This window comes from Aquarana catesbeiana, linkage group LG04 (assembly GCF_042186555.1).
Source record: "Aquarana catesbeiana isolate 2022-GZ linkage group LG04, ASM4218655v1, whole genome shotgun sequence".
Classification (NCBI taxonomy): domain Eukaryota; kingdom Metazoa; phylum Chordata; class Amphibia; order Anura; family Ranidae; genus Aquarana; species Aquarana catesbeiana.
Window position 1 is genome coordinate 134,802,972 of NC_133327.1, and position 144,179 is coordinate 134,947,150.

General features: G+C 44.7%; 1 protein-coding gene across 1 annotated transcript; it reads left to right on the forward strand.

Annotated features, from left to right (window-relative positions):
• Positions 1–40,182: 40,182 nt before the first annotated feature.
• LOC141139503 (retinol-binding protein 1) lies at positions 40,183–116,002 on the forward strand. Its single transcript, XM_073625691.1, has 4 exons — positions 40,183–40,394; positions 48,268–48,446; positions 101,089–101,190; positions 115,772–116,002. Exons 1-4 carry the CDS (start codon positions 40,322–40,324, stop codon positions 115,826–115,828), a joined length of 411 nt encoding a protein of 136 aa, XP_073481792.1. The 5' UTR covers positions 40,183–40,321; the 3' UTR covers positions 115,829–116,002.
• Positions 116,003–144,179: the final 28,177 nt, after the last annotated feature.

Below are 144,179 nucleotides of genomic sequence, written 5' to 3' on the forward strand. Positions count from 1 at the left end.
TATAATTGATACCAGCATTATATGTATGTATATAATAATCAATAAATCTCCTATATGTTCACCAATTTACTCTATTGCAACCACGTGCTTCATGCTTCATGTAAAGTCCCACTCTCTTGCTCTCCTCCTTTTTTTTTTACTTCAACAGGGATGGAAATACATGCCCTTACCAGGCCATGGTTTCATTTAAAGTCCCAAAAAAAAACCCTCCACTTTATCACCCTGGAGACCGGGATGAGCCATAGACGACCCTGCGACAGGTTTACCATTTTCCTCCACCACCAGAGTGATCTTTTTACCTGAGGTGGAATATGTACTAAGGTGTTTAACGACTCCTGGCTGTGGTCCCATATTTTTAGGACAAAGATTTGAAGGGGGTGAAAATGTAGCCCTGCCCACTGAACTGCTGGGATGGTTGAAGTTAGCAGACCCAGAGTTGACATTGCTGACCTTATAGAGACCTGCTGGTTGTTCTGGACAGAAGCCACTGCCTTGTCCAATTTCTGTCATTTTTTCTGCCGGGAGAAAAACCCTCAACTGAGTGGAGTATAGCAGGTACCCCAGGTAACCAAGATGGAATCAAGCTGGACATTTTCTTTGTCAGTTCCAGATTTCTGGTTAACTGTTCTGGAGATGCTGCAAAGAGGAGCAGGTTGTCGAGATATGCAATTGAGACTTCTTTAAGCCGCAGAAAGGCCATGACTTCTGTCATGACCTTTGTGAAGATTCGGGGTGATGAAGACGGGCCGAATGTTAGTGCCTGAAACTGTAGATGGATTGTTTCTCCTTCTATGCTTACCGCTAGACAGAGAAACTTCTGGAAAGCTTCTGTGATAGGGACATGGAAGTAGGCGTACTTGAGGTCTAGCGACGCCATGTAACAGATCTGGGGTAGCAAGGCTCTGACCGTAAAGATCGATTCCATATGGAACTTCTTGTAGGATACGGACTGGTTCAGGGGTTTTAGGTTCAGGATCAGTCTGTATTTTCCTGAGCGTTTTTGCACTACAAAAAGTAGTAAAGTAAAAACCCCTATCTTCCTCCTCCTTTGGAACCCTGCGTACTACATTTTGTTCCTCCAATTCTTTTAATGCTCCCAATAGGGCCTCGGTCTTCTCCACACACCTGGGAAGGTGTGTGACGAGGAGTCTTCTTGGGGGTGGTCTTGTGAATTCCAGGTGGTACCCCCTCCTTACAATCCCCAAAATAAATTGACTGGAGGAGACTGCCTCCCACTGTGGGAGGAAGGCCCCCAGTCTTCCTCCCACCGTGTTTGGAACGTCATTGGCTTTTTCGGGGCTGTTCAGGAGGACGAAAATTGCACCTCCTCTGCCCTTGCCCCTTTGGCCTCAAACTTTCTTTCCCCCTTCAGGCTTAGGGACCCCCGCTTCATTTCTGTGGACAAAACCCTTTCTTTGAACTGAGGGTTTACGTTTAACCGGGATGGATTTCTTTTAGACCGCTACACAGTCTAGCACAACTTCTAGACCTGAGCCAAAAAGTAAATCTCCCGTCAATGGGATCCCGCACAGTTTAACTTTAGAGGCACTAGCCACGTTTTTTTAGCCAGAGGGCTCTTCTGGCTGAGTTGGCTAGGGCCGCGGTTCTGGCAGACATGCGGTCGGACTCTGTGGACGCATCCACTATATATGCTACTCCTCGCAGAATAGTAGGAAAAGATGACAATATGGTTTCCTTGGTGGTTCCCACTTCAATATGAGCCTGAATTTGGGAAAGCCAATGCTCCAGGTTACGGCTACTACTGTGAAAGCCATTTCCAGTTTCAGATGTCCTATGGTTGATTCAAAGGTTTTCTTTAGGAGGCAATCCATTTTTTTATCCATAGTATCTGCTAGAGCTCCCATATCCTCAAATGCCAGATCTGTATGTCTGGAGACCTTGGAGAAGGCATCGTCCAGTTTGGGGTTTTGACGATGGATCTTCTGAAAACAGAAACCTTCTTTTCAAAGATCTAGAGAAAAAAGGCTTCCATTCAGGATCCTGACACTCTTTCTTTACTGTTTCCACCAGGACATCATGGACTAGGAAAACTTTCTTTTTCTGTTCCCCTATGCCCCTGTACATCTGGACATGGAGTGTCAGGAGTTTCTTATCCGTCTGAATTCCAAGGGTGGTGTAAATTGCCCCCAAGAGGTCCTCTACCTCTTCCAGGGAAAGCTTATATCTTGAAGGTTTCCTGGACTCCCCATCCCGGTCCTCTTCCTCTGATTACTCCTGGGAACCTGAGGTTGCACTATCCGGCTCTTCCCTAGTCTCCATTCTGGAGGCCCCAGCAGCTCCTTCTGCCGTGGCAGTGGCGGCCGGTTGGGAAGGTGCAGAGCCCTGTGCTTGTCGAGGGGTTGTAATTTTAGGTGCAGGTGAGGGATTTGTAGGAAGCTGAAACCCTTCAAACAAGGATTTAAATGACTGAAAGGTGGAGGAAATTTCCTTCACTGAAGCCGCTAATCCCGATTCCTGCTCTGATGCCCTTTCTCTGACTAATGCATCTATACAGTTTTTGCATAATACTTTTCTCCAAGATTACCCTAGGGTATGCCTACAAGAGACACACTTTCACCTAGAGCTATGTGACGATCTTGATTTCTCAGCAGCTTTCTGAAATACATGCAAAAACCAATAAATAACATCACCTTTCACCCCTAGTCATACAGGTTACAACCCTGGGAGTGCTGCGGGCCTTTTAAAAGGTAAGGGCCTGAGCCCCCCCCCCAACCACCCAGAGGGACCCCCCCCACTACAAGGAACAATCCATGGAGGGGGGAAATCCTAGATAAAGAGGACCCTTCCCCAGGGTACCCTTACCTTTGGATGGCTGGAGCTAGCATCGCTGTGCGCTGTCTGGGCATCCACTTCAGACATAGCCGCACTGGTGGTTGCTGCTGTGAAGTCTCACGCTGCCTGTGCCGCATTCCCGACTCCTCTCCAGACTGCGTCCAGCCCACTATCAGCACCATGACCTGGAACCGGAAGTCCTGGGTCAAAGGGAAACATCCGCCCTCCGCCGGAAATGACGTCCCCTGTCACTTGGCCCGCCTGGTTCTAATGCACCCATGTACAGGAAGAGTGGAGCTGTATCCCTGTGAATGCGATGGTGGGATCTTCTACCCACACTAGGTAAAGATGGGGTGGCGAACTGTGCGGTCAGGTATGTACCTCACCGCATCCCTGGGAGCGCCCCAGCTTCCCCTACAGAGCTTCAAAGCCACAGTCTCCCTGACTGTCTGGCCAGGTTCCTAACAGTGTATCCCCACCAGAGGAAACAAAAACAATTGAAGTCTGGCAGGGGGAAGTAGAATTTTATGGGCTGGCGCAGTGTTTCCTAGGAAGGGGAGGAGGTAAGGTCTCTCACTGTGGCTGTCCTAAAAAGACAGTGAGGGAAAAAAAAGGTTCATGCACATTTTCAAAACGTGGCCGCAGGGAAATCACATGGTCTTTTTGACCATGCGATTTCTCTGCGGTTCCCCCAAATGAACTGTGGTCTGAAATGCGTGGGGCTGGCATTCAGAATGAATGGCCGCCCCACATGTCTCTTAAGAGCAGCTTGCTTTCATTGCGGGCACCCACAGCCACTCACATAGATGTTAACCTAGCCTAAAGATTTTAAAACTTAATGCATTCTCTGCATGAAGGTAAAAACGCCTAACTGCATGCAGCCCCCCTCCCCCAATACTTACCTGTACCTGATCTCGATCCAGCAACGTGCAAGAGAACAGAGGTTCTCCCGCCTCTCTCACTCCTCATTGGCTCAGAGACATTGGCTCTAGCTGCTGTCAATCATAGCCAGCAAGGAGAGAGTGAGGGCGGGGCCAAGGCACGCTCTGTGTATCAATGGACACACAGAGCCATCTTGAGAGTGAGCCTGCACAAGTGCCCCCATAGCAAGTGGCTTGCTATGGGAGCACTCAGTGTGGAGGAGGAGCCAGGAGCACTGGCGGGGGACCTCAGAAAAGGAAAATTTGAGTCTTCCTATACAATTAATAAAGAAATAGTACATGGTTGAAAATGTATATAGAGTAAACATGTAAACGCATAGTGTGGCAAAAATGCATCAAATGGCTCAATGTGTTTTGTGGAGAACACTCCACTTTCTCAGGAGCAAGTACATTGTGTATAGATGCGTATCTGTAAAACATGCATTATTATTATTATTTAAGGTACTTATATAGCGCCATCAATTTACACAGCGCTTTACATATACATTGTACATTCACATCGGTCCCTACCCTCAAGGAGCTTACAATCTACGGTCCCTAACTCACATTCATATACTAGGGCCAATTTAGACAGAAGCCAATTAACCTACCAACATGTCTTTGGAGTGTGGGAGGAAACCGGAGTAACCAGAGGAAACCCACGCAGGCACAGGAAGAACATGCAAACTCCAGGCAGGTAGTGTTGTGGTTGGGATTCAAACCAGCATATAAACATCAAAAATATGATGGTTAACCAAAAACTGGAGGGGGGGAAGGGGGGAGGGGAAGTCCCTTCCCATTTTACTCACAGGTCGGCTCTAGATTCAACATGTGATACTATGAACCACGGAAATTTGGGGACATCTGTACTGGGAGCTGTGGCAGTATTATCAGTGACCAGGTGAAGCACAGATGGATGAACTTCAGAAGAAAGATAGTAAATCTCCATTCCATAATGGATATTGCTACAACTAGCAATTCCAGAGATTGTCTATAAAAAATATATATGTTCAAAATGTTTGTAATAAGTATTGAATTTTTGAAACAAAAATTATAAACAGTGACTGCTAGTCGGGTCCAAATACAGAATCAGTTGTGAAATTAAAGTTAAACTGATAAACCTTATCCCCAGGGAGGAGAGAAATAAAATAGAATAAAATGAAACATGAAGTGACTTGAATAAAGACAAAAAGGGGTCAAAGGAGGGTGCAACAGTGAATCTGCCACCCAAGTGAGAAAGGGAACATGAACTAGAATAGAAACAGCCACATAGTGAGCGTCCCCCAGAAAAGGGATCTACAATAGTAGATAAAGAGCAATAAGCAAGAAAATCCAAAAAAATAGATAAAGGAAAAAGTTGTAATGCATCAGCGAAGTGGATACCTTATCCCATAAGTGTAAGCCATAATACAGAGTACAGTGCATAGTGTCCCTGCAGGAGAAGCAACAAAGAGGATGACCCATTCCGAAAGAAGTGCTATTTATTCTAGACGCATAGCCAAGGACACCCCCCAGAGCCACGACAGCGTTGTCAATGAGGGAGGGCGTCAACCCCCGATCGGCGGATGCTGCCCAGGTGATTGGCACCAAAAACCCTCCTGGAACAAACGCCCGATAGAATAGAGTACAGTCAAAAAGTTAGGTAAATACCTAAGACCCATAGTCTGGGTCCTCAGGAAGCCTGTTTCTTTGGCGAAATGTCGACCGTACAGACAATACCAGACCAATTTGTTTCAAATTAGTGTACCGTGCCAACTGTATACAGTGTTTTATCGTTTGTATTGTATTCTCTCCCCCCCATTCTTGGGAAGGGGACTCTTTTTTTTCTTATAAAATATGATTGTAATAGTTGAATAATAAAGACTTTACAATATTTTAACATTTCACTGCGTTGTGGCCGTTATAGTTCCCCATATTATTATTGGTAAATATACTATCTTTTTAAAATAACAAATGCAAAAATGTAAAGGTTGGGTGAAAGGTTTAGTGTATTAGGAAACTTTTGTAGTTAATATGGAAAGGACAGAGAGGTTGGAAAGAGGAAAGAGGCCCTCTAAATCAGGGCCAGCTGAGAGCTAGGGTGTTGTTTAAATAAAAGTCCCACCACAACCCACATGTGAAAGAGCCATTAGAAAAATCTACAGTGACTTGTCAAATGTGTTTACCCCATCCTGTATTTCCACCATTCAGCAAACAGGCACACATTTTCTGCTTAAAATCATAGAGCAGTGTGGTGTAGTAATACTTTAGTGCGTATACTGTCTTCAATCCTCTTATTTCAAGGCGTTTGGCCAGATTAGGAATTTCATATGAATAAGGTTGTTTAATAAGTTATTAAAGCTACATTCCAGGTGAATATTGAACCTTGAACTGTTCATTACCTGTAGTCATGGTTTTCATTGGTGTAGTCATGGCCAAACTGAGGGGTAGGCAGAAACAGTGGGCAACCTTGGGTGCTAACCAGGAATGGGGTACAAAAAGAGCAGGACCTACAACATATGCTGCTGAGGAAGTTCACAACTTTTTGGAGTGGTGGAAATTTGGCTTTTCCACTTTGGGTGCTTAGCCCTCATTCACACGACTCACATGATTTCAAAGCCGCATGTCAGTGCAACTTCGGGTGTGACTTGAAAGACATTTGTGTGGCTTTCTTTGCACAGATGTCTATGAAAGTCACACCCGAAATCACCAAAAGTAGTGCAGGAACTACTTTTCAAATCAATGCGGTACCGATTTGAACAATGCGATTGCCGGCAATAGGGTGCGACTTGTCATGCGATTCAAATCACATGACAAGTTGCTCCAATGTGAATGAGGGCTAAAGGACCTTGTCTTAGGACTGGCTGTAGTGTAACTCCTTGCATGGTAACTCAAGAACCCCTACCTGTGATGCAAATTAATCAGTCCCAAACAGGCTCTGTAGGCTTCTTGCTTTCTCTCATATACAGAACCTGGTGTACAAAAAAGTTTCTCAAAGCCACCAATTGGATTCAAGTTGGTCTTGAACATTTAAAATGTGATTGGTAATACATGGAGCAGACACAGCATGCAGCCCTTGGCTAACAAGTCGTCTGCAAATGAAAATGTTGTGTTGTAGCGGCGTGCCCCTTTACCCATCTTCCTTGGTGGCAGGTATGGGCTTCTTTAACTCCATTCCCCAATCCTCTGGGCTAAGATCATCCCTTGGACCTTGGACATACCCATGGGATATAAATTTCAGCTTTTTCCACTCTCCTGGGCTCAGAAGGTCCATGTTTGATGGGACAGTGGTGATTGGGCATGTGAGTTGTAATGAGACACTGGGCCTTCCAACATTTTGTCCAGAGCGAAGGCAGCTGATGAGCAGAATAGTATACAGCTACGTTGCAAGTCCCAGTCATTGGATTGAATAGTAGAAGACTCCTAGAACCTGTTGACCTATATTGTGCTGACACCTAGCACCAGTGGCGGCAAAGAGTATGCCATCACCCCCGACCCCTCCCCCCCCAGTTGGTTGCACTTAGCCCATCATTGGGCCCTGCTCGGCAGCGGCGACGGTGGCCTCCCGTGTTTTGTGGAAAACGCTCCCCTTTCTTAGGAGCAAGTGCATTATGTATAGATGCGTATCTGTAAAACATGCTAATAAACATCAAAAATATGATGGTTAACCAAAAACTGGAGGGGAGGGGGGAGGGGAAGTCCCCATGAAAAGGTCCCTCCCCATTTTATTCACAGGTCAGCTCTAAATTCAACATGTGATACTATGGACCAAGGAAAGTTGGGGGCATCTGTACTGGGAGCTGTGGCAATATTATTCGTGACCAGGCGAAGCACAGATGGATGAACTTCAGAAGAAAGATAGTAAATCTCCATTCCATAATGGATATTGATACAACTAGCAATTCCAGAGAGTGTCTATAAAAAATATATATGTTCAAAATGTTTGTGATAAGTGTAACAAATGTCCCACACTCCGCTTGAATGCTTTCGTCATATACCGCTTACTCCCAGTCTGAATATAGATATCAGATATTCCAACAGCTCACAAGCACAAAACAAGACAATACTTGTTTAGTTGCTGAACATGGACTCTTTTTTTAAAACCAAAATACAAGTCTTATATGCAGTAAAAGCAGGGCCGTCTTTAGCGCAGGGCAAACAGGGCACTTGCCCTGGGCCCAATGTTTGTTGGGGGGCCCGCGCTAGCCGTGAATTAGGGCCCCGATGACAGCTTTGCAGACCTCACAGAGGACATGGGAGGATGTATTCCGCGCTAGCCAGCTGAGAGGGGCGGGGCCGGGAGCTCCACTGACGCTCTGACCCCGCCCACGTGCAGCCTGTGTACTTGGAAAAGAGCTTCTGTAGTGAGAGCCAGTGATCGGAGTGCGAGTGTCAATGGAGCTTCCGGCCCCGCCCCCTCTATACTGGCTGGTGAATACAGAGGTCCGGGGGCGGGGCCGGGAGCTCCAATGACACTCCCACTCCGATCACTGGCTCTCACTACAGGCGCTCTATTCCCAGTACACAGGCTGCACGTGGGCGGGGTCAGAGCGTCAGTGGAGCTCCCAGCCCCGCCCCTCTCAGCTGGCTAGCGCGGAATACATCCTCCCATGTCCTCTGTGCGCTCTGCAAAGCTGTCATGGGGCGACAATTCACGGGTGATGTGGGCCCCCCAACAAAGCATCAGTGGAGCTCTCAGCTGCTTTAGTGACAGCAGAGAGTGGAAGCCCCGCCCACAGTCCTGAATGTATGTAGTGAGTTTGGCTGGTCAGGTGTCCTTACAACCATAAAATGCCTGACTGTTTAAACCCTGAGCTGTGTTATTCAACTGTAAAGCTGTGCGTTACTGAAAGTTCTCTGACCATCCCCTGTATAATGTCTGCAGTCTCTGATTGTCTCCTGCAGTATGTCCGCAGTCTCTGATTGTCTCCTGCAGTATGTCCGCAGTCTCTGATTGTCTCCTGCAGTATGTCCGCAGTCTCTGAGTGTCTCCTGCAGTATTTCCGCAGTCTCTGATTGTCTCCTGCAGTATGTCCGCAGTCTCTGATTGTCTCCTGCAGTATGTCCGTAGTCTCTGATTGTCTCCTGCAGTATGTCCGCAGTCTCTGATTGTCTCCTGCAGTATGTCCACAGTCTCTGGTGATCTCCTGTAGTATGTCCGCAATCTCTGGTAATCTCCTGCAGTATGTCCGCAGTCTCTGGTAATCTCCTGTAGTATGTCCGCAGTCTCTGGTAATCTCCTGCAGTATGTCCGCAGTCTCTGGTAATCTCCTGCATTATGTCCGCAGTCTCTGGTAATCTCCTGCAGTATTTCCGCAGTCTCTGATTGTCTCCTGCAGTATGTCCGCAGTCTCTGGTACTCTCCTGCAGTATGTCCGCAGTCTCTGATTGTCTCCTGCAGTATGTCCGCAGTCTCTGATTGTCTCCTGCAGTATGTCCGCAGTCTCTGATTGTCTCCTGCTGTATGTCCGCAGTCTCTGGTAATCTCCTGCAGTATGTCCGCAGTCTCTGATTGTCTCCTGCAGTATGTCCGCAGTCTCTGAGTGTCTCCTGCAGTATTTCCGCAGTCTCTGATTGTCTCCTGCAGTATGTCCGCAGTCTCTGATTGTCTCCTGCAGTATGTCCGTAGTCTCTGATTGTCTCCTGCAGTATGTCCGCAGTCTCTGATTGTCTCCTGCAGTATGTCCACAGTCTCTGATTGTCTCCTGCAGTATGTCCGCAGTCTCTGATTGTCTCCTGCTGTATGTCCGCAGTCTCTGGTAATCTCCTGCAGTATGTCCGCAGTCTCTGATTGTCTCCTGCAGTATGTCCACAGTCTCTGAACCTCTCCTGTAGTATGTGTATTAATGTGCCCCTTTACTTGCTCAATTATTTGGGATTGCTCCACTGCTCAGTGAGAGGTAATGATGTGCATGAACCTCTAGCAACCAATCAGCAAACAGTAGTGATCTGCTTTAATCTCTAGCAACCAATCAGTAAGTGCTAATGATGTGCTGTAACCCCTAGCAACCAATTAGTGAGCGCTAATAATGTACATTAACCTCTAGCAACCAATCGGCAAGCAGAAATTATGTGTTGTAACCTCTAGAAACCAGCCATTGAGCAGTAATGATAGGCTGTAACCTCTGGCAAACAATTGCAATCGCTGCGTGATCTGCTGCAGTAAACTGATTTTGAGTCTACCTGCTATTTTTTGTATATCTCAGAATGGAGGGGGGGCCCCAAGAAAATGTTTGCCCAGGGCCCAATCAAAATTAAAGACGGCCCTGAGTAAAAGAGGAGGTTCCTCCCTCCTGCTCATATTACTCTACACCTGTAACTGGAAACCTAATTAACATGAGATAGTTTACTAAATCATTTACCCAGACTAGTGACTCAGAGATATGACCCCTCAGGGCAGACTTTACGTCTCCTAGCTCACCGACTATACAATACACATTATCATAAACATCAACACGGAACTCCTTCATACAATAGCAAGGTTAACCACTTCAATACCAGGCACTTAGACACCTTCCCGCCCAGACCAATTTTCAACTTTCAGCGCTGTCGCAATTTGAATGACAATTGCGCGGTCATGCTACACTGTACCCAAACAAATTTTTTTTCATTTTGTTCCCACAAATAGAGCTTTCTTTTGGTGGTTTTTGATCACCTCTGCGGTTTTTATTTTTTGCGCAACAAATAAAAAAAGACCGAAATTTTTTAAAAAAAACAAGTTTTTCTTTGTTTCTGTTAAAATTTTTTGTAAATAAGTACGTTTTCTTCAATGACGGGCACTGATATGGCTGCACTGACGGGCACTGATACGGCGGCACTGATGGGCACCGATGAGGTGGCACTGATGATGGGCACTGATAGGCGGCACTGATGGGCACTGATAGGTGGGACTGATGGGCACTGATAGGTGGCACTGGTATGCAGCACTGATGGGCATTCATAGGTGGCACCGATGGGCACTCATAGGCGGCACTGATGGGCACTCGTAGGTGGCATTGATTGGTACATATGGGTGGCACTGATGGGTACTTATGGGTGGCACTGATAGGGGGCACTGATGGGCACAGATGGGCACTGACAGGTGGCACCGATGGGCAATGACAGGTGGCACTGATGACACTGATTGGTGGCACTCATAAAATTTATTGGTGGCATTGCTGGGCATAACTAAAACATAATGGTGCCAATCGGTGCCCATTTGTGGGCACTGATTGGCACAGATTGGGCACATTGGGCACATGTGGATGGCCATGGGGTACATACCTGGCCATCCACATGTTGCCCATTCCCTGGTGGTCCTAGTGGCGATCCCTGGTGGTCCAGTGTGGTGATTTGAGGGGGGGCTGCGCTGATAAACAATTAGCGCAGACCCCCCCTGTCAGAAGAACCGCCGATCGGCTCTCTTCTACTTGCGTCTGTCAGACGCGAGTGAGGAAAAGCGATCAACGGCTCTTCCTATTGACAGCGTGATCAGCCATGATTTGACACGGCTGATCATGTGGTAAAGAGCCTCCGCCGGAGGCTCTTTACCAAGATTGGTGTAGCGGTGTGTCAGGCTGACACACTGCTCCACCGATCGCCGCGATGCGCGCCCCCGCATGTTATCCTGCTGGACGTCAGTCAGGATAACGGAACCACTTCCCGGACGTCAATCCGCTATAGGGCGGGCAGGAAGTGGTTAATTAGCTCAAACAACAATGGGTGAAATACTCTTAGAAGACACACTAGTAGACAACAGGAGACCCAGGGCTTTCCAGATCTCATTAATCAGCATTCCCTTCACATACATCTGCTATATGAGTCCCAAGCATGCAGAGACCATCATGGCCTCCTTAATAATGTCCTTTTGCATTACATAACAGAATATCTTCCTAAATGCTTGTAGCTCCCTCAAATGCCAGGGCCCGTAGTCGGTAGGCAAGAGGCTAGCACTCAGTCCCCTCCAAAAGCCTCTGTCCCGGGTGAGTCTGTCACATTCCCCCCCCCCATCAAAAGTTGACTAACGAGGTCCCAGACCTCCACCTGGTCCGAACATGCAATAGTCGGGCAGAGTGAACTCAAATAGTCTGTCCGCATGATCTCCATTCTTGGCTGCAACGAATAGTTGACCTCAGTAGGTGTGGGGCAGAGATCATTGACTCTCTGTCCAGCTGCCAGCACTTCAGCTGGGTGGTTTTTAACATTCCGGAGCTCGGTCTGCTGCTGGGCAGAGGGGCTGATCGCCCCAGCTTCCTGAAGCTGTAGAGACATTGTAGGTGCTAGGCAGAGGCCAGCGGCGCTCTGCCCTGTTGCCAGTGATTCAGCTGGGAGTATCAGCTTTACTACATCAGCTTGTTGCTGAAGAGAGGGGCCGACTGCCCTGGCTCCCTGTAACTCCACAGTTGTTGCCGGTGCTGTGCAGAGGTTGGTAGCACTCTGCCTTGTCGCCAGCAGTTCTGGGCACTCCAAATCCTCCGCTCTGGCTAACCGTTGGGGCAGGAGGCTGGCTTCTTCCATTCCCAAACTGTGTAGCTGCCATTGGGGAGGTGAGTCGGCTGCTTCCTTTTCCATTCCCTTATCTGGCTACTGGGAAGACATGTCTGTGGTACTGTCTCCCAGGTGCACGGATCTTTGCTGGGGAGGAAAGACCGCTTCCTCCACCCTGGCCAACTGTTGGGGAGGGACGAACACCTCCTCTCCCTTCTCCCCCTGTATCCTGATCTGCTGCTGGGAAGTGACCACCACCTTCTCACCCTGAGCCTCTGGAACTGCCACAGGTGTGGGGCAGAGGTCTTGGACCCTCTGTCCGGTGACCAGCGCTTCAGCTGGGGAAGTTCCTTGCAAACTCCACAGATACTGCTATTGGTGCTGGGCAGAGCACAGTGAAGTTGGGCCCTGATACCAGCTCTTCTACTGGAGGCTCATCAGGTTGTTCTTCCTCAGCAGAAAAGTCTATCAAATCCCCTGTCTCTGCAACTGGTGTCTGGGGATAGAGGTTCACCATCTCATGTCCGTGGAACCCAGAAGATTGCTGCCGGTGCTGGGCAGAGGTTAGCAGAGCTCTGCCCTGTTGACAGCACTTCAGCTTTGGGGATGGCAATCTCCAGATTTTCCACTGCTGATTCTCTGGCATGCTGCTGGACAGGCACATTCCTCCATCCAAGATCATCCCATGCAGAAACAGAATCATCGAGGTCAGTCAGCACTTGCTGCATCCGCCATAAGACATCTGCGTCCATAGCTGCGGGGGCAGGTTGGCAAAGCACACTGTTACTCTGCCACATTGCCGACTCTTCAGCCAGGATTTCAGAGTTGTCAACTGGTATTTCCTGATAGTCCCAGGCAAAGGGAGCCCAGCCCTGGCGCTGAGCAGAGTCTAGCAGCAGTCTGTAGGCGATATCCAGCTCCCATTCCTGAACGGCCAGAAACTCTATATTTCCAGTGCCCAGTGCAATTCCGAGACGTTCAGTAGCCCTTCACTGAAATCCATGATTTCGTCCGACCGCCACTCCAAATCTCTCCCAAAGTTAGGGTCCCCTGTCAGCTTCACATCCAACAGTCCCAGGCTGCCGTAGCCAAAGCCTTCTGTTGGGCTGTCATCCGCTATCCAAGGGCATGCTTGGGATACATGCCACCAGAGGGCTCTGTAGCTCTCATCCAGCCGCATCTCTGCCCAGACCAGCCTGCTTAATTCAGCTCTTCGTGCGGTTTTTCTCCCAAAAACAGCACCTGCAATCCTTACTGTGACGGTACCTTTCCTGGATGGAGGGGAGAACTTTTCCCTGGTGTCACTGCTCACGGGCTAGTGCTTCCTTCCAGAGTTCACAGCAGATAGAATCAAACCATCCCAGCAGGACCTGCTCTGATACTGGTCCTCTGTGCTGTATCTACATCTCTCGCAACCTCCTTCTTAATTCCTCTTCCATGGTGGCTGGTATCTGTACCTCTCCTGCTATCCGGACCTTGGATCCAGGTGGAAGTTTGGATGTCCCAGACTGCAGGAAGCATCCCACTGCTTGCCACCAATGTAACGAATGTCCCACACTCCGCTTGAGTGCTTTCGTCATATACCGCTTCCTCCCAGTCTGAATATAGATATCAGATATTCCAACCGCTCACAAGCACAAAACAAGACAATACTTGTTTAGTTGCTTAACATGGACTCTTTTGTTAGAATCAAAATACAAGTCTTACATACAGTAAAAGAGGAGGTTCCTCTGAGCTAGTTTACTACATCATTTACCCAGACTAGGTGACTCAGAGATATGACCCCTCAGGGTAGACTTCACGTCTCCTAGCTCACTGACTATACGATACACATTATCATAAATATTAACACAGAACTCCTTCATACAATAGCAAGGTTAATTAGCACAAACAACAATGGGTGAAATACTCTTAGAAGCCACACTAGTAGACAACAGGAGACCCAGGGCTTTCCAGATCTCATTAATCAGCATTCCCTTCACATACATCTGCTATATGAGCCCCAAGCATGCAGAGACCATCATGGCCTCCTTAATAATGTCCTTTTTCATTACATAACAGAATATCTTCCTAAATGCTTGTAGCTCCCTCAAATGCCAGGGCCCATAGTCGGTAGGCAAGAGGCTAGCATTCAGTCCCCTCCAAAATCCTCTGTCCCGGGTGAGTCTGTCACAATCAGTATTGAATTTTTGTAACAAAAATTGTAAACAGTGACTGCTAGTCGGTCGACGGTGGCCTCCACGGGTCATCACGGCGATGGCGGCAGCTTCCGTTTCCTCCCTCCTCCTCAGTGGTCAATCAGGAGTCTTCTCTTTTCGGCCAATCAGAAAACGGGTCTCACGCCCGCTTCTGATTGGCCGGATTGAGGATCAATGTTTCAACAGCGAATATTGCAAAAGTCCCAAATTTCTTTTCGCTATACCCAGGAGATTGACCTCTAGTGGTGAACGCTCTGCAGATCACCTGGGTCTTCAACCTCTCCTATGCATTTCCACCCCTCCACCTCATTCCGAGGGTTTTAGCAAAATTTCTGGTAGAAAAGACATAACTAAGCTTAGTAGCACTGTTCTAGCCCAAGAGACCGTGGTTTACAAAACTTGTAAAGTTAGCAGACCAGCCCCTTCTGAGGCTACCCCTCAGACAGGATCTTTTCTCGAAGGGACCTCTGGTCCATCCACAAACCGCCACGCTAAAACTGTCTGCGTGGCTACTGAAGAAGAAATCCTAAGGAGCAAAGGTCTATCAGAAAGAGTTATCAATTTTGCTTCAAAGTCGAAAACTGATCACCAGTGCTATCTATGGCAAGTCCTAGAAAAAGTTTAATGCATGGTTAGATAGTAGAAGGGATGAGAGCAAGAACACAACAAGCGTCCTAGAGTTTGTTCAAGAGGGGATCGATCGAGGTTTATCACTAAGTACAATCAAGGTACAGGTCGCTACCTTGAGTGTGTACGTAGAAAGACGCTTACAGGAAGATCCCCTTATCTTGAGGTTCTGCAAAGCAATCGCAAAACACAGACCAGTCCAGGTTCACAAGATCCCAACCTGGGACCTATCAGTAGTCCTCAGGGCCTTTCTGGGAGCACCCTTTGAACCAATATCATAAGCTTCTTTAAGATTGCTCATGCTCCTAGTCGCAATGACTTCAGCTCGTAGGGTGAGAGAAATGCAAGCTCTTTCCATCAGAGAGCCCTTCCTCCAGATCCTGAACGATAGAGTCACCCTAAGGACGGACCCTGGGTTCCTGTCAAAAGTGGCGTCCAAATTTCACAAATCCCAGGACATTATTCTACCTACGTTCTGTCAAAATGCCCCAAATAACAAAGAAAGGCAATTCCACTTTGTGGACGTTAGAAGGTGCATTCTAAATTATCTAGAAGCAACCAAGGCATTTAGAATGGTGGATTCACTTTTTGTCCTGTTTACCAGCAATCCTAAGGGTCAAAAGGCCTCCAAAGTCACTTCACAAGGGCACTTTCGGCGTCCTGGGCAGAAAAGGCTGGTGCCACCCCAGAGCAGATCTGCAAAGCAGCTACATGGTCAAGCTTTACCACCTTTACAAGGCACTACCGACTAGACCTGCTGTCTAGTTAGGACAAGGCTTTTGGGAGGAAAGTCCTCCAGGCTGTGCCCCCCCAATCTAGTACTTGGGGATCCTATCAAGGGCTGTCCTGGAAGACGACTGGGGAAAACCGGAGCTAGACTTACCAATTACTCTATTTCCAGTAGTCTTCCAGGACAGCACGATCCCACCCTTAAAATTAAATTGGTGAATTGATGATATTACCTGTTCTGATTATATTTTTCAGTTCCATCCTTCGGTACTTGGTGATGACTGACCATGGGCTTGAGGGACCACCTTTTAAACTGAATGGCAATGTGTTTCCTGTGGCAATGGGAGGAGCTCCATCTCTCAAGCGCTGTCCTGGAAGACTACTGGAAATAGATTTACTGCTAAGTCTAACTCCAGTTTTCATTGCAGGCCGCATAAGCAGTATGGTTGTATCTGTAAGACTATGGGGTTGATTTACTAAAGGCAAATAGACTGTGCACTTTGCAAAGTACATTTGCACTCTGCAAGTGATGGTTCTCCAAAGCTTAGTAAATCAGCAGAAGCTCATTTCCATCCTCCAATTGTGTGCAAGCAAAAATGCTGTTTTTTTATTTACCTTGCACATGATTGGGTCTTCTTTGCAAAGTAAAGCCTTACCTCATTTACTAAGCTCTGGAGCAACTGCACTTTGCAAAGTGCACAGTCCTTTTGCTGTTAGTAAATCAACCCCTATATATCTGCTTTTTTAGGGGTGTGCTACGTACCAAGCGCAGAGTTCAGGAGTGCATTACGTACAGAGCACAGGGTTTAGGGGTACGCTTTATACAGAGTGCAGGGTTTAGGGGTGCATTATGTACAGAGTACATGGTTTAGGGGTGTGCTATGTACAGAGTGCGGGGTTTGTTGTATATCTAGTCACTCCTACCTCTTCCTATGTAGGCGACTCTAGTAACGCACTGTGTAGACAGCTCTCTCTACTACCTGTATATTTGGCTCTGTTATACCTCCCTGTGTAGGGAGATTGTTCCTGCTCTCAGATTCTGGAGAGCTGTCCCTGCCTTGTCCCGCTGTGAGGAGTCTTCTACATCCTGAAGCCACTGAAAACAAAGTTGTCCCTTGTAAACACAGAAGCCTTCTGTGTTTTTTTTTTTTTTTTTTAACAAAACATATTTTTTTGTAAGTAAAGCATACAGGCACAGTACACGTCATGTAGCACAATAAAAGGGACACACAATAATCACAAACAGGTGAATTATCCATAATATGCATTGTATTGTATGATCTGTCTTGGCATCTATCCTACTAATACATTTTCCATATTGTATTCCCTTGCCCTGCCCTAGGGACTCACTTAAATATTTATCGGTTGATAGTGTGGTATAGTTCTGATGTGCGGCTAGGGGCATTACTCTGCCCCCGGTATATAATCAGTCCTACACGCCTACTTGATGCAGGTGTCTGGGATGTCGAGCCACCTGTCCCAGATTTTATTGTATTTGGCAGGACAACCCCTATGTCGGTATATGACTTTTTTAAAAAGTAGTTTTATATTTATTTCCCTAATCCAATCCTGGATAGTAGGGGGGGCATTTCTCATCCAGTATTTGGCCACTAGCTTCCTTGCGCTAAAGAGGGTTTCATATAGGAAAGTGGCTAGGAATTTATCAATGGTGATGTCTAGGAGTAGCCCCAGTACACAGGGTTTGGGATCCAGCTTTAAGGGCGAGCCCATGTGATCATGCAAAAATTGTATAATGTGTGCCCAATAACTCTGGATATCTGGGCATGTCCATATTAGGTGGTAGAATGTACATGGGTGACCTGCACATCTTGAACACTTTGGGTTTTGGTTTGGGTAGAACTTAATGATTCTTGCCGGTGTGAGGTAAGATTTATGTATGATGTATAGTTGGGTCAAACGCTCGGAGAGCCTGGGAGATACTGTCTTAGTATTTTCTAAGATCTCGTCCCAGTCTGATTCTTCCATGGGGCCTATATCCTCCTCCCATCTAATTCTGGCTGTGTCTATAATCTGTGACACCGAATGGGTTCTTAATATATTATATAAAGTAGATATCAGTTTGGATGGTTCTGCACCTATGATTACATCAACCATGGGTAGAGTTTGTGGGTTTGGGAAGCCGTCGGCGAACTGGGTTTGAAGGGCATGTCTCAGCTGTAGATATCTGAATAACATGTGGGGGGGTAGTTTGAACTCGTCCTTAAGTAATTGGAAGCTTCGCACTCCCAGCGGGGTAATTACCTGATGTAGAAACAGTATCCCCTTAGATGCCCATATGTTAACTCCCGGGAGTAATGACAGTTCCCTTAGCTGAAGATTGAGCCACAAGGGCTTAATCTTCAGCTTCTTCTTCATTCTTCATGTGAATGAAAGAAGTCAGCGCCGGTCTGTTTAAGTGCAATCTCCCATATGCGTTTGTGTTGGGATAGTAGAAGGTCTCGGCTGTCATTACCCCCCTGCCTCCCCTACCTCTGAACAATACTTGTAGGGGATATTGAATGTCATTGTTTGAATTTGTACATGTTAGGGTTTGATATCTAACACTATCCAGAGAGTTGGGCAGCTATATAGTATGAGTGGAAATCCGGAAGGGCTGCTCCTGAGGAGGTTGGGTTTTTAAGGGTGTTCCAAGCTAGCTTATGTCTGCTAGGTCCCCATATGAAAGTGTTAAGAATAGAAGATTTTTTAAAGAATTAGTACCGGTGAATGCTAAAACATGTAGAGGAACTTTGGCAGCAGGATCATTTTAGTGAGGTTGATCCTTCCCATCACCCCCAGTGGGAGTTGTGCCCAAGATTGTGTACGAGATTTCAGATGAGTAAATAGCGGTTCAATGTTATTGTTGACATATTCTAGGGGCTCTCTAGTGATCTGTACTCCTAGTTATTGAATAGAGGACACCCTATGTCAGTGATGGCGAACCTTGGCACCCCAGATGTTTTGGAACTACATTTCCCATGATGCTCATGCACTCTACAGTGTAGTTGAGCATCATGGGAAATGTAGTTCCAAAACATCTGGGGTGCCAAGGTTCGCCATCACTGCCCTATGTAATGGGAGGGAAGTAGGTGGAGACAGGTCCAGGGGCAAAATTTGTGACTTAGACCAGTTCATGCGCAGTCCTAAGTGTTTTCCAAATTCCTCTATGGTCTGGAGGGCAGTCCGTAAAGACAGGCCAGTGTCCTCTAGGTAGAAGAGCATACCATCTGCGTAAAGGCTTACCGTCTCCACTAGAGAGCCCAGTCGAAGACCATGGATATTTGAATTCATTCTGAGTGAAATGGCAAGTTGTTCTGCGGCGAGGGCATACAGGAGTGTGGATAGTAGGCAGCCCTGTCGGGTTCCTCGCCCCAGAGGGAAGGGGTCCAATGTCCGCCCGTTCACTGCCACTCGGGCCCCTGGGGAGAAGTATAACAGCTTCACCCATTTGATAAAATTGGGGCCGACCCAAAGCCCTTCAAATACTCCCACAGGTATCCCCACTCCACAGAATCAAACGCCTTAGCGGCGTCTAGCACTATTACTGCTCTGGTTCCTATCGTCTCATGGCTCGCTTGGAGATTCATGTGCAGTTGATGTAAATTCGTGGCTGTATTTTTCCCCAGGCATGAATCCCGTCTGGTCAGGGTGAATAAGGGATAAAATGATTAGATTAAGGCGAGTGGCCAATACTTTTGCCAATATTTTTATGTCCACCTGGAGTAGTGAGATTGGGCGGTAGGAATCCGGGTATTGGGGATTTTTACCTGGTTTGGGGAGCACGATGATCACTGCTTGACGGAGGGATTTGGGTAGGGATTCAGGTTCAAAAATATGGTTGTATAGCTTCAATAGTTCAAGGATTAGCACCTCTGAGTAGGTTGCATAGAAATCTAATGGCAGGCCATCATGGCCTGGGGCCTTAGCGGGTGCCAAGGAAGCTATAGCCACTGCAATTTCCTCTGTGGTAAGGGGGGCCTCTAGGTCTGCTATCTGAGTCTCGGATAGTTGAGGGAAGGGTATGTTTTGCAGAAAGGCCTGGGTCTCCCGTGTGGTGGCGGCCACCTGGGAGGAGTATAGGTCAGCATAGTATGAGCGGAACGCCGCAGCCACCGACGAAGGGTCCGTTATAAGTGTGTTCTGTGGATCCATCAAAGACACCACCACTGGTATCCAATACAACAAAACAACAGAACCGACAGTTCAAAGTTCAGAATGGACGATAGCTTTCGGTTTTGCTGCCCTCAAGGATAGGGACATTCTAACAGTCAATTAAAAAACAAAAGAAAGAGGGCGCACCGGCCTAGTGCATTATCCTTAAAAAGGTTTTTGAAAATGTACACAAAAAAATACTACTAACAAAGATGGATGAAAACACGCTTAGAACGATCTTTTTGATAAGTGGTGATCAATCCACTGATGGCAGTGTCCAGATCCTACGGGGAAGACGTGCAGATCGCTGCCGGCTGATGCATTTTGAAGGTAGGCACCTTCTTCTTCAGAGCCTGGATCTGGAGACTGCCATCAGTGGATTGATCACCACTTATCAAAAAGATCGTTCTAAGCGTGTTTTCATCCATCTTTGTGAGTAGTATTTTTTTGTGTACATTTTAATAAACCTTTTTAAGGATAATGCACTAGGCCGGTGTGCCCTCTTTCTTTTGTTTTACACCACCACTGGTGGCCTAGCATCTTGGTGGGCCAAGTATGCCAAAAGCTTTCCCACCCGCTCTCCCTGTTCAAACACCCGCTGCCTCGAGAAGAAGTGCTTCTGTTTGGCCTTTTCATAATGTAGTTGGTCGACTATGCGTGTTTGAAGCTTAAGTGCCGAAGCATTGGCCGGTGTGGGGTCTAATGCCCCGTACACACGGTCGGATTTCCGATGGAAAATGTCCGATCGGAGCGTGTTGTCGGAAATTCCGACCATGTGTGGGCTCCATCGGACATTTTCCATCGGATTTTCCGACACACAAAGTTGGAGAGCAGAAGATAAAATTTTCCGACAACAAAATCCGATCGCGTCAATTCCGACCGTGTGTGACCTGTTCTGACACACAAAGTGCCACGCATGCTCAGAAGAAATTCCAAGACGGAACAGCTCGTTCTGGTAAACTTAGCGTTCGCAATGGATACAGCACTTTCGTCACGCTGCAATGTTAAAAATGGTTTAATACAGCGCAATCTCTTCTTCTTTATAATGTGACAAGAATTAAGTAGTTTTGCTGCTCATAGTCACACACACTTCTCACAAACTTATTTTGTTACTATTTATCGTGATTCCCTCAATATATTTTGATTTCTCACATCTGACAACATATTTTTGTATATTTTTTATATATTTTTTGGCTTTAATGTAGATTCTTTTTTTGTGTTTGTATTTATTGATTTATATTTTTTTTTAGCCGATTTTGATTTGTACTCCCGAAAATGTTTGTGTGTGTTTTTTGTGACAAGTTCCCACAACACCATTGATATGTTGTTCTATTTAATCTGTAGGAGATTGTTTGGTGTTGTTGTCCCTTGTTAATTTCACATTGTACTTTAGAAATCTACCTGAATCCTCACCAACAAACTGTCCTTTTTGGATGAAAACACACACAGGAGAGTAGAATTTACCTAAAAAATTTTATTAAGGGGTCACAACTAAACAAAGAGGGAGGCAACGCTGGAGAAACTGCAGAAGTGGGTGAAGCCTTGGACCCCCAGGGCAGACATCAATAATTTGCAAGCAAAATTGGTGGCCTGAGGAGTCCTTATCTAAGGGAGGGCAGTGTGGTCCAGAAGTCCCAGAGATCCGGAAAGCAGCAGATGACATCTGTGTCCCCAGGCTATGGTCATACGAGAGACTGCATCTTCTGTCAGACCAGACTGAACCCAGGGTCATCACTCTCAGGTCTTCCTTCCACGCTTCCTTACACGCGGTGGCTGTGGTGGTGGAGTTGTGGCAGCAGGAGGAGGAGGAGGAGGATGGTCCAACTCAATGACATCCGTCTTGGGTGTTAGTTCCCCACTCACCCCCTTACGTAGGACTTTGTACAGAAGGTCCTCACAGAGCCTGCGTTGACCCTCCTGCATGCCCTGCAATTTGGTGGCAGCCATGCAGGCAAAGGCCTCTTCAGGAGTTGGTAAGGCTCTGAGGGACGCAGAAGCCTCCTGGATCAGCCTGAATGCTGAATCCTGCACGGGACTCGGAGTGGCCTTCCTGGCTCGTTTATGTGGCAGGCGGAGGGGAGGGACCTGAGACTCAGTCAGGCTGCGACTGGTCCCAGGCTTTTCCTGGCTAACACTTAGCCCCGCCTCCTCCTGGCTGTCACTAATCCCCGCCTCCTCCTGACTGCCACATTCCACAACCTCCTCCTGGCTGAGGTCTTCCTGTGTATGAAAAAGGGACATTGTTTTAGTTTTTTCTTCATCAATCACACACAATTTTCACCTCCTGACTGCTGCAAATTGAATGTTAACAAATATAACAGACTATCCTTCTGAGCCCAGCAGTTTTCATTCTTGTCCCAATTTTGGGTGCCCACTACTGTCTACTGATATGTAAAACACTTTCAAGCAGCAATTAGTGATCAATAATAACATCTAGTAAACATCATTTATTTATTGACCAGAAATCTGTAGAAGAATGCTATACCTGACTCCAGCTGGGCTCCTCCACTTCTTCCTGGCTGGAAGGCCCAGGTTGGACATCGGAAGCCTCAGCTGGGGTGGAAGGAAGCGTGGAAGGAAGAGTGGAGAGGGATTCCCTGACTTCAGTGTGGTCTGACAGAAATCGCAGTCTCTCATAGTACCACAGCCTGGGGACATAAACGTCATCTGCTGCAGCTCCGGATCTCTGGGAATCTGTGACCTTCTTGCGCTCCCTAAGATAAGTGCTCCTCAGGCCACCAATTTTAGCTTTTAAATAAGGGATGGTTGCTGTGGGGACCACCGGCTTCACCAACTCCAGCAGTTTCTCCAGCGCTGCCTGCCTCTTCTGTTTGTGATTATAGTGGGGGTGTCTGACCTGCCACAGACAGGGCAGCTCCCTGTATTTGTCAATGAACAGGGGCAGGAAATTGTGGTCGTTGAACCCATCCATTTTCTCTGCAAGACACAACACAAGACAAACCCTAATGTCAGGCCAAACTCCCCTAATCTTGTTACAATATAGGCTTCTATTTGGAAGCAGTATAGGCGCAAGTTTAGATCTTACCTTCGTTATCACGATCGGCGTCTCCGATGCTCCTTCCTCCGCTCACAGATCGTACGTAATACGCACGTGTGTTACGCTTTATACACACTGCGCATGAGTATAACTCCGCCCGCCCCTGACGTTCTTTCTAGTCTATTCCCCGCCCCTTTTCGTTCGGCGCAGTGGGGGAAGAGCACATGGCGGATAGACAACAGGTGTAGCAACAAGGAGGAGGGGGAGAAAAGGCCGGAGCCCGAAACGTCCCGATCCAGAAGGAGATTTAAGGACTCAAATATGTCCTTTGGGGAGATGTTGGAAATGGTGGACATCCTGAAGAAGGCCGACTATGATGGAAAGTATGGACCTTACCCCAACCCCAATGTCCGAAAGGCCAAGATCATGGCGAAAGTGGTCAGGAGTCTGCACCAGAATTTCGGGGTACGATGATCGAAAGATCAGCTCAGGAAGCGGTGGTCGGACCTCAAATTCAGAGAACATGAGCAGTACAGAAAGATCCGGAGAGTGCTGCAAAAAAGTAAGTAGTTGTGCTGTGTTCCTATTCTTTTTGTGTTTATTACGTTCGTGCTGCTCCATGTGCTTTTAGGAACTGTTGTACAGTTTAAAATGGCAACTTTCATGTTCATGGGCACATTATTCGTTCGGATCAAACATTTTTCGCTCCAAATATAAAATACCATTGTTTAGGCCATATGCATTTGGCCACCATTTTGACGCCCTATACTTGTCTTCAAAGAATTGGGTTGTGTAGATGGCTTTGTTACTAGAATGAAATGCAAACTAGATTGTGTGTAAGGAGAGGACACTGAGCAGCTGTTTTCCCATCTGGACACTGGAGCACTAGTGTGGGACACAAGAACACCATTTTTATTAGGGGGCCACACAGGTGCTCCAGTGTATACTATAGGGGGGGGCTACATCTGTGAAGCTTGTACCAAACAGGTAAAGTATTGCAGCTTAACAAAGGACACTAAAAAAGCTACATCTTGGAACTCTGCTAAAATAGACAATTGTACCCCACTTCCAAGCAATGTTTCATCTTTATAGTTCTGCCATCAAATATCTGTGTGCTAATTATACCATTTTTGCTTTACATAGGGGAGAAAAGACTCGGAAGACACCCCTCATCCGAGGAGACCAGAGCCCCCCCCCCTCTGGAAGAAGGGGAAATCCCCCCAACACAAGCTGAGCAGGAGGAAGAAGATGTGTTGGAACTAGTCACCACAACAGGTGAGTGTCTGCAACCACAGGCTCAGATAAGAGATGGATGGCGGCATTTTTTTTAGACCTAATTTATTTTGGGGTTCCTCTCTTTTTAGGTGATCGTGAGGGTGTAAATCCAGATCCTTTCACATCCGAAAGTGCCCAGATCCTGATCGGGGAGATCATGGGGTGTAATTTACAATTGGAAATCATCAAGCAAAACATCAATGATGTTATTCCAAAATATAAAAACATCATTGATGTTTTGGGGCGAGTTTAAAGCCCCTCCAAATCACTTTCTTCTTTTGTGTGCTACAATGTGCTAAATGTTTTTGTGATTTTTCCCAAAGCCAAATTTGGAGGATGCACACAGTGTGTCAACATGTGCTATCTGCCATCATGGGAGATCAAAGGACGCGTTTTGGGGGTGCAACCCCTTCCTCAATAATAAAGTAGGTGAGAGGAAGGGCTTGCTCCCCCAAAACACATCCCTTGATCCCCCGTGATGGCAGCTAGCACATGTTGACATTCGTAAATTGTGTGCATCTTCCAAATTTGGCTTTTCCAGGGGTGACTTCACCCCATCTGAACGCAATATCAAACACAGTTCCTAAATACTCATGTCTGATATTGCCTTTAAGTTCTACCAAATATGAACTTTGTAAGTTCAAGATTTGTGTCTTTCTTGTTGGTTTTACACATACCTGTTTTATGTAAAATGGACATTTTGAGTTTTGATAATGCCACCACAAAAATTGGTATATCACAAACATGTTGGTTTGTTTGAAAAACCTTTGGTAAATGCACATGTGATTGTGCAGGTATTAAATAGATTGTTAATCAAGAATGTGTGGATTATTGTCTCAACGCTACAACACTTTTGGGGTGATGTAATTGTTGTTTTCTGAGAAAATGGGGGTTATTTCCTAAGGGCAAATCCACTTTGCACTACAAGTGCAGTTTCAGTACTGTTGCAAGTGCACTTGTAGTGAAATGTGTTTTTGCATTTTGTAAATAACAGCCAACAGTGCTTTGTATAAGGTTACACAATCACAACATTTTCTGCACTCAAAACATTTCTGTCAGGGTCAGCTAAAACAAACACAAGCAGTAAATGTCCACAAAGAATTTCTTTTTTGGTTTTATTATAAAAAGGCTTCACAGATTGTCTGGCATATTGATAGCCCCCTACCCACAAAGAACTCCAGGTAGCGTAACCGGACATCACGGGCACTCAGGGAGGGCAAGCCAGGACGGCCACTTTCAAGCGCCGTCAGTGTGGTTTGATGTATCATTCCGGCCTCAGGCCCAACTGAGCCAGCATAGTTGGCCGAATGTTTCCTTAAAAAGTTATGGAGAACACAGCACGCAAGTATAATATGGTTCAGTTTATACTCCGCCATATGGATGGGTGTCATAAATAGGCGGAACCGGCTGGCCAGGATTCCAAATGTGTTCTCCACCACTCTTCGGGCTCTGGCCAGCCGGTAATTAAAAACCCTCTGTTCCGGGGTGAGGGTCCTTATTGGCAATGGCCGTATCAGGTGGTCCCCCAGCGCAAACGCTTCATCAGCAACGAACACAAATGGGAGTCCTTCAACATTGTCCTCTGGAGCTGGCAAGTCCAAGCTGCCATTCTGGAGATGCCTGTAAAACTCCGTCTGGGCGATGACTCCACCATCGGACATCCGGCCATTCTTCCCCACGTCCACATACAAGAAGTCGTAATTAGCCGACACCACCGCCAACATCACTATACTATTAAACCCCTTGTAATTATAATAGTACGACCCCGAGTTGGGTGGTGGGACGATGTGGACGTGTTTCCCATCAATTGCCCCTCCGCAGTTAGGAAAGTCCCACCGCTCGGCAAAGTGGGAGGCCACAGTCTGCCATTCCTGTGGCGTGGAAGGAAACTGTTGAGGAAAAAACAATAAACAATACTATTTTTACTCTGAAACATGGCAAGCAGATTAGACACAAACATTATGGGGCAACCTCCAGATAGCATTTATTAAGGGGAATTTAACAAGGCCAAAGTATAAGGTACACCTATCATATTCCCCCTCCCCCCCTCTCATGGGCCATTTCTAACATTATAGGGGGTGTGTGGAAATCTTGGACAGGTAACCCTCTTCACTTCATTGAGAGATGAATGCCTAAATAATGGGTATTACTTGGAACAGCCCCTCCTTAGTTACACTATTGGCAGACCACTGGACAGGTAAGAAGTGTCATAATACAAAGATATAAATACACATTGTACACATTTGAGGAAATTTGGACATTCTGCTATTACCTATCAAGATAATAATAGGATACAAAAACTTTAAACAGTACCATTGGAAAGTATACAGGCAGGCCCTTGCACTACATGCTTTGGGGAATTCATCCATAAATCTGACCAGTAAAGAGATGGGTATAGTGTGTATGGGTTTGGCAAAGTCAGGAGGATAGAGAATTGTGATCAGCTGACTTAGCAGTTGGGGGAGGGAGGGTTACTAAAAATTATTTGGGGACACCACAAAAAAAAAACTCTGGCACTCTGCCTGAATTTAAATCAAAAATAACATTGCCAAACATTTTAGGGGTGTTTGGGGTAAAGCACTACTATGGAGCTGATAAAATACATTGTTAAGTGACTACATGAGGGGAATATAGGGCCAGGAGACACCATGGTGGGGAGGTTAGTGAAGGGCAAATATGTATGAAGGACATAAAATAATAATTACACAAAAATCCAGCATGCATGAGGACAAAGGGGACATTCACAGCATATTACAATCATGGTAATTAGGGAATGAGGAAAGAAATACAATATATTAGCAAACATTCAATACAATAAAATGTGATTTTAAAGGATAAAAATCTTACCTTCATATACTCCTTCTGCAGGACCTGGATGATGGCAGAACAGGTCTCTGGGATAATGATACACAGAGCCTGGGGGGAGATGCCTGTTGAGAACTTTAAGTCCTGCAGACTTCTCCCTGTCGGCAAATACCGCAGGGTAGCGACCAGCCTCTGCTCCGGAGTGATGGCTTGCCTCATGCAGGTATCCTGCCTGCTGATATAGGGGGTCAGCGAAGCCAACAAACGGTGAAACACGGGGTCCGTCATCCTGAGAAAGTTCCTGAAATCATCAGGATTAGTCTCACGGATCTCACGGAGCAAAGGCATATGAGAGAACTGGTCACGCTGAAGCAACCAATTCTTGGTCCATGAACTCCTCCCCACCCTGTTCATGGACTGGACTTGTGTCAAGGTCAGGACCCCAACACCAAGCCCCCGCACAGCACGAACTCTACGAGGAGTACGCATACGAAACATGGCTAGAAAACGGTCGGCTGCTCAGAACGAAGTAACAGAACGCACTGAAGAACAGCAAGGCCTGTGAAGAGCGACCTGAAAAACAGTAACGAACGAACAAGAATACAATGCTAAGTCACGCGGAACTTGCTTGCACGCACTGAAGAGCAGATACAAACCCACAAGCACAAACTGAACGGCAGAAAACGATCTGAAAGCCACGAGTCTGAAAAAGCACGAATCGTCTCTCACCAAACTTTTACTAACACGAGATTAGCAAAAGGAGCCCAAAGGGTGCCGCGCTTGGTTCTGAACCGGCCTTTTCTAGTCTCGTCGTACGTGGTGTACGTGACCGCATGGTTGGCGATCGGAAATTCCGACAACTTTGTGCGACCGTGTGTAGACAAAATAAGTTTGAGCCAACAATCCGTCGGAAAAAATCCTAAGATTTTGTTGTCGGAATGTCCGAACAAAGTCCAACCGTGTGTACGCCCTATAACATAAATTTGTCTGTTGCTGACACTAGTTTCTCTGAGGCCTGTTGAAGCAGTACTTTAGATGAAGCTTTTAGCCTATTTATACATCTAGACAAGGTGGAGCGGACATGCAGTTTAAATGCCTCCCAGACTAGGCCTATGGATGCCGTGTCCCGGTTTGTAGCAAATTAGAACGGCCATTCCCTTTGTATATCATCTTGGTCATTTAGTGCAGACAGACAAAAAGGGTGAAGGCGCCAAGTGCGAGGTTCTGCTTGTGGAGCAAGGCCCAAGAAAGCCAGGGAAACAGGGAGCATGGTCAGATAGGGACCTGGTGTGGTAGCCTGAGTCCCCAAGCAAGGGGAGCAAGACATCCGAGACCAAAATAAGATCTATGCAGGACATGGTGGAGTGTGTCACTGAGAAGCATGAAAAGGCCTGAGTATTTGGGTGTTTATATTGCCACGTGTGTGTCAGGGAAAAATCTGTCAGTGTGCGCCCAAAGCGGGTGGTGTTAGGGAGTTGGGCAGTCTGGCTTAGCTGTAATCTGTCCTCGGATGGATTCAAAACCATATTAAAGTCCCCAAGCCAAATGGCTGGGATTTTGGGGTGTTGTGCCATATACAGGAATCCCTCATTAACCAAAGTGGATTTGTACGGCGGAGGAATATAGTAGGCCATAATGAGGTATTGCGTACCATATAGAGTACAATGCAAAAAAATGAACCTACCCTGAGGATCCGTTTGTACCGAAATAATTCCGAATTGAGTGGTTTTGGCAATTAGAATAGACACGGGAGTGTGGAGTGTGGGTGGCGTAGTACGTCCACCCTATCCACAGACGTTCTAGTGCAATTTGGAGTTGGCCGGTGACATGTGTCTCCACCAACACAATTATATCCGCCCGATAGGACTTGAGGCAGCCAAACACTGCAGAGCGCTTGAGCTTGTCCCGAATTCCATGGACATTCCAGGTTGGGAATTTTATACTAGCCATGCAATTTTGGGTTGGGTATTTTTAGAAGGGGTGGCGGATGAGTCCCCAGAGCAGGGTCACCTACATAATACGCTGTTGTGTGTAATCCATAATATCGTAGTTTCAGATTGTACCATATGTGCCTACATCTTATATAACTCATTACATTACAAATAATTAACCATATACATAACTTGCAGTTTCCCCTTTCCCCCACCCAGCCCTCAGCTGCCTGAACTTAGCTGGAGCATATTTCCCATAACCTGTGTGAAGCTGTCTTAACAACAGTCTAACTAATAGGACAGACAGGTTCGCACTCACCATACTGTCACCCACTGAGGTCTATTTGGACAGTGTGGGTGACAGTCTATCTTCCTGAGGGGGCGAACAAACGCTGGTTGTGGACCTAGTAATAGGACTTGTGGCTTTTGTGGCTTACCAATGTTCGTTGGTTAAGTATAAATGTCCATTCGCCCATTCACGGTGTATAGTAGTGGAAGAAGAAAAAATTTGAAAAATAACAATAGCGAACAAAAAAAAGGGGAAAAAACAGAGAACCCGTATTCAGGGGATGTAGGATTATTGATGAAGAAAAGGAGAAAAGTGAACCCATCTTGGTTCAGTACAGCGTCTTCCTTATACTATTTATATTAAGTATAACAGTACTGGTCTGAGTCATCGGTTGATGATGCCATGTATTCGTGATATCTATCCTGCTAAGAATGACGAATGGCTAACTGCACAAGCAATAAACAGAAAAGGAGTAGGAAGAGGGACGTACAGGCCACTGTAAATGTGGGTACAGTATTTATGGTTGTTGCAGTCTGGGTATGGCCGTACCGTACAGTATATATATTATGGGCATATATCCCATTCTATGGCTCTATGTGGGCAAGTTTCCGTGGTGAATCCGGGTATGTAAAGGCTTACCCACAGAGGATGACAGGTAGGGGTCCTCATCAGGCGGGTCGATTTCTCTCCGCGTCCCACTGATCTAGCCAGGCCGAGGCAAGCACCGGGTCTTCAAAAAAGTGTGCTCGATCGTCTCCCACAATGCGGAGGCAGGCCGGGAACAGCATGGCATACTTTAGATGATGTGCTCTCAGGCGCCGTTTTACATCCACAAAGCGATCCCAATGTTTCTGGACCTCTGCCGGGAAGCCTGGGAATACTGATACGTAGCCAGATTGGAAAGGAATATTCCCCTTATCTCTGGTCAGGCGGAGGATGGCATCCCTGTCTCGATAGTTTAGAAGCTTCGATATAGAGGTGCGTGGCTGTGCTCCCTCAGGAGGGTGGCATGTAGGCATGCGATGGGCCCGTTCCACCACAAATGTAGCCGAGAAGGCCTCCCTGCCCTATGTTGTGATCAAGAGCTTCTCCAGGAAAGTGGCCGGGTCTGGGCCCTCAGAGCTCTCTGGTAATCCGATGAAGCGGAGGTTAGAACTATGGGCTTGGTTTTCGAGGTCATCATGCTTTTGGGCCAGTTGTTGTATTTGCCGTTGCATGTCCTCGTGGGAATCTTGAAGAGGGTACAGCGTGTCCTCCGCTCGGCTGATTCTGGTCTCAGTCTCTTTAACCCGGTCCCTGAGTTTGGTCATATCTTGCCTTATTAAGGAAATGTCCACCTTTATTTCATCTATTTTAGTTGTGAGGGTGGACTGACACGTAATTATAGCCTCAAGGACCTTCGCTGTGTCAGCCAATGCGCGCTCTGTAGGTGAAGCTGCAGGGTCGCCATCTTGCTCCTCATGGTCCAGTCTCCGATATCTATCCAGGGATGTTCCTGTTCGGAGGGGACATGATGAGTGAATGTGGTAGTTGCTAGCCGTCCAGAGATTGAGCAAAAAAGTAGCAGTGGGAGCTCAGGATATCGGTTTCAGGATATACCGCCAGCAGAGCTCAGCTCACACGCGTACTATTCCATTGCCATCCAGGCAACGCCCCCCCAAGGCTTCTGTGTTCACAAGTGACAGCGGGGAGTGTAGGGTGAGAACGGGAGGTAGCAAAATAGAGTTCCGCCATGATCCAGCTGCACAACTGGGTGAGGGGGCCACGTGACAAGGCCTGGTGGGCCTTGTGTCTGACTTATGTGCGCTAGCTTGTATACAGTTTTTGGGCATATTTTAGGCATTTTTCCAGGGCACCCCTGAAGAACCCTGAAGGCACCCTGGTTAAAAAAGGCTGCTCTAGTAAACTCCCAGTTTAGCTACCCTCTATGTCACTTTTATGTATAGATCAGATTCAGATGGACCTGATTAGAAGCTCCATGCAGCCCTATATACAGTCAGATGTGAGCGGACTTGTTAACCATTGTAAGGGATGGACTTGCAATCATTCATAGGAGTGGATACACATGATTAGTGGAGAAGAACATCAACACTGTGACATCAACACTGTGACATCAACACTGTGACATCAACACTGTTGTGCGAACAGGGCACATAACTGATATGCATGAAAACTGATGTCAATGTGCATTAAAACTCAATGAAATGTGCATGAAAACTGATGTTTGTGCAAGTAAAATCTGTGCGGTTTTCCCATCAGTTTTCATGTACATATGGTGTGAACGAGCCCTTGCTGTCGCATTGGTTTTGTTCTCAATCAAAATGTCAAACTATCAAATGGCTGGATGCACTATACATGCATGGAACTAATGGGAAAACCATGCAAATTTCAGTTGCAGAGATATAAGTTTACATCAGTTTTCATGTGAGTTTTTATGCACGTTGACATCAGTTTTCATACGTGTCAGTTATGAGCCCTGTTCAGACCAATGTTGATGTCATATCAGTTTTTTTCCTGTGCAAACTGCTTACATGTTGTAGATTCCTGCGCAGAAAAAATGTGCACCTGATAACAGTGTTGTGGTGTGAATAGGGCACCTAGAGAACAATTGGGGGTTTTTTTTGTGCCCTTGCCGAACATGTGCAGAAAAACTGAGGTCTCTGCACCATGGTGTGAACGAGACCTCACATTCCCAGCACATGCCAGGAATGTAACCTTTTCTTCACACTCCGTTGCGGCTGCGGAGCGCACTGCACAGAAACGCTGTACGTCCCTGTTCCCCGTTTCAGGGACGAATCAGGGACGAATCTATGCCTGAATTCGGCCTTGACACGGAGCCAAAGACGCACAGCGTTTCTGGGCAGTGCGCTCCGCAGCCGCAACAGAGATATGTGAACCGGCACCATAGGGAGCCAGTCACATTCTTCTGCTATGCGAATTGGATGCGGCGAAACCCGCATCTAATTTGCATAGGTGTGAACCTGGCCTGAAACTGTTAAATTGATGGATTTAGTTTTAATATTTGTTTTTTTCTAATTTAGAATATCTCTTTAAGGTCTTGTTAACACCATGTGCAGAGATGTCAGTTTTCCTGCACGTGTTCTGTAAGGGCTCAAAGAAAACAATTGTTTTTTATGTGACCCTTCACGCCATAACAGGCAGATTTTTTCGCAGGAATCTGCAATGTGTATGCAGTTTTCTGCAAGGAAAAAAACTGACATGACATTAACAATGGTGTGAACAGAGCATGTAACTGGCACGCATGAAAACTGATGTCAATGCGCATAGAAATCCACTGAAATGTGCATGAAAACTGATGTGACACTGATGTACACTGGTGTCCCTGCAAGTGAAATCTGCATGGTTTTCCAATCAGTTTTCATGCAGGTATGGTGTGAATGAGCCCTAAGGCCTGATTCACACTTGTGCAGGTTACAATCCTTGAAATAGGAATAAAAGTGACATTTTTTTTTTAAACAGTGTAAAAATAAATAAAATCATATAAAATAAATAAGAAAAATTATAATTTTTTTTTTTTTTATACGCCCCGTCCCGACGAGCTCGAGTGCAGAAAGGAACGCATATGAAAGTGCCGGCATATGAAAACGGTGGTCAAACCACACATGTGAGGTATCGCCGCGTTCGTTAGAGCGAGAGCAATAATTCTAGTCCTAGATCTCCTCTGTAATGCAAAACATGCAACCTGTAGAATTTTTTAAACGTTGCCTGTGGAGATTTTTGAGGGTAAAAGTTTGACACCATTCCACGAGTGGGCGCAATTTTGAAGCGTGACATGTTGGGTATCAATTTACTCAGCATAACATTATCTTTCACAATATAAAAAAATGGGATAACTTTACTGTTGTCTTATTTTTTTTATTAAAAAAAGTGAATTTTTATCAAAAAAAGCGCGCTTGTAAGACCGCTGCGCAAATACGGTGTGAAAAAAAGTATTGCAATGACCGCCATTTTATTCTCCAGGCTGTTAGAAAAAAAAACAATATATAATGTTTGGGGGTTCTAAGTAATTTTCTAGCAAAAAAAACAGTTTTAAACATGTAAACACCTAAATTCCAAAACGAGACTGGTCCTTAAGTTGTTAAGGACTGGTCCTGAAAGCAGACATTTTGCATTTAGCAATGGCATTGTTCACTGTATACAAACTGGTGGCAGCTATTCATCCAGCAAAGGCATGAACTAGCCACACCTGAGCACAGCAACCTATCTGCTTTCATTCACCTGTATGACTGAGGCCTTAATCAGCTGAGCTGACCATGCCCAAGCTGGTAATGACTGAGATATCCACTGCTACTGCTTACACACCCAAAAATGGAACTTCCACTTTTTGGATTCCTCCCCCCCTCCGGTGTCACATTTGTCACCTTTCAGGGGGGAGGAGGGAGCAGATACCTGTCTAATACAGGTATTTGCTCCCACTTCCTGGCATAGATCACCGCGGTAACCTACGCCACTTCCGCCGCCTACCCCGTCCTCCCCCCGCTGTATTCTGTGAGACACAGAATACAGCAGGGACTTGTGAGGACGCGCAGCGCGGTTCGCGCATGCGCAGTAGGGAACCAGGAAGTGAAGCCGCACGGCTTCACTTCCTTATTCCCTTACCGAGGATGGCGGTGGCAGCAGCAGAGAGCCGAAGGACGGATCGGCTTCGGCTGCCGACACCGCGGGCTCCCTGGACGGGTAAGTGTCCATATATTAAAAGTCAGCAGCTGCAGTATTTGTAGCTGCTGGCTTTTAATATTTTTTTTTCAGCAAACCTCCGCTTTACACAGACTCTAGAACACATGGCCAGCAGTTTAAAAAAATGAAAACGTAGACAGCACATATATGACTAAAGTATTTATCGGCGTATAACACGCACCCCAAGTTTAGGAGGGAATTTTAAAGAAAAAAAACTTACATTTAAATGCTCATCTTTGCAGCCTTGTCAGTGCAGCCTTGTCAGTGCAGCCTTGCCCTAGTGTCCAGTGCAGCCTTGGATGGATTTAAAATTGCTGCGGAGATGAGCAAGCGCTGCCGAGATCGCAGGGACTGGGCGGAGCCGAGATACACATAGCCGAGTGTACTCGGCTCTTCTCGGCTCCGCTCACAGTCACGCCCAGTCCCGCCCTATGATGGACATAACACAGGTCCAATGGCGGGACTGGGCGTGACTGTGAGCAGAGCCGAGAAGAGCTGAGTACACTCGGCTATGTGTATCGGCGCGATCGCTCCGCTCACAATCAGCGGAGATTGGCGGGATCGGCGTATAACATGCACCCACGATTTTCCCCTGATTTTAAGGGGAAAAAAGTGTGTGTTATACGCCGATAAATATGGTATTCAAAGTAAAACTAAAACTCATTTTATTGTTTGTAAGGCAGGATTTTGACCCCTGTAAGGTTTATTGTTGCCATCTGTATCCAATTAGGCAGATTTCCCTTCACTTCATGTCCCATAGCCAAAACAGGAAGTGAGAGAAAATTCCTTCAAAGTGAGGGAATGCCTAGTTGTCACTGGGGTCACCAGGGCTAGTGTCTAGAGTTGCCACCTCATCCCTTTAAACCCAAACACCTTTGAATTACACAGGTTCTGAGGCTAATTAAATGCAGGAAAGGCTCCAAGTGAGTTTAATTACCACCTTAATCAGCCACAGAACCTGTGAGATTAATATGTGTTCGGGTTTAAAGGGATGAGGTGGCAACCATACTAGTGTCCCCGCTGGAAAATATCCCCACTATTCCTGTTCTGGGGACAACCCAAAATTTGGGATTTTTTATTTCCTTTCAATGATATTGGTAAACAGGACAAATAGAGACTTTGAATACCCCTAATGGAGGCACACACAGCAATAAAAATCTGACTGGTGTTCAGGAGGTTCTGTCCCCTGTGAGGTGTTCTCCAGAATCCAGTTGCAGTGGACAGTACAGAACAAGTTAAAGCAGAACTTAACCCTAAACAGTAAGTTCCGCCTTTAGAAACCCTCCTTCCTCTAAAAATATTGGAGATTCATTTTTATTTTTTTGTTGGACGGGGTGGAGGAGTAGGTACCTAGTTTGGCAGGTACTCACTCCCATTTCCACTTGAAATACTTGGGCTCCCTCCCCTCTCTGCCTCTTTGGACACGACACAGGTCCCACAAGGCTGTGGGGCCATTCACAAAGTGCAGCGCGATTTGCGAATGTACAATGGGAAGCTGGCGTAAAGCCTCAAGGAGTCACACACATGCACTGCACATGCTGGTGTTGGGGAACCGAAGACCTTCGTAGAACCTGCTCAGGCGAGCTGAATCCCTGGACAGGCAAGTGTCCTTATTTTAAAAGGCAGCAGCTACAAATACTGACTTTTATTTTTTCTAGAGACTGAAGAACCTTTTTGGTAACCTGCAGTGAACACAGGGGCGACTTTAGTAAATCACTTTATCATACTGTCATGAATTTCCCGGGACATTCCCGGGATTTAGCCCCCTTTCCTGGATTTAGCCATTCCCGGGAAATGTCCCGGGAAATTCTAATTTTACCACTTTTTTTTTTTCCGCCACCGCCCGCTGCTAGAGGTCTGTGGCCAACGGAGACAATGTCTCCACCGGCCGCCATTTTCCTGGAGGCCAAATTACTATTTAGTAATGGCCGGGTGACTGCCAATAGAATTTGAGCTGTGGCACCGCCCACCTCCCGCCCCGCTGCGACCTGATGTGTGAAGGGGTGGGGGTGGACGGCGTCGCAGCTTAATTGTTATTGGCAGCCACCTGGCTATTTTGTCCCATTCTGCACTACTGGGAATGCCTGACTCCATTGGGGGATGCCTGGTGTAAAGACAGGACTCTGCTGGCAGTGCCTGATGTAAGGGGGGACTCCGCTGCAATGCCTGATGTAAGGGGGGACTCCGCTGCAATGTCTGATGTAAGGGGGGACTCCTCTGCAATGTCTGATGTAAGGGGGGACTCCTCTGCAATGTCTGATGTAAGGGGGACTCCGCTGCAATGTCTGATGTAAGGTGGACTCCGCTGCAATGCCTGACGTAAGGGGGGATTCCGCTGCAATGCCTAATGTAAGGGGGACTCCGCTGCAATGCCTGATGTAAGGGGGACTCCGCTGCAATGCCTGATGTAAGGGGGACTCCGCTGCAATGTCTGATGTAAGGGGGGACTCCGCTGCAATGTCTGATGTAAGGGGGGACTCTGCTGCAATGCCTGATGTAAGGGGGACTCTGCTGCAATGCCTGATGTAAGGGGGACTTCGCTGCAATGTCTGATGTAAGGGGGGACTCCGCTGCAATGTCTGATGTAAGGGGGGATTCCGCTGAAATGTCTGATGTAAGGGGGACTCCGCTGCAATGTCTGATGTAAGGGGGGACTCCGCTGGCAATGTCTGATGTAAGGGGGGACTCCGCTGCAATGCCTGATGTAAGGGAGGACTCTGCTGGCAATGCCTGATGTAAGGGAGGAGTCAGCTGGAAATGCCTGATGTAAGGGAGGACTCCGCTGGGGACACCTGATGGCATCTGGTGGCAGGCGACATGGCAGGTGACACGCTCAGGGTTCCCACTGATTCTGCATTATGGTGAGTTAAATAATTTCATTCTATATTACAATGTAATTATAGAAATAATGCACTTCAATCATCCTGACACCATAACAACCATGGTGCCGGGATGATTGAAGCGTCAACACCAGGTGTTTGGAGTATCTTTATCTGCTGATTTGTTAAACTTTCTGGAATACACATATTTCTATTGTTGTGTAGGATCTGGGCCTGCTGTCACTCCATCCCTCTTTCTTTCTCTCTTTTTGTTTCTCTCTTTCTTTTTGTTTCTCTCTTTCTTTCTTTCTTTCTTTCTTTCTTTCTTTCTTTCTTTCTTTCTTTCTTTCTTCTCCCTCCATCCCTCATTCATCTCATACCACACCCCCTTCTGAGCCACGGCCATTTAAGACACGCCCACTATTCCGTGCAAGCCACGCCCATTTCTCGCCACGTACAGTATGCCCCGCCTACAACCGAATGCCACGCACCCTAATTATAGCAGGCTCCGCCTACATGCAAAGAAGTGTCCCGAATTTTTTTTTTGCAATGTTGGCAACTATGCTTGATTGGTTTTCTTGTTTCCCAGAAATGTTGTTTATTTTGTGTCTGGAACAACTTTTACAATTTTTTTTGCATACATGTTAAAATCTGCATTTTATTTTATTTTATTTTTTATACAGAACTACTTGAAACCTCCAAACAATTATGCATTATCTGAAAGCAGAGGTCCTGTAAAATAAAATGATAAGCAACTTTTTTATCAAATCTATATTTTTTTCAAAAAAATACATTAAATTTATTTTAGTGCACACAAACACAATTTAATACCCATTTATCTTTGTAAAATATAAGAAATGAGTTGACAGATAACAAATATGCCAAGTCTGAAAATTGAGCATGCCTACTACTGTACCCAAAATGGTCCATTGACAATGCTTTAAAACTTTTACAGGATATTATTTCAAAGCTAACAGCAAATGATGGCTGTTCAATTATTACTCTCAGTCTGGTGTTTTCAGTGATAACCAACGTGTAGTGAAATCACCCTAGGTGCATTTGCATTTGCATGTGTGTGCAGAGCTACAGTTTGCTTTAAAATTTATTTTTATTTATTTTATGCTAAATTAGATTAACATTTTTTTCCATTTAACTTCATTGTTATCACAAATTGCTAACAAGCATTGTTATGCATTGGGCAAGTGACAGGTTCCCTTTATGGAGACAGCAGGGGTCTATTAGACTCTTAATGTCTCCCTCTGCTCTCCACTCCAATTGGTCAAACACAGGACTGCAGCACCTTCACGGTCCTATAAAAATGGTCAAGCAGCTCTGCCGCCACCCAGATCACTCCTGGATAGCTGGGACTCTTGGGAGTTGGCTGAACAAAATGGTAACAAGCTCATGGTTGCTTTCAGTCTGTTTTAATACCGTGAGTTCCAGCATGTTTATAAGTGGCCTTGGGATATCAAGTGGTTAAACAGAATCTATGATAAAATTATGTGAATTACCATTCCTAACTTGCTTTTCAGGGATAAGTTCACCTTTAGTAACATGTTACTATGGACCAGTCCTCGCCAGGAATCTGAATGAATGAACTACAAGTCCAATCTGCCACTGCAGCAGAGGGCTTGTAGTTCTCAATGAACTACCAGTGTGCTAATCTGCGGGCATTTTGTTACCGACACTTTCTGCAGCAGAGTAACTGTGTGTCCATCTGCAGAAGCCTAACATTGCACCCATGATCCACTGATTGCGGGTGTAATGCTCTTCAGGCTTAATTGTAAAAAATATTTTTTAAGGTGCTTATCCATGAAAGGTGCAGAGCAAACCAAAAGGGTTCACTGTAATGTAGACGTATGCAGATGCTTATGCTCTTTATAACCATTAAGAGTGAATGCAAAGACCTTTAATAGCTCACAGGAATATGGATCCTTCATCTGTGTCGGGCTGGATTGGTCCAGTGCTGTTATGTGAACAAGTCACATGCTTCTCCATACATGGAAGTACTGGGTATTTCCTTTGGCTAAATAGAGTGGCAGGTATGAAGGAAAGGTAAGTATATGCTGCTGGGAATGGGGGCAGGTAGGGGTAAAGCTAATGTGCTGGGTTTACAATTATACAGCTTTTGATATTAAAATCAGGGTTAATATTTGCATACTGTAAATGTAAAAAAAAAACTACTATATATTCACTTGCCGACCAGCAACATACCTGTAAGTAGTTATACCGGGATGATGCCTGCAAGTATCACCCTGGTACAGTTTTATAGAGCTGGCAGTCAGCTCTCTAGTTAAAGCAATCTTAGCGGCTAACTAGCTGCTGGATTGCTTTTACAAGCAGAAGAAGGGCACCCCCCTCCTTTGGCAGCTTGCCCGGGCTTTCCCATCCCACCGCTGGCTGATCAGACAGCTGAACAAAGCTGGGATCGGCTTTGATCTGTTCTTCGCTATGGTAACCTGGAAGCGATGACCTGACATCACTTCCGGTTTACCCAGATGTCAACGGCGCCATTTTTTAAAAATGTAAACAGTCAAAAACACTGATCTTGGTGTTTTCAATGTTTTTAAGGGTAAAGGAGGGATTTGGGGTCTTATAGACCCCAGATCTCTACATAAGTACCTGTCACATGCTTATTGCTGTCACAAGGATGTTTACAGCAATAAAACTGATAACAATGAAAAATTAAAGCGACAGTGTAAAAAAAAATTAATAGTTAAAAATAAAGTACCCCAGTCCCCTGTGCTTGCGTGCAAAGCTGAACATACGTGTCAGTCCTGCACGCACACAAACAGCGATCGTCCTACACATGTGAGGTATTACCACAAACATCAGACCATGGTCAGTAATTTTAGCACCAGAACTCCTCTGTAAATCTAAAGGGGTAACCTGTAAAGGCTTTTAAAGCATCGCCTATGTATAATAAAATTGATGTTGTTTGTCGCCGTTGCAAGGGCGTGCACAATTTTAAAGCATCACATGTTTGGTATTTATTTACTCAGCATGACATCATCTTTTATATTTTATTTAAAAAACTGGGGTATGTATTTTTGCATAAAAAATGTAAAGTGTATCTTTTTCCAAAAAATTGTGTTTGAAAAACCGCTGCGCACATACCGTGTAACATAAAAAAACTTGCAAAAACCCACTTTTTTTTCTGTAGGGGCTCTGCTTTAAAAATATATATGATGTTTGGGGGTTCTAAGTAATTTTCTAGCAAAAAATACTGATTGTTACATGTAAACAAAAAGTGCCAGAAAAGACCTTGAGCTCAAGTGGCTATATATCATTTTTTATAAGATAATGATCTCTAATGTCGCGCATTTTTCAGTTAGCCCGTTAACAGTAGTAATGTGATCCTGAAATTGAGATACTGGTTTTCACTCTCGGTTTCAATTTTATTTGACATGCCAGCTTGAGTGTAACAATGTGAGCAAAGAACAGACTGCTGTGCATAGTCAGAGATGGCCAGTGGGAGGGAGGTAACTTTTTGCATTGTGATAGAATTAGGAGGGGCTCTCTTTAACAGCAGGGTCTGGGTAAAGATCTTGCATAGCACAGCTCTCAGTCACAGCCAGAGCACACACTACTTCACCAGCCTCAGCAACAAGGAGTTCACTTGTGGTCGCCAAGCCTGCAATAATGCCAACTGACTTCAATGGGTACTGGAAAATGATGAGCAATGAGAATTTTGAGGAGTATCTGAAGGCACTGGGTAAGTCTGGATTGACGTCAGGTGTCTTGGCAGATTTTCCACTCCCTGGAATGCACTTTGGGGTTTTTGCTAGAGTTTCTGTGGATCAGCACACCGCCTCATTAAGCATTTCACAATATAGACTATTAAATATTCTCATATTTAACGTACAGAATATGTACATATGTCTAAGTTTTCTTTTCTTAATCAAAAACTGGAACTTCTATTCCTCCCACCAGTTTCATTTGCTTCCTCACTCTTGCAGGATAATCATACAGGTTTTGGCAGCACTTTGTGTGCCTTTTTTTTTGGCCTGCCTTTACCGCAGAAAAATCAACAGCTGTATCAGCCTCCATTGTCAGGAAAGCTAGGGGATATTTTTATTGTATGAATTTATAAAGATGGTCACAGCTGCTGCATATGATAATACAAGCTAAGCATCTAACGGTCATAAATATACATTTATTTCTTATGGGTTTTTCTAGGTATGCATACTTGCATTGTATATGTTTATATGTGTGTTTTGAGCATGCATTGGTTATACATACCTAATATGTGTGCATTGGTTAGAACAGCATCAGTATTTATAAACCTGTTTTCTTCTGTTATTAAAATATAGCTCATCAGTCTTTTGTGCAATGGACAAAGGCAATACATTGTGTACACTAAAGCTTTTGTTGTCATTTTCCTGTCCCACACTGTCCAATGAACATGCTGGGATTACAGGTAAGGGCAGGCATTTTATGGGTACATTTAGGCTCCTGCAGATATGCCACCCAATCCACTTGGTTGTGGTCAAATCTCAGAATGTTTATTTATGGGCAAAAGCCATTGCTGGAAGAACCAATGGATTTCCCTGGCAGATCGCTATTGTTTTCTCTAGGATAAGCTATTTTTGGGCTTGTGCTGCCCCCCTTTTCTTCCATTGGCAGAACATTGCACTTTTAGTAATCTGAGTGTGTGTATTAATGTAAAGATTTGTCAACAGTCAAGTTGTACATGTATGATTGATTGCCATTGGATGTCCATGGCAGTTTTTTCAACCAGGGTGCCTTAAGGTTTCTTCAGGGGTGCCTTGGCAAAATGCCTAAAAATTGACCCCAAATTGTATACAAAGCCACTTGCCTGCATATCATCCTTGTTTAACCCTCCCTTGCCTCTCCGCATCAGCTTTGGGGTCTTATTAGCTAAGTGATAGAGAAAAATCTGAGGAACAAGAGAAACATTAAAATACTAGTCAGTACCAGTTTGCAAAAGTGTGCAAAAGTGTATTTGCTTTGAAGAATAGATCACCTTTAACATTGGGTGTCCTATGAGTATTGATGTTGCTGCTTTATGTAAAACTATCAGAATAGTTTTTACATTTTAAAATGGGGTGTCTCAAGACTGTCCATAGTTTTGGATGGTGCCTCGAGATTGTCCATAAATTTAAAGAGTGCCTTGACTGAAAAAAGGTTGGGAGACACTGGTCTAGGGGCACCTGGACATAAACTAAAATCTAATCATAAATGTAATTAGGTGATGAGTCTACCATACAAGAAAGTCTGTTGGATATCATATTTTAAATGCGTGCTTGATACCTATGGGCACCTGTAGATATGACTAAAATAACTTATAGATGAAAATATGTGATATGTTTGCCCTACAAGAATGGAATCTAATTATTTGAAAAAGTGTAATTGGACTGGATGTCCTTCTCTTCATTCATCCCTTAATAGTGCATTATGAGCAATCCAACCCATACCTGTCTATGACATTTTTCCGAACTTAACTCTCATTGTCACCTACAAAGTGTAGTGATATATGGGGGGTTTCTGGGGAAAAGATGAAGAACTTTAATATTTGAATGGTAATAAACTATCCCTTACTTTACAGGACAATCCAAGCATGCCATTCATGCTGCTGGAGATGTGCCATTTTTCTCCTAATGAACAATACCCACCCTTATATTTTTGTGTCTGTTAGATGCCACTTTTACAACATTTTATTTCTTCAGAGTTCAAATGGTCCTAGTTTGTTCAATTCCAGTCTGTTAAAAGATAATACTGGTATCCTGTCCAATAAATGTGTGACCCTGAGAAATTTGGAGGAATATTGCATCAAAGGCGTCTTATCAAACAAAGGCACTTAGCAGCTGTGTAATGACATCACTGCTTCACAACCTCTTGTACGCTCCATTCAATATATCAGTATAATGTCTCTTTATGCCCTGAGAGTAGTGACAGTCTCAGTATTCCAGAACGCCACATATTTTAAGCGATCAATATAACACAGACAGGTTTATGAAACTTGTGATCTGCATTGGTGTGTGGTATGCATGCACAGTAGAGTTGTCTTTGTTCGTACCAACCCAAAACCTATGACCTTACAACCCAGGCCCATAAACATTTCTATGCAGTAAAAAAAAAAAAAAATGATATAGCTGAAAAAGATCATAGATGCAAATTTTTTTTTTTTTTTTAATGAAAAAATGCTTGATAAAGTTACATGTGGCTTGAACATAATATAACTGTATAGGACCATCCAATTGTATGGCTATACCTCAGAATACAATAAAATACAAATGTGCTCATACAATTACAAAATAAAACCACACCTACTGTAAATGTTCATACATCTACCTCTATACAAACTGAAATAAACAGGTAATTATTAAAATGCATCACTGTCCAGTATGAATACCAAGAGGGAGCTGAAACATGTTCAAGTGAAATTACCGTAGTATCGATAAATCAAGATGTCAATTAATTCTAAACAAAATACGACCACTTGGAGTACTTTTTGAACCTTTTTGGATGGTTAAATTGAAAAACAAGGTGTGGGGCATTATCATACACATTAAGGCCACACATTCATTTTTAAAGGGCTGTAAATACAATAAAACACACAGAAAATTGGGAAGGAACCTTTTTTTATTTAATTTTTTTTATTTATTTATTTTTTGTATGCCCCACATAACAGTGCATATGCATTGATGTACATTTACAAGATTTTAGTTTCAGTGGCACTGCTGCATGGTTCATGTATTCCTAAACATGTGATTTGCCTCTTAAGATTTCAGTCTGTTCATCATTTCCAGTCAAATTAGATTAAAATGCAATTGAACACCACCATTTTTTTTCCCTTGGATTTTTTTTTAAATAAAAGATTTAAGATAAAAAAAAAACAGATGCATGAACAATTTAGGGAAATGAATCTGAGATCTGATAAAACACAATTCAGAATGAGGATAAATATTGATTAGAATTTGGGGATTATTTATAAAGAAATATTGAGCAAAGATAATGTTTTTTAAAAGTAAGAGAAGTGTGGTGGTGTGGTCAGGTTTAATTTTTGGAAAAAATAACAATTTGTTTGCCATGGACACAGATTTTTATGTCTTTGAAAATAGCTCAGTAAGTCCTTGGGAAGGGGGATGATTGTTGTTTGGACTGATTTTAAAATGTAAGCATATTTTCAATGTGCACAGTGGAAAGTCAAAAATTTTTCCATTGCCACAAGATAACTGATGTTATTTTGCAGTGAAAAGTTAACCTCCCCCACACATGGATGGACATGGAGTAGTGGATATATTATGCTATCAGTTCATCTGTTTTGTCCTTTGTGCACTATGGATTCTGAACATGTTAAAGTTTAATCCTGTCTGCTCAGTGTCAGTGAAGTTTTTTTCCTTTTTCACATTGTATAAGCCATTGCTTCATGTCTCTCCAGGGAACTCGCCTACAGATCTAGTTGGAGCACATCTTGCCATCAAAGTAGTAGCTACTTCATTATTTACACACTTATTGTACGTGCAGGAACGCTTCTCTCATCCAGCATTCATACATGATGTCCTAATAAAAGAATAAAAAGGCTGTTGTCATTGCAGACCTTCTTCCTTCTAAGAATACTAGTTACCTGGCTGTCTATGGCTTCAGTACTTTTCTGACCAGAACAAGCAAGAAAAGTCAGGACAAAAAATACAGAAGCCATTATCAAAGCCAGACAACTAGTGTTTCTCAAGGAGAGCTCCGCAATTACAAAACACATTTTCCTCAATAAGGGGACCCTGAAAGCAGATAATTACTGCCAAACAGAGGATATCATGGTGCATGCAGCACTGCATGCCCATCCATTAATGTCATAAAAGTCACTAAATGCAAACAATGCTTGGTAAACGTACATTTATTTTTCAACTTCTCGATTTCCCTGAGGTAGAGGTGATGTAGCCCTGGCCTCACAAATACACCCTGGGTAGGCGACATCATTCACCAGTACCATCTTGGGAAATCTCACCTGTTCTTGTGCGTGTTCCATATGAGATCTGGCATATGCTTCATGCATGATCTGGGGCAGCTTGCTATTAGCAACAAGTCATTCCATTCTATGCAAGGCACATTTGCCAGATCTTGTGCAGCGCATGCAGTGTACAAGATCTGATGCAACTTGTTATTGTTCCATAACAAAACAAAAAAACGCCACAAATGATAAAGCTAATACCTAGGCTACTGCATACCTTTTATTAAAAATGAAACCTATACTCATACATAAAACATGCCGGTGATAATATCCCCAAACCCCATAGGTCACCTCCCTCTCCTTCTTTGTCCCCCCCCCCAGAACCCACACCCACCTTACTCTCCTCCAGTTACCCAACTACTAGCCCTGTAATCCTGGTAATGGCTGGAGTCCCTCTGGGTAAAAGCTGTGGAAAATCCCTGCCTATGAATGTCCCTAGCTGTGCTGCACAAGTCCATCTTTATCAGTGTGTAACTTCTGCCGCTTGAACAAGGTGCAGCCTGCTTTAGTAGAAATAACTAGATAATGCAATGGCTGTTCAACCTCAAGTATACAGCTGGGTATCACTGAAGGATGAAAATATTAGGCACAGACAAGTATGCATGTGTCAGATAACCATAAACTGGATCCAGATGTTTGTTATTTCAAGCTGAAGGAAAAACCTTCTCCTAACTAGTGAACTGGGTCCAACCTGCTTAGATTGGATCACCAGACCTCTATTATTCAAGCAATTCATATAACCTTCAGTGACACTAGGGGAGATTCCCCACAAAGCCTGTCAAACCATGCCATGCATGTGTATATATAGCAACCACCGGTATATATATATATGTGTGTGTGTCTGTGTGTATAAAATATTATATATATATATATATATATATATATATATATATATATATATATATATATATATATATTATTCCATTAAATTAAGTCTTTCAGACCTTGTTCCATAACATGCCATCTTAGATTAGACTTCGTACCATGCATGCACAGGATTAGTACTAACTATATTGGTAGGCTGGCACAGAACAAGGAAGATCTGCCCACAGATGATGATGAAAATGGAGGCCCAGAATATGAGGAGGAAGACTGGTGCATTAGCGCAGGGCCACACAGTCAAGGTGGTGACAAGCAGTTATTTCTAAATGTGTTTACTTACATATTTACAATATAGTAATGGTGCTATTATCAAAGGGGAGAAGCCATCCTGTCAGGTGATAAAAAAATAAAGACTAATGCCCTTGCAGTGTAAGAGCCTTTATACTTACCTCTCTGAGTATGTTCAGCATTTGACACTTCCAGAGTGTTGGATGCCTGTGTCCTAGGGTTGCCACCTGTCCGGGATTCACCCGGACGGTTCGGGTTTGGCATCATGCGTCCAGGTTTCAGACTGCCTGAAACCCGGACACATTAGTCAGACTGAACTATAGTTTCCCAGCAGCGTTGCTGGCTCCAGTTGTCTAAGCTGAGAGTGTCTTTTACACTCTCTATCATGCTGCCCAAAGCCAGCACTAACAATCCCCCCACATACAGACGGGAGAGGAGAGAGGGCTCGATCTGCACCCCTTCCTCCCACCCCTATCCCTCTGTGTCTGCCCACACTCCAATCCCCGGCACTGTGCCTCAGAAAAGGAAAGTGTGGGCTGGAAATTTTAAGTCCAGCAGCCTCAGATACATCTGGATGAGAGGTGCTGACTGCCAAGGGGTGAGTGAGCTCACCATCTATCCCTGTCTGTGACTGAAGTATCCCCCATCTCTCTCCTGCCTCTGAGGGAGTACACTAAGGTAAATCAGAGTTCTCAGAGCACCCCTTACATCAGAGCTCCCCTTTACACCAGAGGCCACAGTGTTTCCCCTTACATCAGAATCCTCTCCGTACATCAGAGTTCTCAGTGTTCCCCCTTAAATCAGGGTTCCCAGAGCATCCCTTATGTTAGAGTCCCCAGAGTTCTCCCTTACATCAGAGTCTGCAGAGTCCCCCCTTACAGGTAAAGGGAACTCTGCAAGTTCATATGTAAAAGGGGAACTCTGTGGACTCTGATGTAAAGGGGGACTCTTGTTATTAACTTCATATGATTAGAAATTTTATTTAATAGCAAAATATATGTATAGTTTATACTACAAAAAAAAAAATTCTGAGCGCCGCTAAAGTGTTCGGGTTTGATTTGAAGAAAAGGTGGCAACCCTACTGTGTTCCCAAACACACGGTGGTTCCAATCTCCAACCATTATATCACTACTGAGTTCTGTACTGATGTAGAGGTCACAGGATGAAATCATGACATGGGGTGAGGGACACAGCCATTCGACACTCCCAGAAATGTCAAGTGCTGATCAATCTGACAGAGACTGGAGTGGAAGGGGAGGTAAGACATATGGGCCGCTGGAGAGGCAAGTATAACTGTGTGTAGACGCAGGGAGTTTCCATCACTCAACAGGGATGCTTTCATGAGCTAAATCCAGTTTTCAAGATCAAGCACAATCAGTATTGATTTGTATTATTTTAAAGTCATTTGTTGATCGTTTTCAATAGTTGGCACAGTAGCTATTTTTTTCCTACTAGACAGTAATTCTTTATACTAAATTATTACTTGTGCTGTTATAAATTCTCAAGGACTGTCTACAGAAAATCATTGGTCATTTCGTAACTCAAATAGGGCAATATTATTTTTGCTCACTGAATACCCAAAGAATATTGGTTAAGTCTTCATAAAACCAGCCTAAAATACTAGATATCCTTAACCATAACAGCAGGAAATTCAGGCTCACCTGAGGCTTGCCACAAACAATAGATGTTGGTTGAATTTTTCAGATGAGTATTGTTGTTCATAGCACTGGGAACATGCAAACCTAACTCAGCCTGACTTCCTTGGCCCTAATTTTATTATAGGGGAAATGATTTTGGAAATTGACCCAGAACCCCAGTACGGCAAGACACCACTTAGCCCCCCACCATGGTGACTTGATAAAAAGGGCACAAGTATGTAGAAGAAGGAGGCATTGCTGTGCAGACCATTAAAAAAAAAAATTATAATATATATATATATATATAATAATAATAATAATAATAATAATATTCAAGATTGTAAGTTTATATGCATATAACTATATGGTCATCCTTTGGTTCAAGGTGCTAACAGACAGTGCTTGTCTGTAAAGACTCTCATCTGCATGTTTTGAAACACCTATAATGCCCCTAGTAGATGCATTTTTTTTTATTAAAGAAAGTAGTATTTTCTTCTAAAGTATTGAAGTGATTTGGCAATGTGTGCCATAATGATTGGTGTGAGTTTGAATGTTCAGTTTATTTAAGCTCCCAATTATATATTAGTGACATAATACATATTACCGTAAGTAAAATCTGTATAATTCTATAAAGCTTGCTGAGCCAAAGCCTCTTTCTTTTCACCCCTAAGTCCCCACACATTGAATAAAGCGCAGTGATTCCATTGGAATGTTGATCCTGAATGTATACACACATGGCTTCTATTTGTCCTCTAATCAGGATAAAGGCCCTTAATTGAGGAGCCAGGCTACTACTGATCAGAGGCTGCTCAGGTATGAGGGTTTCCCTTGACAGACAATAAAATTCTTCTTCTCTCCTCCCTACACAGACGTCAATGTTGCTCTGAGGAAGATCGCCACTCTATTGAAGCCGGACAAAGATATCATTCAGAATGGGGAGCACATGGTGATTAAGACACTGAGCACTTTTAGGAACTACATCATGGAGTTTGATGTGGGAAAGGAGTTTGAAGAGGATTTGTCTGGAGTAGATGATCGCAAATGCATGGTAAGAATTAAGGCCAGATTAGCCCATTTTTTTAACAAAGAGTTCCTTAGTGAGCAGATTAGTTTCGCATTCTCTTGGTGTGTTAGCCTCTGCTACTTCTGCTGGGAGGAGATGTTTTGTATTCAGCATTCTTTCAGCGGAGCAGTCATTGCTCTTGTTTCTTCATCCTACATACTGTCAACCAGTTTTCCTGGACAGTTGTTGTACATGAAAGTGTAATCTGAATACTAATCTTGCTGTACAAACTGCTTCCAAGGTAAAGGTTCATTTTGTTACATGAAATGACTCTTGTTTTTGAAGAAGTTTTGATCATTCTGACATTTCCTTTTGTCACTGGGGAAATTAATAACATTCGGGGAACTACTTCTTACTGGTGTAGGCACCATTTACATGGGCGTTTTGCCATGCAGCGCATCCCAACGGCAGGAATCTGTTGATTCCTGAAGCTGGGATTGACAGCTGTGTGTGAATAGCTGTGGGCGCCAAATTTGTACACTGAAATGACAGGCTGTTGACAGCCGACAGTATATTCATGCCTGTTCACCATGCCTGTTCACACAGCCAGCAACCACATGACGTGATTGCGGCTGGACATATTTTGTGTGCGTCCAGCTGTAATCGCTGGCTTTGCAAGCAGGCATGAACAGCTGTGACCGCCTACATCCTGTCGTTACAGTGTACAGGCTTGGTGGCTGCTGCTATCCACACACAGCTATCAATTCCAGCAGCAGGAATGGGCAGATTCCTTCTGCTGAACTTTGCAAAATGCCCATGTGGATAGTGATTCAAATCCTATTAAAATTATGGCTCTGTACTGGTCTTCAGGCAGTGAAAACCAACATTTTGTCCTGCCCCTGTTTATATACAGAATGCATTGAAACTACTGTAGCGATACCCCTGAAGGAGCTGCTTTTGTATGTTCAGTCCGTTACTCTGCCTCTCAACCCTAATAACAGTCTCAGCCCCCTCTGGCACACCTGGCAATAGTGTAAGTGCAATGACCAATGAGACACACACACGTTATGCTAAAACAGAAATTGTCTTTACTGCAATATTTCTGTGGAAGAATAACGGACAGTACCAGTATATAGTTTTATCAACTAGAGAGCAATAACTGAGATTTAAGAGCAATATATAGTATCTCACAAAAGTGAGTACACCCCTCACATTTTTGTAAATATTTTATTATATCTATTCATGTGGCAACACTGAAGAAATTACACTTTGCTACAATGTAAAGTAGTGAGTGTACAGCTTGTATAACAGTGTAAATTTGCTGTCCCCTCAAAATAACTCAACACACAGCTATTAATGTCTAAACTGCTGGCAACAAAAGTGAGTACACCCCTAAGTGAAAATGTCCAAATTGGGCCCAATTATCCATTTTCCCTCCCCGGTGTCATGTGACTAGTTAGTTTTACAAGGTCTCAGGTGTGAATGGTGAGCAGGTGTGTTAAATTTGGTGTTATCACTCTCTCTCATACTGGTCACTGGAAGTTCAACATGGCACCTCATGGCAAAGAACTCTCCGAGGATCTTAAAAAAAGAATTGTTGCTCTTCATAAAGATGGCCTAGGTTATAAGAAGATTGCCAAGACCCTGAAACTGAGCTGCAACACGGTGGCCAAGACCTTACAGCAGATTAACAGGACAAGTTCCACTCAGAACAGGCCTCACCATGGTCGACCAAAGAAGTTGAGTGCACGTGCTCAGCGTCATATCCAGTGGTTGCCTTTGCAGAATAGACGTATCAGTGCTGCCAGCATTGCTGCAGAGATTGAAGGGTTGGGGGGGGTCAGCTTGTCAGTGCTCAGACCATACGCCGCACACTGCATCAAATTGGTCTGCATGGCTGTCGTCCCAGAAGAAAGCCTTTTCTAAAGATGAAGCACAAGAAAGCCCGCAAACAGTTTGCTGAAGACAAGCAGACTAAGGACATGAATTACTGGAACCATGTCCTGTGGTCTGATGAGACCAAGATGAACTTATTTGGTTCAGATGGTGTCAAGTGTGTGTGGCGGCAACTAGGTCAGGAGTACAAAGACAAGTTTGTCTTGCCTACATTCAAGCATGGTGGTGGGAGTGTCATGGTCTTGGGCTCAGGGCCGGTACAGGGGGGGGGGGGTGGGAGGGGCGGCTGCCCTGGGCAGAGTGTGGGAGGGGCGCCGGGTTGCCAGTAATAAGAATCACAGAATAGTCAGGCTTCACACCGCTCTTTGCTGCATCCTCTGTTGCTGCTACAGTCTGCCCAGAAGCGGGGCTAACGATGCGCCCACACTTATTGGCTGCCTCCTCTGTACAGTGACTGTCACTGAGTGACATCCATGTCCTATCTCAGAAGCTAGAGAGTACACTCTGTCCCAGGCCGGGCTTGAGTTCCTCTTACTCTTGCCGGCTCCATCAGGGTTGTCACAGGAAGAGCTTCTCTACAGGGGGCGGAGCAAGAAGATAAAACTACACTGTAGCACCAATCACTGCTTCCTGCTCAGCACTGCAGACATCAGAGCTCAGCACAGGGCAGAGTGAAGATGTGAGCAGATGGATGGATGGATAGTTTCTGTCTTCTGCAACTGTGAGTCCTGATCTGTACTGAAATCTAAACTCAATCTGGCTGTGCTGTAAACCTGCTGTACTCTGCACTAAATGAAAAAAAGTAAACCTGTTTAATAAGGTGAGATATGCAGGGAGTTTTCAGTGTTCTACAAAGTGTGGAGTGTGCAGAAACTCCATGCCATGTCTTTGCTGCATCTGTGAGTGACACTTGTAGCTGCAGCAAAGATCGATACAGTGGTTGTGGAGCACAGTGTTAGATGGCCCCTATCCCTTGCTGCCATGTAAGGAACCCAGCCAAAATGTAAGTTTCTTTCCTCTGTGCTCTGTATGTGTAAACATGGCAGTCAGCTCCCCTGATCTCTCTGTCAGTGTGTCCTGCTTCATTCATCCCCTGCCTCTAAATTACAGCTCAGTGCAAGCACAGGAAAAGGTACAGGGACAGAGCTGCTCTGACAGCCCCCCCACATTGTCAGCAGAGATGGAGGAGAAGTCCTGAGGTCTAAGTACAGAGCTCTGTGTATGTGCACACTGGGGCAGTGCTGAGAGAAAGGCTGGGAGATTCCAGCTGTACAAACACATTATTTGCCATAAACCTCATTGGGAATCAGAGTCCCCCATGTCAGAGTGTGATCTCCTCGTTCTCTTTCCCAGGTTCACTTGGAATCGGCGAGCAGAAAGTAGAGGTGTGCTGAAGTGTGGTATGGTGGATCCTGTTTTCCATAGGCTTGTGATAAACAGTATGTTCTAAATTGGCACAGGAACTACCAGGGATATAGTAACTGATAAAACTGTCAGGATTACCCAACTCCTAGCAAACCAGACTTGAAGTACAGTATGTCACAATTATGATCCAGTTGTTGGTGTCAACTAGCCAGCAGCAGGACTAGCCTGTCAGCATGGTAGCAATGTCAGGTGATGACTTCCTCTGCTCTCAATAGCAAACCTGTCACCAGCAACATGGTCACAAGTGTGGAATAGACATTAAAGCGGCATTAAACCCACAAACAAACATTTATTATATTGCAGGTTACCAATTCCTAGATGTGATGGCTGCATTTGTTTTCTCTTTTAGGCTTTCTTTCTTTTGTTTTTATCTGGTGATCCAGCCAGCAAGTCTGTTGTTTTTCAAAAGAACAAACTCACTTGCAGATACAGAGATGAGACAAACCATTTACCACTGACAGGGGGGTGCTTACAATGGTCACCATATATTTAAGTAAAATCTTTTTACTAAAAAAAGGGGAAAAAATATGTTACAGTAAATTATAAAGTGTAAACTGGAGTTTTACTTCAATTTCTAGTGTATCTAAATCTGTTAGATAAATGAATACTCCCCCAGACTGATAGTGCTGCTGTCTGCTGTGCCCCCTGTGCTTTTTAATCCAGAGTGGGAGCCTAAAGCCTAAAAAAACAAAAAAACAAATGCAGCCACCACATCTAATGATTGGTAAGCTGCAATATATTACATTTTGTTTTTCAGGTTAATATTTCTGAACCACTCCCCAGTTCATGCATACTAAAGTATTGTAGATATACTGAACATAAACAGTAAAAGAACTTTAAAGTAGACCCTCCCAAGCCTAAAAACATTTGGATCTTATGAATGCCCCCCCTCCACAGTCATAAAGGTCTGAACTCTGCATCACTACTGACCCCTGAAATCTGCATCTGAACCCTTGCACTGCGCATCCCTGTGACATACTGAAGCAGAGCATGATCCCCTCCCTTCAGAGACTGGGCCACAGGGCATTATTCCAACATAATGACCCCAAACACACCTCCAAGACGACCACTACCTTGCTAAAGAAGCTGAGATTAAAGGTGATGGACTGGCCAAGCATGTCTCCAAACCTAAACCCTATTGAGCATTTGTGGGGCATCCTCAAATGGAAGGTGGAGGAGCGCAAGGTCTCTAACATCCACCAGCTCTGTGATGTCATCATGGATAGGTGGAAGAGGACTCCAGTGGCAACCTGTGAAGCTCTGGTGAACTCCATGCTCAAGAGGGTTAAAGCAGCGCTGGAAAATAATGGTGGCCACACAAAATATGGACACTTTGGGCTCAATTTGGACATTTTCACTCCCTTTTGCTGCCAGCGATTTAGACATTAATGGCTGTGTGTTGAGTTATTTTGATGGGACAGCAAATTTACACTGTTATACAAGTTGTACACTCACTACTTTACATTGTAGCAAAGTGTCATTTTTTCAGTGTTGTCACATGAAAAGGTATAATAAAATATTTACAAAAATGTGAGGGGTGTACTCACTTTTGTGAGATACTGTAGCTCTCAATCCTACATTCAAGTTTCTTTCAGGGGATACCAAACGCTAGAATGTCCCCAAGAGCAGAGGCACACTTAAATGGCAAATAAAGTACAATATGACACTATAAATTGGATTGGTGACCTTTACTCAGATTGGCTCTATGAGTCCAGGGAGGAGGAGAGCAGAGGAATGACCCTCTTTGTGTCAGGTCTCTCTCTCCTGTCCCCTGACACCACAGGTCCAACTTTTAATACTTTATTCAAATCAACATGTAATGGCTTAGATAAACTGTTCCACACACCCGATGCATATACAGAGTATGGCACTAGTAGCTTCAGTCCTTTTGAAGAAAAATTAAAATGTTGTGTCTTTAGCTAGCCACTTTCGTTGGTGCACTTAAACCCCTGGATAGCAGGGCCAAACAACACAACTGGCCTGGATTATCAAGTAAAGCAGGAAGGATCTTTCTCAGCAAGTTGAGAGGACAATGATGTCTGTATACAGTGTCCACAGAAATGGATGGCCTTTTCCTTTTATCCCTGTGGCACTACAAGTGTCAGCAAGATGACTACCAGCAATGATGTCTGTATAAAGTGTTCAACTCCTTCTGTGGTGCAGTGTCGTTGTTTCCTGCCAATGAACAAAAGCCCTCTCACCAATACTGCGGTCAAGGCCCAAACAAAGCTTCCTGGAACAGCAGGCTCTCCTGGCGCCCCCACTGGTTACCTCACACTGGAACGCTTCACCATCGGTGCAGATGTGCCTGGATGTGCACCTGGGATCCCCCTCTCTCAGGCTGGAAGTCCCAACTGGCGACAGTGGCCTGAATTGCCCAGGGAAATCACCTGAGACAACATCTCTCCCTCAGGTCTGATCTCTTCCTCTGCTTTGTGCTGACTGAATTCTCCTCTAGGAATCAAAATGGAGTCTCTCCTTTCCTGCCAGAAGAGCATGCTGGGATTTGTAGTCCTGCCTCTTTAAAAGTCAGTGAAGCCGCTCTGTGCTGAGACTTCATATTCCAACGTCATTTGCAGTTGCTGCTTGTTAAAGCCCTATCAATTGGTTCCTGTAACTGCTCCTTTAATTGGCTTTCTTCCTCCTGCCAATAGGAACACAGGGGAGGAACAGAATAGCCTGTGTGTGTGTGTGAGAGGAGAGGGAGGGGGGTGAAAAGCCCATGCAGACACTGACAGGCAGCTCTCTCCCTCTTTCGGCCTGGAAAGCCTGCGCACATTGTGGCGGCCAGCTTGGCGGGGTCGCGGAAGAAACAAGACACCCGCTACACCACTATATGCATACTGGCTGTAATAACTGCAGTTTTGCAAGGAGTTCCCCGAAAACCTGGCGCAAAAGTCACGGTTAAACAATTTATACCTTATACCCACATATCCAATACATTGGCAACAAATGGGATTTAAAAGGTGTCACCTCTACATAACACTTAAAGGGTAACTTAAGGGTAACTCCACGTTCGTGGGGAAAAAAAATAGCGAATAAAAAAAATAATATAGCATTTACAATTGCCACTCAAGTCATATTTTAATTGAATGTTATTAAAAATTACCTTTCCTTTTCAATCTGCAACTGTAAATTTTCTGTGAAATGCAATATGGCTACCTGGAGGTGTTCTGTACACAGAATGTGTACAGAACACCCCCCAGATATGTAATTTCCTGCTTGTGTGATTGGCTCACTGATTTTCCCCAGAAGTCTACACTAAGATACAAGTCAGATATCAGGTATCCCCTGCAACAAAAAAATGTGATTTTTTTTTTTTTTGTAAGATGCTCCCAATAGAAAATCACATCCAAAGGGATGCAGACCCTGCAATTTTCCTCATTAGAGCTTTGCAGGTGCGGCAGCTGGTTGATAATAAGAAACCACTCCAATTAGACTCACTTCTGCACATGGGCACAGACAAACGCATAGATTTCTTCAGAATAACAAAAGGTAGAAATCTGCAACAAAGTTTGTCAAAATCCTTGCAATGTACAAAGATCACCCAGAGGGGAATGTTTTTGTTTTTTTTCAACAAAAGTGGAGTTACACTTTAAAGCAGAACTATTTTCATTGGCCCGGCAGAGATGACCTCAAGGGAATTCATTTATCTTGGCATTGCCTAAATTTGTACACTGAGCTGCGCGTGAGCAGCTCAGTGTAAAGAGCATGCAGGCAGCAGACAATGATCACTTTTCACTTTAACTATATAAAAATATATTTTTTATTATTTACAACTTAATATTTCCATAAACACATCATAGAACATACATAACAATTAATACTTGGGTCATCCAGGCCATGCCCCAACAGGGTGGTTACACGTTTGGTAGATCACCTCTTCTTCCTGCTGTTTGCTCTGCAAGGGATTCCCTGAAAAGCTCGTCAAAGTCACGGTCAAATGATCTGCACCTGATACCTGCTGCAAAGTCCACAACATGTGCTGGTCACAAAGAGTCAGACCGTTCCCATATTTACAAGAGCCACACAAAAAAGAGATATTGGTAGCCTTAAATGCAGCAACAAAGTGGTGTGGATATACAGTACATAAGACTTTCCATGTAGATATGGGGCTAAGTGATTTTCCATGGGGTGGCTTTGACATTTAGACAAAGTGGGTTGATTTCGTAAAACTGGAGAGTGCAAAATCTGGTGCAGCTGTACATGGTAGCCAATCAGCTTCTAACTTCAGCTTGTTCAATTAAGCTAATACCTGGAAGCTGCTTTCTATGCAGCACTGCACTAGATTTTACAGATTGGTAAATCAACCCCAGTGTGTCACGTTGCAAATTCTGAGTGACCATGTGGACATATTCATACAGATGTCTTTGTAATGCACCCCAGGGCAGACTCTGCAGTTTGAATGAAGCAATTAGAAGTATAAGCTTTTTATTTTATTGCAGTTCAGGAGCTTCAAATCTACTGCTGAAATGCGTTAGAGTGATAATGAGCAGATCTGCTACACTCCGATTGATATTGCCCCCAAGCTCCCAGGCCCTGTGCAAAGCAAGACATTACAAGAAGACTCATTCTATCTTAACTTCTATAGTGAAAGAATCAGAAGCCTCTTCTGCCATAGTAGGGTGGCTGCTATGACAAAAGTTTGGGATGGAGTATTGAATGCTGGATTGGGTGAGTTAAGTATATACCATGATATTTCCAGGTAATGCTTTACTCATCCTATAGCATATATAGTATAGTAATGTTAATGGAGGTCTGTGAAAATCTGCAAAGAACTGTACATTTCTCTGATTTCTGCACTGGTTCCTCCAGTTTTCATATTTATGTTGTGGGCTACAAGAAACACATTTTCCACAGATACAGAATGGGCATACGTATTCCAATAACTAACACTAGAATGTTTGAAGTAACAGTTTTACTTGTAAAGAAGTACGGTAATTGTTATAAGCTGTGTTTCTTTTTATAGAATAATGTTTTATACACTACAAAATTCCAATTAGGTGCAGCATAATAAAAAGTAGAAGTTAGATCATTTACAACAATAATCCCTCAGCATCAGACTGGTTCATATAGTCTGGATAGATAAATAAAGAATAAGAGAATGTAACTTTGCAAAGTTTTATAAGGAGATGAAAGTGAGTCCTGGTAAACAGAATATGTGAAGGTAACATTTTTTTTAACTTCTGTTAGTGATGGAGATCCTCTAATTGGTCTTAGAGTGTGTAAAGCTTTAGTATGAGATTTCAGTCAACGTCCGAAGGGTCATGGTCCTTATAATGTTCCACAGTGTAGGGTCCAGCATGGATCAATGGGGTTAGGTAATGATCGAAGATGAAAAGAAGAGAGAGAGCGAGACCATGGCAGAAAAGGAAAGAAGGGGAGCAAGAGTTTGGGTGTCAGGGGGATTGGCGTAACCTGAAATCTGTATGTCAACTGTCTATGATTATAACAAAATAGATTCAAATTAGGGGGAATCCAAAAAAAACTATCCAAACAGACCATGCATCTAGATGAGTATTTGTTGTGATATCATTACATCAGTTCTTCCAAAAGCCGTATGCGTGAGAGTTCAGTAAACCATTCTGCAATCGTAGGGGTGGTCATGGATTTCCAATGTCTGTCTGCAAACCACAATTCTGCCAGTATCTAAAAAGAAGCATAGTAGACCCCACCTGGCCAAGGAGACTGGGGCAGTGCACTGGTAGGGTGGTGAAAAAATACCCCTCTCCATTGAAATTAACAGAAAGCGCTTCAAAAGCGCCTGAAAAGCTCTTCAAAAGTGCTAGTTGTTTTACTGGCAGTTTGCAAGCGCCTCAGTGTGAAAGGGGCCTAAAACAATGGTAAATGGCCACTAAAACTAGCTTTACCGTCGACGCCCCCCCGCCCCAGTGTGAAAGTGCCCTTAGGGTCTGATAAGTAAAATTTCATTAGACCCCTGGCCCTGGTGTCCAAACTGTGACCTTTTTGCACTTATTGTGTGGCCCTCAGAGCCCTTGCAGACAGCAATCTGTTTTGGTGCCTACTCAAGCCAGTGAAGGAACCCTTTTCTTTAGGTCGGGTTCACACATATGCAAATTGGATGTGGGTTTCCCCTTCATCCAATTCACATGACAGGCGAGTGTGACCGGCTCTCAATGGAGTCGGTTTACACATGTCAGTGGTGGGTGCGGTCCGGATTGAAAAAGGGTCCGGTGCGTGTTTGGTTCCGGTTCAGGTGCAAATTCTGGCAAAAATTTGGACCTGAGTCGCACCTGAACCGGTGAACAAACATTAACCCACAGCCGTACATGTGTGCCTCAGAGTGACTTCATGTGGTTATTATAGTTAGTTTTTTTTATTTTTACACTCTTACTTTTTTCTGGGCTGTCCACCCCTTTTCACTTTTTTGTGTTTTTTCCTCTGATCTTTCATATTGAATTTTGCTAAAGAAATATCAAATGTGGCACAAGTCATTTTAAAGGGGCTGTAGGTTGCACAAAGGGGAAAGCTTTGACTTTTTTAGAAGGCCTGTAATGGCAGTGATCTCTAGAAGTCTCATGTAATGAGTCTTCAGTCTATGACTCTCTTGAAGCGTGTCCTCAGTCTCTAACAACTTCTTCTATGGCAGTGGTTCTCAACTCCTGTCCTCAGGACCCACTAACAGGTCAGGTTTGCAAGATAACTAAAATACATCACAGGTGATATTATTATTATTATTATTATTATTATACAGGATTTATATAGCGCCAACAGTTTACGTAGCGCTTTACAAATCATTTGCTGCTCAATGATTGCAGTATTCTAGTCTTCATCTCCCCAAGGTAATACTTAAAATCTGGCCTGTTTCCGTGTTTCACCGAAAATAAGACCTACTGCGATTTTCGAGAAGGGCTGCAATATAAGCCCTACCCCGAAAATAACCCCTAGTGTAGAGTGCTTGTGTGTATAGTGTATACACTACTCTGTTGCAGTAGTGTATAGCGTAGACTGTGTGTGTCAATTGTGCCAATTACCTTCGGAATAGAGCAGCTCCCTGTGCAGAGCTCCGGCGGGCTAAAGTGGCAGGCTGCACTCAGCTAATCTTCCCCTCTCCAATTTGTCAGCGGGGGATCTCGGGCCCCCTCCTCTGCAGACCTCCAGCGTGTCAATATAAGAAGGTATGTAGCACAACATCTCAGCATGCAGCAGTTTTGCATTGTGTGATTCCAAAATTCTACAAGCACTTTTACACGGGGGATTCGTGACAGGAAGGCAGAGAGACGGCACATGGCATGATAAGACCTACCCCCGAAAATAAGCCCTACTGTGTCTTTTGTTGTCAAAATTAATATAAGACCCGGGCTTATTTTTGGGGAAACACGGTAGTGGGTCCCGAGTACAGGAGTTGAGGACCACTGTTCTGTATCATGCTTGCAGTCTCTCAACACCTCACGCTGCTCGTCTTCTGTTTCTAAAATCTTTCTCTAACTTTATGTCCATTGAATATTAAATGTGGCCCTTTAGGCCCCTTTCACACTGGGGCGGTTTGCAGGCGTTATTGCGCTAAAAATAGCGCCTGCAAACCGCCCCTAAACAGCCTCCGCTGTTTGTTCAGTGTGAAAGCCCGAGGGCTTTCACACTGAAGCGGTGCGCTGGTAGGAGAAGAAAAAATCTCCTGTCAGCCGCATCTTTGGAGCGGTGAAGGAGCGGTGTATTCACCGCTCCTGCCCATTGAAATCAATGGGACAGCGCGGCTATACCACGGTAATACCGCGGCTATAGCCGCGCTATACGAGGGGTTTTAACCCTTTTTCGCCCGCCAGCGGGGGGTTAAAACCGCACCGCTAGTGGCCGAATACCGCGGTAAAACAGCGCTAAAAATAGCGCTGTTTTACCGCCAACGCCCCCTACCGCCCCAGTGTGAAAGGGGCCTTAATGTCAGGGGCCACACTTGAGTTCACCTATATCACATAAGTTGACTAGCACTGCATTTCATGGTAGTCTTTGCATCTTTTGGAGGAAGATTACTTGCGTTTAAAGTGGAGTTCCACCCAAAAAAAAAAAAAAATACATTAAAAATCCTAAAAAAAAATACAAAAAAAATTTGGATATTTTTTTTTTTTTTTTACTTACCTCTAAATGCCTGTTGCTAGGGGGTCCCTCGTAGTCTGCCTCTTCCAGTGCCTGGGCTGGTGACATCACTTCCCCCTCGGCACAGGAAGGGCTCAGCTCTGCTCCCTCCCTCCTGTCAATCATCTGGGACCCATTACAGGTCCCAGGTGACTGAGCGGCCAATCACGGCGCGCGGCACCGCTCGCGCATGCGCAGTGGGTGCCAGGCTGTGAAGCCACAGCCCGGCGCCCACAGTTGCAATGCCGGCGGCGCTGAACGGAGGGGGAGACGAGCGGTGCTTCGATCCCCCGCATCGCTGGACCCTGGGACAGGTAAGTGTCCAATTAAAAGTCAGCAGCTGCAGTATTTGTAGCTGCTGACTTTTAATTTTTTTTTTTTTTTGACTGGACCTCCTCTTTAATGTTTTGTGTTCTAAATTCCCCATCCAATCCCATATTTCCTTACTATGTTTATATATAGATGTTCTGGTATAATGGAAACATTTTAGATTTTTAAAGCTAAGCTAATTTACTTTGAGAGGAAAATAATCAGGGTCATTATCTGGAGAGGACTTATCTGTTCTTCCAGAACATAGTGATGTGATTTATGTGCTAGTTGAAGGCCTAGTGGTCATTTCAGATGAGAGTACACAGCTTTGAATTACACTTACATATACATGAACATCTGGATGAAATCAGCTAAGCGCCACCCGATGACCAGTGTAAACATTCGTTTCCTCTTCAGTTTATTCACCTTCGTTCATGTTATCCCTTTACATAGAAATCACGTTGTCCTCGTAACCCCATTGTTTAATGTTCAGGGGGGAGCAGAGGGTCAAAGCATAAGGGTTATATGCCACAGGATGAACTGTTTAATATCCTCTATATTATTATTATTATTATTATACGGGATGTATATAGCGCCAAGAGTTTGCGTAGCACATTACAACATTTAAAGCAGAACCCCACACAATCTGCTTCCTTTTTTTTATTTTTTTTTATTTTTTAATCTGCAATAGCAGTAAAGTTAAGTGTCAGGAGGTGTATGTCACTTTACATATTGTTGTATTTTACACTTTCATAGAAGCCAGATAGTATAGCTAGCATTGTACTTCCAATGCTACTGCGCTCATACACAGAAACTGTAATTTCTCTATTTCTCTGCATTTGGAGATTTATTTGTATAATTTTAGCATTTAAAGGGCATGCGCACCCAGGGCTGGTGCAAGGATTTTTGACACCCCAGGCGAAACCTCATTTTGCTGCCCCCCTGGCTCTGTCCTTGAATCCACCCCCTTTGCATCAGTGTGACAGAAGCTGGCGCTAGCATGCGGCTGTAGTAGAGAGCACTGATGATAGAGTTAGGGGATGTTTGCTTCCACTCCATCAGGACATGACCTCCAGTGCTACATCTCTATAATGCAACTACAGAGCGACTGCCTGAGTAACATGCAGCAGAGCGGCACCCCTTACCTCTCCCTAGATATGCACGCTTTATCCCAGCAGCGCCCTCTAGAGGTTATAACATTTATTACAGTGGTATTTACAGTATAATACAGCACCGAAAACTTACATAGCAGCCGGGCGTCCTAGGCAGCAGTGCACCCTAGGCGGCCGCCTAGTTTGCCTAGTGGTAGCACCGGCACTGTGCGCACCTTTTTTTTGTACATATTTATTTATTTATTTTTTGGTCTAGCCTTTGTTTGGTGCAGCGGCTTTTTGGTGTGGTTAACCACTTCAGCCCCGGAGGATTTTACCCACTTCCCGACCAGAGCACTTTTTGCGATTCAGCACCGCGTCATTTTAACCGACAATTGCGCGGTCGTGCGACATTGTACCCAAACAAAATTGACTTCTTTTTTTTCCCACAAATCAAGCTTTCTTTCGGTGGTATTTGATCGCCTCTGCAGTTTTCATTTTTTGTGCTATAAACAAAAAAGAGCAACAATTTTGAAAAAAAACGCAATATTTTTTCCTTTTGCTATAATAAATATCCCCCCAAAATATATAAAAGACAATTTTTTTCCCTCAGTTTAGGCCGATATGTATTCTTCTACATGTTTTTGGTAAAAAAAAAAAAAAAAAAAAAAAAATCGCAATAAGCTTATATTGATTGGTTTGCAGAAAATTTATAGCGTCTAGAAAATAGGGGATAGTTTTATGGCATTTTTAGTTTTAATTTTGCTTTTATTAGTAATGGCGGCAATCTGCGATTTCTTTCGGGACTGCGACATTATGGCAAACACATCGGACATTTTTTACACTATTTTGGGACCATTGTCATTTTATACAGCGAACGATGCTATAAAAATGCATTGATTATTGTGTAAATAACACTGGCAGTGAAGGGGTTAACCACTAAGGGGCGATGAATGGGTTAAGTGTGTCCTAGGGAGTGATTCTAACTGTGGGCTGTGGGCTTCAACACACAGGACAGTGATCACAGCTCTCAATGACAGAAAGCAGTGATATCTGTCCTGTCACTAGGCAGAACAGGGAAATGTTTTTTTTACAAAAGCATCTCCCCGTTCTTTCTCTCCGTGACACGATCGTGGGCACCCAGGTGACATCGAGTCCGCCGGATCCACGGTTACAGCCACGGAGACCGGCGGGTGCGGGCCCACAACACCGCTTCTTAAAGGGGACGTACCTGTATGCCCTTTTGCCTACCAGCACCATTCTGCCGATGTACATCGGCATGCGCTGGTCAGCAAGCGGTTAAACTAAGTGCAGGAATTATTTTTATTATTAGTCAATTTTAAAGGGTTTACAGAAAGCACAGATATAGGAGAATTCATACGTAAAGAACCTGTGATGACAGAAGTCTCTAGCAGTCTCATGTAACATGTCCCCAGTCTCTGACAGTCTTCTGCAGCACACATAAAGTAACTTTTGTCTGTAACAATATTTTTGTATATTTTTTGACATTGTATTTAAGTTATTTTAAACAAACAAACAAAAAAACGGCCAAATAGCAACGTTTGATATTTAGAGACATTAACACAAGCATGCACCAGCATTAAAACTGCAAAATAAAATTTCCACCCATTTTTTTTTTTTTTCTAACATATTTACTACTAAATACTTGTTACAGTGTAACTAAAAGCAATATTATTATTATTATTTATTATTATTTTTAGTTTTGGATAGAGTGGAAAGGGATTAGAACAACTTTCAGTTTAATTGCTATCTGTGTTTCCATTAGAGCAGGGATCATCAACCCCCGGGCCGCGGCCCACTGCCGGGCCGTGGCCTGTTTGCAGATAGGCCGCGAAGGCTGCACTGTCTGACGAGCGGCGGTGGAGCGAGCAGAGAGATGACATCATCTCTCACTGCCCGCCCACATCACCGCTGTTCCGTGCTCACAGTGGGGCCACTATACTGAGGTGAGCGAGCAGAGAGATGAGATCATCTCTCACCACCCGCCTGCATCGCCGCTCTTCCACGCTCACAGCGGGGCTGCTATAATGCTGGAGGTGAGGCGGGGGAGCAGAGAGCTGACATCATCTCTCACTGCATTATGGTGAGTTGAACTATTTCATTATATATTACAATGTAGTAATAGAAATAATGTGCTTCAATCATCCTGACATCATATCAATGATGGTGCTGGGATGATTGAAGCGCCAACACCAGCCATTGCCCTGATAAATTGCCCGCCTAAAGCCGCATACAAAACACCCCCCGGGCCTTGGCACAATTTTCTTCAACAGCGCCGGTCCCCGGTGCCAAAAAGGTTGGGGACCACTGCATTAGAGAGATTTACCCTCTCTATTTGTCCTGTTTACTGTAATCTCCAAAAGTAAAAGAAAATTCCACATTTTTGGTTGGCAACAACGTTTTTGAATTTTTATCAGCAGTGGAGTTCATGGGCTGTTTTCTGAACGCCATGAAATCGCGTTCAGTAGTCGTTTTTCAGACCACAAAAAACGTCAAATGCTCACAAACGCTGATAAATGCTCAAAAACGTGGCTCACCAGTGTTTTTTTTTAACGTTTTTGATCCATTGAAAAAAAACATTTAAAGAAAAATAAAAACACTAAAAACCGCTAACATGGAAAAACGCTAATAAATTGCAAAAACATAAAAAAAACATTGAAAGACTCACTACAAAGCTACTGGCGTTTTTATAACGTTATTTTAACCTCCAGTGTGCATGGAGCCTTATAGAGGGCAAATCTTCCAATGGGGACACTAGTTTAGGTGACCCTGATGACACCCTGGACTTTCCTCACTTTGGAGGGATTTCCACTCACTTCCTGTTTCTACTATGGCACAGGAAGTGAAGGGAAATCTACCCAATTGGACACAAAAAAAGACAGAGGTTATAACCCTCCTTTTACTCTATCCAAAATGAAAAAAAAAACATATAGCTAGGTGATTTGACATAAACAACCCATTCCCCCTAATTTGTGCTACTACATACTACTACTGGCATGCATGCTCTGCCTTTTTTTATTTTATTTGGGCTATTGCTGCTTCAGCGCTATTCATAATCAGTGTAAGGGGACCAGCAGAAGCAGAGAACATAAAGCATAATGGTTCTACAACGTCACTGTGCACTTCTGGTTCCATGTGAAACCTGATTGGGAGATCTGGAGTTGTGCACAGCATTGCCTAAATCCTCCTATTCATTGTTTGCATAAAATACTTTATCCCCTACTGTGTAATGAGGACTCATATATATTGAGTAGGAAAAGAGTAAGTGACAGCAGCCCCAAAGCAATTTTAAAAGGTGTCCTTCCTTTTTTTTTTTTTCCTTTGATCACTACTGAGCATCTGATAAATACGGTAAAAAACAAAAGGTCATACAGTGTATCCGGAAAGTATTCACATCGCTTCACTTTTTCCACATTTTGTTTATGTTATAGCCTTATTCCAAAATGGATTAAATTCATTATTTTCCTCAAAATTATACCTCATAATGACAACGTGAAAGAAGTTTGTTTGAAATCTTTGCAAATTTATTAAAAATAAAAAAACAACAAAAAATATCATGTAAATAAGTAATCACAGCCTCTGCTCAATACTTTGCACTTTTGGCACCAATAACAGCCTCAAGTCTTTTTGAGTATGATGTTACAAGCTTGGAACACCTCTTTAGGGCGACACGGGTCCCGCGATTGGGGTGATATTGAGTAATAATGGCATCGCAAATGTGTTGCACGTTTTGCCGCGATTCTGATTTGCGGGCAGAATCGTGGCGGTTCTGCCAGTGATACAGAACGCCCAGGTGTGAATGGAGCCTTACAGTCCCACTAGGTGTCTTCAGAGCGCACAACACTAGGGTGACTTTGAGTTTCGCCTTGTATACAATGTACTCCCATTCTGTCTGAGTGAAGTTTGATAAAGGCCACCACACTGGCTAGGATTTCTGCTCTAAGTTTAAGATACACCTTGGCATCCCGAAGTTGCAAGTAAGCGTTTTCGGTTGCTTAATTTTTTTAAAAAGGACACTAGTACGTCAGCCCACTGTTTCTTGGGTACCTTTTTCACATCCTACTTATCTCTTAAAAATGCATAGTGGGAAGATTTATCAGTTTTGTTGCACAGTAAGGTCATGCTAAGCAGGAGCAGTAGACAGAAAAAAAAAAACGGATTTAAGCTGGATGCACTTGGATGTTTTTTACCAGTTTGATCACCCTGCACTTACAGTAAAATAATGACTAGCCTATTGTGAATCCAGCACAATGTCTAATAAACCTGAATATAATGCCAAACCACACTGAAGTCTACGGAAGCTGAATCTTGTTTTTTTTTTTCTGACCTTTTTCAAGGCCAATTTGTATGCTTTTGCCAAAAAAAAAGGGCATGGGTAGCTGGGCACTTCCATGAGGGACATGTACCAAAGCAAAAATAAAATTAGAAAAAGCAGGGAGAGGGTTTTTTGCAGCTTGAAACTCAACACTGAAAATACACATATCCTTTGAATAACATGCTTTGGGCATGCCATAAACCTGTGGGAAATTGCGGATGCAGTGGGATTTACTTCTTTAAAAGTGACATTAGGTGATAGCAGTGACCTCTCCAAATGATAGATCCCACCAATGTTTGTAAACAAGCCAGCAGGGGTCCTGGGTAACATGATTGACCAGAGAGGGTCATAACCATGTTTGGACCATGTTTGAACATAGATGACATACTGAGTTCGGGGGAACTCCTCTTTAACCGATTCCGGACTGCCCACCATACATATACTGCGTCAGGACGGCCTGGCTGCGCGAGACAACTTGCCTGTACGTTGTTTCCTCTTCCTGGGTCTAGGGCGCGCACCCCAATTAGCAGGTCCGGTGGCCGCGGTGGCTGCTGGCCACCCGCGATCATTCGTAGGACAGGCAGAAGGACGGTCTTCTTATGTAAACAAGGCAGACCACTGCCTTGTTTTCCTTCTAATCAGCAACACATATGTCTCTCTTCCTCCAGTCAGTCCATCCCCCACACAGTTATAAATCACTCCCTAGGAGCACACATAACCCTTTGATCGCCCCTGATGTTAACCCCTTCCCTGCCAGTGTCATTTATACAGTAACAGTGCATTTTTTTAGCACTAATCACTGTATTGGTGTCACTGATCCCCAAAAAGTGTTACTTCGTGTCAGATATGTTCACCACATTGTTGCAGTCCTGCTAAAAATCTCTGATTGCCGCCGTTGCTAGTAAAAATAAATAAAAATGCCATAAAAATATCCCATAGTTTGTAGATGCGATAACTTTTGCGCAAACCAATCAATATACGATAAGTGGGATATTTTTTACCAAAAATATGTAGCAGAATACATATTGGCCTAAATGAGATTTTTTTACATATTTTGATTGGATGTGTTTAACCGCTTGCCGACTGCCTCACGCAGATATACTGCGGCAGAAGGGCTTGTACAGGCAAAACCACGTACCTGTACGTTCCCCTTGAGGAGACAGCCAGCGGGTGCGCCGACGGCAAGCTCTATGAGTTGGGTCGCGGGTCCCGCGGACTTGATTCGCCGCAGGGAGGAAGAACGGGGAGATGCTAATGTAAACAGCATCTCCCCGTTCTGCCTAGTGACAGTGTCACTGGATCTCCGCTCCCTGTCATCGGAGCAGAGATCAGTCACATGTCACACACAGCCATGCCCCTCCCAGCTAGAAACACGCCCCTAGGACACACTTAACCCCTACACTGCCACCTAGTGGTTAACCCCTTCACTGCCAGTGTCATTTACACAGGAATCAGTGCATTTGTATAGCACTGATTGCTGTATAAATGACAATGGTCCCAAAAATGTGTCAAAAATGTCCGATGTGTCCGCCATAATGTCGCAGTCACAATAAAAATCGCTGATCGCCGCCATTTAAAAAAAAAAAAAATTTAATAAAAATGCCATAAAACTATCCCCTATTTTGTAAACGCTATAACTTTTGCGCAAACCGATCAATAATCACTTATTGCGATTTTTTTTTTACCAGAAAATATGTAGAAGAATACATATCGGCCTAAACTGAGGAAAAAAATTGTTTTTTTATATATTTTTGGGGGATATTTATTATAGTAAAAAGTAAAAAGTAATGCGTTTTTTTCAAAATTGTCGCTCTTTTTTTTGTTTATAGCGCAAAAAATAAAAAGCGCAGGGGTGATCAAATACCACCAAAAGAAAGTTCTATTTGTGGGAAAAAAAGGACGTCAATTTTGTTTGGGAGTCACGTCGCACGACAGCGCAATTGTCAGTTAAAGCGACGCAGTGCTGAATCGCAAAAAGTGCTCTGGTCAGGAAGGGGGTAAATTCTTTTGGGGCTGAAGTGGTTAATAGCAGAAAGTAAAAAAATATTGTTTTTTTTTTTTTTCAAAATTGTTGGTCTTTTTTTTTGTTTAAAGTGCAAAAAATAACCACAGAGGTGATCAAGTACCATCAAAAGAAAGCTTTATTTGTGGGGAAAAAAAGGACATCAATTTTGTTTGGGTACAGTGTCGCACGACCATGCAATTGTCAGTTAAAATAATGCAGTGCCGTGTCACAAAAAATGGCCTGGTCATTAAGGGGGTAAAACCTTTCGGGGCTGAAGTGGTTAACCTGAAGCTCATGCCCACTAGTAAGTGTGTAATTCTTGCTGAACAGAATAAACATACTTCTCTTTAGGCAACAAACATGCAATGACCCATAGATCAGAAAAAAAACGTTTCTAAAATTTTACCTCCCCTATGTATCGATATACCATTAATGTACTTCTTTTGCAGAAATAAAAAAAGCTTTCTCTTTTATCTTACACACCCCTTTATATCCGTGTCCAGCTGGCTGTAAAACAAAAACTCCATTATTTCTCCATTACTTCCTGGACAGACCTTGGGATGTGACACAGAAAGTAGTTTACCAGCTGATCTCATTAGGACAGACTCTGCATCTGCCCTCCCTCCTTCCAGAAGATCACTACCACCCACCGCCTCGGGTGCATGTTTTTCTAAAGCAATCAGAGAATACCTTTGTCACTAAGGCTGGATTCACCCCTATGCATTTTTAGTGCTTTTTGCATTTTGCAGATTTGCACTACAGAACTTGTTCCATAGGGAACCATGTTGAATGGACTGTAGTGCAAATCTGCAAAATGCAAAAAGCACAAAAAATGCATAGGTGTGAATCCAGCCTCAATACACAGCCATAGATAGTTAATTTGACAGAGTGTGCAGGAGCTGAGCGATCAGATAACAGCCTATGTGGATAGTGCTGTAGTATTGAAAACAGGAGAAGCATGTCCTGGGTTCAGTAAAGCTCACCATACACTGTACAATCTCCTTTAGATCTACCATCAACTATGTAGTGCAAGGGCCTGCCTGATTGGATACAGAGTGGTTGGATAGATGGTGTGTCCTATTATATCATTTTGGTAAATCTAAAGGAGATTGTACAGAGATTGTATAGTGTATGGCCACCTTTTATACACCTAACTAGTTGCGCTTTCAGTGCCATTAATTGTTAACGGCACACCACAGAGTTACACAAAAACAATGCGGCTCCATTCACATCTGTGTGCTTCCAAATGCATGGAAAACTACACAGAAAATGCGCACTTTGCCTTGTGTTTCAGAAACACACTGCAAACACACCAAACAGAATGAGCTTCTTTGGAGGGGTTGTTGCACAAAGGGCAGCCCATTCAGGTGAATGGGCATCCCTATGCGTGACAAGCAAAAATGCCCCCCCCCCCCCCCCCCCCAAAAAAAAAAAAAACGCTTGCAGGAATGTGAGTTCCGGCTTCGCAGAGATGTAAATGGGGCTTGACAGCTGAGTGTCTCCCTCCACTCCCTCCTATGTACTTGTATAAAGCTAGCCATGACAACATATGCTTTGGAATGTAGAGCCAAACGTACACTGTGTTGTCATGCCAAAGAGGAAGGTAGGGGCACACTATATTTCTGTCACATCAACAGTGTTTTTATTCTGTACTTGCAGCATGTTTAAAAGAGCTGTGTATGTATTCCAGAAATGTACTAAATATGTTTTTTTGTTTGTCTGTTTTCTGTAACATTTTGCCTTGATGCTTAAAAATAAAAACAAAAGAAGAAGGGAAAGAAAAAGGCTGCTGACCACTGGATGGCACTCCTCTGTTTTAAACAATATAAACATTTTCAGGTGTACATTTACTAAAAAAAAAAAAAGAAAAAAAAAAAAAAACTTTGAAAATAAATTACATTCCCTTGCAAGAAACCTAGACCAGCCATATCTCTGTATGAGCAAGTATGTAAATCTTTAGAAAATCAATCTTAGAAATCTAAATCAATCTTTAGAAAATAAATCAATCTTTAGAAATCTGCTAGCTTATCATAAACATTTAGTATTTAATTGACTTTCATTAACTCTTCCTTGGGAATGTGTTTTCCAGTGATATCTCTATATTCACTGTCAGTGCAATGCACGTTAAAGTTAAACAATGTCATCAAAAATTGTTATGTAAATAATCAAAATACCACTTTTCTGTTTTGAACCATTTGTCGGCTTACAGTATAATAACAAAAAGTTCAAGATATGTTTTAAAACCGTGTACCAAAGAAAGACTTCCGTCCTTAATTTTGAAGTCCCGGGTGCCAGCCATGGTGATCTGAGGGCTGCATGGGGATAAGTGATTGATAGTGGTGAGGCAAAAGAGAGGTTGGTCAGCAGGTCAGTGAAGGATCAGTGTGGAAGGGCTTTTAGGCTGGATTCACACCTATGCAGTTTTAGTGCTTTTTGCATTTTGCATATTTGCACTACAGTCCATTTGACATGGTTTCCCATGGAACACGTTCTGTAGTGCAAATCTGCAAAATGCAAAAAGCACTAAAACTGCATAGGTGTGAATCCAGCCTTAAGGCTTTAGTATGCCTCATTGCGTTGCGTTTTAACATATGCTTTTCTCCTCACTTCCTAGGATGTACAAACGCAGGGATCCTCAAACTACGGCCCTCCAGCTGTTGCAGAACTGCACATCCCATGAGGCATTGTAAAACTCTGACATTCACAGACATGACTAGGCATGATGGGAATTGTAGTTCCTGAACACCTGGAGGGCCGCAGTTTGAGGATCCCTGGTACAAAGGGTCTACAAAGGGTCTAGAGCACAGCAAAGAATCCAAACTTGTGCTGGTCTGCTGGTTTTCCTGTGCGTTGAGGTGTGTTTTATTGCACTGATATGCTTTACCATGCGTTGTGGTACAGTAGGGCTTACTTACTTTTTTCTGCTGCAAACCAGCAAATATCAAAGCAATGTACCCATCTGTACTGCTCCAAATCATATGGCAGCAGCTCATCTGGTGTGAATGGACCCTTAAAGTACAGGGTCCTGACAAAGAAGCTTTGAAGGTCTGAGTGTTGAGCCAGATGTGGTGGTGGTGGGGGCAATGCACTTAGAGGCAGCAGTAGGAGAATGATGTGCAGGGAGGTGAGTGCTGGGGTTTGCAGATTGCAGTGGTGGTGAGGGACAACGGCTAGCCAGTAGGCATTGTGAACCAGGGTGCAGTGAATGGATCCATTTTTCAGGGCGTTGCAGTGTATGGTGTACAAATGTTCACGCTAATTGGGCACTCGAATTAAAGCTGAAGCTTAGTTAAAAAGGTTGTGGATACAACACCAGAGACATAACTTACCTCTGAAGAAGTGCGTTCCTTGTCCTGCTGGCCTCAGCTTACTGTGGAGATCTTCCCTCCACTGATGCTGGATACTCCCCACAATGGTGATCTTCTGATGCTGAGAGGGTTAAGATCAGTGGCTGTGATTATGAAACCTCTACACTGTATCCTTTCTGTCCTCCTCTTTGATTCACAGAACTTGTAGTATTCTTTCACAAAATGCAAAGTGCTCTGTGATTGGAGGAAGCCAATCCTGTCATCCATTTACCTATCCTCTTTTAAAATTACCCTTTGCATCCTGGGAAACAATACTACAAATTCTATGAATGGGTGAGAAAGATAGAAGGGGAGGAATAATCACACCGATGCTTCAAAGTCACTGATCTTAAAGCCCTTTAAAATTTAGCCAAAATAAAAATTTTAAAAAATCAGCACAAGGAACATTACTTACAATCGATTTGATTTGTCCTTTGTGCTGATGGCTCCTGCTTTAGTTGAAATCATCTATCCTCCGATTTCGCCCCCCCCCCCCGCAGCCATAAGGCTCCATGCACACTGGAGCTCATAAATGGCCGTTCTGAACGTCGGACTGCTGGCAGGAAACCGCTGCTTTAAAAACGTGATTTTATCAGCGTTTTGCATTGTCGTCAATGCACCTTTAGCGGCGCTAGCTTTTAACCGCGTTTCTCTGCCTCTATTCAAAATCAATGGTTCCCTATGGGAGCCCATTGATTTGAATAGAAGTCGCACCAGAAGTTGGATCATTATGATCTGACTTGCGGTGCGACTTGTGTGCTGAGGATGAAAGGGAACCCCGCCACAATGGAAAAAAAAATGATGCGGGGTTCCCCCCTCAGACAATACCAAGCCCTTCGGTCTGGTATGGATTTTAAGGAGAACCCCCTACACCGAAAAAACGGCATGGAGTCCCCCCCAAATCCATATCAGACCCTTATCCGAGCACGCAGCCCGGCCGGTCAGGAATGGGGGTGGGGTTGAGCGAGCCCCCCCCCTCCTGAACCATACCAGGCCACATGCCCTCAACATGGGGGGTTGGTGCATTGGGGCGCCCTGCGGCCCCCCCACCCAAAAGCACCTTGTCCCCATGTTGATGAGGACAAGGGCCTCTTCCCGACAACCCTGGCCGTTGGTTGTCGGGGTCTGCGGGCGGGGGGCTTATCGGAATCTGGGAGCCCCCTTTAATAAGGGGGCCCCCAGATCCCGGCCCCCCACCCTATATGAATCGTACCCCTACCCATTCACCTGGGAAAAGTGTCAAAAATAAAACACACTACACAGGTTTTTAAAGTAGTTTATTAGTCAGCTCCGGGGGTCTCTTCCTTCTTCTCCGTGCTCTCCGGCCTCTTCTCCCGGTCTCCGGTGCCTTCTCCCACTCTCCGGTTCTTCTGCCGTGTCCTCCGCTATCTTCTGCTCTTTTGCCGCTCTTTTGCTAGCGGTGGCCCGGTCTTCTCCGCTGTCTTCTTCCCTTTTCTCTTCTTCCGATGTTGACACGACGCTCTCTCCCACTGTAATGCCGTGTGCGCGGTCCGCAACGACTTATATAGGGATGGGGCGTGGTCACTGGGTGATGTCACCCGGTGACCCCACCCCTTATTACGTCAAAGTCCCATCATGCCCCGGGACTGTGACGGAGAAGAAGGAAGACACCCCGAAGTCGGAAGAAGACCCCCAGAGCTGACTAATAAACTTTAAAAACCTGTTTAGTGTGTTTAATTTTTGACACTTTTCCCAGGTGAATGGGTAGGGGTACGATGTACACCATACTCATTCACATAGGGTGGGGGGGCGGGATCTGGGGGCCCCCTTATTAAAGGGGGCTCCCGGATTCCGATAAGCCCCCCGCCCACAGCCCCCAACAACCAACGGCCAGGGTTGTCGGATAGAGGCCCTTGTCCTCATCAACATGGGGACAAGGTGCTTTGAGGTGGGGGGAGCAGCGCCCCCCCTGACCTGAAGCACCTACCCCCATGTTGAGGGCATGCGGCCTGGTACGGTTAAGGAGGGGGGGCGCTCGCTCGTCCCCACCCCCTTTCCTGACCAGCCGAGCTGCATGCTCGGATAAGGGTCTGGTATGGATTTTGGGGGGAACCCCATGCCGTTTTGTCAGCGAAGGGGGTTCCCCTTAAAATCCATACCAGACCGAAGGGCTTGGTATTGTCTGAGGGGGGAACCCCACGTCATATTTTTTTTTGACGTGGGGTTAGAGGTAAGTTCTGTCCCTGGTGCTGTATCCACAACAACATTTTCAACTAGTGCACTTTGTTACATGGGACAATAAATTACAGCCCTCCAGAACACATGAATATATCCAAGGTTAAAAAAAATATAGCATTAAATAATACAAATGTGGAGCTAACCCTTGAAGGGGCCGATGGAAATATATTGAGTCCCAATTACCTTACCAGAGGCTGACTATCCTGTTTCCAGTCTTATTAGCATACCGACAGGCTCCAGTCTAAGGGTCTTTTTTAAGATTAGCAGCCTCATAAATAGTGAGCCAGTACATCTATGACCTTATAAGAGCAGTCATAGTCCTTGAGTAACTTCTGGCATCTCACCGTCTAAAAGTTTCCACACCTGGAACTTACTTAGTTACATAGTAGGTGAGGTTGAAAAAAGACACAAGTCCATTAAGTCCAGCCTATGTGTGTGATTATATGTCAGTATTAGATTGTATATCGCTGTTATGTTGTGGTCGTCCAGGTGCTTATCTAATAGTTTTTTTAAACTATCGATGCTCCCCGCTGAGGCCACCGCCTGTGGAAGGGAATTCCACATCCTTGCCGCTCTTACAGTAAAGAACCTTCTACGTATTTAAGGTTAAACCTCTTTTCTTCTACTTTTAATGAGTGGCCACGTGTCTTGTTAAACTCCCTTCCGCAAAAAAGTTTTATCCCTATTGTGTGGTATGGAATTTATAAATTGAAATCATATCTACTCTCAAGCGTCTCTTCAACAGAGAGAATAAGTTCAGTGTTCGCAACCTTTCCTCATAACTAATATCCTTAATAACTATAACTAATATCCTTCAGACCCTTTATTAGCTTAGTTGCCCTTTTTTGTACTCGCTCCATTTCCAGTACATCCTTCATGAGCACTGGTGCCCAGAACTGGACAGCATACTCTAGGTGCGGCCGGACCAGAGTCTTGTAGAGCGGGAGAATTATCGTTTCATCTCTGGAGTTGATACCCTTTTTAATGCATGCCAATATTCTATTTGCTTTGTTAGCAGCAGCTTGGCATCGCAAGCCATTGCTGAACCTGTTAGAACCCCCAGATCCTTTTCTATCCTAGATTCCCCCAAAGGTTCTCCCCCCAGTGTATAGATTGCATTCATATTTTTGCCACCCAAATGTATTATTTTACATTTTTCTACATTAAACCTCATTTGCCATGTAGTTGCCCACCCCATTAATTTGTTCAGATCTTTTTGCAAGGTTTCCACATCCTGTGGAGAAGTTATTGCCCTGCTTAGCTTAGTATCGTCCGCAAATGCAGAGATTGATCTGTTTACCCCATCCTCCAGGTTGTTTATGAACAAAATAAATAGGATTGGTCCCAGCACAGAACCCTGGGGGACCCCACTACCTACCTCTGACCATTCCGAGTACTCCCCATTTATCACCACCCTCTGAACTCGCCCTTGTAGCCAGTTTTCAATCCATGTACTCACCCTATGGTCAATGCCAACGGACCTTATTTTGTACAGTAAACGTTTATGGGGAACTGTGTCAAATGCTTTTGCAAAATCCAGATACACCACGTCTACGGGCCTTCCTTTATCTAGATGGCAACTCACCTCCTCATAGAAGGTTAATAGATTGGTTTGGCAAGAACAATTCTTTATGAATCCATGCTGATTACTGCTAATCATACTGTTCTCATTACTAAAATCTTATATATAGTCCCTTATCATCCCCTCCAAGAGCTTGCATACTATTGATGTTAGGCTAACTGGTCTGTAATTCCCAGGGATGTATTTTGGCCCTTTTTAAATATTGGTGCTACATTGGCTTTTCTCCAATCAGCTGGTACCATTCCAGTCATTAGACTGTCAGTAAAAATTAGGAACAATGGTTTGGCAATTACTTGACTGAGTTCCCCAAGTACCCTTGGATGCAAGTCATCTGGTCCCGGTGATTTATTAATGTTAAGTTTCCAAAGTCTAATTTTAATTCTGTCCTCTGATAACCATGGAGGTGCTTCCTGTGATGTGTCATAAGGATAAATACTGTTGTGAAGACTGAGAAGAATATATTCAATACCTTTGCCATCTCCCCATCCTTTGTGACCAGATGTCCTTCCTCATTCTTTATGGGGTCAATATGGTCTGTCCTCCCTTTTCTACTGTTTACATACTTTAAAGAATTTCTTGGGATTTTTTTTGCTCTCCTCCGCTACATGTCTTTTGTGTTCTATCTTAGCCGCCCTAATTTTACCCTTACATTTCTTGTTGCATTCTTTATAAAGTCTGAATGCTGATGATGATCCCTCAACCTTGTATTTTTTGAAGGCCTTCTCCTTTGCTTTTATATGCATTTTTACATTGGAATTAAGCCATCCAGGACTTTTGTTCGCTTTTTTAAATTTATTACCCAATGGGATGCATTGGCTAATGTCCTTATTTAATATGCTCTTAAAGCAAACCCATCTCTTCTCCGTGTTCTTTGTTCCTAAGATTTTATCCCAATTCATGCCTTCTAACAAGGTTCGTAGTTTAGGGAAGTTGGCTCTTTTGAAATTCAGTGTCTTTGTATTCCCTTTTGTTTCCTATTTGTGTGATTTATACTGAAGCCAATTGACCTGTGATTGCCGTTTCGTAAATTGCCCCGTATTTCCACATCCGTGATCAGGTCTGTATTGTTGGTAATCAGTAGATCCAGTAAAGCTTTATTTCTAGTTTGTGCGTCTACCATCTGAACCATGAAATTGTCCTGCAAGACATTTAGGAACTGGCGAGGCCTTAGACGAATGCATGGTTCCCTCAGCCCAGGCAAAAGGCACTCAACTTTCCAGCTGAGCTTCCACATGCCATTTTTACTCAGGCAAGTCTCCTTTCAGGCCCTCAGCCCACAGCACATACAAAGGCCTAGTTGCAGTAGCTCTCTGGAAGACACACACAGGCTACTTCCCAGAGGGGAAGCCCCAGGAGAAGAAAGCTCTGATCAGATCCTTCCAAATATTTGTCTTCTACCCAGCCTACTTCTGGGTCAGCCTCCCAGTTATTGGCTAAAGTGATATAAATATTCATAATACAGTGACTGATCCTCCTACACTATTTCTGGAACATTCTTCGAGAAGCAGACGATAATGAGGGAACATGAGGTGGGGCCAAACCCTGATGTCTGTGTCTATGGTAGTGTTTGTCAACTCCAGTCCTCAAGGTGCCCCTAACAGGTCATGTTTTCAGGCTTTCCATTACCTTATTTTGCATTGGTGATTTGATCAGTTTCACTGCCTTAGTAATTACCACAGACAATTCATCTGAGGAAAATCCTGAAAACATGACCTGTTGGGGCACCTTGTGGACTGGAGTTGAGAAACACTGCTCCATGGACTCAGCAGCTTCCTACGGGGGCACTCACCAAAGAAGTGGAGCCAGGAGTGCCAACAGGGTACCCCAGAATAGGAGGAAAAAACATTGCACAGAGCAGGTGAATATAACCTGTTTTTATTTTTAAAAAAAGTTTAGAATCGCTTTAGGCCCCAGGCAATAAAAACAATTGTTGGAAGATATAGATGACATTTGTGTTTGCTGCATGAACATTGATTGCTCACTTATGTGAACACAAAGTTTCTTTTATGCATAATACAAAACTATGAAAACGTCACCATTAGGGATGAACCGAACACCCCCTGGTTCGGTTCGCACCAGAACCTACGAACGGACTGAAACTTTGCACTAATGTTAGAACCCCATTGAAGTCTATGGACTCGAACGTTCAAAATCAAAAGTGCTAATTTTAAAGGCCAATTTGCATGGTATTGTCCTAAAAAGGGTTTGGGGACCCAGGTCCTGCCCCAGGGGACATGTATCAATGCAAAAAAAACGTTTTAAAAACGTCAGTTTTTTCGGGAGCAGTGATTTTAATGATGCTTAAAGTGAAAAAAAAAGTGAAATATTCCTTTAAATATCGTACCTGGTGGGTGGGAGTCTATAGTATGCCTGTAAAGTGGTGCGTGTTTCCCGTGCTTAGAACAGTCCCTGCACAAAATTACATTTTTTAAGCAATAAAGGTAATTTAAAACTGCTTATGGCTTTAATGTAATGTCGGGTTCCGGTAATATGGATGAAACTCAGTGAGACAAATGGCATGGTTACCCCCCCCAGTCCATTACCAGGCCCTTTGGGTCTTATATGGATATTAAGGGGAACCCCGCACCCAAATTAAAAAAAGGAAAGGCGTGGGGCCCCAGGCCCTCTGACCAGCAGTATGCAGGCGGTGCAAACAAGACAGGGACTGTAGGTTTGTTGTTAAGTAGAATCTGTTTGTAATTTTGAACTGGTACATTTTAAAGTGTTTAGCTCCAACCAAAAAATCTATTTTAAACTTTTTGGAAAACATAGGGAAGGGTTATCACCCCTGTGACATTTGTTTTGCTGTCTGTGCTCCTCTTCAGAAGATTTCACCTCACTTTCTGTCCCAATGACAAATGTTTTTTTAAAATTTGGGGTTTTTAGTGAAACAAGGATTGGTGATAAAGCATCAGTGGAAAGGAGAAACGTTTTTCCCATATTAACTCTTACAGGAGAGAATTTCCCTTCCTAGGGGTAGATTTCATCTCACTTCCTGTTGTCTCCTTCCGTTTGCAAGTAGGAGTCGTTTGTAAGTTGGATGTTTGAAAGTAGGGGCCTGCCCTATATACTTTGCAGAAATTGGGGTCTTAGGTGTTGGTGTTGCCACAACACTCTAAGCCCTCACAGGGCCCTGCTGTGAAATATTAGATCAAGAATTGTAATTACATGCCCCTGTTGAACAGGGTCAGAAAAATTGGGCCTTTGGTGATGGTGGTGCTGGTGCCACTACACTGTAAGTCCTCACAGTTACTCTTGGTGGGAGCAGAAACAGGCCCTGCTGTGAAATATTAGATCAAGAATTGTAATTACATGTCCCTGTTAAACAGGGGCAGAAAAATTGGGCCTTAGGCACTGGTGCCACAACACTGCAACCCCTCACAAATACTGTAGTTGGAGTGCAGGAACGAGCCCTGCTGCAAAGTTTTGCACCAAAAATTGTAATTACACGCCCCTGTTAAACAGGGGCTGAAAAATTGGGCCTTAGCCACTGTTGGCAGCGCCCAGAACCAAAAATATTCTTACAAGCTATCAGCATGATCATTGAGGAGGAAGAGGATAGTCACTCAGCATCAGCATAGGGAGTCTTGAAGTAATCTGACATTTCAAAAAAAATTATTCAGTTACATCAGCATCAGGTGCTTGGTATCTGGTGGTGATCCAAGACTACTTCATTTTTATGAAGGTCAGTCGACCGACCGAGTCGGTGGACAGGCGCACCCTGTGATCGGTTACAAAGCCTTCAGCAGCACTGAATGTGCGTTCCGAAAGAACGCTGGATGCAGGACAGGCCAGTAGTTCAATTGCATACTGTGCAAGCTCTGGCCAGTGATCCATCCTCAAGACCAAGTAGCCCAGAGGATTTTCAGTGGGAAAGGTGTCCAAGTCAGATCTTGCCCCTAGGTATTCCTGCACCATGTAAAACAGAAGCTGGCGATGGTTGCTGGAACCGAACATACCTTGGGGCTGCGGACTAAAAAATTGTCTGAACGCATCGGTCAGACGGCTACCTTCTCCACCGCTCCTTCTTTGACTGACCGAAGCCTCAGCAACACGTTGTCCAGGAACAGGAGTTTGTAACCTCCCAGTCTCTGGGAATGCGTTGCACAGACCTTTCTGCAAGGCTTACCGAAGATGTTTCATCCTCTGCTCCCTCTGCGATGGCAAGATAAGGTCTGTAACCTTACCCTTGTAATGTGGATCAAGGAGAGTTGCCAGCCAGTAACGATCCCTCTCCTTGATACCACGAATACAAGAATCCTTTCGCAGGCTTTGCAGGATCAGGAAGGCCATGCAGCGTAGGTTTGCTGAGGCATTCGGTCCAGAGTCCTCTGGGTCACTAAGGACGACATGATCCGCAGCCACCTCCTCCCAGCCACGTACAAGTCCATGGGTTTCTTGGGACTGTAAATGATCCCTTAAAGACTGCTGCTGATGCTGAGTGCCAGGCTCCACCTGCATGCTAACACAATCCTCCTCCTCCTCGTCCTCTTCCTGTGTGATCGGTGGGCACGCAGGAACACTGTCTGGATAAAGGGGGCCTTGAGAGCTAAGGAAGTCCTCCTCTTCCTGCCTCTGTTCTGGCTCAAGTGCCCTGTCCATTACTCCACGCAGCGTGTGCTCCAACAGGTGGACAAGGGGGACAGTGTCACTGATGCATGCACTGTCACTGCTCACCATCCTCATGGCCTCCTCAAATGGTGACAGGACAGTGCATGCATCCCTGATTAGGCGGTTCTTGGGCAGGTTAAAATCCTTTTGGAGGTCAGCTAGCCGAGCACTGGCATTATACGACTGGCGGAAATGCACACAGACTTTCCTGGCCTGCCTCAGGACATCCTGTAAGCCCGGGTACCTGCCCAAGAACCGCTGCACCACCAAGTTAAGGACGTGAGCCAAACAGGGCACATGGGTCAGTTGTCCCTGTCGGAGGGCAGAGAGGAGGTTGGTGCCATTGTCGCAAACCACCATTCCTGGCTTAAGCTGGCGTGGCGTCAACCACCTCTGAACCTGCCCCTGCAGAGCTGACAGAATCTCTGCCCCAGTGTGGCTCCTGTCCCCCAAGCACACCAGCTCAAGCACCGCATGGCATCTTTTGGCCTGCGTACTTGCGTAGCCCCTTGAACACCTATGGAGCATCGCTGGTTCTGAGGACAAAGCAAAGGAAGAGGCCATGGAGGAAGAAGAAGGAGGGGGTGGAGGAGAGAGGTGTGTCAGAATCACCAGTAGTAGCATTTTGGAGGCGTGGTGGCGGAACAACCTCCAACACTACTGCACCTTGTCCTGCATCCTTCCCAGCTGCCAGCAGTGTCACCCAATGCGCCGCAAAACTTGAGTAACATCCCTGTCCATGCCTGCTGGACCATGAGTCAGCGGTAATATGCACCTGACCACCCTGTCCAGCGAGGCCAAGACATTGCCTTCCATATGCTGGTAGACAGCCGGAATCACCTTCCGTAAGAAAAAGTGGCGTTTGGGAACCTGCCACTGAGGAACCGCACATTCCACAAACTCACGGAAGGGGGCAGAGTCTACCAACTAAAAAGGTAGCAGTTGAAGTGCTAGCAATTTTGGCAAGCTAGCATTCAACCGCTGGGCATGTGGATAGCTGGGAGCGAACTTCTTTCTGCGGTGCAGCAGCTGGGGCAGGGAAATTTGCCTGGTACAATCTGACATCGGTGTACCGATAGCAGATTGCCCGCAAGTACTTGGCTGTGACACACCTAATTCTACACCTTCATTCCTCTCAGTGCAGGTCTCAAAGAGGACTGAAGGTATAGTGGGGTTGGAGATCCCAGCTGATGAGGAGCAAGGAGAGGTCCTCTTTGTTCTTTGGTGTAGGTCTTTTAGGTACGCTTGCCAACGAACTGCATGGCAGGTCAACATATGTCCGGTCAAGCATGTGGTGCCCAAGCGGGAGATGTTTTGGCCACGCGAGATACGCTTGAGACATTTGTTGCAAATAGCAGCGGTGCGATCTGATGCACTTGTCTCAAAAAAGGCCCATACCAAAGAACTTATACCGATTATACTGCAGCTAGCAGAATCAACTGCCTGCCTGTAGTATTATTAGTATGAGAACACCTGCACTTGTCTTCAGGTAGCTATACTGTAGGTGCAACTGTGCAGGGTACACAGTACACTAACTGGAAATATTGTAAAAATGCCTGCCTGTCAGTATATTAGGAAGAGAAGAACAGGATCTAGCTAAACTGAATACAGTGTGTGTGTGTGTGTGTGTGTGTGTGTGTGTGTGTGTGTGTGTGTATGTATGTATATATATATATATATATATATATATATATATATATATATATATATATATATATTATACACAATACACTGTAAGTGCAGCTAACTGACTTGACCTGGCTACTCTTTCTAACTTAAATCAAATGGCTCTGTCTATCTATCTCTCTCTCTCTCTCAACACCGGAACACACTACACAGGGCCGACGTGCAGGTGGCCTTATATAGTGTGGGGCGTGTACTAAACCCCCTGAGCCATAATTGGCCAAAGCCTCCTATGCTTTGGCCAATTACGGCTCCCTATACACACAGTGCTGTGATTGGCCAATCATCAGCCAGCAATGCACTGCGATGCTACAGTGAATTATGGGTCGTGACACGCCACTCGAATTTGGCGCGAACGGCCCATATCGTTCGTAATTCGGTGAACGACACTAACTGTAAATACTTTAAGAGCCTGCCTGTGCTATTAATAGGATCAGAAGAAGCACACAAGCACCTGTCTTCAGGTAGCTATACTGTAGGTGCAACTGTGCAGGGTACACAGTACACTAACTGGAAATACTGTAAAAACACCTGCCTGTCAGTATATTAGAAGAGAATAATAGGAACGGAATACAGTGTGTATGTGTGTGTGTATGTGTATATATATATATATATATATATATATATACACACACTTATATATATATATATATATATATATATATATATATATATATATATATATATATACACATACATACACACACACACACAACACCTGGAATGCATATATATATATATACACAATACACTGTAAGTGCAGCTAACTGACTCAACCTGCCTACTCTATCTAATTTAAATCAAATGACACTGTCTATCTATCTCTCTCCGCCGCAACACGCTACACAAGGCCGCCACGCAGGCGGCCTTATATAGTGTGGGGCGTGTACTAAACCCCCTGAGCCATAATTGGCCAAAGCCTCCCTGGCTTTGGCCAATTACGGCTCTCTGTACACACGGCGCTGTGATTGGCCAAGCATGCGAGTCATAGTGCATGCTTGGCCAATGAGCCAGCAATGCACTGCGATGCCGCAGTGAATTATGGGCCGTGACGCGCCACTCGAATTTGGTGTGAACGGCCCATAACGTTGGTAATTCGACAAACGGCTGAACACACGATGTTCGAGTCCAACATGCATTCGACTTCAACACGAAGCTCATGCCTAGTCACCATCATGCTGACTTGTGTCTTCGCCAACCTGACCTGATCTTATCTTATTGTTATGCTAACAATGTACGCAAACCAGGTTTTATCTCTGCGTGCCCTGCAATGTCCTGTTGAAGGGGTAGTAAAATGCAAATACTGTATTTTAATTTGAACTTTTCTGTTTTGCTGCACTACTTCAAAGTCCCACTTATGTGATATCATTTTAATCAGCAGACTTTGACAGTTATATTTTTGGGTTGATTTATATTGGATTAAAATTGTGCTGGGAAAATACAGGAAAAGCAATTTCTTTTTCTGATGTTTCACTTTTTCTACCAACTAAAATCTAGGGGAAAAATCCTATGTATCTAAATCTGCATTTGAAGCTGAACTCCTGGCAGATATAACAGACACACATAATAGACAAATGTAGCTCTGTAAACATTGATACATTAATAAATGTCTCACTTTTTCATGGCAAGCAATATAAGCACCTGAATTTCATGTAGTATCAGTCGCTTGCACAGTGGCGGCTGATGAAGTTTTAGGATGGGGGGTGCCAGACCCCGCCCTTCCTTTTTGACCCTTCCCACTTCTCATAAGCCAAACCCGTTATAGAATCCACCCCTCCGTCCACTGTATTCCATTTGCTTCTACCCAGTGTCAGGAATACACAGCTCAGCATCACAGGACAGAGTATATAGCTAAGCCTCACAGATCAGGGTATATAGCATTACAGATCAGGGTATACAGCTCAGCCTCACAGATCAGGGTATATAGCATTACAGATCAGGGTATAGCATCACAGACCAGGGAATACAGCTCAGCCTCACAGATCAGGGTATATAGCATTACAGATCAGGGTATATAGCATCACAGACCAGGGTATACAGCTCAGACTCACAGATCAGGGTATATAGCATTACAGATCAGGGAATACAGCACAGTCTCACAGATGGGCACTGACAGCACCCCCTCCCCCCCTGACATCACCCCCTCCCCCCTTACCGCCAGGCTGTGGTGTCCTCTGAGTCCTCCTGACTGTGTCTCCTCCAGAGCAGCAGTGGCGACGGGAATGTCCTTCCTCGAGTCCAGCTCGTCTCCTCTTCCTAAGCGCCAGGCATCCAATAGGATCGCCTGGCGCTTTGGTCAATTGGAAAACAAATATGACTACCTGCCTCCTGATTGTGGGGAGGAACCTTTAGTGTGAAAATAGCGAAAATGAATTGGGTGAGATCGGGGCGCACTCTCTGCACCCTGACACCACCCTTTTTTTAAGCCTATTAGAGCCTCTGGTCCTGAAAGGGGCCGGGCACATGAATAGGGGGCGGCGGCAGGATTGGGGGGGCAGCGCCCGTGCGCCCACAATGCACGGGCCGCCACTGTGCTTGCATACCTGTACAGCAGGGCTGACATGTGAGAGGAAGAAGCAGTTCAAGGAGCTGAGCAGTTCATGTGTTGTCAAGAAGCAAGTTGATAAGCAATAAACAGCGCAGAGTGACAGAGAGATGAGCTCATCACTGCCTGGGGCAGGTCCAGGATGAATCAGGCTCAGAGGAAGTGAGTTGATTGTTGCTGGCCAACAGACTGAGGACATCTAGTAGCAAAAAAAAGTACTGTGGGGGAGAGCTTTGTATTGGAAATGAAAATTGCTGCTGCTTCATTTATTTTATCTTTTAATGGTCTTTTCATGGTTTATTTATGTATGTTTAATATCTGCCTTTAGTTTAGCTTTAAAATGATGGAATTTTGTTTCATTCAAGGAAATTTCTGTTCAGATCAGGGATTCTCTGCTTGTGTTAAGCTACACATGTGGCTTTATGTAGGGATCTGTTGTGACGTGTGCCAAGGCTGGGGATTAGTAGTGTGTAATTTGGCGGAAGAAATCTTATTCAGAGCAGATGATACATGCTATGGTTCTGGGAAGCAGAGGAAGATAAGTTTAAAAGGGCGACCACAAGGGAAGCAGCAGAGTGCAAAGAGGCAGTCGTTTATATTTGCAGGGATCATTAATATAGTTAATGATTTCTGGGTAGATGTTTGATTAAGCAGAAATGTAAAAATGGGTATGGTTCAACAATAATTGGGTAAGTGTAGCATATAAACACAAGATCAAAGCTGTGTCTAGCAACACAGATTGAATTTGTTTACTGTAAGTGAGAAGTTTACCAAAAAAATGTATTGCAGGACTAGAGATGTTAGTACAAAGATTAGCGACATCTAGTGGCAGAGAGGAGCTACTGCAGGTGTCAGAACCTATTGAAGATGAGTTTTGCAGCAAAAGCTAGGCTACATAAAGCGGAGTTCCGACGTGTTTTTTTTTTTTTTTTAAAGTCAGCAGCTACAAATACTACAGCTGCTGACTTTTAAAATATGGACATTTACCTGTGCAGGGTGCCTGCGATGTCGGCACCCGAAGCCGATCTGTCCCTCGGCTGTCGGGTGCTGCCACCGCCATCCTTGGTAAGGGAATCGGGAAGTGAAGCCTTGCGGCTATCCCACTGGTCCCTGCTGTTTTCTGGAACCCGTGTGTCTCCCAGAATACAGCCGGAGGGGGGGCGGGAAGTGGCGTAGATACCCGCGGATGGCTCGGGTATCTATGCCCGGAATTGAGAGCAAAATACCTGTATTAGACAGGTATCTGCTCCCCCCTCCCCCTTGAAAGGTGCCAGATGTGACACCGGAGGGGGGAGTAACCGGAAAAGCGGAAGTTCCATTTTTGGGTGGCACTCCACTTAAAAAGAGAAAGTAAACGTCCATCTTTCAATTTTACCTATAGGTAAGCCTATAATAAGGCTTACCTATAGGTAGTGTAAATATCTCCTAAACAAGCATTGTTTAGGAGATATTTACTGTACATGCAGACAGTGACATCAATGGTGCATGCATTCTGAAGGAACGGCGACCCGTGCCATTCCTTCAGAGCCCTGTGCTGTGACCAGCGGCTCCCATGCACGTCTGTGGGAGTGACGTCATCGTGGCTCTGGCCAGTCCACGAACCCGGAAACAAGACGGGTGAAGATAGAAGCTGTCTCCAGCGATCATATCGCTGAAAGGCTTCGCTTTCAGGTAAGTTTCACATAATGTGCTAGTATGCAATGCATACTAGCACAGTATGCCTTTGCCTTGCAGGTAAATAAAAAATAAATAAATGCAGTGGTTTACAACTGCTTTAAAGCAGATCTTCACAGTCCAAAGCAACTTCACTTTCCTGAACTTCCCCCATTCCCCGTAACCTAAGACGTGCTTTCTTTTTTGTGTTTGTTTACCTTTTGTATAAACGATTTTCCTTTGCCGAATCCCCCCCCCCCCCACAACCAGGCAACAATGAAGTGCCCCTGCTCTTGCTGGGATACAACATCAAATACCCTAGGACGCTGCAGGAGAAGGGGCCCACAGCAGCCAGTAGGTGGACCTGGAGCACAATGTCAGAGGCTAGCTGCTAGAGCAGAGGCAGCCAGCTCCCAATGACTGAGGAGGACCAAGATGGTGGTGCAGGACCAGGGCTGTGACAGTAGATCGGCAGATTGCAGCAGCACAAAACTGCCTTCCCTAGGGAGGTAGGTATGTTAATTGAGGACAATCTAGCATAGCAGGTAAGAATGGTTTAAAAAAAAAAGTGGGGAGGGAGTGAAGTTCATCTTTTAAATTGTAAGCTGTAACGAGCAGGGCCCTCTAAATCCTCCTGTATTGTAATTGCACTGTCTGCCCTAACAATGTAAATCGCTGTGCAAACTGTTGGCTCTATATAAATCCGGCCAAAGATGTATATGTTTGGTTGTGTTTACCAGATTAACTTTCAGATGGTTGGAACGCACCACTAATTACTTCCGGCCGGTTTGGAGCCATCATCTGTTCATTGAGGCGATTTCCTGTTCGTTTGATTGCAATATACTTCCGCCGTCAGTTTATTGTCCTGTCTATACAATGCAGTCCTTTGTACGCCTGGCCACGCCCCTGACGACATTTATGATGAAACGCATAGGGTGGAGCTTGTGACCAAAAATGGAGCGAGTGCATGTTGGGACGCGGCAGCCATCTTGTTGGCAGTTTATGCTGTGGATATTACCTAGCAAACAAATGTGTTTTAACAGCAATCATGTGAGTGCACAATCTTTTGTTTTAATAAAAGTACATGCTTTTAAAGATTACTGCACCATGAGGTGTTATTCCTTTGTGAGGAGTTGATGTTATGAGCTTAGAGGACCGATTGTGGAGATTTCATCATCCCTGCTTAATATGCCTGGTGTATTGATCGTTGAGCGTGGATGTCAAGGCTATTTATATAATCCAAGGCTCATCTGACCCCTGTAATAAGGGTCTACAGAGGATGGTAAGAGGCAATGTGTTTGGGTGGCTTTCTTCCCTCTCTACGCAATCAAGAGTTTTACCCCATGATGTGTGGTTCATATTGATTCCATCAAGGAATATTTATATTTTAAGGACATTATTTTCAAGCGCTGCACCCTTTTTCACTATATAAATCCTGTATAATAATAATACATTTTAGTTAAACTGTTTTACATCATCAGAGATGATTGTGCAAAGGCTGGAGAAGAGAATTTATGCAAATCAAGAAGTCTGTTTTTTAAGAATCGGGGCCAATGGGTTGGTGGTTTATAAAGAGCCACAACCCTAAGTTAAAAATGATGGGCACAGCTGGGATTGTTGTCAGGTCTACGTGTTGATGTTAGACCCCTTTCACGCTGGGGCATTTTTCAGGAGCTTTTGGGCTAAAAATAGTGCCTGTAAAGTGCCTGAAAAACTCCTCCCCTGCAGCCCTAGTGTGAGAGCCCGAGTGCTTTCACATTGGGGCGGTGCGCTTGCAGGACGTTAGAAAAAGTCCTGCAAGCAGCATCTTTGGGGCGGTGGAGGAGCGGTGTATACACTACTCCACCGCCCCTGTCCATTGAAATGAATGGGCACCGCTGCCGTAGTGCCGTAGTGATCAAAGACTACTGATCGCTCAGTTCTCAGTGTTCCCTGAGCAGAGAGGCTCTCTGCTATGCTCCCTGCAAGCTCACTGGAGCGCTGGGCTGTGGAGAGGGTGGGAGAGGCTGGCTCAGGCTCTCAGAGGCATCTGGGTGGATCCCAACCATATGGTCTCTATCTTTCCCCAGCCTAGACCAGCTCTGTGATGTCAACCGACAGCGGACTTCAGCCCACTATCAGCTGAAAACGGGTCACAGGTGTGTGGAATGAACTGCACTCCTGCAATCCACGGGAGAAGTACAGCCACATGAGCTGCCATATCCCAGCCATTATCTGCGCTCTCTCCTCTCCCCTGCAGCCACTGCCGACAGTCACAGGGGAATCAAATCAGATGACCAGACCGGAGCAGGGTGAAAAAAAGGTATACACATTTATTCTTTTAACACAGGTTAGTCAGCGTAGGAAGGAGGAGAGGACAGTTCTTTGAAATAAAGGAGGTGTTTTCATATGCTAATTACGCCAAGACTCTGAGTCAGGGACAGCCAATAATGACTCCAATTACCATTAATGACTATATAAATTTCCTCACATACATACTCTACATACATACATTTAAGAATATTTGGTGCATAACCAGTAATCTTACAAATCTGTCAATGTTTGTGATGCTGATAGGCATAAGGTTGTATGCTGCACAATTATTGGTAGGGGAAGAAGCAGCACTTGAAAAACGTCAAGAGGGACTCCCATTGAGGGTAGATATAACAAAATAAATGCAAGGGAGAGTGCAGGAGGGTTAACCTAGCCATAAACCCATAGATTTCTTTTATTCAGCCTGTGGGACATGATGGTGTAAATAGGCTAAAGAGATAATGCATCTTAAAAGGGACTGTTGGATTGATATGTAACAGAATAGGAGAGGCATAAACAAACCATGAAATAGCAGACAAAAAAAAAAAAAATCACTGTGGCAACTGTGGCAGAGGTATAAAAGAGTCAATGCAGCGTCCAAGCTTTCACAGGTGTGTTCATTTGAGAACTCTTGGCATACACTGGGGCTGTAAGCCGTCCATGCGGTGGAGGTTGAAAAACCTTCTCATGTTTCCTTATGACTAACTCATGTGAAATGCTTAAAGTTTTCCCTGATTTATCTTTTTTTGAGCAGCCAATCTCTGCCTGGAAATGTCTATAAAGTCAAAACCCCAAATGTAGTTCTAAAAACTTCTTTCAGAGCCACTGTGAGAGTAAGATCATTGCCTAATGCCGCCATACACACGACCGGACTTTCCGGCAGAAAAGGTCCGACGGAATCATTCCGTCAGACATTCCCAACCGTGTGTAGACGTCATTGGACTTTTTCTTTCTAAAATTCTGACAGACCTAGAAATAGAACATATTTCAAATCTTTCCGATGGAATCAGTTCCTACTGGGAAAACTGCTCGTCTGTATGGTAGTCCGACGGACCAAAAACAACGCAAGGGCAGCTATTGGCTACTGGCTATTGAACTTCCTTTATTCTAGTCCTGTCGTACGTCATAAATGATCGGACTTTGGTGTGATTGTGTGTAGGCAAGTCCGTTTCAGCGGAACTCTGTCTGAAAGACCGTCAGAGTCTATTCTGATGGAAAGTCCGGTTGTGTGTATGCGGCATGAAGGTCTAAATATGTTCTACAAATATGGCTTTCATTTTCTGCAAACTTTTTTACCAAGAAAGTTCCCAAGGTCTCTCCACGTACACAGAGGGGAAAGAGCAGAGTTGATTACAAAACTGAGATAGTTAAAATCAAGTTGTGCAAGGTCTTTAATTAAAATATGCAGCAAATACAGGAGTTAGTTGCAGAAATATTGAAGACCAACATTAAGGGATACATAGGCCCATTCATGACACCCTGTAAACTGTGTTTGGTATTGACCAACCTGCTGCATTGTGTTTTTGAGCAACACAGGCTGTAAAGGGTGTTTACAGCAATTTGCCCCATCTTCTTCCACCAGGTTTGGTGCTGTGACTTGAGAAAATCTCTTCCAGTCTAATGAAGTGATCTCCAAACTGCTCCAAACTGCGGCCAGATGGCAAGCATTTGTACTGCAAATTTGAAAATGACTTGCTAAGCTATTGCTAGACTTGCCGGGCTTCACAAGTTTGTTGCGCAATTGCAGCAAGTCCGCATTGCATGACTCCAGATCAAGTTTCTTTGCAAACATTCTGCAAGTCTGCTGCAAGTTCTGGTTCTGTTGTGCAATAGTCATCCCAGCACAGGGGTTACTGTGGCTGAATTTTCATGCTGTAGACTTGCAGAGCTCTTGCTGTAGACTCACCACTGCAACTTTGCTCTTGCTAGAGACTTTCCATGCAATTTTGCTACAAATTGGAAAAGTGTAAACTAGAAATTGTGCTTCAAGTTTCCTGCAAATGTACAACTTGCCAGTGAAAATGTGCAGCAAATTAACAGACATACAATTCAACACTGCCACAAATTTATGGCAAGTTATCCTCGCTATCTGGGAGGACGCAGCCCTTTATCTGGCCCTTGGGGCACTATTCCTCCCATTGACATTAACAATGGGGCATAATTTCTGCCACTGACACCAACAGGGGAGCACCATTCCTCTCACTGACACCAACGATGGGACACTATTCTGCCCACTTGACATCAAAAATGGGGCACTATTCCTCCCACTGACACCAAGGATGGGAGACTATTCCACCCACTGACACCAACAATAAGGACCTATTCTGCTCACTGACAATAAATAATGGGGCACTATTGCTCCCACTGATACGAATGATGGGGCATTTCTACTGACGCCAGGACATTTTCTATTTTCACTGGCCACAGTCTGCCCCGCTTGAAGACCAAGCTTTTTCTGGCACTTTTTGTTTACAAGTTAAATCAGTATTTTTTGCTAGACAATTACTTGTAACCCCTAAACATGATACATTTTTTTTATTAGACACCCTAGGGCAGTGATGGCGAACTTTGGCACTTCAGATGTTTTGGAACTACATTTCCCACGATGCTCAATTACACTGCAGAGTGCATGAGCATCATGGGAAATGTAGTTCCAAAGCATCTGGGGTGCCAAGGTTCGCCATCAGTGCTCTAGGGAATAAAATGTTGATTGTTGCAATTTTTTTTATGTCACACGGTATTTGCGCAGCAGTTTTGCAAACAGTTTCTTTGGAAAAAATACCCCTTAATGAATTAGTAAAGAACAAAAAACACAATATACTGTATACCCCAAATTTTTTTGTAAAATGTGAAAGATGAGGTTACGCTGAGTAAATAGATACCTAATGTGTCACGCTTTAAAATTATGCACGCTCGTGGAATGGCAACAAACTACAGTACTTAAAAATCTCCATAGGCGATGATTTAAAAATATTTACAGGTCACCCATTTAGAATTAAAGAAGAAGTCTAATGCTAGATTTATTGCGCTCGCTCCAATGTTTGTGCTGATACGTCACATGTGTGGAGCGAATACCATTTACATATGCGTGCGCGACTTAGGTATGCGCTTGGTTCTGTGCACAAGCATGAAGGGATGGGGCGCTTTAAAATTGGTTGTTATTTGTTTTTATTTTTTTTATCACTGTTATTCCCATTATAAGGAATGTAAACATTTCTTGTAATAGAATTTTAAGTATGACAGGTTCTCTTTATGGAGAGATCTGGGTTAAAAAAAAAAAAGAAATCTCTCCTTTACCTTTTTTTCAAAGCAAAAGATCAAAAAAAAAAAAAATTGTTTACTTCCACCCTGGACTGGAAGTGACGTCATGATGTCGCTCCATTCCTCCAGGGCCATATAGGCGATCAAAGATGATCTGCTCTTTGATCGCCTCTGGACCAGCCAGCCGCACCATCGGATCGTTTTGCAGGGAAGCCGGTGGAAACGGTAAGCCCGAGAAAGAGGACATCTTCTGAAAGTGTTCCAGCGGTTCATGAGCCTCTCTAAGCGCTTTTATGAAAAAGCCACCCGCAGGTTTAAAAAAATACCGGGGTTATGGCTGATAGCTTTAGTCATAACCCCGGTAAGCCACTTCAAAGCTGCAACATGTGTGTGTATGTGTATATATATATATATATATATATATATATATATATATATATATATATACACATATACATACACACAGTCTTGAAGTAGTTAAAGTCTGAAGGACTTTCTTTAGAAAGTTTGGAGACCCCTGGTCTAGTGAAAGGACACAGATTGCCGGGTGAAGGGGAGATGGATTTCTGCAGAGGCAGTCTGAGAAGTGATAGCTGGAAAGATGAAATAACTAGAAGTAATACCCCTCACTGGGGAATATGTTCCAACAAGAGTACTGTATTTTTCGCACCATAAGACACACTTTTTTGCCCCCAAAAAATGGGAGAAAATGTCCCTGCGCCTTATGGAGCGAATACTGACCAGGCGCCAATTCACCAAACCCCCCCTGTCACCACCACCCTGTTAAAATACCAGTGCTCGACTTCTCTGTGGAGGAGAGAGGACAGGATGTGAGGCGCATCCTGGCAGGGGCATACCAAGGGGGGGCGGGGGGAGGCGGTCTGCCCCGGGTGCCAAAACATGGCGGGGTGTCAATGGTGTCGCTATGGGGGTATGATATTTAATATTTTAGTACACCATTTGGTTCAGAATATTATTTTTCTTGTTTTCCTCCTCTAAATCCTAGATGCGTCTAATGGAGCAAAAAATACGGTAATTGAGGAGTGCAAAAAGGAAATCATTAATTTATTATCACAAAAGCTATATTGCAGTATTTTCACCAACTAGAACCTCTGGAGAGGATTGGGGTTAATGCCCACCAGGTTGAAAATTTAAACAAAGGTATCCTCCAAGGGTCCTTCTACGATTGAAGGACACCACCTTACAAGCCTATACAAAGAAGGAGCAACTTCTATTTTTCCTGATTTACATTTTCTCAGGCACAACATGCTCAGGAGGCGGTGTGGCTAGATTATGAGGTATTTGCTTAGAACAAGGGTTATGGTTGATGTATGATTGTAAAGCTGGCCATGCACTAGACAAATTTTGTTGGAAAACCTAGTTTCAGGACCTTTCATTTGATTTTTAAATCAATAGTCGGGTAAAATTGAGATTCATTTTCCACTGCAGTGATGAGAACATTCAAAAAGGTGCCAGAAGGAAAGTTTTTTGTTTTTTTGGGGTTTTTTTCAAACAAATTTCTACTATGAATGTGGTTTTCATTTTGGGAAATTACATTTATCCTAAAATTCAAACAAAAAATTGAGGATCTTTTGAACAATCTTTGAAAGTAGTGTATGGCCAGATATGGACTCAGAAACAAGTTTAATGTATCATGCTTTTAGGAAAAAATGTCTTGCATTTGAGAATAGTTCCCATTGGCTAGTATAGAATACTATAGAATAATAAAGTCATGCATGGCAAAAGCTGGCCATAGACGGTTTGAATTAGAACCATGTATGGGCATGCTGAATGTACCCAAACTGATCGATCGATGGTTGCACCATGCTAAAAAGGTTGAGAAAGTAGGATTCTAGAATCCAGCTTTTGGATTTTGAGTTGGGCTGTATGTGTTCACTGGCATTTATTGTCCAACTCAAAAGCCAAAAGCTGCATTCTAGAATCCTACTTTCTCAACTTTTTTAGCATGGTGCAACCATCGATCGATCAGTTTGGGTACATTCAGCATGCCCATACATGGTTCTAATTCAAACTGTCTATGGCCAGCTTAACAAGCCAAGTGCAGGGGTTAGTGAAGACTTATTGTTACTAATATGATCTGCAAAAGGTGCGGGAACACATATCAGCCCTGGAGGGTTGCGTTGATTTAGAGGACATGGTATACCCTCTTTATACTGACAACAAATGGGCCATAAGAACCCTATGGGTGATGTCACTGCTGCCAGGCATTGCCAGCCATTGTCCCCTGCAGCCGGCGCTGGCTGACACAGGGTATCATGTGAGTGAGCTGAAAATAGATAAGGATATACCGTATTTATCAGCGTATAACATGAACTTTTTCCCCTTAAAATCAGGGGAAAATCGCGGGTGCGTGTTATACACCGATCCCCGACGATCCCCTGCTGACTGTGAGTGGAGGAGCGATCGCCGCCGACATTCATACATAGCCGAGTGTACTCGGCTAGGTTCGGCTAGCTCCCCTCACAGTCATGCCCAGTCCCGCCCTAAGATGGACATAACACAGGGACTGGGCATGACTGTGAGCGAAGCTAGCCGAACCTAGCCGAGTACACTCGGCTATGTATGAATGTCGGCGGCACTCGGCTCCGCCCACAGGGCTCCGAGAGGAGCCGAAAGCAGCCGAGAGCCGCCGTGAGTCTCGGCGGCGCCATATTTAAAAACGGCAGTGTCACTGGGCAAGGCTGCAAATGACACAAGGCTGCAGATGACACAAGGCTGCAGATGACACAAGGCTGCAAATGACACAAGGCTGCAGATGACACAACAAGGCTGCAGATGTAAGCTAGCGGGTGGGTATGGTGCTGCGCTAATCCATATAGATGTACAAATGCATAGGTGCAATCGTGCTAAAGTATTGCTGGGTCAGGAGCTAATCACCTGCACTGGGTATATAATGTGTATTAAACTTAAACAAACAATAAAAGTATAAGCGTACTGTGCCCAGTCAGGAAAATATAAATAAATAAATAAATGAATAGGTGGGACTAACCGGACTATAAAGAATTGCAATATATAAACATCAACATGAGTGTTTTAAAAACATGCAGTGTCAAACTTCGCATATAGTGCAAAAATAAATAAGTGAGTAACTAAAACATTGGTCACACAAATGAAACTTCCTCACAAAAAATAAAAAACAGAAAGTGCAATATTACACTGTATATCCGGAGAGATCACAATGTCTGTGACAAATGCAGTAAAGTGTCCAGTGTAAACAATAAGTGCTCAAAATTGTCAAAAGACATTAATACAGTTCAAGAAAAAGTGACTTGTACAGCAGCAGAAACTCCAATGCTTCATCAAACGTGCCAAACAGTGAGATAGTGCGGGCAGCAACTGGATTCTAGCGTCACTCGCTTAAATAAGTGGAGAATGTGAAGTGTATAGATCAATCCTCTTCATGCAGCAATCCTACACTGGTAGACAATGGCCCCTTACCTCATTACACTGAGATTACAGCATAAGGCAGTCACCACTTATGGTATCTCCTGTGGGGGTTGGTCCTGGGTCCCGGACTATCTCTCTTTATGCCTCAGGTCCACAGGGGGCATGATGGCCAAAGGAGAAACAAGGATGCCATATAGTGTAGTATTTTAAAACATAAAGGCTTTATTCACAGATGAAAACAAGGGTACTCACACAGTGAAACGGCAGAGGATACATGTAACCAAACGAGCGGCGAGCTCGTACACTGCTGACAGTGGAAGGTGCCAGTCCTTTAACACAATTGCACCTATGCATTTGTACATCTATATGGATTAGCGCAGCACCATACCCACCTGCTAGCTTACGTTTTTATCAGGGGCCAGGCTGGGCCCCATCCGGTGCAAGCTGCTTCTCCCCCCACCACTCTAATTACTGCATGGTAGCGCAGGAATAATACACTTTATAAGGCTGCAGATGACACAAGGAGGCTGCAGATGACACAACAAGGCTGCAAATGACACTGAAAGGCTGCAAATGACACTACAAGGCTGCAGATGGACACTGGTAAGGCTGCATTGATGGCAATTTAAATGTAAGTTTTTTTTCCTTAAAAAGTTTTTTCCTTAAAATTCCCTCCTAAACTTGGGGTGCGTGTTATACGCCGATAAATACGGTACTTGTTTGTTTTTTTTTCTTTTTTACACAGGTTAATTAGCATGGCTGTTAGGACGGGGGGGGGGGAAGCAATTTTAAGATTAGTTTGCTTTATCCTTGAATTCTACTTTACAGACTCAGTTAATGTAAATTTATTGCTAAATGTCCCTTAAGATAGATATACTTTATTGTCATTGTATACGTACAACAAAATTTTTCCGGATACTCTTTATAGCAGCAATACAACACTTCTAAACAAAACCACACATACATACTCCTAGCACATGCCCACATATATATTTAAATATATCAAAATATAAAATGTTATTTAAAAATAAATAAAAGAATATTAGAATTCCACATAAAATTCCTAAAACACTGTACCTGATGGGATTACGGACAATACGGCCCTAGGGAAAAAACTATGCTTTAAGCGATTAGTGTGCGTTTTAAGTGTTCTATATCTTTTTCCTGATGGCAATGGGAAAAACACACTGTAACCTGAGTGGGTTGGATCAATACTAATAGCTTTTGCCCGCTTTTTTAATCGTCTGGCATATGCTGTGTCCAAATTCAGTAGCTCTGTTCCTATGATCCGCTGTGCTGTTTTCACCACATGAGACAGGCACTTCTTATCCTCCGCCCTGCAGCTGGCATACCACACTACAGCGCAGTGGAAAAGAATACTCTCAATGGTACAATGATAGAAATTGACCAGAAGCCTTAAGGGCAATCCAGCCTGCTTCAGTCTCCAAAGGAAAAACAGTCTCTGCTGTGCTTTTTTCACTAAAAAAAAGTATTTTGAGACCATGACAACTCCCTTGTAATATGCACTCCCAAAAATGTAATAGTGTCCACCCTTTCCACCTCCTCACCACCTATATAAAAATGATTGATCTTTCTTGATCTCCTATAATCCACTATTATTTCTTTAGTTTTTGCCATATTGAGTATTAAATCATTTTCTCTACACCACTCAACCAAATGTTGAATTTCCTGCCTATAAGCTGTCTCATCATTATCTTGTATGAGTCCCACTAAAGTGGTGTCATCAGCAAACTTCACTATAGTGTTGGACGCATGTATGGGAGTACAGTCGTGCGTGAACAATGTAAACAAGGCCGGACTTAACACACATCCCTGTGGTACCTCTGTATTCAAAATAATAGTGTTAGACATCTGATCTCCTATTCTCACCATTTGTGGCCTGTTTGTTAGAAAATCCATAATCCATGAGCACAGCAATGGACATAGGCCCAAAGCTTTTAACTTTTTCACTAATATGTCAGGGACTACTGTGTTAAATGCAGAGCTAAAATCAATGAATAACATCCTAACATATGTGTTTGAGTGTTCAAGATGTGTCAAGGCAGCATGCAATGCAATAGCAATTGCATCATCTGTGCATCTATTTGCACGATAGGCAAACTGATACTTATCCAGATCAACAGGATTGTTTGCCTTAAAGGGGTTGTAAAGGTAAAATTATTTTTTTTTAAAAATAACAAACATGTTATACTTACCTTCACTGTGCAGCTCGTTCTGCACAGAGCGGCCCCGAACCTGGTCTTCTGGGGTCCCTCGGCGGCTGTTTCAGCTCCTCCCCGCAAGCATTCACCACCTTAATGCGAGCTCCCTCGCATGGTGGTGAGTGCTTGCGGGCGCGCTCCCGTGATACAGCCGGCGGCTATAGCCGCTCGCTGTATCACTCGGCCCCGCCCCCCCGGCGCGCCGCGTCATCGGATGTGATTGACAGCAGCGCAAGCCAATGGCTGCGCTGCTTTCAATCCATCCACTGCAGCCAATCAGCGACCAGGCTGAGCTGCAGTGGAGATGACGAGAACGAGCAGCGAAGATTCGAGGCGTCAGGTAAGTAAAACGGGGGGGGGCTGGGGGCGGCGGTATTGTCAAAAGTTTTTTCACCTTAATGCATAGAATGCATTAAGGTGAAAAAATTTTTACCTTTACAACCCCTTTAAGATGTGATAATACGAGCCTCTCAAAACATTTCTTGATGATAGGAGTTAAGGGAACTGGGCGATAATCATTTAAGCATGAGACCACTGATTTTTTAGGTATTCGGACAATAGTAGTAGATTTTAAACAAGAAAGTAGTGCAGCCTGCTTCAATGACAAATTAAAAATATCAGTAAAAACACCTGCTAACTGGTCTGCACATCCTCTCAGTATACGGCCTGACACCCCGTCTGGTCCTGCTGCCTTTCTGATGTCAATCTTCCTCAAATTTGACCTGACCTCATGTATTTTTATACTATGGGTTTCACATCACATATATTGACCCTCAAAGCGAGCAAAAAATTGGTTTAAGGTGTCAGGCCCCACTTACAAACCTGTGTATTCCTAGATTATAATCTACCATTGTTTTAATCCCCATCCACATGCTACAAGAATTTAGATCTTCAAAATAAGATTCAATGCACTGTTTATATCTACGCTTAGCCTCCTTAATGCCTTTCTTTAATTCATTCAGAGCTTTCCTATAAGCCATAGGGTCCCCCGATCTAAAGGCAACATCCTTGCTCTAAACCAGTGGTTCTCAACTCCAGTCGTCAGGACCCACCAACAGGCCAGGTTTGCAAGATAGCTGAAATACATCACAGGTGATATCACTTGCTGCTCAGTGATTGCAGTATTCTAGTCTGCAACTCCCCAAGGTAATACTTAAAATCTGGCCTGTTGGTGGGTCCCGAGGACTGGAGTTGAGAACCACTGCTCTAAACTGAGCCCTTACTTTACCATCCAACCAAGGCTTTTGGTTTGGGAATACCTTAATAGTTTTTGTAACTAGGAACATCTCCATACAAAAGCGAATATAAGCTAGAACAGATGAAGCATATTCCTCTAAGTCTGCATCCTGTGCAAATACATTCCAATCAGTTGATTCAAAGCACTCTTGCGGGAGTCAATTTGACTCCTTGCTCCAAACCTGTATAGTTTTAATATCTGGTTTTGTTCTGCAAACAAGAGGCTTATAACATGGGGTCATCATTAAAGATGTATGATCTGATAGACCAAGATGTGGCAACAAAGTAGCTTTATATGTACTGCAAACATTTGTATATACCTGATCTAAAATATTGTTCTCCCTTGTTGGAAAGTGCACATTCTTATAAAATTTAGGAAGAACCATTTCTAGCTCCACATGGTTGAAATCGCCAGCCACAATCACAACCCCCTCTGGATGTGCATTCAGCTGAATGTTAATAGCATCGTATAATAAAATTCCTCCAGAGCCAGCTTAGAATTAACCTGTGGAGGTATGTACACAGCCACAATTATAACATTAGTAAATTCTCTTGGTATAAAAAAAGTTTTACATTTTAGCATAAGATATTCCAAATCAGGTGAACAATATGTCCCGACAATATTGATCGTTGTACTCCATTTATTGTTAATATATACACACAGACCACCTCCTTTAGTCTTTCCAGAGTATACAGTCCTATTCGCTCGATAGACAGAGCAGCCTGCCAGTTCAATGGCCTCATCAGGTATAGAACCATCCAGCCAGGTCTCTGTGAGGACAGTCACGCAGCTATTTAATTTGTGTGTAATAAACCGCAGCCTGAGTTCATCCATCTTGTTTAAAAGAGATTGGCAATTACTAAGAAAAAGACTTGGCAACACAGGTCTATATGGGCGAGCTTCCAGTCTAAATCTTATACCTGCTCTCTTACACCGTTTCTGTTTCCTATACCTCCGTTTCCTCCGGTGTCTGCCAAGAAAAACCTCAGCATCTCCAACAGTTCCTTTGGATGCTTTAGTGGGAGACTTAGCTAAACATGAGCTCTCCAGGTGAAGTTTTAGTGTGCTGCACCTCCACTGCTTAGCTTGTTCCTCTGCCAAAACTTCAGTTGCTCCCACAGCCGCCCCAGTTGAAACAGCCCCAGCATGGTCACAGGAAGATTTTTGCTTGCTTTTCCTCCAGTGCTTTTCTTGTTTTCCTGTCAGCACTGCTGCAGCTGCCATGGCATCGATTGCAGTCTCAGCACACTTCCCAAAGTGCTGAATCTCTGGCAAAGCTCCTAGTAGGGCACACAGTGGGGCAGTCAGTGTCAAGGCAGGTGGCCGAACAGAACATGAAGCCAAAGGCACTAAAGCGTAGTCCTGGCCTCTCATAATACACACAGCATTTTCCTGCCTACAGCAAGTAGTCAGCAGCTCCTCTCGCTCATAGCAAACAGTCCTCCTCTCACACTGCTTTACAGAGCACCCAGCCACTGCATCTGCATGCACCGCATCTTGGAATCCAAGAGTTCCTGGCCTTGGAAGGGTTAACAGTTACATTAATTAGAATTATTATAGGGAAGAAGAGTTGACGGCAAGCAGGGCCATCTTAATGAGAGGGCACACCTGGGCACTGCCCAGGGGCCCCAGCTGCATGGTGGGCCCCTGCACTTTCCCCAAAGAAGCTGCTCCTTGAGCCCACACTGCCCGGAAATTGGGGGCCCCATGATGGCACTGAGAGTGATTGATACACAGGGGAGGCAGGCTGGCAGCGGTGCGCTATGCTATGCAGAAAGCCAGCAGGGAGGGGCGGGGCTGGAGCGACAGTGATGCTCTGACCCCGCCCCATGCAGCTTGAATGCTTGGGACTCGGAGGCCCACGGGGTAGGAGCTGGAGTGAGAGCTGCGGAAGTGGCATTGTGGATGGTGTCATGTGAGCCCAGCTGTCCAGCACTGTTTGCACCGAAGGGCTTGGAATACCCGGAGGGATGCTCCCTCCTCCACCCCTCCTTCTGCCTGCATGACATGATTGGTATAGGCGAGTCCTTGTCACAGTGCTGGAGGTGGGCACATAGCCAAAAGTTCACATGCACTGTATCTCCACTGGGCTGGGGGATATCAAGGGTGTATGGGGGGAAAACAATGCTGAGGGGGGATCTGGGGTGTATAGGGGGTAGCAATGCTTGTGGTATCTTGGGTGGCTATAGTGCTAGAGGTATCAGGGATGTAGGGAGGCCACAGTGTAGGGGTATAAGGGATGTAGTGGGGTCACAATACAAGAGGTATCTTATGGTATATGGTAACAGTGCTGGGGGAATATCTAGGGTGCAGAGAGGGATCAGAGTGCTGGGGGGATATCTGGGGTGTAGAGGGGTCAGAGTGCTGGGGGGAAATCTGGGGTGCAGATAGGGATAAGAGTGCTGGGGGATATCTGGGGTGCAGAGAGGGATCAGAGTGCTGGGGGAATATCTGGGGTGCAGAGAGGGATCAGAGTTCTGGGGGAATATCTGGGATGTAAAGGGGTCAGAGTGCTGGGGATATGTGGGGTGTAGGGGGGTCAGAGTGCTAGGGGGATATCTATGGCGTAGAGAGGTCAGAGAGCTGGGGGGATATCTAGGGTGTAGAAGGGTCAGTGTGCTGGGGAGTTATTTATTTGGGGTTGAGAATCCAAGGGTGTGGAGGTGGTAACAGAATAAGAATTTTAGGGGGAAACCTGGTGTGTGTGTGTGTGTGGGTGGGTGGGGGGGGGGGTTGGTTGCATGGAGTTAGGAGTGCTGGATGTATATAAGATGTAGAGGGGTTACTATGTTGGGGTATCTGAGGCCCTGTCAGGCTGGATGGTGCCTCATGATTTTTATTGGCAGTCGTGTTTATACTTGTTACAACTGTCCTGAGCATCATTCTAGCAGATATATTATATGCAGAGGACAGCTTTGTCACTTTACATATGTAGTATTTTTCCACTGTTTCTTTGCTGTACAGAATGATTGTTCATGTAGTTAAAGCGGAGCTCCACCCAAAAGGGGAAGCTCCGCTTTTCTGCCTTCTATCTACTTGATGTCTGTTTACATGCGCTGTCTCCATTGTAGGGGCCCAGAGCATTACTTTGCCTAGGGGCCCATGATGCTATTAAGACGACCCTGCGGGCAGCTCTTCAAAGATCTGTCTTACAAAAAGATGGCACAGAGGCAAGTGTGTGTGGCTAGCATGTGACACCCCCATAGAACTTCATGGAGGACAACAATTATTTTCTTTTTTTTGTAGAATCTTTAACAAAGTTGCAGTTTCAAAAGGTCTTTCACTAATTGATGGGATGTGCGGCACATGTGTTCTTAATGTTTGTGGGCCACCTCCCAATGAGATCATGCATTACAGTTTAAGAAGAATCACTGTGAGCAGTCTGATGAAATAACCTTTAACAAATGTTAAGATTGTGGATTCATATGCACTGTATTTCTTGCAATTTGTATGAATATGTGACACGATGTTTCAAAATTCACATATCTCTTTAGACCTCAGTCAACTGGGAGGGTGACAAGCTGGTGTGTGTACAGAAGGGAGAGAAGGAAGGCCGAGGATGGACGCAGTGGGTGGAAGGAGACGAATTACACTTGGTATGAAACCTTTCCCTTTTGGATTTTAGTAACCTTATTACAGTAATTAATCACACATGCTTTTGGTTTCTTTTTATAGCCTAAATCCTCGATCCCTAAGAGCCCTTTCACACTGAAAGCGCTCAGGCATCAGCGGTAAAGCGGCGCTATTCGGCCGCTAGCGGGGAGGCTTTAACCCCCGCTAGCGGCCTAAAAAGGGTCAAAACCACCCGTAAAATGCTGCTGCAGCAGTGGTTTGCCGGCGGTACGGCAGCGCTGCTCATTGATTTCAATGGAGAGGGGCACTATATGAGCGGTGTATTCACCACTCCTATAGCGCTGCAAAGAAGCTGCTTGCAGGGCTTTTTGTGACGCCCTGCCAGCGTACCGCCCCAGTGTGAAAGCACTCGTGCTTTCACACTGGGTTTGCAGCTGAGGCTTCTTTTCAGGCGCATTTTTTAGCGCTAAAGCGCCTGAAAAACGCCTCCAGTGTGAAAGGGGTCTTAGGTTAGAATCCCATAGATTATTATTCTTTTTTTTTTTCCATCAGCCGGCTGCTGATGTAAAAATGTTTGATTCCCCATCTGCATAAGTGAGATGGATAAAGGAATCCTCACCTCTGCCGGGTTAGCCCCCCCCATATCAAAATTTTTGAAAAAATCTTATGCTGTTTGTTAGATCTTTGAGATCAGGTTAGATCAACCATTGTTTGCGTTAAATCTCACACAGAGGAAAATTAACAGTTATTTGCTGGGGGGGCTAACCCGTCATCAGCCTCCCTTATCAAAAAATTGACCAGTTGGCTATTTTGGAAGCTATTTGTTAGATTCGGTAAGATCAAGTGGTTTTAACGGTAGATCTCACATGATTATAGACTTATTAAGTGATCAGTCCTTTATCAAATTTTCTGGCCAAAAATCATTCAGGCTAATAGATATTCCTTAGATCCGGTAAGATCAAGTGGTTTTAACATTAGATCTCACATTATTTCAGATATATTCCACATAAAAAAAGAGATATTAGGTGGTACATAAGGATGGGTTGCCCCCCCCTTATCAAATTTTCTGGCCAAAAATCATTCAGGCTAATAGATATTTCTTAGACCCGGTAAGATCAAGTGGTTTTAATGTTAGATCTCACATAATTTCAGAGATATTCCACATAAAAATAGAGATATTAGGTGGTACATAAAGAGGGGTTGGCCCCTCCCACATGCAATTACCTGGCCAAAAATCATTCAGGCTAGTAGATATTCGTTAGATCTGGTATGATCAAGTGGTTTTAACATTAGCTCTTACATAATTTCAGCGATATTCCACATAAAATAAAAATAGAGATATTAGGTGGTACATAAGGACGGGTTGGCCCCTTCACATGCAATTACCTGGCCAAAAATCATTCAGGCTAATGGATATTCGTTAGATCCGGTAAGATCAAGTGGTTTTAATGTTAGATCTCACATAATTTCAGAGATATTCCACATAAAAATAGAGTTGTTAGGTGGTACATAAGGATGGTTGGCCCCCTCACATGCAATCATGCAATTACCTGGCCAAAATCATTCAAGCTAATAGATATTTGTTAGATCCAGTAAGATCAAGTGGTTTTAACATTAGATTTCACATAATTGCAGAGATATTCCACATAAAAATAGAGATATTAGGTGGTACGTAAGGACAGGTTACCCCCCCCCCCCCCCCCCCATGCAATTTTCTGGCCAAAAATCATTCAGCCTAATGTATATTCATCAGATCCGGTAAGATCTTTTTGTTTTAACGTTAGATCTCACATAATTTTAAAGACATTCCACATAAAAATAGAGATATTAGGTGGTACATAAGACTGGGCTGTCCCCTTCACATGTAATTTTCTGGCCAAAAATCATTCAGGCTAATAGATATTCATTAGATCCGGTATGATCAAGTGATTTTAATGTTAGATCTCACATGATTTCAGAGATATTCCACATAAGAATAGAGATATTAGGTGGTACATAAGGACGGGATGGCCCCCCAACATGAAATTTTCTGGCCAAAAATCATCTAGGCTAATAGATATTCCTTAGATCCGGTAAGATCAAGTGGTTTTAACATTAGAGATATTAGGTGGTGGTACATAAGGATGAGATTAGATCTCACATAATTAGAGACTTATTAAGTGATTAATGAGGGGGGCTGGCCCCCTCTGATCAAATTTTCTGGCCAAAAAATCACCCCGTCTAATTGATATTCATTAGGTCCGGTAAGATTAAGTGATTTTAATGTTTGATTATCCATAATTACAGGGATATTATGGATATTTGGCAGCGATACATGGATACCTATGCTAGTGTCTATATGGGAGCCGATAATGAGCATTTTAACATGTACCAGTGAGGAGTGCCATTGAGCATACCGAGGTATGTTGAAATTATTTGGGACATTAATCGACAGGTGTGTCCAAGTCCAGGGAAAGCCTAAAGCACAGTGCCAGAAGCCAGAGGGAAACTTCGGAGGGGTCTGGTGAAGGAGCCAATCGGGTACCCATCTACGGTAGCTGGCTCAAAACCAGTGACACGAAGAGACAGCAGTGAAGTCCAAACCCATGCAGAGGGCCCCCTGTTGTTGCCTCCAAGCAACCCAGTGTCCTGTTTCCTTTGACACATGCTGCTTGGTGTCGGAGAGTCAGTGCACACCAGACTCCCAGAACTTAGCGCAGACTTAAGCCCGATCAGAATCTCCACAGAGAGGAGCGCCGATACAAACCACCGAACAGGCCAGGGCCACCACTTCCTCCATGCTCCCTGACAAGCTGGTGGGACGTTCTCCTATTGTTCCCATCCAAGTAAAGGGAGTCTACACCAAGGCCCTTCTGGATACTGGAGCTTAAGTGACCCTTCTCTACAGACACTTCTATGACAGGCACCTCAAGCACCTGCCTTTGCAGAAGTTGGAAGAGCTGCAGATATGGGGCATTGTGACTCAGAACTTCCCCTATGATGGCTATCTACCAGTCAAGCTGACCTTCGATCCCGCCATGGCTGGGAAAGCCGAGACTTTTGACACTCAGGCAGTGGTCTGTCCTCGCCCAGCAGGGGCCAGTAAGAGTTCCCTCATCATAGGGACCAATACTGATCTTGTCAGAAGGCTGTTGACACCTCTTGTTCTGGAGCCGGGCACTTCAACTACAAGTGTGCACCCCATGCTGAGACAAGCCTACCAGCACCTGGTACAAAAACAGAAGGCTCCAGCTGAAGGAGTGGGAAATATTTGGCGAGTGGACCAGTGTGAGAAGGTTTTACAGTCTGGTAAAGTGGCCTATTTACGAGCATCTGTCGAGCTAAATTGGAAGCAACCAGGCCCTTTCATTGGCCTTGAATCGGACGGACAAGGAGAAGACATGGGAGTGGAGATAATTCTTGAGGTGGTTTCAACCAAAGGGTTGCAAAGAAGTCACAGGAAGATCTTGGTTAGTGTCCGCAACATAACAGCCTTACCAGTGAAGATGCCGGCTCAGATGTTGCTGGGACAAGTGAATCTGGCCACCCCAGTCCCGCCGTCTGATTTGGTGGGGGGAGCAAAGGATGGGATCTCTGTGGAGGAGTTCTATCTGAAGAATACTCCCCTTTTGCCTGAATGGAAATAAAGGGCCAAGGCTCAGATCCTGAGATGGCAGGCTGCATTCTCCAAGAGTAAATTTGATGTGAGGTGTGCAAAAAGTGCCCAATACCGGATCCATCTCTTTGAGTGCATAAGCCGTTGAGGGAGAGAGTTTGATGGATTCCTTTAGGGGACTTGGAGGATCTGTGTGAACAACTGGCAGAGTTGAAGAGGGCAGGTATCATCCGAGAGTCCCAGAGTCTATATGCTTCCCCAATAGTGGTGGTACGGAAGAAGAATGGGTCACTGAGGCTGGGTATTGACTACCGGACGCTGAACCGAAGGACCGTTCTCAACCAATATACCACCCCAAGGATAGAAGATGCCTTGCAAAGCCTGTCAGGAGCGAAGTGGTTCAGCATGCTGGATTTTAAGAGTGGGTATTACCAAATCCCCATGCACCCTGAGGATCAGGAGAAGACCATTTTCATTACCCCGGAGGGGATCTTTGGATTTGACCGTATGCATCAAGGCTGCCCCAGCCACTTTCCAAAGGCTAATGGAGAAACCGTGGGTGACATGAAACTGATCAAGGTGTTGGTGTACTTAGACAACATCATCGTTTTCGGCAAAACCCTGGAAGAGCACGAAGAGCGTCTGCAGAAGGTCCTGAAGAGACTCCATGATGAGGGGGTTGAAGCTGTCTCTGGAAAAGTGCCAGTTTTATCAACCCTCAGTCAACTACCTTGGCCACATTGTGTCTGCTGACAAAGTGGCCACCGACCTCCAGAAGCTGGAAGCTGTCACCTCCTGGCCGAGGTCTACCAACGTGACTGAGCTTAGGTAATTTCTGGGATTCAGCTCTTATTACAGAAGATTTGTCAAGGGATTCGCTAAGATGCTGACCCTGATCTGGCGAAGCCTGTCAGACCAGCTGGAGGGCCCAGAAAACCCAGAGAGTTCATTCAGGAACAAGGGACTCTGAAGTGTGAAGAGGTTTTAGGCAGCTAAAGTGAAGCCTTACAACCGCTCCAGTCGAGATGGGTTAGGTGGGGTGCTATATCAAGAGCATGATGGCCATCTACGGCTTGTTGCCTACGTGAGTCGAAACTTGGCCCCCACCGAGAACTACCCCATGCACAAACTTGAGTTCCTGGCCTTAAAGTGGGCGGTGGTGGATAAGCTGAGGGATTACCTGTATGGAGCGGAGTTCGTGATCAAGACTGACAACAATCCTCTCACCTACATCCTCACTATTACCAAGTTGGACGCCATGGGTCACAGATGGTTGGCTGCTCTATCAGGGTTTATTTTCAGCCTGAAGTATAGACCGGGGTCGGGAAACAAGACGCAGATGCTTTGTCAAGAAGGTCCCATTGTTCCAGAGACCCTCCAGAAGAATAGGCCCAGCTGACACCTGAAGGGGTACGAGCCTTATGTGAAGGAGCAGAACATCAACCTGGAGTAGGATCCAGGACCGAAGAGGTTGGAGTGTCAGCCGCTGGTGTCCCTAGATGTTATTGCAATGTCACCCAAGTCGGGGATGAAGGTCTGCCCAAGCTGTCAAAGAAAGACCTGAGGAGGGACCAGTTGGAGGACCCTCCCTGTAGCTTGGCATTGAAGGCCTTGGAGAGCCAACGCCCTGACTTGCTCCTCACTGACTCCCCGAAGGAAACCCATCTGCTGCACCGAGAGTGGGATCAGTTTCAGGTGCACAGAGGGTTGGTCTACCGAAGGGGCCCCTCTGACGATTCCGAAGAAAAATGGCAGCTATTCCTACCTAAAAAAAATAGGGAGACAGTATTAACTGCCCTACACGACAACCATGGCCACCTAGGGCCCAAGAGGACTTTTCACCTGGTGAGGGACCGGTTCTACTGGCCCTGCATGCAGGCTGAGGTTGAGGACTATTGCCACTTCTGCATCAGATGTATCCAAAGGAAGACTTTGTCTCACCGAGCTGTCCCAATGGGCCATCTTCTGGGTCAGGGACCCATGGAGCTGGTGTGCATTGACATTCTGTGCTTGGAGCCTGATCTGAGCGGGCAGGGAAATATCCTGGTAGTGACTGACAATTTCCTTCGGTATGCCCAGGCATTTTTCACAAGGAACCAACAAGCATCCACGGTGGCCAAGATCTTCGCTGAGAAATTCTTTGTGCACTATGGTCTGTCCCAATGCGTCCACTCTGATCAAGGGAGAGATTTCGATAGTAGTCTCATCAAAAGACTTTTAGACCTGTTGGGCATCAGGAAGTCTAAAAACACCCCGTATCATCCTCAAGGAGATCCTCAACCAGAGAGATTCAACCGAACCCTCCTGGATATGCTCGGAACTCTAATTTCAGAACAAAAGCAGCACTGGAGTAAGCATATAGTGGCTATTGTGCATGCTTATAACAGCACCGCCAATAATGGCACAGGTTACTCTCCCTATAGTTTGATGTTCGGACTGTAGGCCCGGCTGCCAGTAGACTTGGCCTTCGGCACATCCCTCGACCATACCTCAGCAACTTTCCACAGAGGGTATGTGGATCGCCTGCAGAGATGTCTGAAAACCGCCTATGATAAGGCTCAAGCTGCCTCATATGCCTGAGGACAGAGACACAAAATAAACTTTGACCTCAGGGTAGGAGTGCAGGACCTACAGCCAGATGACAAGGTACTGCTGAGAAACCTGGGTGTCCCTGGAAAGCACAAGTTGGCTGACTGCTGGAAGTCACAGCCCTGTGTCATTTGCAAGCATCTGCCAGGACACTCAGTATATCAAATCCGGCCAGGGAAGCACAGGCCCGCTGAAGACTTGGCATCGCAATCATCTGTTGCCTCTGTCAGAAGTTCATGTGCCACCACAGCCAGATTTACAGTCCACACCCACGGCCTCTCAAAGATCCTGGCCAGTGACTAGATCTCACTCTGTACCTCTTGCTGAAGATGAAAGCAGCGAGGATAAGGAGAAAGATTGTCTGTGGCCGTCTCAAATGCCAGGGCCTGCCACCCCCCCCCCCTTTTCTTCTTCTCCCAAGGTGACTGAGGTGATTCTCAGGCCAAAGGCTCCTGAGTTTGTACATCAAAGTCCACCTTTTGAAGAGTTGGTAGACCCTCCATCTTCCCTGCTGACAACAGAGCCCTAAGACTTTCCATTCTTCATTGTGGAAGCTGAAGCTGATATGCAGGAAGAAGAAGAGACCAGTGTGCCTGTAACCCCAGAACCTAAAGAACAGCGAGAGCGAAGGGTTATTTACCCGCCAAAAAGACTAACATATGATACTTTTGGTGAAAGCTCTGAGGAGGTCATTCTCATTGCAAAAAGGACTCTTGAAGTAACTGACCCTTCCACCGCAGATTTGATAGTGGACAATCCCAACTCACTGTCAGGGCTGGGCTCAGCCCTTCCTTCTCTGAGCTGGCTGCTCAGCTGTCGGCTAATTGCCAGCTCCTATCTCTCCACAGTTACTCAGCTGTTGATGATATCCTGCTCGTCAGTCCTGCCTACTTAAGTCATCCAGTCCAGAGGATCTCTGCCTTCGCCTTGGTCAACATCACAGAAACAATCTCCTGCGATCCTGTTCAAGACTTGCTTTGCTGACATCCCTTCTGGCTCCAGATCCTGCTTGATGTTCCACTACATTGATCCCTGACTTCTGGCTTGGCTGACTATCCGTTCCGGTTACTGAACTTTGGCTACGTTTTGACTATGTTTGTTCTTTTTACTTTTATTATTAAACAAGTGTGATTTAACTGTACTTCTGTCTCGGCCTGATTTCTTGGTTTCTGACACTCACCCCCTGGCACATCTAGCTGGGCCATTCCAGTTAAGGTGGCCTGTAGGCAGGACAACCTCTCCTCCTATGCTAATTGGTGGGATGTTCCTCTGCCAGGGTTTTATGCAGATGTAAATTGTATGGTTTCCTGTGCACACTATCCTGTTTTTTTTTTTTTTTTTTCCTGTCTGTATATCAAAAGCATGTAACAGGTCATAGACTCTTTACCTCCTTTGGCGGACCAAAGGTTCTTTGGTGGGGGGGAGTGTGTAGTGGGGGCTACTCTATCACCCGTGGTCCTGCACCTCCCGCCATTCCCGCCAGCGCCTGCCGGACTGAATAGACACTGACACAGGCACTCACTGAGGGAGAGCACGCTTGTCAGTCCCTGTGGGGGATTTCTCCCCCTCCCTCTCCTCTCCTGTGTCCCTATTGGCAGGGAGAGGGAGCCAATCAAGCAGCAGCAGAGGACCATGGGACTTGAAGTCTCATTACAATACAGCCCCATGGATTTCTACAGGGGGTGAAACTGCCAAGTCCAGCCTGCTTTGCAAGAAGGGGGGGCTAGCTAAAGACTAAGCTTGTTCTGAGGAGAGATCACCATGAGGCAGGGAGGTGAACGGAGGTGTGAGGAGAGACTACAGGCACCCGCTGAAGAACCATCCAAAGACAGTTCCAGAGACCATCCAGAGATGGTTGAAGATGGATGTACCTTCTGTACCACCTAACATCTCTATTTTTATGTGGAATAGCTCTAAAATTATGTGAGATCTAACGTTAAAACCACTTGATCTTACCGGATCTAATGAATATCTATTAGCCCGAATGATTTTTGGCCAGAAAATTTGATAAGGGGGGGCTAACCCGTCTATATGTACCTCCTAATATCTCTATCTTTATGTGGAATATCTTTGAAATTATGTGAGATCTAACGTTAAAACCACTTTATCTTACCGGATCTAACCAATATCTATTAACCTGAATGATTTTTGGCCAGAAAATTTGATGAGGGGCCAGCCCCCCTCATTAATCACTTAATAAGTCTTTAATTATGTGAGATCTAACATTAAAACCACTTGATCTTACCGGATCTAACAAATAGCTTCCAAAATAGCTAACTGTTTGGTCAATTTTTTGATAAGAGGGGGCTGATGACGGGTTAGTCCCCCCCAGCAAATAACTGTTAATATTGCTTCTTCTGTGTGAGATCTAACGCAAACAATGGTTGCTCTGACCTGATCTAACAAAGATCTAACAAACTGCATAAGATTTTTTCAAAAATTTTGATATCAGGGGCTAACCCGGCAGAGGTGGAATCCTCACCGTTGTGCTACTGTACTCTGACAGCGGGGACTCCTCTGCTGTCAGAATACACTGATCAAGAAAAAATTACCAAAAGTACCATTCAGCAGGAACGGCCATAGATGGAATGAAATTTGTACCGTCCCTGCTGAACTGATCCAATTTCAAACCATCTGTGGCCAGCTCTAGTCCCTTGCTCCTTCTGTGTTGTTTTTTTTTTTTTTTCTCCTAAGAATAAAGGCTAGTTAACTCGGGAATGAAGAATCATTTGTTTACCTTATTGTACTAGTTCTGAGCTTCATGCAAGCAGCCTATTTAAAGTGGGGTTCCACCCAAAAAAACAAAAATACCTGAAAAATTCTAAAAAAAAAAACAAAAAAACATTTGGATATTTTTTTTTTTTTACTTACCTCTAAATGCCTGTTACTAGGTGGTCCCTCGTAGTCTGCCTCTTCCTTTTGCCTGGGCTGGTGACATCACTTCCCCCTCGGCACAGGAAGGGCTCGGCTCTGCTCCCTCCCTCCTGTCAATTATCTGGGACCCATTACAGGTCCCAGGTGATTGAGCGGCCAATCACGGCGCACGGCTCGTGCATGCGCAGTGGGTGCCAGGCTGTGAAGCCACAGCCCGGCGCCCACAGTTGAAATGCTGGTGCCGACGAGCAGAGGGGGGGACGAGCGGGGCTTCGATCCCCCGCATCGCTGGACCCAGGGACAGGTAAGTGTCCAATTAAAAGTCAGCAGCTGCAGTATTTGTAGCTGCGGACTTTTAATTTTTTTTTTTTTTTTTAATTGACCCCCTGGGTGGAACTCCTCTTTAAGTGAATTAATATGCATCCATTGTACAGATTCCACCACACAGCCGAGTTTGACAGATAGGCAGTAGGAATGGCGTGTTCAGAAACCCACCTGCCCGATCCCACTAGGAAGCCGACACGGCACATGGCTAATCACAGGCAGTGAGACATTTCCCGGTCCGCAGCTGTACAGATCGGGAAATGTCTCACTGCCTGTGATTAAACGTGTGCAATGCCGGCTTCTTGGCAGGATTCCAAACACGCCCAAGCCCATCTCTAGTAGGCAGGAAAGGGTTCATAGAGTTGGATGCACAGGATCTGGGTGCATGCCAAACTCAGCTCTGCAGTTTAGTTGGTACAGCCGAGGCAAAACTTAAACAGCACAAAAACTACAGGAAAAGTCCACTTGGATGTGGAAGAAAAACAGGAAGAGATTTCAGTGATCAAGTATCATATATACAATGGAGCGCGTGACTAGTAGACATTTGCTTATCAGTATCTTACAGTTCACATGTCAAAAAGCATCTATTAGAAGTTACCTTTTGAAAACCTTGCAATATGAGTCCATTGCATATACAGTGGGAACGGAAAGTATTCAGACCCCCTTAAATTTTTCACTCTTTGTTATATTGCAGCCATTTGCTAAAATCATTTAAGTTCATTTTTTTCCTCATTAATGTACACACAGGACCCCATATTGACAGAAAAAGACAGAATTGTTTTTTGCAGATTTATTAAACAAGAAAAACTGAAATATCACATGGTCCTAAGACCCTTTGCTGTGACACTCATATATTTAACTCAGGTGCTGTCCATTTCCTCTGATCATCCTTGAGATGGTACTACACCTTCATTTGAGTCCAGCTGTGTTTGATTATACTGATTGGACTTGATTAGGAAAGTCACACACCTGTCTATATAAGACCTTACAGCTCACAGTGCATGTCAGAGCAATTGAGAATCATGAGGTCAAAGGAACTGCCTGAAGAGCTCAGAGACAGAATTGTGGTAAGGCACAGATCTGGCCAAGGTTACAAAAAAATTGCTGCACTTAAGGTTCCAAAGAGCACAGTGGCCTCCATAATCCTTAAATGGAAGACGTTTGGGATGACCAGAACCCTTCCTAGAGCTGGCCGTCCGGCCAAACTGAGCTATCGGGGGAGAAGAGCCTTGGTGAGAGAGGTAAAGAAGAACCCAAAGATCACTGTGGCTGAGCTCCAGAGATGCAGTCGGGAGATGGGAGAAAGTTGTAGAAAGTCAACCATCACTGCAGCCCTCCACCAGTCGGGGCTTTATGGCAGAGTGGCCCAATGGAAGCCTCTCCTCAGTGCAAGACACATGAAAGCCCGCATGGAGTTTGCTAAAAAAACACCTGAAGGAGGACTCCAAGATGTTGAGAAATAAGATTCTCTGGTCTGATGAGACCAAGATAGAACTTTTTGGCCTTAATTCTAAGCAGTATATGTGGAGAAAACCAGGCACCTGTCCAATACAGTATCAACAGTGAAGCATGGTGGTGGCAGCATCATGCTGTGGGGGTGTTTTTCAGCTGCAGGGACAGGACGACTAGTTGCAATCGAGGGAAAGATGAATGCGGCCAAGTACAGGGATATCCTGGACGAAAACCTTCTCCAGAGTGCTCAGGACCGCAGACTGGGCCGAAGGTTTACCTTCCAACAAGACAATGACCCTAAGCACACAGCTAAAATAACAAAGGAGTGGCTTCACAACAACTCCGTGACTGTTCTTGAATGGCCCAGCCAGAGCCCTGACTTAAACCCAATTGAGCATCTCTGGAGAGACCTAAAAATGGCTGTCCACCAACGTTTACCATCCAACCTGACAGAACTGGAGAGGATCTGCAAGGAGGAATGGCAGAGGATCCCCAAATCCAGGTGTGAAAAACTTGTTGCATCTTTCCCAAAAAGACTCATGGCTGTATTAGATCAAAAGGGTGCTTCTACTAAATACTGAGCAAAGGGTCTGAATACTTAGGACCATGTGATTTTTCAGTTTTTCTTTTTTAATAAATCTGCAAAAATGTCAACAATTCTGTGTTTTTCTGTCAATATGGGGTGCTGTGTGTACATTAATGAGGAAAAAAAATGAACTTTTAGCAAATGGCTGCAATATAACAAAGAGTGAAAAATTTAATGGGGTCTGAATACTTTCCGTCCCCACTGTATAGATCCAAGGCTTTAGCAAAGTGGTGACATTCAGTCCTTGTAAACTACATTATGCAATTTTCTTACTCAATTTCCTTTAGATTTACCTTCAACCGTGTAGTGGAAGGGTCTGCCTGATTGCATACAAATTGAAAGTGTTTAGGTTTGACCTTATATTATGTGGTTTTGGTAAATCTAAAAAAAATTGTACAAGGAAATTCTATAAATTATGGCCAGCCTAACATTCAGCCTCCATTCAGATCTGCCTAAAAAACTGATAGGTGGATCTGATTGGAACAGCCATGTGAAATGACCCTTACTAAAACACTGATGTATAACAAAGCAATAAATAAGCCACAAAATAAACAACATAAAAAAAGCTAACTTAAAGCAAAGTCCCCCCTCCCCCCCCCTCAGCAAAAAATGAAGTCAGCATCCACACATACTGTAGCTGTTGACTTTTAATATTCGGACAATTACCTGTCCTGGAATCCAGCGTTTTTGGCACCCCAGCCGATTTCCATCGGCTCTCGAGTACTCCCGCCGCCATTTGTGGTAAGGGAAACCGGCAGTGCAGCCTTTCGGTTTCATAGCCGGGTTCCCTACTGCGCATACATGAAGTGCGCTGCACTTTCTGAATGGCCCAGCAGCGGGGTAAGGAGGAGGGGACGAACTTCCGAGTGATTTTCAAAAAACAGGTACCCGCTCCCCCCCCCCCCCCAAAAGGTGCCAAATGTGGCACTGGAGGAGGCAGATAAGCGGAGTTTCCAATTTTTGGTGGAACTCCGCTTTAAAGTTGAGCTAATATAAAAGACAAAGATTAATACAGCTCTTTAATAAGTCATCATTGAATTGACATTTTAGATGCAAGTGGTGTAAGAACCTGAATGTGACCCAGTATCAGTCTCTTGCAGTTCCTGTACAGCAGAGCTGGAGTGTGAGAGGAAGAAGCAGAACAAGGAGCCAATCCATTCATGTGCTGACAAGAAGCATGCTGATGGGAGTAAAAAGCAGAGTGACAGAGATGGGCCCATCAATGTGTTGCTTCTGCCAAGAGTCCACCCAAAATGATATTTCAGAAAGATAAGGCAGAATCACTTGCCTATCTCGTTGCACCTATACTATATGAGGATTCTTCAAAAAGTTTCCACACTTTTTTTTAACTCTATTAACCACTTCCGGACTGCTTCACACCGATATACATCCTAACTTTGATGGGGGATATCATTATAGCAGCAGCTATCCTCGTGTTCGGCCGGCCGTCTGGTTTCTGATGAGTGGTCTCTGCGGCAGATTCACCACATGATCCGTTTTATCGGCGGTGGGAGAGGGCCCCCCCTCCGCCGTTTACTGGATCTGTCAGCAGCGGCGGAGGCAATCTGGCATAAACTGTCTTGCGTACACACAATCACACCAAAGTCCGACCGTCAAGAACGCGGTGACATACAACGCATCTGACGGGACTAGAAAAAGGAAGTTCAATAGGTAGTAGCCAATAGCTTCGTACTTGCTTCAGAGCATGCGTCGTTTTTGGTACGTCGGAACAGCATACAGACGAGCGGTTTTCCCGATAGGAATTGGTTCCGTCGGAAATATTTAGAACATGTTGTCTTTCTAGGTCCGTCAGAATTTTTGACGTAAAAAGTCCGATGAGGCATACACACATCGGAATATATGATGAAAAGCTCCTGACGGACTTTGTCTGTCGGACATTCTGCTTGTGTGTACGGTGCATAAGTCCCTAAGTGGTTAAATATAAAAAAGTGTGGAAACTTTTTAAAGCGGGGTTCCACCCAAATTTTGAACAATATCTGTATGTATTCTCTTCCTTGCCTAGATGCTGACATGCCGTTTAAAAAAATTTAAATCGCCGTAATTACCTTTTATTTGTCTATTCTTCTTTGCACTTCCTGGTTCTCCTCCCGTGGGAGTAGGCGTGTTTCTAGCCTCTCCCAGACTCCTGGGAGCTAGTCTCAGGCTTCCCAGGATGCCACTGAGCATGTGCGGGAACGAGCGGTGAATGCTGGGAGCACAGCATTCACCACATCCAGGAAATAAATGCTTGTGGGCTTCAAATGCCCACAATGAAGATGGAAACCGCCTGCAGTGAATAATATAAGTTATTCTTTCCGACGAAATCTGACACAGGCGGACATATTACACACAATATGTGAGTATGTAATGCTGAGAAGAAAAGATTGTGAATGAACTCAAAAAAAAAAAAAACGATAGATAGGTGGACCCCCGCTTTAAAGAGCCCTTGTACTGTATATGTGTGCACATTTTATGCATGCTCCATAAACATCATAGAAAACGATTTGCAAAATTAGCCACAGCCACTCTGCAAGATGCAAAGTTGCCACTTTATAATCACCCTGCTTTATTTAATAATACAAGAAACCTCTAGCAACCAGTCAGATTTCACCTTACTGAAGCAAAGATGTTTTCTGTATGGCTTCTGACCAAATAAATTAGTAAGTAGATAGAAAATAAAGTCTGCACACATCCCAATGCGGATGGTAAAATACAATGATGATTTTTCTTTAGCTCATTCATACTGATCTGCTGCGTACTGAAAACGTGTTCTCTCTCCCCATAGAGGGGCTAAACCCTTCTGATGAAAGCTTTTGATTGGCTGTGGCAATGTTCCGCGAGCTTTCTTTCAGCACAAAGGCTCCATTCTTTACACCCCTCCTTGGGCTGTACATGCCACTTCTATTCCAAGAGATCTTTTTCATTTTCCTTTTCCTTTTGAATTCACTAACAAAACCGCATGGATTCTAGTAGAAACAGTTTGAAACTTTTGATTGTGTATTCAGCTGTAGATACAGTAGGATGAGTCACTCCTGTGCAGCCCAAGCTTCAAAGTTACATGTCTGAGAAAAGGATATATTATAGAAAATACTGCCAATAGTTTAGCACAAAATAATGTAACTGATTTTTGATTATTTGGTGACTGAGTGCACTTCTGACCTACCTTTCTACCTTCTTTCCAAAGGAAATGCGGGCTGGAGGTGTAGCCTGCAAACAGGTTTTTAAGAAGATTCCCCAGTGACGCCGACTGTGACTGTGAAAAAGAACGACCTTCATCCCAGAATGACATAGATTAACCTCTCCTCAGTCAAGACGATGCATTTTATTATTATTATTGTATTATTATAGTAGGGTGCCATTTGTGTGATTTTGTTTTATAATGCCACTTTAGGTACTTTATTAAAAACACTAACCTGACTCCGGTGCTTGTCCTGCTTGTTGTTGATTCTATGAAGAATGTTGTCCACACTATAAGCATTTCTATGATTAAATAGTTAAGGGCCTTCATGCCAAAAACCCAAGTTATTATCCCCTTTTAATATAGTGGTTAATAAGTTGTTAATTAGTATTTGGCTACCCACACCTCTGTACTCTGCACACCATGCCGTACAGTGTATACACTACACTGCTCTACTCTGTACACTGAGCTATATGACATACACTCCGTCTACACTGCTACCCTGAACACAATGTTGCATGTTCTATATTGCACACCACTCCACTGTTTACACTGCTGTATGACATCTATGCAATACCGCGCTTCTCCTGTACACTTTGATGTTCAACATACAATACTTGCTATACAATATATACAGTGCCTTGAAAAAGTATTCATACCCCTTGAAATTTTCCACATTTTGTCATGTTACAACCAAAAACATAAATGTATTTTCATGGGATTTTATGTGATAGACCAACATAAAGTGGCACAGAATTGTGAAGTGGGAGGAAAATGATAAATAGTTTTCAACATTTTTTACAAATATCTGAAAAGTGTGGCGTGCATTTGAATTCAGCTCCATTTACACTGATACCCCTAACTAAAATCTAGTGGAACCAATTGCCTCTGGAAGTCACCTAATTAGTAAATAGAGTCCATCTGCGTGTAATTTAATCTCAGTATAAATACAGCTGTTCTGTGAAGCCCTCAGAGGTTTGTTAGAGAACCTTAGTGAACAAACTGCACCATGAAGGCCAAGGAACACACCAGACAGGTCAGGGATAAAGTTGTGGAGAAGTTTAAAGCAGTGTTAGGTTATAAAAAACTATCCCAAACTTTGAACATCTCATGGAGCACTGTTCAATCCATCATCGCAAAATGGAAAGAGTATGGCACAACTGCAAACCTACCAAGACATGGCTGTCCACCTAAACTGACAGGCCAGGCAAGGAGAGCATTAACCGGAGAGGCAGCCAAGAGGCCCATGGTAACTCTGGAGGAGCTGCAGAGATCCACAGCTCAGGTGGGAGGATCTGTCCACAGCACAACTATTAGTCGTGCACTCAACAAATCTGGCCTTTATGGAAAAGAATGTAGAAGAAGGTGCTCTGGTCAGATGAGACCAAAATTGAACTTTTTGGCAAACTAACACTACATATCATCCTGAACACACCATCCCCACCGTGAAACATGATGGCGGCAGCATCATGTTGCGGGGATGCTTTTCTTCAGCAGGGACAGGGAATCTGGTCAGAGTTGATGGGAAGATGGATGAAGCCAAATACAGGGCAATCTTAGAAGAAAACCTGTTAGTCTGCAAAAGACTTGAGACTGGGGCGGAGGTTCACCTTCAAGCAGGACAACGACCCTAAACATACCGCCAGAGCTACAATGGTTTACATCAAAGCATATTCATGTGTTAGAATGGCCCAGCCAAAGTCCAGATCTACATGCAATTGAGAATCTGTGGCAAGACTTGAAAATTGCTGTTCAGATGCTCTCCATCCAATCTGACAGAGCTTGAGCTATTTTGCAAAGAAGAATGGGCAAAAATGTCACTCTCCTAGATGTGCAAAGCTGTTAGAGACATACCCAAAAAGACTTGCAGCTGTAATTGCAGGGAAAGGTGGTTCTACAAAGTATTGACTCAGGGGGGCTAAATACAAATGCACGGCACACTTTGCAGATATTTATTTGTAAAAATGTTAAAAAACATTTATTATTTACCCTCCACTTCACAATTATGTGCCACTTTGTGTTGGTTTTTCACATAAAATCCCAATAAAATACACTTACATTTTTGGTTGTAACATGACAAAACGTGGAAAATGTCAAGGGGTATAAATACTTTTTCAATGCACTCTACTTCCAAAGAGTGCCACTCAGTTTTTCATGCTCTTCTTCTTTACTGCACCACTCTATATAATGCACTATACATTCTATATTTCACATCGCTGTATTATGTATACCAGATTGCACACTTTCTGCTCCCAAATGCCCCCACCTTCTGCACTGTGCTATATATTCTATACTCCACCTTCTGCACTGTGCTATATATTCAATACTCCACCTTGAATCCTGTGCTGTACATTTTATACTTCATACTACTCTTTTCTTTACATTATGCTATGTGTTCTGTATACCACTCTGCTGCATAGTGTACATAGGTTCACTGTCTGTTGTCTTCTCTACAAAAGGCTAAATATAAATTCTATATCCTTTTATAAAGTACCGTATTTTTCACTCCATAAGACGTACCTGACCATAATACACACCTAGGTTTTAGAGGAGGAAAACAAGAAAAAAATATTCTGAACCAAATGGTGTACTAAAATATTTATTAAAATATAACAGAATAATATTTCAACCATGTAAAGTGAACAGCAGTCAACAATGGCATTAAGAACCATCATCACTGTCATTAACAAATGAGGAGAGACTTTAAGGTTCAAGTACTCTTCTAGTTTTCTGGGAACCCCAAGAACTCATCATTGCGAGTGTCAGAATTTATGAAGCTCAGTTGCTCACAATCATTGACATCACTTTTTATCGCTTTCTTCATATACGATACTAGCAAATAAAATGTACGTTAGCCAGTGGTCAGTACATTAGACCTCCAAAGCACCCGGCCACACCTCCAAAGTACCCCCACTTCCCTCAACCTAGGTGAACCCTAAAGAGAAAAAATTAAAAATAATAAACCTTGATGTACAGATTACAGTGATGAGTTTGCTCTGCAGGGGTTCGGATTCCTCGTGTGATGCAGTGAAGTCAGTCCAGCCCAGGCAGCTCACGTACACAGCACAGCAGCGCGGCCGCCAGCACTGGCTCCTCCCACAGTGTGACGTGGGAGGCCGGGCCATGCTCGTTCACTGAAAGGCTGGCCTACTGCTGCTGCACCGCTGACTCCTCCTCTCTTCTGCCACAGAGGAGCCGAGCGGCTGGCCCGGTATTCTAACACGGCGGCGGCGACGGGGGGAGGCCTGGATAATATTCGCTCCATAAGACACACAGACATTTCCCCCCATAATTTGGAGGGAAAACGGTGTGTTTTATGTAGCGAAAAATATGGTATATGTGATCTCACACCTTATAAAACAAAAAATTCAGTTTAATATTGAAATAAAAGGCAAACCTTTTGTGTATACATATAAAAAAAAAAACATAAATACTATTTTCCTTTTTTAGAAATGATCACATACCCTATGTTCTTAGCTGCATAAGGAGCTCAGAGTGCTGGGGAAGGATAAAAAAGCAGGACACTGCTCTTCCCAGTTAATGACTGTGAAGGGGCGGGGGGGGTCTCCTCACAAGTCTAATCATTGGAGGAGAGCAGGGTGAGTTCTCAGAACAGCAAGAAAACTGACCATGCTGTGGTCTCATGCCTTGTATGGTCAGTTTTTATTAAGAAAGCAGAGGGACTGGGAGGAACACCAGAGATATCACACAAAGGAAGCAATACAATGACAACAGGATACTTTTATAGAGGTCCATGGTACAGCAGGCACATATCAGCAATATGAAATGGGGTAACATATTCATAAACCTCACACACTGCTACCAAACCTATTTTCAAAATTCCTTTGGTTATATCATGCTTGCTAGTAAACAGGTAAAAAAAAACGTGACTTTGGGTTTTTAACCATTAAATCTCTTGCAATAAGAAACATAATAGAGGGATAACTGCTATTTAAATAACTACGTTTCTTGAAACCTTTGTGAGAACTCTCCTCAGAAAAAGGAACACTCTAGAGTCCTACAAGGTTTAAACACTTCCCCTTTCAAACTGGTGGGAGAGCCCTCCATAAACTCTCATACTGCAAAAAACAAAAACAATGGATGTGGGCTCAACTCCTCCTCATCTAAGGCCTGGTTCACACCCATGCTTTTTTGTGCGTTTTCAGTTTTGCAGAAACACACTACAGTCCATTTAACATGGTTTCCTATGGATGTAGTTCACATCCGTGCATTTTATGGAAAGGGCCAGGGGGGCATACTAAAACATTTAATGTGAAAATGGCTTAATGTAGCTTAACGTGTAATAAAGTGCCTAAACCTCAATCAGTTGCCCTGAAACTTTACACAGCCTAAGTTTCTACCTTTTCAAACCTACCCTATAGTTTTATGCATTTTGGTGTTCCACAAGGCAAACTAGGGACATTAAGCTTGTTTTTAGGGAGCTTAAAGCAGAGTTCCACCCAAAAGTGGAACTTCCACTTTAAGTACTCCTCGCTTCTCGACATGCCACAATTGGCATTTCATTTTTTTGGGGGGGGGCTGGGTACTTGTGTTTTAGTGTTCCTGTTCCACTTCCTCTTTCCGGGCTTCTCACGTCAAGTGTCCCAGAACATTGCCGGGAGGGAGGGACCGCCTAGGTCCCTCCCTCCCGGCAATGTTCTGGGACACGTGACAGGTCCCAGAACATTGGCTGGCCATTGACAGAGCGCAGCACGGCTTGTGCATGCACAGTGCGTGCCTGGCTGTGAAGCCGCAAACTGTCACAGCCAGGCGCCCACACTCACAATGTCGGCTCTGCAAAGAGGAGGGGGAGAGAACGGAGGCTTTGGGTGGCCGCATCACTGGACCGCAGGACAGGTGAGTGGCTGTTTATTAAAAGTGGAACTCCGCTTTAATGTGGCTTAACGTACAAAAAAGACCTTAAATGTTAACCAATTTCCCCCAAACTTCACACACTAGAAGACTCTATCCATGCCAACATTAGGGATGAGCTTCGCGTTCGAGTCGAACCCATGTTCGACTCGAACATCGGCTGTTCGATCGTTCGTCGAATTGCGAACGTTATGGGCTGTTCGCGCCAAATTCGTGTGGAGCGTCACGGCCCATAATTCATGCATCGCAGTGCATTGCTGGCTGATGATTGGCCAAGCATGCACTATGACCCGCATGCTTGGCCAATCACAGCGTCGTCGGTAGAGAGAGCTGTAATTGGCCAAAGCCAGGGTGGCTTTGGCCAATTATGGCTCAGGGGGTTTAGAACACGCCCCACACTATATAAGACCGCCTGCAGGGCGGCCCTGTGTAGTGTGTTCCGGCGTGCTGAGAGATAGAGAGACAGTGTCATTTAATTTGAGTTAGCTAGATTAGGCAGGACAGTCAGTGAGTTAGCTGCACTTACAGTGTATTGTGCATATATATATGCATCCCAGGTGTTGCATATATATATATATATATATATTTACACTGTATTCAGTTTAGCTAGATCCGTTCCTGTTATCTTCCTACTGACAGGCAGGCTTGTCTTGTTACAGTATTTACAGCTACCTGAAGAAAATTGCTGGTGTTCTTTTGATCCTATTAGTACCACAGTCAGGCAGCTAGACTATTTACAGCTAGTGTAGTGCGTCCTCCTCACAGTGTTCAGTTAAAGCTACAAGTTAGTTTAGTGTGACCTCTGCACAGTGTTCAGCTAAAGCTACAAGTTAGTGTAGTGTGTCCTCCTCACAGTGTTCAGCTAAAACTACAAGTTAGTGTAGTGAGACCTCTGCACAGTGTTCAACTAAAGCTACAAGTTAGTGTAGTGCGTCCTGCTCACAGTGTTCAGCTAAAACTACAAGTTAGTGTAGTGCGACCTCTGCACAGTGTTCAGCTAAAGCTACAAGTTAGTGTAGTGAGACCTCTGCACAGTGTTCAGCTAAAGCTACAAGTTAGTGTAGTGCGTCCTCCTCTAAAGCTACAAGTTAGGGTAGTGCGTCCTCCTCACAGTGTTCAGCTAAAGCTACAAGTTGGTGTAGTGTGTCCTCCTCACAGTGTTCAGCGAAAACTACAAGTTAGTGTAGTGCGACCTCTGCACAGTGTTCAGCTAAAGCTACAAGTTAGGGTAGTGCGTCCTCCTCACAGTGTTCAGCTAAAACTACAAGTTAGTGTAGTGCGACCTCTGCACAGTGTTCAGCTAAAGCTACAAGTTAGTGTAGTGCGTCCTCCTCACAGTGTTCAGCTAAACCTACAAGTTATTTTTTTGCGAGCTCTGCACAGTGTTCCGCTAAAGCTACCTGTAGAAGGTTTGTTGTGTTTACCTGATCCTATCACTACCGCAGGCAGCTAAATAAGCTACAAGTTATTTTTTGGCGAGCTCTGCACAGTGTTCACCTAAAGCTACCTGTAGAAGGTTGGTGGTGTTTTCCTGACCCTATCACTACCGCAGGCAGCTAAATAAGCTACAAGTTAGTGTAGTGCGAGCTCTGCACAGTGTTCACCTAAAGCTACCTGTAGAAGGTTGGTGGTGTTTTCCTGATCCTATCACTACCGCAGGCAGCTAAATAAGCTACAAGTTAGTGTAGTGCGAGCTCTGCACAGTGTTCACCTAAAGCTACCTGTAGAAGGTTGGTGGTGTTTTCCTGATCCTATCACTACCGCAGGCAGCTAAATAAGCTACAAGTTAGTGTAGTGCGAGCTCTGCACAGTGTTCACCTAAAGCTACCTGTAGAAGGTTGGTGGTGTTTTCCTGATCCTATCACTACCGCAGGCAGCTAACTAAGCTACAAGTTAATGTAGTGCGAGCTCTGCACAGTGTTCACCTAAAGCTACCTGTAGAAGGTTGGTGGTGTTTTCCTGATCCTATTACTACCGCAGGCAGCTAAATAAGCCACAAGTTAGTGTAGTGCGAGCTCTGCACTGTGTTCACCTAAAGCTACCTGTAGAAGGTTGGTGGTGTTTTCCTGATCCTATCACTACCGCAGGCAGCTAAATAAGCTACAAGTTATTTTTTGGTGAGCTCTGCACAGTGTTCACCTAAAGCTACCTGTAGAAGGTTGGTGGTGTTTTCCTGATCCTATTACTACCGCAGGCAGCTAAATAAGCTACAAGTTAGTATAGTGCGAGCTCTGCACAGTGTTCACCTAAAGCTACCTGTAGAAGGTTGGTGGTGTTTTCCTGATCCTATCACTACCGCAGGCAGCTAAACAAGCTACAAGTTAGTGTAGTGGGAGCTCTGCACAGTGTTCACCTAAAGCTACCTGTAGAAGGTTGGTGGTGTTTTCCTGATCCTATTACTACCACAGGCAGCTAAATAAGCTACAAGTTATTTTTTGGCGAGCTCTGCACAGTGTTCACCTAAAGCTACCTGTAGAAGGTTGGTGGTGTTTTCCTGATCCTATCACTACCGCAGGCAGCTAAATAAGCTACAAGTTAGTTTTTTGCAAGCTCTGCACAGTGTTCAGCTAAAGCTACCTGTAGAAGGTTGGTGGTGTTCTCATACTACAGGCAGGCAGTTGATTTTGCTAGCTGCAGTATCGTGGAGACGGTGCATTCTCATCAGCACGTGGCCGTGGGACATGCTTGGCCTTTTTTTCGGCAGCTGGCCGTGTTGAGCCGCAACATGCGGAAGACTTGGTCGAGTGGATGACCAAGCCGGCCTCATCCTCCTCATCCTCTCTCACCCATGCTCAGGGTACTTTGTCTGGCAAAGCAGCGGCCTCTTCCCTCGGCTCAATGTCATCAGTGACTCCTTCCCTAGCCCCACCATGTCCTCCTGAGGAATCCCTCGAACTGTTTGACCACAGTGTTAGGTACATGCTCCAGGAGGATGCCCAGCGTTTGGAAGGCTCTGATGATGATACTGAGCTAGATGAAGGCAGTAACGTGAGCATGCACAGAGGGGGTGCCCAAGAAGGACAGCAATCTGGCAGTCATGCTCCCCCTGTTGCAGCATACTGCCAGGTTTGCTCCAGTGATGAGGAGGGAGGGGATGATGAGGTCACTGACTCAACGTGGGTGCCTGATAGGAGAGAGGAGGCGGCACATCACCAACGAGGCAAGATGCCCTCCAGGGGCCAGCCTAAGGGCAGCACACTGACTGCATCACACCCCAAAGCTCCGCATGTGCAGGGAGCGCAGTCTCTGCGCGTTATTCAAAAAGTTCTTTGGTGTGGGCCTTTTTTGAGACGAGTGCATCAGATCGCACCTCTGCTATTTGCAACATATGTCTCAAGCGTATCTCGCATGGCCAAAACATCTCCCGCTTGGGCACCACATACTTGACCAGACATATGTTGACCTGCCATGCAGTTCGTTGGCAAGCGTATCTAAAAGACCCACACCAAAGAACAAAGAGGACCTCTCCTTGCTCCTCATCAGCTGAGATCTCCAACCCCACTATACCTTCAGTTCTCTCTGAGACCTGCACTGAGAGGAATGAAGGTGTAAAATTAGGTGTGTCACAGCCAAGTACTTGTGGGCAATCTGCTTTCGGTACACCGACGTCAGATTGTACCAGGCAAATTTCCCTGCCCCAGCTGCTGCACCACCAAAAGAAGTTCGCTCCCAGCCATCCACATGCCCAGCGGTTGAATGCTAGCTTAGAAAAATTGCTAGCACTTCAACTGCTGCCTTTTCAGTTGGTAGACTCTGTCCCCTTCCGTGAGTTTGTGGAATGTGCGGTTCCTCAGTGGCAGGTACCCAAATGCCATTTTTTCTCACGGAAGGCGATTCCGGCTCTCTACCGGCCTGTGGAAGGCAATGTCTTGGCCTCGTTGGACAGGGCGGTCAGCGGTAAGGTGCATATTACCACTGACTCATGGTCCAGAAGGCATGGACAGGGACGTTACCTAAGTTTCACGGCGCATTGGGTGACTCTGCTGGCAGCTGGGAAGGATGCAGGACAAGGTGCAGTAGTGCTGGAGGTTATTCCACCACCACGCCTCCAAAATGCCACTACTAATGATTGTGACACACCTCTCTCCTCCACCCCCTCCTCTTCTTCTTCCTCCATGGCCTCTTCCTGTGCTTTGTCCTCGGAACCAGGGTGCTCCGTAGCAGGTCAAGGGGCTACGCAAGTATGCAGGCCAAAAGATGCCATGCGGTGCTTGAGCTGGTGTGCTTGGGGGACAGGAGCCACACTGAGGCAGAGGTTCTGTCAGCTCTGCAGAGGCAGGTTCAGAGGTGGTTGACGCCACGCCTACTTAAGACAGGAATGGTGGTTTGCAACAATGCCACCAACCTCCTCTCTGCCCTCCGACAGGGACAAATGACCCATGTGCCCTGTTTGGCTCACGTCCTTAACTTGGTGGTGCAGCGGTTCTTGGGCAGGTACCCGGGCTTACAGGATGTCCTGAGGCAGGCCAGGAAAGTCTGTGTGCATTTCCGCGGGTCATATAATGCCAGTGCTCGGCTGGCAGACCTCTAAAAGGAGTTCAACCTGCCCAAGAACCGCCTAATCTGTGACATGCCCACCAGGTGGAACTCAACGTTGGCCATGCTGCAGCGGCTGCACACGCAGCAGAGGGCCATCAATGAGTACCTGTGCGACTATGGCACCAGGACAGGGTCAGGGGAGCTTGTTTATTTTCCCCACGCCAGTGGGCCATGATCAGGGATGCATGCACTGTCCTGTCACCATTTGATGAGGCCACGAGGATGGTGAGCAGTGACAGTGCATGCATCAGTGACACTGTCCCCCTTGTCCATCTGTTGGAGCACACGCTGCGTGGAATAATGGACAGGGCACTTGAGGCAGAACAGAGGCAGGAAGAGGAGGACTTCCTTAGCTCTCAAGGCCCCCTTTATCCAGACAGTGTTCCTGCATGCCCGCCGATCACACAGGAAGAGGACGAGGATGAGGAGGAGGAGGATTGTGTCAGTATGGAGGTGGAGCCTGGCACTCAGCATCAGCAGCAGTCCTTAAGGGATCAGTCCCAAGAAACACCTGGACTTGTACGTGGCTGGGAGGAGGTGGCTGCGGACCATGTCGTCCTTAGTGACCCAGAGGATTCCGGACCGAATGCCTCAGCAAACCTACGCTGCATGGCCTCCCTGATCCTGCAAAGCCTGCGTAAGGATCCTCGTATTCGTGGTATCAAGGAGAAGGACCAATACTGGCTGGCAACCCTCCTTGATCCACGTTACAAGGATAAGGTTGCGGACCTTATCTTGCCATCGCAGAGGGAGCAGAGGATGAAACATCTTCGGGAGGTCTTGCAGAAAGGTTTGTGCAACGCGTTCCCAGAGACTGGGAGGTTACAAACTCCTGTTTCTGGACAACGTGTTGCTGAGGCTTCGGTCAGCCAAAGAAGGAGCGGTGGAGAAGGTGGCCATCTGACCGATGCGTTCAGACAATTTTTTGGTCCGCAGCCCCAAGGTATGATTGGTTCCAGCAACCATCGCCAGCGTCTGTTTTACATGGTGCAGGAATACCTAGGGGCAAGATCTGACTTGGACACCTTTCCCACCGAAAATCCTCTGGGTTACTGGGTCTTGAGGATGGATCACTGGCCAGAGCTTGCACAGTATGCAATTGAGCTACTGGCCTGTCCTGCATCCAGCGTTCTTTCGGAACGCACATTCAGTGCTGCTGAAGGCTTTGTAACCGATCACAGGGTGCGTCTGTCCACCGACTCGGTTGATTGACTGACCTTCATAAAAATGAATCAGTCTTGGATCACCACCAGCTACCAAGCACCTGATGCTGATGTAACCGAATAATTTTTTTTGAAATCTCAGATCCCTTCAAAGACTGCCTATGCTGATGCTGAGTGACTATCCTGAGTAATTATCCTCTTCCTCCTCAATGATCACGCTGATAGCTTGTAAGAACATTTTTGGTTCTGGGCGCCACCATCAGTGCCTAAGGCCCAATTTTTCAGCCCCTGTTTCACAGGGGCGTGTAATTACAATTTTTGATGCAATACTTTGCAGCAGGGCTCGTTTCTGCGTTCCAACTAGAAAATCTGTGAGGGGTTGCAGTGTTGTGGCACCAGCACCAGTGCCTAAGACCCAATTTTTAAGCCCCTGTTTAACAGGGGCGTGTAATTACAATTTTTGATGCAATACTTTGCAGCAGGGCTCGTTCCTGCGTTCCAACTAGAGTATCTGTGAGGGGTTGCAGTGTTGTGGCACCAGTGCCTAGGGCCCAATTTTTCAGCCCCTGTTTAACAGGGGCGTGTATTTACAATTTTTGATGCAATACTTTGCAGCAGGGCTCGTTTCTGCATCCCAACTAGAGTATCTGTGAGGGGTTGCAGTGTTGTGGCACCAGCACCAGTGCCTAAGACCCAATTTTTCAGCCCCTGTTTAACAGGGGCGTGTAATTACAATTTTTGATGCAATACTTTGCAGCAGGGCTCGTTCCTGTGTTCCAACTACAGTATCTGTAAGGGGTTGCAGTGTTGTGGCACCAGCACCAGTGCCTAAGGCCCAATTTTTCAGCCCCTGTTTAACAGGGGCGTGTAATTACAATTTTTGATGCAATACTTTGCAGCAGTGCTAGTTTCTGCGTTCCAACTAGAGTATCTGTGAGGGGTTGCAGGGTTGTGGCACCAGCACCAGTGCCTAAGGCCCAATTTTTCAGCCCCTGTTCAACAGGGGCATGTAATTACAATTCTTGATCTAATATTTCACAGCAGGGCCCTGTGAGGGCTTACAGTGTTGTGGCCACAACAACACCTAAGGCCCAAATTTCTGCTGGGTATATAGGGCAGGCCCCTACTTTTAAACATCCAACTTACAAACGACTCCTACTTGCAAACGGAAGTAGACAACAGGAAGTGAGATGTAATCTACCCCTAGGAAGGGAAATTCTCTCCTGTAAGAGTTAATATGGGAAAAACGTTTCTCCTTTCCACTGATGCTTTATCACCAATCCTTGTTTCACAAAAAAACCCACATTTTCAAAAAGCATTTGTCATTGGGACAAAAAATGAGGTGAAATCTTCTGAAGAGGAGCACAGACAGCAAAACAAATGTCACAGGGGTGATAACCCTTCCCTAGGTTTTCCAAAAAGCTTAAAATTTTTTGGTTGGAGCTAAACACATTAAAAATGTACCAGTTCAAAATTACAAACAGATTCTACTTAAAGTGGGGTTCCACCCAAAAAACAAAAATACCTGGAAAAATTCTAAAAAAAAAAAACAAAAAAACATTTGGATATTTTTTTTTTTTTTTTCACTTACCTCTAAATGCCTGTTGCTAGGTGGTCCCTCGTAGTCTGCCTGTTCCTTTGCCTGGGCTAGTGACATCACTTCCCCCCAGGCACAGGAAGGGCTCCGCTCTGTTCCCTCCCTCCTGTCAATCATCTGGGACCCATTACAGGTCCCAGGTGATTAAGCGGCCAATCACGGCGCGCGGTGCCGCTCGCGCATGCGCAGTGGGTGCCAGGCTGTGAAGCCACAGCCCGGCGCCCACAGTTGAAATGCCGGCGCCGAGGAGCGGAGTGGGGGGACGAGCGGGGCTTCGATCCCCCGCATCGCTGGACCCAGGGACAGGTAAGTGTCCAATTAAAAGTCAGCAGCTGCAGTATTTGTAGCTGCTGACTTTTAATTTTTTTTTTTTTGATGGCCCCCCTGGGTGGAACTCCTCTTTAACAACAAACCTACAGTCCCTGTCTTGTTTGCACCGCCTGTATACTGCTGTTCAGAGTATATAGGGCCTGGTGGCTCCACGCCTTTCCTTTTTTTAATTTAGGTGCGGGGTTCCCCTTAATACCCATACAAGACCCAAAGGGCCTGGTAATGGACTGGGGGGTACCCATGCTGTTTGTCTCACTGATTTTCATCCATATTGCCAGGACCCAACATTACATTAAAGCCGCAAGCAGTTTTAAATTACTTTTTTTTACTTTAAAAATGACATTTTGTGCAGGGACTGTTCTAAACACGCGCCACTTTACAGGCATACTATAGACACCCCCCAGGTACGATATTTAAAGGAATATTTCACTTTTTTTTTTTTTAACTTTAAGCATCATTAAAATCACTGCTCCCGAAAAAACGACCGTTTTTACAAGTTTTTTTTGCATTGATACATGTCCCCTGGGGCAGGACTCGGGTCCCCAAACCTTTTTTAGGACAATACCATGCAAATTAGCCTTTAAAATTAGCACTTTTGATTTCGAACGTTCGAGTCCCATAGACATCAATGGGGTTCTAACGTTCATGCGAATTTTCGGTCCGTTCGCAGGTTCTGGTGCGAACCGAACCGGGGACTGTTCGGCTCATCCCTAGCCAACATATTCTGAAAATTTCAGATCATTTGGTAAATCACACCAAATGTTATTCACATTTAACCATTTTTTACAATCCTTAACCATTTGCAGACTTTGGGCGTACTAGACACGCCCAAAAACATGTCATCAGTGTACACAGGGCGTGTCTAGTACATCCAGTCCTTCTGCTCTGCTGCTGGGACCCTTCCCTGTCTTAGTACCCAACAATTCAGCAGGAGTTGTCAAAAAATAAGAAGCAGGCTGGCAATGTTTATCAACAACCACTTTACAGAAAGTTACATTGAAACATTGTATCAATTGTAACGCTCTGGGTTTTTTATCTACAGATCAAAGGGATGAACTTTGATTTGCTGGAGAAGAGAGTAAGTGCCGGTTCACACTGGGATGACTTGTCAGGCGACTTAGCCGCCTGACAAGTTGCCTCCCGTTCTGTACAATGGAACCGTTCTAATAGGAGCGACGCAAGTCGCTCCGACTTAGAAAAAGGTTCCTGTACGACTTTGGAGGTGACTTGAGGCGGCTTGCATTGACTTCTATACAGAAGTCGTTTTGCAAGTCGCCGCTCCTGTCGTGTCCAGGTCGCCTGAGGCAGTCGCGCTGCAAGTCGTGCTGCCTCAGTGTGAACTGACACTTAAAGCAACCTTGCCAGCCAAGTAAAAAAAAAAACGTTCCTCTGTTGAACCCCTTATTAACCCTTTAGTATTCTCCTTCCCTATTCAATTGTAATTTTCCTGGTGATTTTTTCTTTTCTATTTTATTAACTAATAGTTAAACTTTTTGCTGTTTTTGTTTGCTTTGCTTATTAATATTTTTTATACCTTTTTACATATATTTACTGCTGAAAAAAATTTAAAACATACCTTTTGTTAAGTTTTTTTTTTACATGTAATTATCTAAGGATTGCAAAAAAAAAATATTGTTGCAGGACAATATTCACAAAAAGAAAGCCTGGGTTGTCCTTAAGATAAGAATGTAATACATGAATTTTTTTTTATAAGTCAGGGGTAGGCAAGCTCGGCACTCCAGCTGTGGTGAAACTACAAATCCCATCATCCCTCTGCCTCTAGGAGTCATGCCTTTGATTGTCGGGTTCTTGCAATGTCATCGCTGGATCTAGGTGGGACTCAGGGTAGTGTTAGGGGGGCTGAGGGGGGCTGCTGGACACAGAAGGCTTTTTATCTTAATGCATAGAATGCATTAAGATAAATAAACCTTCTGACTTTACAATCCCTTTAAGCTTGTTTTTGGGGAGCTTAATGTGGCTTAAAGTGATTGTAAAGGCAGAAGGTGCGTTCTATGCATTAAGATGAAAAACCTTCTGTGTGCAGCAACTTCCCTAAGCTCCCCTAATACATACCTGAGCCCCTTCTCTATCCAGTGATGTGCATGAGTGCCTCGGCCAGGGCAGGTATAAGGGGTGGGCGGAAGGGGCGGATGCCCTGGGCAGAGCAATTTATTGTAGGAAGGGTGCGCAGTGCTGGCAAACTTTCTGGGCAAGTGACTGACTACCGCCGGTCGCCCCACAACACTGCAGAGCTGTGCCTGCTTGCAAAGAGGTGCCAAGTGCGCTCCTGCACCTGGCACAAGAAAAGGACCCGGTCTTCCCTTCCATGTCAGGCAAAGCTGCGGCGTAATCTCCGCCCGACAGGGGCATCCGAGTCTCGGGGAGGCATGAAGTGACACCACTGACAGGCCGGCCGGGAGGCGGAAGGAGAGAGAGGGCCATAGAGAGCTGCCGGGCGAGAGGAGGAGCCAACCAGGCAGTAACAGATAAGCAGATAGGCATCTATGAATGAATGAATCGGCTAACTCTGGTTGTGGTGGTGGGGGGGAGGGGAGGTGGGGAGGTGAGATTAATAATTAATGATTTTCAAATGGTATTTGCAATATGCATTAATCACCAGTGTTAGTTAATTAACACCTTTGGGCTGCATTAGTGGCATCAGTATCAGTGTTCATTAACCCCTTCATGCTGCAGCATAACACTGCCACCACTGCCACTAATGCGGCACAAAGGGATTAATTAAGACGCCTTTCACACTGATCCACCTGCCACTTTATCGGTAAAGCGCCACTAGTTTTAGTGGCACTTTACTGTCGTTTTAGTGCCACTATTCGGCCGCTACTGGCCAAAAAAAAGGGTTAAATGCGCCCTAACAGCGCTTCGGCAGCGGTGCCCATTCATTTCAGTGGGCAGGGGTGGTTTAGGAGCAGTTTATACACCACTCCAAAGACGCTCCTTGCAGGACTTTTTTTAACATCCTGCCAGCGCAGCGACCCAGTGTGAAAGCAATCGGGCTCTCACACTGGAGCTGCAGGGGAGGCATTTTTCAGGTGCTTTATAGGCGCTATTTTTTAGCCCTTTAGCGCCTGAAAAACACCTCAGTGGCTTTGGCCGTCTGGGACTCTCCCTTCTGATTGCCTGAGACACAGCAGTGGCGCCATTGACTCCCGCTGATGTGAATCAAAGTCAGGCAGCCAATCAGGAGAGAGAGAGGGGGTGGGGATGAACCATGGCTCCGTGTCTAAATAGACACACAGAGCTGTGGCTCGGCTCGAGTGCCCCATAGCAAGCTTTTGCTGTGGGGGCAGTTGGCAGGAGGGAGCAGCCAGGAGCGCCAGGGAGGGAACTGAGAACAGGAGGATCAGGGCTGCTCTGTGAAAAACCACTGCATAGAGGAGGTGCAGTATCTCACAAAAGTGAGTACACCCCTCATATTTTTGTAAATATTTTATTACATCTTTTCATGTGACAACACTGAAGAAATGTCCTTTAAGAGCCATAGCAGGCGTGTGCCCGCTGTGCGATGGGGGACCCGATGGGCGAGAGCACACAAATCTCTGTTCTAAAAGGGAAGGAGAGACAGATCGTCTGTTCCTACTACGTAGGAACAGCGATCTGGCTCCTCCTCTAGTCAGTCCCATCCCCTCACAGTTAGAAATACACCTAGGGAACACATTTAACTCCTTCCCTGACAGTGACTTTTACACAATAATCACTGCATTTTTAAAGCACCGATCGCTGTATAAATGTCAATGTTCCCAAAGATGTGTCAAAAGTGTCTGATCTGTCCGCCACAATGTCGCAGTCCCACTAAAAATTGCAGCTCGCCGCCATTACTAGTAAAAAATAAATTAATAATAAAAATTCCATAAAAATGCCATAAATATATTCACTATTTTGTAGATGCTATAACTTTTGCTCAAACCAATCAATATACCCCTATTGCAATTTTTTTTACCAAAAATATGTAGAAGAATACATATTGGTCTAAACTGATGAAGAAATTATTTTTTTTACTTTTTTTGGGGGGGGCGATATTTATTATAGCAAAATGTAAAAAAAATTGTTATTTTTTTTTTCAAAATTGGCGCTATTTTTTTGTTTATCCCCTTCCCGCCGACCGTACGCACATCTGCGTACTCGGCTTTCCAGGGGTTATACCGGGATGATGCCCACAGCTGCAGGCATCATCCCGGTACCTTTGTTTCGAGCCGGCGATCGGCTACCCGTATATAACAACCGATGCGGCTAAAAGCCGCTTGGCTGTTGTACCGGAGGAGCGGGAGGGGACATCCCCCCCTCCCGCCGCTCTTATCGGGCCTCCCGTGCGATCGGGAAGCCCGGTGTCCAATCGCCCGCCTTTGGCGGCTGGGGGCGGGCTGGAACGAAGCTGTGGGTGGCTTCGTTCCAGCCTGCTCAATGTAAACGCGGAAGCGACGTCATGACGTCACTTCACGTTTACTCGGCTGCCAATGGCGCCGGTTTTTAAAAAGTATACAGTGTTCAGAATCGCCGTTTTCGGCGACCTGAATACTGTGAAGTGCAAAGGAGGGATTTGGGGTCTTTTAGACCCCCGATCCCTCCATAAAGAGTACCTGTCACCACCTATTACTGTCACAAGGGATGTTTACATTCCTTGTGACAGCAATAAAATTTAAAAAAAAAATGGTTTTTTTAAACACAATTTACAAGTATAAAAAAATAAAAATAAAAAAAATAAAAAAATGTTTTAAAGCGCCCCCGTCCCCGCGAGCTCGCGCAGCGAAGAAAACGCATACAGAAGTCGCGCCCGCATATGTAAACGGTGTTCAAATCACACATGTGAGATATCGCCGCGATCGTCAAAGCGAGAGCAATAATTCTAGCCCTAGACCTCCTCTGTAACTCAAACCTGGTAACCGTAAAAAAAATTTAAAGCGTCGCCTATGGAAATTCATAGGTACCGTAGTTTGTCGCCATTCCACGAGTGCGTGCAATTATAAAGGGTGACATGTTTGGTATCTATTTACTCGGCGTAACATCATCTTTCACATTATACAAAAAAATTGGGGTAACTTTACTGTTTGGATTTTTTAAAATTCATGAAAGTGTCCCTTTTCCAAAAATTTGCGTTTAATTCACCGCTGCACAAATACTGTGTGATAGAAAATATTGCAACAATCGCCATTTTATTCTCTAGATTCTCTGCTAAAAAAATATATATAATGTTTGGGAACTCTAAGTAATTTTATAGCAAAAAATACTGATTTTAACTTGTAAACACCACATTTCAGAAATAGGCTTAGTCATGAAAGGGTTAAAGCGCAAAAAAAAAAAAAAAACCCAGCAATGAGCAAATACCACCAAAAGAAAGATCTACTTGTGGGAAAAAAAGGACATCAAATTTTGTTTGGGTACAACGTCGCACGGCCATGCAATTGTCAGTTAAAACAATGCAGTGCCGTATTGGAAAAAATGGCCTGGGGATTAAGGGAGAAAATCCTTCGGGGGCTGAAGTGGTTAAGCAATAGCCTTGAAACTTTGCACAACTAAAGTTTTTATCTTTCTAACCCTATCCTTTATGGATTTTGGTTTTCCACAAGGGAAATTTGTGACATTTAGCTTAATTGATATGTAAAGGTAAAAAAAATTTTGTGTGAATTTTGGGGAAATTGGATAACATCCAAGTTCCTTTTTTGTACATTAAGCTGCATTAAACTCCCAAAACAACAAGTACAGCACCCCCTGACCCCCAGATGCATAGCATGGACACACAAAGGCAGGGAAGGTTAACATTTTGATCATGGACAGATTCTAGGCCAGTGAAGGGCTGTGCGATCAAAGAAAAGTTTGGCGCCAGTTATTTTAAGTACATTTTTGAATGCTTTATTGGAGAACTCAATAACTGACAGAGAAGGTATAGGGCTAAGAACATCTATGGTAAAACTAGATTAGAACAGAACTCCAGACTCAACAGTCCCTTTCAGTATTCCACAGTGTAGAATCAATAGGAGCACAGGCTGGCACTAGGTATTAGAGCAACACCTGAATAGGGATAGACATAAGATCTTTAGTAGGGGAGACACCAGACTTGCACCTTAGGTCTTTTCCAGTAACAGGTACCTCCAGTAGCCATCCAGCATCTCTGGTTCTCCCCCTCAATCAGCATGTGAGGCCTCTTCTAGGCTTGATGCCTAGTCAAACCTTCCCCACACTTAAGCATTCCCATCTCCAGGACAAGCCTGAATGTAGGCTGTACGGAGACTGAGCACATGGCAATTATCCTAAGTTTATATGCACTTCCTCAGCATGCACCACTGGCTAAGAAATCCCTAGTGATTGGCTGGTGAGCCATACACACACATACTATGCGATGCATAGTAGCCCATTATGCTTTACCTTTGCAGGGAAACAAAGAGGAAGTAAACCCATCAGGGTTTACTTCCTCTTTAACCACTTCCCGCCCGCCCTATGGCGGATTGACGTCCGGGAAGTGGTTCTGTTATCCTGACTGGACATCATATGACATCCAGCAGGATAACCCCCGGGGGCGCGCATCGCGGCGATCGGTGGAGCGGTGTGTCAGTCTGACACACCGCTACACCGATCTTGGTAAAGAGCCTCCGGCGGAGGCTCTTTACCACGTGATCAGCCGTGTCCAATCACGGCTTATCACGCTGTCAATAGGAAGAGCCGTTGATCGGCTCTTCCTCACTCGTGTCTGACAGATCACCACACTGGACAACCAGGGATCGCCACTAGGACCACAAGGGAAGGGGCAACATGTGGATGGCCAGGTATGTACCCCATGGCCATCCACATGTGCCCAGTGTGCCCAATCTGTGCCAATCAGTGCCCACAAATGGGCACTGATTGGCACCATTATGTTGCAGTGATGCCCAGCAATGCCACCCTTAGGGGCATCACTGCAAACAAGCAGTGCCATCAGTGCCACCCATCAGTGTCCATTCATGCCACCTGTCAGTGCCCATCCATGCCCATCAGTGCCCATCTATCAGTGCCCATCCATGCCCATCTGTGCCAACTATCAGTGCCCCCCCTACGAGTGCCCATCAATGCCACCTACGAGTGCCCATCAATGCCACCTACGAGTGCCCATCAGTGCCACCTATAAGTGCCCATCCGTGCCACCTATGAGTGCCCATCAGTGCCACATACCAGTGCCACCTATCAGTGCCCATCAGTGCCGCCTATCAGTGCCCATCATCAGTGCCCGTCAGTGCCACCTCATCAGTGCCACCTCATTGGTGCCACCTCATCGGTGCCCATCAGTGCCGCCGTATCAGTGCCCGTCAGGCAGCCATATCAGTGCCTGTCATTGAAGAAGAAAACGTACTTATTTACAAAAAGTTTTAACAGAAACAAAGAAAAACTTGTTTTTTTTCAAAATTTTCGGTCTTTTTTTATTTGTTGCGCAAAAAATAAAAACCGCAGAGGTGATCAAATACCACCAAAAGAAAGCTCTATTTGTGGGAACAAAATGATAAAAAATTTGTTTGTGTACAGTGTAGCATGACCGCGCAATTGTCATTCAAATTGCGACAGCGCTGAAAGCTGAAAATTGGCCTGGGCGGGAAGGTGTCTAAGTGCCTAGTATTGAAGTGGTTAAGGGAGAAGTCCAGCCTGAGATTTTTAGGCTGGTCTTCTCCTAAGGGTCACAGGAGTGCAATTCGTTTTGCACTCCTCAGACTTCTATCAGCTGAAAACGGGTCAGAAGTCTGCTCTCCACTGACGTGTCTAGAATCAGTCGAGGCAGCGCGTCATCCCGACTTCCCAAGTCTGGATTCGCCAAGTGCCTTGGCTGGTGGCAGTCTCGATGAGCTGCTGAGACGGCCGCTCCCCGCCCCTCCACCGATCAGCGCTCCAATGAGCATGGAGAAGCAGAGAGGAGAGATGCTGACTGACAGAATTCTATACAAGGATTTATTTCCTTTAGTGAATTGACTTTAAGGCTGTTTCTGCTTTTTGATGTAAATAATGCATAAAGAGATAGTGAATTGACCGTTTCAGTCATGCATGCGATACTTGGGAAAAATGTTTTACATGACCCAAATACTGCATGTGATATGCTTTAAAGAATTGAGCACAGTACCTCCATTTTTTGCCAGCGTCTGAAGGTTATAGTGCTCTCTGCAGAATGTTACCAGATTCTCAAACTGTTCCAATAGGAATCAGAAGACTGGGATTATTCGGATCCATTCCTACCAGTTGCAATTGCTCAGAAGAATTGTACACAGACACCGTGCGTGTTGGAGACCACACGCACTGAACAGCACATATATGGAAGTGCGCAGGAGGGGAACGAGTCCCTGAAGATCCTATGAGATATTGGGTGAGATTTACTAAAACTGGTGCACTCAGAAACTGGTGCAGCTGTACATAGTAACCAATCAGCTTCTACCTTCAGCTTCAAATAAACTTTGACAAAAAGAACCTGGAAGCTGATTGGTTTCTATGCAGAGCTTCACCAGATTTCTCATTCTTCAGTTTTAGTAAATAACCCCCATTGTCTGCCGTGATGGGTGAAGATAGAATCCCTAACTTCAAAGAAGTGGGTCCTGCAGAGAGATTGGTGAGTGCCTAGGTAGCTTTCTGGTGCCTATTAGGGACTTTTCATCCTTGTTCAGGGTAGTTCTAGCTGCTTGTAGATGAGTGTCCTTTCCTTGCTGTCCACTAGGTGGTGGTGGTGCTACTTGTAGTCTGGGAGCTGTCTGTTCCTTTTGGTTTCAGATGTCTGTTGTCTGCCTGACCTATAGGTGGCTACTGTGTGCTGTGGTTTTTTCTTTTTTTTCTCTTTCTACCTTACATAGTTGATGAGGTTAAGAAAAGACACCAGTCCATCCAGTTCAACCTATGATATGTGTATGTGTGTGTACAGTGAATATAAAGTCTACACACCCCTGTTAAAATGTCAGGTTTCTGTGATGTAAAAAAAAAAAATAGACAAAGATAAATAATTACAGAACTTTTTCCATGTTCACATTCTTTCGGGAGACTTCAGATGTGTTTTTGCAAAATTTAGCCGGCCTGATGGTTTTACTTCCTCTTTGTTTCCCTGCAAAGGTAAAGCATAATTGGCTACTATGCATCGCATAGTAGCCCATTATGTGTCACTTACCTGACAAGGGAGCCTGCGATGTCACCGCTGTCCCTTCTCCTATGAAGTGTCCATCTTCTTTCCGGGTATCGCGGCTCCGGCGCTATGATTGGCTGGAGCCGTGATGACGGCACTCCCGCGCATGCGCACTGGTGCCGCCACTAACGGCATGATCGCCGTTAGAGACGGCACGCTCAGTGCGCCGTAGACATCGATGCCTGTCTTTTGGAAATATCTCCTAAACTATGTAGGTTTAGGAGATATTTCTTGCACCTACAGGTAAGCCTTAATCTAGGTTTACATGTAGATAAAAGTGGTCTGTAAGGGTTTACAACCACTTTAAGGTATATAAATGTCCTGCCTTTAGAACCACTTTAAGGCTGGATTCACACCTATGCATTTTTAGTGCTTTTTGCATTTTGCAGATTTGCAATACAGAATGTGTTCCATAGGAAACCATGGTAAATGGACTGTAGTGCAAATCTGCAAAATGCAAAAAGCACTAAAAATGCATAGGTGTGAATCCAGCCTAAAGCAGAATTCCAGCAGCCTAGGTGAAAAAACATTTAAACTGTTTACATTTGAATTCAATGAACTTTTCTGGGTGGAGTGGAGTGATTTCCTTAAAGTAGAGTTCCACCCACTTTTACAACTCTTCAGCATCCCTCACTAAACTGTGCACTGTAAACAAATTGGATATTTTTTAATTTTTTTTCTCAGCACCCACTGTATGTCTGCTGTATTCATTTTTCACTTCTTCCTCCCTGGCCGCGGGCCATCGCATCATTTCCTGTTTGCAATGCCTTCTGGGAAGGGGCGGCAACTTCCTCTGACACTGCCGTTGCTATGGAAACCTGACCTGAAACCTATTACACTGCTTGTGCTGCACTGAGCATGTGCGAGATCTGCAAGGATGAGATCCAGGAAGAAATACAGTCTGGCTTCAGATGCCCACACTTAAGATGGCCACAGCCTGCTGTAAGTTTATAAAATAACAAACTACTGCTATAAACTAACAAAACAGACCTTAGTTTACAGACTAACTTTACTAGAATACATTAAGCTTGTGTATTATAGGGGTATTTTTATTTAAAAAGTATAATTTTGGCCGGAACACCACTTTAAAAGGACAGACTTACACTTGGATGATCTAACACTTTAAAATGAATTATTGCTGTTTGTTTTCATTTAATTCCATATGTGTAGTTAGCTGTTTGCATTCAGCTGTAAAGCATAGCTGTAGTGTGTGAGTGGTGGCAGTTATTGCCATAATGTGCAAGCGGATTCCATTCTTACAGATGACAAGTGTACACAGCAACACACACAGCTCCTAGCAGTCTTTTTAGTTCTGCTACGATAACACAAAGCCAAGGATGTGGGAGATGTCCCTATCTCAGCAAATATGTGTCCTTGAGACGAGAACATATCACAAACTGCAAGTTTTCTGTTAACACAAAGTCGTTGTTATCTTCCACAGAGTATGGTGGGGTGTAAACAGAATATAAATGTAACTTTACTATAAAACACCAGCAATACCCTGTTTCCCCGAAAATAAGACCTAGCGTGAGTATCGGTGATGGCTGCAATATAAGCCCTAGTTAAAGTCCTTGTAGGTCTTATTTTCAGGGTAGGGCTTATTTTTGGGGAAACAGGGTAGGGCTTATTTGGGGGGTAGGGCTTATATTGCAGCCATCATTGACAATCACGCTAGGTCTTATTTTCGGGGAAACAGGGTAGAAGCCAGAGACAACACAGCCAAGCAAGAATTCTATACAAGGATTGTTTGGAATGATGCAGTATTCAGTATTATTTACATGCATACATTGCTACAAAGTTGGTGTTTTTAAAGTGATTGTAATGATCACCTTGTAAAACAACCCATTCAGTTTAAAATAGAAATGAAAGGCAAAACATTTTTGTATAGATATAAAAAAAAATCATTATAAATACCTTTTTTTTCCCTTTTTATAAAGTGATTCCGTTCCCGCTGCATAAGAGCTGGGGGAAGGGGAAGGAGAAGCAGCAGCACACTGATCTTCCCAGTGACAGGAGGGATGTGTCAGGACAAGTCTAATCATTGGAGAAGAGCGGGCTGAGTTCCCAGCATACAGAAAAGGAGATGAGGGCGCGCTGGTGGAGGTGGATGGCTGGTCTAGGGGGAATGATGGTGGATGGCACTTCAGGCAGCACTTTGAGGAGAAGCAACTCTGAAGACATATAAAAAGGAGCAAGGCGCCTCTAAGTGCAGTATTAAAAATCTAATTAAGTGCACAAGGGGTTAAAAGCACTTACAGGATAGTTGAATATTAAAAGGATGTCAACATGGAGTCCTCATTTGTTATCTGGGTCCGTCTTCAGTCCGCAGATGGAGAGCATGGTGGAGCCATCCAGCAGCTGTCAGGTTTCTTCCATTCGTGCGGGAGCGAGGAGGCAGTAAGGCTGCCTGTGTTCCGGGTTCACATTGGGACACGCAAGGCTGATGGTGTCAGTGAGGAAAGGTGGGCGGTAACGCGCTTTGGCGCATGCGCGGCTCCTTTGTCAGACCTACGTCCATACTTTTCAGATGGGCTTATGAGTGGTATGGGAGAGGAGTGAGGGCTGGATGGTGAGTGATTGATGGGACTAGGAGTTGGTTACCAGTGTGTTGCGAGTACGGCCGGAATGGCCATACACACGCAGATAGGATCATTATTGTTAATGTTGTATACTTTTGAAGGAAATTAAAAAACGGAACATTGGTGGTATGGGCGTAGGTCTGACGAAGGAGCCGCGCATGCTCAGAAACGCGTTACCGTCCACCTTTCCTAACTGACGCCATCAGCCTCGTGTGTCCCAGTGTGAACCTGGAACACAGGCCGCCTTACTGTCTCCTCGCTCCCGCACGAATGGAAGAAACCTGACAGCTGCTGGACGGAAAATATATTTCTACTTTTACAGCCAAATTGGGTAGCACCTACTCTAGGTTTAAATGTTCCCATTCACATAACAGAACTTAATATTTAAAGAAGCACTCCAGGCAAAATTCTTATTTTCCTATGCAGTGGGGCTGTGCCCACACTGCATGGGTTAACTGCTAATTTTGTCCAGGGGTGAAAGGAAAAGCTATACTTACCCGAACCTCCAGAAAAATGTGCTTTCCCAACTGTTCCCGCCATCCTCACATCCAGAGCGGGTCTATGGGTATGAAGACATCATATACAGTCTATTCACAAGACCAATAGCGTGGGGGAGGGGGTCATGAGCGCCGGGGACTGGTCTTGCGCTTGGAGGATTAGAAGATTAGGAAAGTACATTTCCACTCTACAATCCCCTAGACAAAAGCGAGCAGCCCCACTGCATGGGAAAATATACATTTTTGCCTGGAGTTCTTCTTTAAAGGTTGCTACTTACCCTTTTACTTGCGGAAAAATGTTACTAGCTTTTCCTACGATATAATGGTATGAAGGGGGCTAGGGAGTCATGTTTACCATAATTAATCCAGTTTGTACTGTGCTGGCAGATCTCATCATCAGTTGTAAACTAGATAAGCTCTTTGTTAGGACAGTGTGCACAAGGCTTGGGTGTTACATTGTGCTTTAACTATTTGCTGCCCGGGGCAATTTCTTTCAAACATTATACATTTTCTGAAAGCAGAGGCCCTGGAGAATAAAAAGGTGGTTGTTGCAAATATCACACGATATTTGCACAGCCATTTATCAAACACAAATTTTCAGGAAAAAATACACTTAAATGAATTGTGGTGCACAAAAACATTTTATAATACCCAGTTGGTTGGTAAAATACAAAAGATGATGTTGTGTCGAGTAAATAGACACCAAACATGTCAAAATTTAAAACTGCGCACACCTGTGAAATGGTGACAAACTATGGTACCTAAAATTATCCGTAGGTGGCACTTTAAAAGCCTTTACACTTTATCAGTTTAGAGATGAATGTGAGGTCTGGGCTACAATTATTGCTCTCACGCTGTTTGCAACATGTGTGGTCCAATCACTGTTTACATATGCATGTCAAACCTACATTCATGTTTGCATTTGCTTGCCAGTACAGGGGTGCTTTAAATTATTATTTTTTTTATTTACATTTTTTAAAACTTTTTTTTCTTTCTTTCAGTACATTTTTTTGATATCAGAAGGGAAGATCACAACCTCCATGATAGCTCTGGACAGTGACAGGTACTACTAACCATTTAGAGTCTCCGTGTCTGAATGGACACAGGGAGCTGACGCGGCTCGGGTGCCCCCATAGCAAGCTGCTTGCTGTGGGGGCACTGAACAGGAGGAAGGAGCCAGGAGCACAGAAGAGGAGGATCCAGGCTAACCCAATCAAGGAGCGATCAGGAGCTTTCGGTTAGGTGATGGTAACTGTACAGGGAGCGTGCGCTCTTGGCACAGGTGTACTGGAAGCAAGTTACGCAAATATGTGGCCCCTTGATACTGAGGACCAGGCGGCGAGAGGCCGCATATTTGCGTATGGCCGGCTCCAAGGGGTTTATAGAGAGATCAGAGGTGTGTTTGATCACCTGCTTCCCTGGCTGTACCGACCAGGAAAACATAGAAATATAGCACTGGAAGTGACGAAATCCTCATTGCATCCACCTTCATTCGTCACAGAGGAGATCGGGGAATTCATATTCCTCTACCTCCTCTGTGGGCAGCCGACCCAACCACTTACATCGGTCTTGGGCTCCCCAGTGAAATGGGAGAGTATAATTGCTTCCAGTCCAGGATATATATACGGGTACGCTGGACTGGAAGTGGTTAATGCACTTTTAAACCAATCTGTCACTAAATACGCTCCCTGCAAGTTATTCTGAATCATGTAAGCTGCCTATAGCATCCTGTATAAACTCATGCTCCAAAGAAACAACTAGAACAACAAATATATATTTTTGATAAATTCTTTATTTTAAACTTCAACAGAATGGAACAGACAGGGTAGCAAACATATGACTTGCTAGAACAAACATGTAAGAAAAATAAGCCAATACAACACACCAGTGGGGATTACAATGAATGTACAAAGTCCATAGATAACAGCAGTCGGGGAATAAACCTCCAGTGATAATTTAAGGCATTGCAAAATATTGACACCCCACCTTCTATTTTCCAATTTCACAGGGGTAGATAGAATAGAATCAGCATAGGGAGGAAAATAAAGAGTTTGGGGGGGCACGCTGCATTCCACTTTATACTATGTGCCTTGAATGCAGGTGCTTAAAGTGATTGTAAAGTCTTGTTTTTTTCCCCTATAAAAATAAACATGTTATACTTCACTGCAACAAAGCAGGCAATTTGCACAGAGCAGCCTGCATCCTCCTCTTCTCAGGTCCCTCTTCTGTGCTCCTGGCCCTTCCCTCCTGTTCAGTGCCCCCCCAGCAAGAAGCTTTCTATTGGGGCGCCCAAGCCGAGTCACCGCTCCCTGTGTCCATTCAGACACGGAGACCCTGCCCTGCCACCTCTCTCCCCTGATTGGCTAGTTGACTTTGATTCACAGCAGTGGTAGCCATTGGCGCTGCTGCTGTGTCTCAGCCAATCAGAAGGGAGGATCTCGGACTGCTTAGACACTCGTGGATATTGCTGGTCAGAGAGGGACCTCAGGTAAGTGTTAGGGGGGCTGCTGCAAACACAAGGCTTTTTATCCTAACTGCTTCAGCCCCAGAAGATTTTACCCCCTTCCTGACCAGAGCACTTTTTGCGGCACTGCGTCGCTTTAACTGACAATTACGCGGTTGTGCAACGTTGCACCCAAACAAAATTGACGTCCTTTTTTTCCCACAAATAGAGCTTTCTTTTGGTGGTATTTGATCACCTCTGCGGTTTTTATTTTTTGTGCTATAAACAAAAAAGGAGCGACAATTTTGAAAAAAAACAAAACATTTTTTACTTTTTGCTATACTAAATATCCCCCCAAAAATATATAAAAAAACATTTTTTTTCTCAGTTTAGGACGATATGTATTCTTCTACATATTTTTGGTAAAAAATCGCAATAAGCGTATATTGATTGGTTTGCGCAAAAGTTATAGCGTTTACAAAATTGGGGATAGTTTTATGATTAACTTTTTATGATTAACTTTTTATGATAGTTTTATGATTAACATTTTTATTATTAACTTTTTTTTTATTAGTAATGGCGGTGATCTGCAATTTTTATCGGGACTGTGACATTATGGCGGACACATCGGACAATTTTGACACATTTTTGGGACCATTGGCATTTATACAGCGATCAGTGCTATAAAAATGCATTGATTACTGTAAAAATGTCACTGGCAGGGAAGGGGTTAACACTAGGGGGCGATCAAGGGGTTGTGTTCCCTGGGAAGTGATTCTAACTGAAGGGGGAGGGGACTGTGTAGGGGAGATGACAAATCGCTGTTCATACTCTGTATAAACAAACTGTCTTTTCTCCCCTCATAGAACCGGAAACTGTGTGTTTACACACACAGATCCCGGTTTTCCATGTGTCAGCGTTGATCGGGGGAGTCCGACGGTGATCGTGACTGCTGGGCACTCGCATCGGCTCGGGGGAAGAGCAGGGGGCGTGCGTGCACACCCCTAGTGGCCACAGGGCGAAGCGCCGTTACATAACGGCGCTTCGCCCACCCGTGCCATGGGACAGCAGGCGGGAAATATTGTCTAACACTTAATTAATAAGTAAATAAAAACCAGCAGACAAGCTTTGGATAAAAAAGGTCACGGTTGTTTATTATTGGTTTCAAACGTTTCTTGTAAATAAATTAACTCATACTTTCAAATATCATAAATAAGCTTTAAGCTAACCTAGCCACTTCGGCTCAGGCTGCAAAACACAA

Excerpts from the sequence above, each read along its gene's own strand:
- LOC141139503 (XM_073625691.1), top strand. The coding sequence starts at position 40,322 with ATGCCAACTGACTTCAATGGGTACTGGAAAATGATGAGCAATGAGAAT. Across the intron at positions 40,395-48,267 it reads GGAGTATCTGAAGGCACTGG|ACGTCAATGTTGCTCTGAGG; the intron begins GTAAGTCTGGAT and ends CTCCCTACACAG. Across the intron at positions 101,191-115,771 it reads AAGGAGACGAATTACACTTG|GAAATGCGGGCTGGAGGTGT; the intron begins GTATGAAACCTT and ends TTCTTTCCAAAG.